Source organism: Rhinolophus sinicus, chromosome 17 (genome assembly GCF_057876585.1).
Source record: "Rhinolophus sinicus isolate RSI-liver-muscle chromosome 17, RSI-T2T, whole genome shotgun sequence".
Lineage (NCBI taxonomy): Eukaryota > Metazoa > Chordata > Mammalia > Chiroptera > Rhinolophidae > Rhinolophus > Rhinolophus sinicus.
In genome coordinates, this window is record NC_142517.1 from 1089818 (window position 1) to 1233485 (window position 143668).

The 143668-nt window shown below is 53.9% G+C and overlaps 1 protein-coding gene and 1 pseudogene across 10 annotated transcripts; both read right to left on the reverse strand.

Moving 5' to 3' along the window:
- Positions 1–1884: 1884 nt before the first annotated feature.
- On the reverse strand, positions 1885–119406 carry ADARB1 (adenosine deaminase RNA specific B1). Of its 10 annotated transcripts, none has more exons than XM_074323293.2 (11): positions 119237–119406; positions 72696–72827; positions 35877–35951; positions 30854–31800; positions 27036–27150; positions 25063–25231; positions 24368–24513; positions 23204–23372; positions 13788–13969; positions 6234–6368; positions 1885–5432 (listed from the first exon to the last, which is right to left on the reverse strand). In XM_074323293.2, exons 3-11 carry the CDS (start codon positions 35902–35904, stop codon positions 5140–5142), a joined length of 2184 nt encoding a protein of 727 aa, XP_074179394.2. In that variant the 5' UTR covers positions 35905–35951; positions 72696–72827; positions 119237–119406; the 3' UTR covers positions 1885–5139. The 10 variants fall into 10 exon arrangements, with proteins under 10 accessions (XP_074179394.2, XP_074179217.2, XP_074179264.2 ...); XM_074323116.2 differs by having other exon boundaries at positions 24368–24516; positions 119237–119405; XM_074323163.2 differs by having other exon boundaries at positions 24368–24516; positions 119178–119405.
- Positions 94727–96308, reverse strand: LOC109436869 (dysbindin pseudogene; annotated as a pseudogene).
- Positions 119407–143668: the final 24262 nt, after the last annotated feature.

Genomic DNA, 143668 nt, shown 5'->3' on the forward strand with positions numbered 1-143668 from the left:
AATTCCTTTACTTACGTCTTCGCTATATTTTTTGTTATTCTCTTCCTGTGACTCTCAGGCTGACACGCACATTGCACGAGAATCTGCTGCAGGTGCGTCCTAACGGGATTCCAGGGAGATGCAGATATCACTCCTGGTAGCTCTTGTGCTATAATTAGAAGGTAGACACTTTCCATACCTTACAAACCCGAGAATACAGTGTATTACTTCATATAATGCCATGTCTTTTAAAGAGACTGAGATAAGAAAAGAGAGCAAGTGAACAATTTCCCCGCAGTGTGAAGCCTTCGGTGTCACGGCTGGAGGACACAGCCACCCTGTGTCCCTCTCTTCCCACCGAATCTCCCCCTTCTCTGGATCTGTTACCTTCGAAGAAGCCTGCGGCTGGGTGAGTCTGGGGGGCCGGGCCTCTGTCATGACGTCATCCTGGTGACACCCACTCTTGCTCATCTGGGCAGGGGCTTCACCCAAGGGAGGCACCGCGTGGAACGTGCACAGACGTGCAAGAGGAGCACACACTCGCTACCTTTGCTTTCTGTGTAACCGAGTGTGCGTTGGTACAACGTGATTTTAAACAACGGCCCCCACGTTCCAGGAGTCCTGTGCGGTTGGACCAGAGTCCCCCTCCCCCCGCCCTCCTTTATTAAGGTTTGTCGATAATTATTAAATAATGAAACTTTAATGTGTAATTTTACATTTCATGAACATTACTGAAGAACCGCTCCTACAGACGGTCCTTTAGCCTCCAGCTCTTCCCAGCCAGACCCGCCCCCGCCTTCCGCTCAGGGTGTCTTCTTCCCCGGCCTTCTTCCTAGAACAGGAGCGGCCCGGGGGGCAGAGTCTGCCGGCTCAGGGCACCGCACACACCCGCCCCGGAGACAGAGTCTCGAGGCCCACGCGATGCCACAGGACGACACCCCCGGGACTTGGACTGAACTTGTCTTTTCTCTGAAACTTACTTTTGTTGTTGATGCAACATGTTTTCATTTTAATGTTACTTTTATTGTGGGAAAACAAATGAAAAAACATTTAAACACTGATGCAAAAGAGGGCAAATTATTTGCTTATAATAGTGCTACTTTTCATTTGTATGGGGCTTGTGACTTTTCAAAACATTTTGTTTTTCAACTAATCATATAAACTTTAGACAAAGAGTTATGTTCTTAAAAAAGAAAAAGAAAAATCACCCCAAATCCCATCATCCACGCACCACGACCAGACTCGGTCCCTTCCAGACTGGTCCATGTGCTTGCACACTTACCTGAAGTACCCGTACTTCTCCAGAACCATGAAATATAAACACTGCCTTGCAGCCAGTTTTCCACTTGGTTTACTGTGAATGTCCTTCCAAAATGTTAGTCCTAAATATAACTCTTGGTAGCTGTTTGGTTTCCCCGGGCGAGAGCTCCCCGCCCACCTGGTCCTCGCGGGTCCCAATGCCGGGTCTATCTGGTCTAAGGCCAACTATTGTTGCTAAGTGCTTCCTGTGTCCTCCCCACCTTCCCCCCACGCCCTGCCTTCCGTCCCCATCGTACTCACATGCTGGACAGGTAACACGGCCTGGCTTATGTCATCCCCCTTTATGGATGGGGACACCACCGGGGCAGCTCTGTCCTCTGTACAACTTACATATGGGAGCCGCCAACAAGTCCAGGAAGACAGTGAGGAAGCCCAGAGTCCAAAGGGAGAGGACCCACAGAGCCTGTTCCCAAACGGGAGGTGCCACGTGCAACAAAACTGACAAGACCAGACAGTGGCTGCAGCTCTGAGCTGGGACTCACCCTCGGGGTTCCAAGGGACACTCATTAGGACTGACCAGCCCTGACCGGCCAGTGCACCGAGAGAAAGAATGGGAAGGGAGAGAAATTCTCAACAACACTGTGGTAGTGAAATGTTTGAATTTTATTGAGAACATTGCACATCCTTTGTCTATGTGACAGCGTCTCATGCTGGGTCCCGCTGGTCTGCGCGCAGGAGCTCATGCAGGTGGTAACGTGTGGTATGTACATCAATATACAGACGAGAACACTGAGGAGTGTATCTTAACGATGGGTTTCGTGGATGAATTACATACATGTAGTGTCCAAATTCTAGAGTCAAATTGAAAGCAAACAACCTCATGTCTGGAGAAGCCAGCAGCTTTCAGGGTCACTCCAGGAGCATTCCAGACGGTGCCTTTAGCCGTCAGGGTCATGTCCAGGACAGCCGTCAGTTCCTCACACACAACTGGCCCACGTGGGGGTCCAAACAGGGGTCCTTGGGGCGGGCGGCTCGTCCCTCCAAACAGCAGATGGGAGGTTCAGCCAGCAGTGTCAGGAACAGGACCCCAAGTCACCACCAAGTCAGACCCAGTCCGCTCCCGACTGTCCCGTCATGTGGACACAGAACCCTGCGAGCTGAGGCCAGCCTCCGGCCACGGACAAGGACACGCAAGATGGCAGAACTCTGCCTTCCCCATTTATATAGTTGGGGCGGTAAACAAATCTTTTCGGAGATTCTCGGACCTCACAGAATTTAGACATGGGAAAGACAGCTAAGTTTTTCTCTCGCTGGATCAAATTTATGATTGGGGCAGACCTTATGTTTTGGTGTAAATATTTTAGAGATGAAAAGAGCCTTGTGCTGTATTTTGTTGTTTTGAGCAAAGGGGCGCACGGCCTCCCCACGGCACCCACTAGCCCACTGTCAGACCCGCCCTGAGACGACGTGGCCTCCCCAGTGTGACCATTTGGGACCACTGTACAAGCAGCAGTCCTTACAAAGAGACTCTACAGTCTGGAGGTCGACAACATTATTTGAATAAAAATAAATTCCAGAGAAATCAATGCGTGTGACATGTTGGCTGGCCCATTTTAAAATGTTTTTGATGACAGTAAAAAAAACATCTGAAATAGGAAAAGACGGTCAGGTAAATCAAGACCCGAATCAAAGCGGCAGCTCTTTGGCGTCCCTTGCCTGAGAGGCGATTAGGGCTGAGGAGGTGGCTAGGATGTCCTGCGGACACTGGCTCACGTCACAAATGTCACAAACCTGCCGCCCCAGTCTGCTTTTCAACTGGACGTTCCCGTCAGCAGGGCAGCAGCCACGCCCAGTGTCTGTGGAACTAATACTTAGATTTAGCTAACAGAACGCAAACCCTCCCGACCCACGCTGGTCAGAAGGACTCAAAATGTAGGGTTTTTCTTTAAAAAACCAAGTCCTGGGTTGTGTCAACTTTGCCATTAAGTCTCTCAAGTCCAGACTGAGGACCCCGGGTGCAGATCAGTGCCCCAAGGCCGGCTCCATCTACTGCGCAGTGAACGTGAGACAGGATAGTCTAAAGTGCCGTTTCCTGATTGGTCTCAGGGAGTTAACCAAGCCTCCTTCCTTTTCTCCAGCTCACAGGGCAGTTGTCCCACTTGTCCCAGGAGCAGGGCAGGTGGCCTGACTCACACATGAAGGCTCTGACCCCTCCTGCCCCTCCCCCGGGGCTCCCCCACCCTGCCCTGCCTCCCTCCTTCCTCTGGATTGCAAGGCGGATTCCGGGGCGGCGCCTAGGGGCTCTCGGGGCTGAGCCCCGCATGGGGCCTGTCCTGCTGGTCCCACAGACCCAACCAGAAAGGTGCAGATCACAGCTCGGGGGCCACAGGGACCACACACAGTGAGGCAGGGACTCACGGACTTCAGTCATTATCACACCGGAGGTGTGTGTCTACGGAAGGTATTTCCACTGGGTTTTGTCATCAAAACCCACATTTTTTAAAAAAAACTAAGTCCATCTCCCAATCCCCACTAGAAAAAATACCCTTTATGGAGAGAATACAAATGCACGGCCTCCCAGGACATTCTGGGTGTGTCGAAGCCCTGCTCTGGGGAGGTTGGCACCACAGACATCCTTCCTGTTCCATGGAAATAAAACCCCAGCGCGCGTGAGCCAGACCATACCCGCAGAGGGGACCGGCCTGGGGCCTGAGGCCACCTCTGGCTCAGGACGAGCACCCTGCAAGGAAGGGAGAAGGCTGGTGTGGGCTACGCCTGTCCCTGAACCAGGTTGGCCCCCAGCCACGTGCGCCACAGCCCTCCCCCCACGACGGACGTGCCCCGCTGGACGGCTCCGTGCAGACACGGAGACATCAGAGGCTGCGTCTGTCTGTGCCAGGAGCGTATGGGGCTAGGCTGAGTGACGGGTTGCTCTGTCCCGTCCCGCATTTCCTGAGACCATCACAGGCACAGGACGCTGGTACACAAGTGCTGACAGCCTGGACTTCGCCATGGGGTGGGGTCTGCCCTGTCTCTGCCTGTGACACGCATGGGCCCACAGAACCAAGAGCGGGGACCATTGCCTCTTGCCTGAGTGGGAGCAGGAAAGCGAGGGTCTGAGTGCAGCGTGGGGTCACCCGGCCCTCCGCCCCGACCTCCTGGCTCAGCTGGCCCCGGCTGTCCTGTCTGCCCATGGGTCCCCCGGACGCTAGCAGCACCCCCTTCCCTGCCGTGACCGTGCAGCAGAGGCCCACTGTGTCGTCAGCTTTCAGCCTGCGTACTTCCTATATTTCAAACACGTCTGATAAAGCTGGATGGAATAATTTAAAATGTGCCTTCATTGGTATTTTCCAAAATGAGTATCTAGCACTTGAATCTGTTTCCGTCCTGTGGAGATCTCTGCGCGGTGCTCATCGCCGCCAGGCTCGGAGGAAGCAGCAGCCAGGACATTTATGGCGCAATGGACTCCTCGTCCCCAAAGATAAATACTGTTTAAAATCCCCAATGAATGGCCTCAGTGATCTCTGATTATTTAAAAGTAAAGCCAGGAAAGGTTTCCATGCCACGACCCTACCAGGAGCACAGAAGCGTCTCCCAGGCAGGCTGTGGACCTACTGGGGTGCTGGGGGGGTGCGTGTGGACGCGGAGATGTTGCTTTAGGTTACTACTCGCTACTTTATCACCTCCTCCATCTAGAAGTGCTTTTATTACTATTAAAATAATGTGGCAAAAGAGTGACCGAACATAGTTACTTATTTTATAAACCACGTTCCTAGCTCTGAATAAATTATTTATTCAAGAATTTCACATGAAGTAATTTCTAGTTTCCTAAGCTTAAAGAAGCCCTGCTCAATAGAACTCAATTTCTAACGTAAACTGAGATTGAAAGCGGTCACTTGGTCACTGTAAAGGGGAGATGCTGCAAGCTGCCAGCGGCGGCCCGCCCCGGCCCGATACTCCCACGCCCGCCTCCAGTCCACATGTGAGGCTCTGGGCCCAGGTCCCACGCATGGTCAGGGGGTGAGAGCGAACTGGTCCTGCTCGGTGGGCTTCTCCACCCAGGCGCCCAGCCCCGCCTTCAGGAACGCCCGGAAGAGACAGGCCTTGGCGGCTTGGTACTCCCTGGCCGCCAGCTTGGACTCGTGGTACATGTTGGGTTTGGAGACCTTGCAGCGCGTCAGGTTGGAGGGAACCTGTGTGGAGACAGAGCGAGCACAGCCGTTGAGGCGGCGACAGGAAGGTGAACACGCAGCAGAGCGTCCAACGATGGTGCTGGGTCCTATGCTGCTTCTGGGGGCGCCACCCCGAGGGGCTCTTCACAGGGCAGAGCCTAGACGCCCCCTCCCCTGCGCGGGGCCGAGCTGCTACCGGATAAACAGGCAGCGCTCTGGCGACCCACGGCTCTTGACTGAAAGGTCCACGTTAACACATATCTACTGAGGAACCACACCCCTGGTGTCACTGTCATTTTGTCACTGGACGGCTGCCTCCTGGGCTGGCTACCTCACCTGTGAGCGCCCTGCAACTTGTCTGCTCCACCGACGCCAAGTTCAACATCAGCTTCATAATAAACAAATGCTATAAACTTGACTCACAAATAAGTAGAAACTAGTGATATATTGACTTACTACATAAAGGTGTTTTGGGGAAAAAGGGCCCTGCTGCTGCTGGTGCCAGCGGGTTTAAAATCCTTCCCAGCAGGTGCCCAGCACTGCGGCCTGGAGGGTGCCTGGCTCTTCCAGCTGAGGTGACAGCAGGTTCCCAGCAGGAGGGCGGGGCTGAGCTGCTTTAAGTTTGAGGAACCAGCACCAGCCTTTCAGCTGAACACTGTCAGCAGGAATGGGAGGTTCTAGGAGGGTCTGGAGGACCTGGGGGGCCGTGACAGGATGGTAAGGGTGTAGACGGACAGCGGTGGGGGCGGCAGGCGCTGCCGCGGGGACACCTCAGTACCTTGCCGTGTACACGCATCCAGCGACAGTACAACGCGTGCTTACACAGGCGCGACGCACGGCCCAGCTCGTCCTTGCCCGTCGTGGCGTTGATGACCTCGATGGCCGAGTCGCCGACCGTCCAGTTGACGCTGAAGTTGGGTGCCTTTCCCGGCTGCCGTGCTTCTGCATTGCTGATGCCTGGAAGCAACAGACAGGGCGAGGTGACACGGAGTCCGCAGGCCGGGCAAGACCCCTGCTCGGCTGGGAGGTGGGCAGACGGTCCACGGAAGGCCAAACCGTGCGACTTCACAGCGCTCCTGAACTTGCTTAGGTGACAGAGCTGGGAAGCTGGGCGGCCTGTCACAGAGGCCGAGCCACTCCTGGGCCAGCTCGGGGCCTCAGTCACGCTGGGGCTGCTCCTCAGTGCATCACAGCTTGGAGCTCAGCCACCCGGCCCCCCTCCCCTGGCACAGCGACACCCACACACAAGACACGACCGGTCAACAAGGGCACATGCGTGTCCTCTGACCACATCCCAACACTTCTGGGACCAAGGCTGGGTTCCTGGATTTTCACCCCGTCAAGGCCATGGTTCTCTCCAGTGTGCAGAGCTCAGAGCCAGCTTGGCTGTGGTCGGCCCTGAGTAGGACGGGGGTCTGACCCCCCGCTGAGCCTCGGCCTTCCTTTCCACCCTCTGTAGCCAACGCTGAGTTTCATGCCCTGCAGTCCGGGCAGTGAGTCTGAGTTGACTCAGTCGTGGCAATGACCATGTCAGCGACGCTCTGCAGAGCTGAGCAGTGATAGACTTCACAGAAAACGTGTTCAATCTCCAGCAGGTCTGAGTCACGGAAATGAGACCACTGCCAACTTCAGAGACAGTCTCTGTCCCACCTACTGCTCCGTCACATGGGGACCCGACACAGAGCCAGCAAGCTGTACACGATAATGGCACTCAGACGTCCCACGACCTGCCGTGTGCCAGCCGGAAGCCTGGGCGCCAGTGGTGAGTCCCAGCTCACAGGCGGTGAGTTGAGACGTCCCAGCTCAATCAGCCAGGTAGGAAAAGGGCTGAGGTGAGCCCACTTGGTCCTATCGAGGCCTCAGGATGAAATGTGGGCGTACTGAGCCCACCCATCCAGTGCCACCTCACCTGGAAACAGCCCCTCAGACACGCTGAGAGTGTGTGCGCTCTGGGCGCCGGGCTAGTCAGGCGGACACAGGAAACCAGGCGTCACAGACGTCGTCTTCTTCCAGGAACACAGTCGTGGGGCGGGGGGCGGGGGGGCTCGGGGGGGCAGGTGTGCTTGTTTACTGACCCTTAAACCTTAGAGTTCTACCATTTTCATTAGAACTACACGTGGTCCATTAACCTGAAAAAGTAAGACCTAATAGGACAAATACCTTTCTATATTTTAAGCTAAATGAAGTGCCCTCTTTAGCAAAAATTGAGAAAATAAGGCAAAAAGAAAATAGCTAGCCCTGGCTTCCAATACTGACCACGTGCTTTTTCTGGGGCAGAATGTCCCCACAAATGGTCACAAGAGCATAGTTCTCCAATTCCACGGGGCCAGCAGTCCATGGGGACTGACACACAGAGAGGGTGTCTTTCGGGGTCTCAAAGTGAGAAGTAGGGTAATGAGGTGCGGGAAGTGGGGGCAGCAGACGCTGAGGCCAGGCTGAGAGCCGGTCGCAGAGTGTGCGCCGAGCCAGACGCTCGGAGCAAAAGCACGCACGCTGAGCTGGCCCAGCAGCGGCGGTGCCAGTGAGGGCCCTACAAGCTGGGCTTTCTTCTAACCCTGCCTCCAGGTATTCTCGAGGGCTCCTCACCCACCACTGCGCGGTCCAAACGGAGCGACATGTGAGTAGTAAGAGAGACTCCTGGAAGAGAAACTGTTACTCATCTGTTACACGACCAGGAAAATGTCGAGTTCACAACTGCAGCTGAACGTGGCCTTTAGCTGCAAATGAATGGAAACCCTTGTAGGAGCTAAAGCAGACGGAGCTGGTGTACAGCCCCCAGGGGAGGGCGGCACAGGCCACCTGACCTCTAAGCCCCTCCGTGTCTGCGGAACCCCAGGGTCCCAAAGTTGTGAAAAAACCTGCCACTTAAGCCAGAAGCAGAGCACCTTCTAGACTTTCATTCTAATTTTTGCCAAAAAAGGCAAGGCCTGAGCCGAGGAGAGAAGTAACTGAAACCAGTCCAGAGGCCCGAGCGTCTGTTAGGACCAGGCAGCAGGGGTGTTTGTGGCCCCTGGGGTCCCCGGAGCTGGTCTCGGGGCCTTCCCGCCAGCTCCGCCGCACCCCTGCTCCTTCGTTAATCCAAGACGGGTGCCAGGGCTCTGCAGGAGAACCTCTGGCCGGATAAGACTTCCCTCTTGGATGAGACCCTGGGGTGCCAAAACGCAGCTGCGGGAAGGAACCGCGTCTCTGGTCCAGGTGACGTGTGCGCTGCTGCCCACCTGGCTGGCAGGAGCCCCCACATCATGCGGAAGCAGGACTCACCCAGACTGCGTTCCCCAAAACAACATGGGACAGGGTGCATTAAATCGAAAGTCCCCACCCGGCCGCCAATATGTCCCAGGTAACAGGAGAAGGGATTTCCAATGTTGAGAAATCCTCCAGGATGTCATCAGTAAGACAGGTAACTGTACTTTACCATCACACACCCACATAGAGAACTTTCAGAAACAACAGCAAACCCCAGACCATAGAACCTCAGGATCGGAGGCACCGTGAGGTCACCACGTCCCTAGTAATGGGCACGCAGGACACTCAATCCTCTCAGGAAACTCTTTTCTGGACAGTTCCAGTCACCAGTATGGACGCAGAAGGAGAAGTGAAAGGCCAGACAGAGTGTTTTCCTAGGACAGAGAGGCGGGTCAAGCGGGGGGCGGGGGGAGAATGTGAGCGGGTGGCTGTGACACACAGGAGGCGGGTCCTGGGGCCCTGGCTGACCCCAGACAACGACACGTCCCACAGAGCAGAATACCCATGGTATGGCCGTGGCCGAGCAGAGCCGACAGAAAGGACAGCGCGACGCAGGAGGCCTGGGCTGTGATCCTCCAGGGGTGGGGGTGGGGGCAGACACAGAGCACAGGTCAGAGAGGAGAACCCAGACAGGCACATGGGTAACGTAGAATGGGCGGTCAGACAGCTGAGCGCGGGGAGGAAAGCAGCCACAGCCCTGTGCTGGCTCTCGGGAACGGTCCCGATGTCAAGGGCAAGAGATCAGTTTAATGCCACCAGAGAGAAAACAAGAAGGGGGGGTCCCTAGAAAGGAGAGAAAATTGAGGTGGCTGATTCCGGAAGACCATGGGGGTGGGGGATGACTCAGGCCCTGGGAGGCCTGGAGCCAGGGGACCACAGGCGGCAAACCCGTGCCTGAGCACGGCGGAGCGGAGACGTGGAGACAGCTGTGGGCACCACCCCAATCAGCCCAGGACGGCCAGCCCTGCCCTGTGCCGCATGTGGACGTGTTCCAGCAAAACGAAAAGTCAATCTGAGTGTGGAATCAGAGAGGGGAGACCCTGGACACGGAACACGGTGATTAGAAACCAGTGGCCCTCGCACGCGAGCCTAACAGCTGCAGACAACGTGCTGAGGACCAATGAGAAAGGCTCTCTCAACCCCAGGATGCCGCCATCAGAGTCTAGAAGGATGAGAGTGGGGAGAAAGTGGAGTGAAAACCAGCCTGAGCTTTTCCTTGGCCTCGGGCTGCGACCCTCATGAATACTGATTAAATCCTGATGCTGATTTTGTTTTCAAAGTGCTTTAAATATATTTGTTTAAAATTAAGGGTAAAACAGAGGTAAGATTTAGAACTTCCAAACCACCAGTGTGGACAAAAAAGAGAAAAAGACAATGTAATTAATCCAGCAAGAGGAAAGGGAGGAAAACAATAGCAAGCAGGTGTAACGGGCAGAAAACACGTAAGACAAGGGCAGGATGGCTCCGTGCGCTCTGTCTTGCCCCCTTGGAGTCGTTCTGCTCTAGGTCATGTGGCCTGGTCACTGCTGCCTCCAGAACTGGGGCAGGGGAAAGGGGTCTCATCACCATTCAGTGCCTGTTCTCGCCTGGAAAGTAAGATCCCTGCCTCACTCATACTTGTCCCCCCCCCCCCCCACCCCCGAAAGCTTCACTCTCCTGAGAAGGGTCCGCTGCTGTCAGCACTATAAGCAGTGACTGGGCTTTGTTAGGCTGCTTCTTTGCTACTGTTTTGTAAAAATGGTGGCAGTAAAGCCAGCACTGAGGGAGTCCCTCGCCGGTGGCCCCAGAGCAGCCTCGGCACTGAGACAAGACCACCGGCCTCCCTTCTGGAGTTCACCCTGCGCCTGGATGGCACACTGGGCCAGTCGAGAAACAGCCTCCAGGCCAAAGCATGTGACACAAAAGCCGGACTGTCCTGAAAGTGTCAGGCGCTGGGTCTGAAACTAACCTGGAAAGAAGACAGGAGAGGACACAGGCGCCGTCTCCAAAACGCCCGGGGAGGGCACGCTGAGCGACACAAAGGCTTACGCTCACCACCGAGAGGCTCTCACAGTAAAATACGTTTCTACGCTGAGCTGCAAACAAAATGCGTCTCATTCTACCCTTGGCAGCATTTTGAAAAGAGCCCGTCCCTAAACGTTGCCAAGTCCGTGTGACTCGCTTTGGGCTTTAGATAATCTTGTGTGAGCTGATTAGTCATCTGTGCTGCACTATGTCCCTTCCCTCCTCAGGACAGCACATTCCCGGGGCGCCTTTACACTGCATTCCCTTTTTAACGGACACGATCTTGGTGATAAAATGCAATGAAAAACATGCGCGCCGGGCATGGACTGTGGTGGATACACGCTGACACTGCATGTGCCCATCAGGGCCGGAAGGGAACAAGCCCCGGGTCCTGGGAACAGGTGTGTGACCTCCCAGATCTATTGACACCAGCACTCTGCCCTGCAGACCCTCCCGCTCAGTCCCCTTTGTCTGTGGTGACAGTGGGTTCCCACAGCTGTCAGGCCAACCGCTGGGTCCGCGAAGGAAGGCACTGCCTGGCCCTGCCCTGCTGCGTCGTCCGTCCCCTGCCAACCCCATGGGACTGCGCTGGTCTGCAGGTGTCTTTGCCAAAGTTACCCACTATACCGATTTAATGCTCTTCAAGGAAAAACAACAGTGAAACACCACTGTCCCAAACATAGCATTTGCCCAAAGTAAAACCAGTTTGCATTCCAGAACAGACTGCAATGCCCCTCTGACGCTGTCGCATCAGCACTCGAGAGACATTCTGCTTCCTGGCACTCGAGCGGTGTCCCTATGCTTCACAGAATTCTCCCATGCTCATGCACAGAGGTTAGGGCGGAAGGTGGTCTGTCCTAGTCACCAGGCGGAGGAAGAAAAACCCGAGTGCCACGCTGCCAGCGAGGCGTGGGCCCCAACCGCATGGCAGGTTGCTTTAGGCTTCGGGGTTAGAGGAGAGCATGGGTGGGGACAGGTGACTGAGAGCAGGTTCTTGTGTTCTGTTACTCACTTCCTATCTGACAAACACGCAGAGCACGCCAACTGCCTCCCTGGCAAATGCTGTTTTCCAGTATCGCTTTAGAGCCAGCCACGCACTTCATGTCCATGTGACATGATAAAAATAATTTGCCTTTTATAGACGAGTTCTCCCGTCAGTACCCTACAACGCTCCTCAGCAAAACGGCCCCACTCAGACTTCAGGTGTCAGACAGCACACAGGCGCTAACTAGCGACATTTCTGAGCACCCTCCATGTGCCATGGATTTCACATACAGTGTTTTAAGTGACTGAATGTGAAAGACGTGACAGCTGAAACTAAACAAAGTGCTCTTCCCTCACACGTAGGATACAGGACTACATGGGGAGAATTATTTCCCGACCCCTGACAAATTCATAAACGAACACACAACCAATGACACTTCGTGTCTTCCATGGGAAGCTTAATGCATGTGGATGCCACAATTTCAGCTCATCCACTGTCAAGTTTCATCAGAATCTATGTTTCTTCCTTAAAAATTAATAGTTAAGGTTGGGGAGCTGTGAAATTTGACTTGAGGTGACCTCTGCTTTTCTCCATTTGTGCGTGGCCCACGTGCTCCCAGAGCCCCATTTCCAGTGAAAGGCTTTACTCCAGTCAGGGCAGTTACCCGCCAGGCGCCACAGAACAGGCACGGCACACGCACACCAGTGGAACACACCCAGTCCAGGATTACAATTTAGTTCTGAGCTTCCACAAGTAGTGAAATGACATTTTCAAAAGGATAAAAGTACCTTAACTGTGTCCTTTAAAAGGGTGAACTGAGAAGTTACGACCCTTGAATTCAAAAGCTCTCGTTCACTTTACTGTTATCCACTGACATTCTATAAGAAAAACAACAAGCAAACCAGTAACAAAGGGCGTATAGGCAAGTGCAAGACACCCCAACACACCCGCCCGTCCTGGCCCATCCTGTCACCTCCCCGACACACCCGCCCGTCCTGGCCCATCCTGTCACACCCGACACACCCGCCCGTCCTGGCCCATCCTGTCACCTCCCCGACACACCGGCCCATCCTGGCCCATCCTGTCACACCTGACACACCCGTCCGTCCTGGCCCATCCTGTCACACCCGACACACCTGCCCGTCCTGGCCCATCCTGTCACACCTGACATACCCGCCCATCCTGGCCCATCCTGTCACACCCGACACACCCGCCCGTCCTGGCCCATCCTGTCACCTCCCCGACACACCGGCCTGTCCTGGCCCATCCTGTCACCTCCCCGACACACCTGCCCGTCCTGGCCCATCCTGTCACCTCCCCGACACACCCGCCAGTCCTGGCCCATCCCGTCACCTCCCCGACACATCCGCCCGTCCTGGCCCATCCTGTCACCTCCCCGACACACCCGCCTGTCCTGGCCCATCCTGTCACCTCCCCGACACACCTACCCGTCCTGGCCCATCCTGTCACCACCCCGACACACCGGCCCATCCTGGCCCATCCTGTCACCTCCCCGACACACCCGCCCGTCCTGGCCCATCCTGTCACACCCGACACACCCGCCCGTCCTGGCCCATCCTGTCACACCCGATACACCCGCCTGTCCTGGCCCATCCTGTCACCTCCCCGACACACCCACCCGTCCTGGCCCATCCTGTCACCTCCCCGACACACCCGCCTGTCCTGGCCCATCCTGTCACCTCCCCGACACACCCGCCCGTCCTGGCCCATCCTGTCACCTCCCCGACACACCCACCCGTCCTGGCCCATCCTGTCACCTCCCCGATACACCCGCCCGTCCTGGCCCATCCTGTCACCTCCGTGAGACACCCACCCGTCCTGGCCCATCTTGTCACACCCGACACACCCGCCCGTCCTGGCCCATCCTGTCACACCCGACACCCACCTGTCCTGGCCCATCCTGTCACCTCCCTGCGGTTTCGCCAGGAGTGATGGCTTGCAGTCTAAGGGAGAGCCTGCCGATGGACCCCGTAATGGCCTCAGAGGCCCACTAGAGCAGCCCAGGCTGTCCTGGGACGCGCTGCCCCACAGAGCAGGTCCCTATGGTGCCTGTACGTGTACAGCATGCACACTGCGAAACACGGGTCAGTGACAGGTGACACGGGCACACAGATACTTGCCGCTGAGCAGAGGCTTGTTGAGGACGTACAGCGGGGGCAGGTCTTCTATGTTGGCGATCCGCTGGTACACGGCTCTGGACAGGTGGTCCCCGTGGTACAAGCTGCCCAGGATGATGCTCGAGAAGTAGACGGGCTCCACGAAGATGCTGAGCAAGGAGCCCTGGACGCCCACCACGTTCCACCTGCAGGCAGATGCCACACTCAGCGGAGGGCGCAGCGTGTTCACGCCCCGCAATGCAGAACATGTCGGCCAACTTAAAAGCAGCAGCTGAATACCGACTCAGCAACTTAGAATTTGAAAGACAAAAATCTTCGTAAACTGATTTTAGGCTGTGGAATGACGTCTGCCATGGTGACACACTGACTGCAGACTAGTTCTAACGAGGTATCTGTGAGCCCCATTTCTTGAGAGGAAATCAAAGAGGAAAGTAAACATTTTATTACTTCCAATAAGAGGGGTCGCTCTAAAAGAGTCCTTGAAAACACCAAACCATTACTTCCTTGGGGACAGCTCAGAGTCAGGCTGTTTAACACACGGAGGCAAGTCAGCCACACCTGTCACCTGCCTGCAGGGGACGGCAGCAGGGCCACTGCTGGAACGGCACTGGGAGAGGGAGGTGAGCAGTGACCCCATGACATCACACCCATCATGCACCTCACCGACAATCCAGGTGTCCCTCTGGGCTCAGATGCACACGCCATCTCACAAACATGACACTGCCCTGTCTGAGCCCCACACAGAGAAACACCTGGCAGCTGGGGGTCCACATGCCAGCACCTCAATGCTGGGCACTAAGTCCACGGGGGCAGAGCCCACCCAGCCCACATGTCCCTGGAGCCCGTGAGCTGTGTGGACGGGGACACCAGTGAAAAAGCACACCCATGACTAAGAACTAGGAGCTGAGGGACTGCAGGTTCCATGAAAATGCAGAGGGTGCCGACTCTTGGGAAGGTTCCCAGAGGGGCTGTGAGGTGAAGGGCGGGAGCCCAGCCCAGAGCCAGGAGGGGACGCCGGGGTGACCACAGGGACAGGCCCAGGGAGTGGTGGGGCCAGGCAGCTGGGAGTAGCCGGGGCCACTGCAGGGCAGTAGGGAGCGACCGAAGGGCTCTGGGTACAGTGGTGGCACTGCTTCATTTAGTGGACGTGATCTGCCTGCAGGGTAGGGAAGGGGCGACGGGGCGGACAGGGGTCCCCTCAGCAGTGGCCCGGTCAGAAGCGAGGCCGCTGTCGGCATTAGAGCTGCCCTCTGTCTCGCCCTCCCCGAGTCCACTCTCAGGGCGCAGCCACCAGCTCTGTGGCGTCTCGGCCTCAGGAAGGCAGGAGGCACCGCCGAGTGGTCAGGGCTGGAATCAGGCAGCGGCGCGGGCGAATGGCATCTGCACGAGCGCTGCCCCAAGTCCTGGCCCACGCAGCGCCTGGCTCCGCAGCTCAGGCCACTCAGGCCAAACCCGCCGAGCCCTGCTCGCCTCCTCGCTCCGTCCCAGGCCAGCGGCCAGCAAGCCTGTGGGAGCCCCTTTCAGAACAGACCCAGGGGCTGCAGCCGGTCCCGGAGCACACGTCAGGCCTCCTGCCCACTTTACCCTCTCGTTTGTGGTGACTACAGCCCCCACCCCAGCGCCCATCCCCGGCAGCGGCCACCTGACCCTGTGAAAACAGGCCCGCTGAGGTCACTCCTTTGCGCAGGCCCCCACAACACTCCGTGTTCTCATTCCGACAGCGGCCAGCCCAGCTGTCTGAGCTGACCTGGCTTCCTCCTCCATCCTTCCCTCCCAAAGGCACCTCCCAGGCTCCCTGCTCTCCCACAACAGCCACTACCCTCAGACCCTTCAGCCTGAACACGGTCCCTGGACAGCCCCCGGCCACCGTCCCCCCATCTCTCTCTGCAGAAAGCCCCTCTTGGTGACCCGCCTCTAACTTCCTGCATTTCTTAGGGCGCTAGTTTTTATCACCTGTGCCCCCAGCCACCCCAGTCCTAAGCTCCCCGGGGGAGGGGCTCATCATTTACTCACTGGTCTGTCCCAGCACTCACAGTGCGCACCTGCCACACACAGGTCAGTAAATATGGGCTGGGCAGACAACCCCTCCGATTCCTACGACACCCTCTAAAACATTAAAACACAGGTTTTCCTACCTTACACGGAAAACCATGAAATGATCCAATGCTCACGAAACCACAGGGCACCCTTTCTATATAAATTGAGAAGCGTGTGTGTGGATTTAGGCCATCTTTAAACTGGATTCATCCTCTGGGGCTGGCTTTAAAATAGTGATCTTGCAGAAACCTCTATTTGTTACGAGTCGTTAATTTGGAACACATGCTCCATCAGAGAACTGCAGGAGTTTCTGCCTGCTCCGCGCAGCCCCGGGTGGGAAGTGGGGTGCACAGCACATCGCTGCTGACAGGCTCCCCACTGAGACAATGGAGACCAGGAGGACCGCTGCACCCGGAGCAAAAAGGCCCAGTGACGGCCAAGGGACGCCAGTGACGGCCAAGGGACGCCAGTGACGGCCAAGGGGTGTGCACTGATGCAGCCAGGCTCTAGACCACCAAACGTCCCCAGGTAAAGCTCTGCAAAGATGGGAAACTTGGCACAGATGGGTGCCTGCCACGCGTCGCCCCCACCTCCCTGCCGGCCCCCCTGTGGAGGAGGGTGCAGGGTCCATAGCAGTTTGCCGGTGACAGGTGCTAGGGTGACACTGGGAAGAAGCACTTAGGTGGTAAGGAAGGTGGCCCAGCCGTGTTTGCCGCCAGCAGGCCTTTGGTCCTCTTCGTGACCTCGTTTCTTGGAGGACAAGGTTACGGGGTTCGGAATGCAGTCACGCTGGTCTGTGCCAGGGTCTGTCAAGTGCCCAGCTCTGAGTGGCTGAGTGAGTGGCCAGACAGAGGCCAGAGCAGTCACAGGAGGGACAACTGGCCCAGGACTGTCACAGCCTGTTTAGTGACTGCCAGCTCCCTCATGGTCGTCCCTGCTTCCAACTTGGGACCACACACACACAGCCTGGTGTGCCCCCCACCAATTGGAGAGCGCCCCACTTCTGGCAAGCTGACACACAGCCTCCATAGGGCTCACCTGAGCCCCCTGTCCCATGAGAGCTGCCCCCTCCAGGACCCCTGCTAGGGCAGCTCTGAGGAAGCAAGCTGCCTGCCCTCAGGGGTGCCCCCTGCCTCCTCCCCCAGCTCTGCGCAGCCCCGAGCACAGGGGCGCTAGCTGCAGTCACCTCACTCTCGGCGCCACGCCCCTTGCACCTGCGGCGAGGGGTGGGGTCACGCACCTTCATCACCAAACTGCCCGTGCATGGCGCCTGGTGACCCCAGCAGCAGCACTGCACCGCCCACCCCACCCCGCCCCCGCCCTCAGGCCCTGGCATCTGGCACACAGCTGTCCCTCTGGAAGAGATACAGGTCACGTCATCCAGCACCAGCTGCCCACTAGCCTCTCCTCCGGGATGGCCACTCAGGAGGCTCTTCATTTCACAGGGTTGGGCCAGAACAGGACTGGACTACGGCCAGCGGGCAGCTTCCTGGCTGCCAGGCCAGTGCTGCCCTGGTGCAATATTGAATATTAAGCCCCCTTCAACCACACCTGATTTTATGCAAATGAGGTCACTCTAGGTGGATGGGGGCTGGTCACCAGGGAAACTCATCAGGTGACAAGAGGGGGGAATTTCTAGCCCCCCCACTTCCGGGAAGGGGAGAAGAATTGGAGACTAAATTAATCACCAATGACCAAAGATTAATCAGTCGTGACATGATGGAAATCTGCATAAAACCCACGATCCACGGGCTCAGGAGCTTCTGGGCTGGTGAGCCCCAGGCGCTGGGAGGCGGGCGCTGGGGATGGGTAAGCACTCCTGGCCCTGATGCCCCCTGCTGGCGCCTCTCCCAGGGGGTTCTTCTGAGTTGTGTTCTTTACAATAAACTGGTAAATGAAGTAAACTGTTTTCCCGGAGTTCTGTGAGCTGTTGTAGCATGTTACTGAACCTGAGAGGGGTCGAGACAACCCCCAATTTGCAGCCAAGTCAGGGAGAAGGGTGGGTACCTGGGCAGCCGATGCCGGAGCCCGTGGGGCTGCGTTGGCTCCAGGAGCGTCACAACCGCTGTGACTCGTAGACCTGAAGCTGCGTGGTGTGGCGACCACATGCCTGGCGTCGGAGGGGCCGGCGGTGGCTGCTGCCCCACGCTGTCCCTTCTAGGACCATTCCTTGCTCTTGCCTCCTGGCTTTTCTTTGCTTTGTCCTTGCAATGATGTGTCATCCGCAAACAGTGACAGACACAGATCGAGGGGTGACATCCGTGGATTTTGACTGATAATTGCGTGCATGTGTGCCACCTCTGGTCTGAACCCATTTCAGACGAGAGGTGGAACAGGCCTGTCACTCCGGCCACGCCCCTCCCGGCCACGCCCCTCCCGGCCACGCCCCTCCCGGCCACGCCCCTCCCGGCCACGCCCCTGCATGACGAGCTGTTCCCTTTATCATCCGGGTGCTCACTGGGTGTTGGTTTGAGGGGTCAGAATCTCTTCCCAGTGTGGGGTTTTCCTTTCCACTATATGGGCATTTGGTAAGTTACTTTTAAAATTTCAATTTAGTGAAATTTATTCATGTTTTTTAAATAATTTGGGCTTCCCATGCCTTGTTTAAGGATCCTGCTGAGATGGAAGCCATAAAAACTGCCAGGTACCACTTTCCACGTCCAGGTCCTGGTCTGTCTGGAATGTACTCCTCGTGCTGAGCAGCGGCCTCGCTTTTCTTTGTCCATCGCGCCAGGACTGTCTGTCGACCAGGTCATCTCTTCACGAGCCCCAGGTACAGCAGAGACTACGGCTGCCGCCCTGTGTCCCCCCCAATCTTCAGACCAAGAGCCTCGGGCGAGTGGGCTGGGGGCATGCCCAGGTGGCCCCCTTCTGTGCTCCCGCCCTCTGCTGGGGATCAGCCCCGATGCTTGGGGCCTGGCTGTGCCCAGGACTGGGACCCTGCACATAGAAGGTGCCAGGAAGATGGGATCCAGCCTCTGGACAACGTGCTGTGCACGGAATTTTCTGACACAGAGAAGTAAACTTCCATCCAGTTTGTAGGCAAACCTCATGCTAAGGGGGCGTCATGTGTCCACGGGTTTCCTTCCAGACAATGTGCCACTTGCCTCTGCCAATCACACTCAGGGTTACATCGTTCCTTTTCCATCTGAGGGTTGGCACAAGATGTTCAAGTGCTATGAAAAATGACGAGGGCTCAAGTTACAGATTTGGAGAAACTGACTGAACTATTAAGAATACGTGACTGGGTTTGGTTTGAACTTGGCTCAGGTCGTGTAAGTGTGGTTCTGTGTGTTTTATAACTGAGGCCAGCTTGTCATTCTGTTTCCTTTACTGTCCTTGTCTGGTTTGGGGGAAAAGGTGTTATAATCCCAGAACGTGAGCTGGGGACACACGTTTCCCTAGCGTTGTAATGTCCAGAAAAGATGATATAAAAAGTGGCCCCCCAATGACGTGGAGACGCATGTCAAGCCCATCTGGGAGAGCAGTTTCCTCTTTCTCTACTGCTGCCCCCTTTCTTTGATTTTCTTCAATTCCTTCTTTCCTGGGGGTATGAAGGTGACTGGTTTACTTTTTTAAATGGCTATAATTCTATTCAAAATTTCTACCTATGCCTGAGTCAATTTTAGGAAGGTACACTTTTCTAGAATATTTTTAATTTCATCTCAGCTTTGAACACTGGTAAGGACCGGCCACCACCATCATTAGAACGACCCGCAGCGTAGGCTAGTAGGTTAGTCTCTGCGGGCCCCTCACTCCCCTCTTCGTTTCTAACACACTTCAGCCGCGCCCTCCACCTTTGCTCGTGCTCAGACCTGCCCGAGTTCTGTCCAGTTTATTCTCCTTTTCAAAGACCTGACACCGGGCAGATTCACCACTTGCTGTGAATCTTCGTTCCCTTCCTCCTCCTTAGCTGGGTTTGTTGTGCTTTTCTCTTTCTAACCCACTGGCTGTGGTGCTTTCGTCATTTCCTTATGGTCATTTCGTAATCCCCACTGCAGTGTCTCCTTCTGTGAGCCCCCGAGGTGCAGGTGACATGCAGTGCATCACACACATTAAAGCACACAATTGGACAATTCTGACACACACACCCAGGAGACCGTTACCCCAAGGTGTCCTCACCCCTTGCTGCATTCCTTCCTTACTGTCCCTTCTTACTCTGGCCCCACCCTGGGCTACCACTGAGCTGCTTTTCCGTGGATTTGTTTGCATTTTCCAGGAATTTACATAAATGGAACCACACAGGGACTGTGTTTGTGGCCTGGGTGCTTTTAGTCGTAAGTACGGCTGTTCTGAGACCTGCCCACATTGTATACCTCACTGTCCATTCTTTTTTCTTCTTTCCTGAGCGGTGCTCCGCTGCACGGAGAGACCGCCGTTTGCTCACCCCACACTCAGGGCCACCTGGGCTGTACCCCGTGTTTGACCTTACAAAGACGGTTGGGTACATGGCACCACACATTTGTCAAAATCCACAGAAGAACACCACCAAGAGTGACCCTGATGTAAACTATGGGTGTGGGGTGATGACGGGTCACTGTAGGTTCATCAGTTGTAACAAGTGTCCCATCTGGTGGGGGTGCTGACAAGTGTGTGGGGGAGGGGTACATGGGAATCTCTGAACCTTTGTCTTAATTTTGTTATAAATCTAAAACTGCTCATAAAAATATCTTAAAAGTGGCTAAGATGGTAAATTTTATATTGTTTACAATTTAAAAAATCAATGGTTTTATCTACACTAGGGATAATTAATTATACAGAATATAGAGCAGATAAGATAATTATCACACTAACACAGAAAGTATAAAGTTCTAGGAATTCATCTGTCAAAAATTGCCTAACATGATGATATTCACGGATGGACGGATTTAACTTTATGTCAATTCTTTCCATTTCAATCCATAGTTTCAATGCAATTCCATATAAAATCTCAGGAAGATACTTGGAGACACTTGACAAGCTGATTATAAAATATGCACAGAAGAACAAAGGTTCGTAAAAAGCTACCAAAAGTTTGGAAAAAAAGAATAAAGAATGTCAATCGTATCCAACCAGAACTTCAAACACATTAAAATGTCAGAATAACAAATACCACAAAATTTGTGCAACTCCAGCTACCGATAGGCTGATACAGAATCGGGAGGGTAGGAACAGAACCATCGTCGTAAGGGAGCTGAGCATACGACAGAGGTGCCCTCACAGATCAGTGAGGGAATGATTACTCGATGGATGGTACAGGGAAAGCTGACTCACTATATTACAATTATAAAGCTATTCTTACTTACAATACAAATGTATTCAAGGCTTAGATGTGAAAGTAAAATCATAAAGGTTTTAGAAAAACGTATAGGAGAATCTTTTTATGCCATTAATCTGAGGAGGAATTTCTTAAATAAGCCCCTAAAGGAACAGATCTCAGGGTGACAAATTAATGGATAAAGTTACATCAAAATTAGGGGTTTCTATGCAATAAAAGTTGGTATAAAGTTAAGACACGGGCTTGGACTTGGAGAAGACACCAAATCGTCTCAAACCATTCAGGATTTACAATGTAAACTATAAATGGACCTTGTGTACATCCAGATGGAAAAGGCCTGAGGTCCAAAGACAAGTGGAAAGGATACAAATGGGTGATTCAAAGGGGCCAGATGGGTGGCTGAGATGCTGGACATTCCTGGTGAGAAGAGAAACGTCCACTAAAACCACAAGACAGCTGTTTAAAAATGTGGGGCGCTAACCTCGTGCGCTGTTTGTGTGAGTGTAGCTGGTGTGACCATCTGGGTGCGTGTGATGGGATTCTGTGAAGTCCCACACGCGTGTGACTCCTGGACAGCAAAGGCCTATCGTGACCTGTGTCTATGGGAGTTCAAGGCCGCCCTGCAGAGGGAGTTGGGGGAAGTCCAAGTTTCCCTCGTTAGGGAACGGACTTTGCATGGCCCAGGACTAAGAAGTAGTAGTCATCAGCAGCTGCCGTTACAGCGTCAGGGACAGTCCCCCAAACCCGGGGCTGAATGAAAATACAAGATACAAATGGGATTGAAAGACAATACCATTTCTATAAATTAACCACACACACACAAACACCCCAAAGTGACACCACTGTGTATTTTTCAAGGACACACACATGCACACACACACACACACACACACACACGAAAGCACATGGAAGGTGGGTGCGAAGGCCACGTAATACGCAGACACATCTTGGAGGCACCTGTGCTGGGGTTCGGGATGGGAGGGTGGCCTACAGTGCAGGATGAGTGCGGCTCCATCCTGAGATTCCCTGACAAGACGCATTAGAGAAAATCAACACAGGCTCAAGCCCAACTGAGAAGATGTGCACGTACGCGCATCAGCTCTGAGACTGTGGGAAGGGCCGTCAGGGGTTGTTGGCCACGGCCACGGAGAACTCTGAAGACAGAGGACGTGTTCCATTTTACATGCCTTTCTACCATCCGCTCATTAGTCGTTCTCAATAAACATCTGTTAAAGGGTAAAGATCTGCTGCCCTGAGACCAGTGTCTGAAGAAACCCGGCTTCCTACAACCTGAGTGGAACCAGGCTTCTGAAATGTAACCCTTCTCAGGGACACGCCCAGCCTCGCCCTGCCACACCTGGGTGCTCTGTGCTCGAAGCACAACACAACACCAGTGATGGTGTCACATGATTCCTAAAATGTAAATACCCAAAATGTTAACTGAATGGTGAGCAGGCTCATTCGAGAGGCATCTACAACGAATGAGGAAACTGTTTTCTCTGGGAGCAAATTGCTTTAAAATGTCACAGTGAAACACATCAGTTCACCCCAGAAGCCCACATATTAAAACAACAATAAGCACTGAGATGCTTGTTCTAAAGGGCTGCAGTGGGAGGCCCAGAGCCTCCTGGTAAAGGCCCACCTCTGTCCCCTCGCGGGGGCCCTGGAGCCCCTTTCTAGACCCTTAGTCCTTCAAAGAATGCGGGGGGCGGCGGCAGGGCGGGGGGGGGGGGGGGGCGGCGGCAGGGCGGGGGGGGGGGGGCGGCGGCAGGGCGGGGGGGCGGTGGCAGGGCGGGGGGGGGCGGTGGCAGGGCGGCAGGGCGGGGGGGGCGGCGGCAGGGCGGGGGGGCGGCGGCAGGGCGGGGGGGCGGCGGCAGGGCGGGGGGGGGGGCGGTGGCAGGGCGGGGGGGGGCGGCGGGGGCGGGGGGGGGCGGCGGCAGGGCGGGGGGGGGGGCGGTGGCAGGGCGGCAGGGCGGGGGGGGGCGGCGGCAGGGCGGGGGGGGGCGGCGGGGGCGGGGGGGGCGGCGGCAGGGCGGCGGGCGGGGGGGGGGGGGCGGGGGGGCGGCGGCAGGGCGGGGGGGCGGCGGCAGGGCGGCAGGGCGGGGGGGCGGCGGCAGGGCCTTACCGCGCCATCTTGTCGCTGCAGGACATGGTGAGCAGCCGCTCCCCCTGCAGCACCCCGTCCCACGTCTGGATGCTCGCATTGGAGCGCACCGGGATGGTCCCCTCACCAGATTCTATTTTTGTGCGCAGCTGCCCTCTGGCTTTCCGATTTGGGTGTCTGTCTGCTGGTTCTGAGCGAGAAGAACAGGGTGAGAACCTACAGGTAGGCAACGTCCATCTCCTTCACTGAGAAGCACATCTAACAACGCCCTATACATTTAAAACACAGTTTATGCCCACATGTGCCACGTTTATTCTGCATCTATAAGGTACATGTACAGTTTAACATAAAATTGGACAGGAAAGCTATAAGACAAACCAAAGTCACGAAAGTGATTTCCTCAGGTGTTGGGGACATTACTTCTATCATTAAAATTGAGCTGAAGCAAATAGGACAAAATGCTAACATTTGCTAATTCTAGGTGATGGATATTTGACTGTTGGTTATATTTTTTCCTGTGTTTTTTAATTTTCAAAAAGAAATCTGTAAGGATGCAGAAATAAGCCCACAGGAAGCACATGCAAACGTCATATGAACACGGGTGCTTTAAATTTTCTTTCTTATATTTTAAAAATATTTAGCAATTTTCCGCAATGGGTGTGTACTGCTTTTATAATCAAGAAAATTAATACCATCAAACATTCTATTTGGAATAAATAACGCTTAAGCTTGGGAGGAGAGATGTGGACGCAAATTCAAATACAACAAAAGCACTAACTCACATGCAAAGAAAGGTGGGACCCGTACGACAGAAGTGGGGTCTCCCGTGTCATTAGTCCAAACGTGTTTCTGGAATTTCAGCCGGATACTCCAATGACACGTTAAACTGATCAGAGCTATGGAGGCTGATGTACCTGTCTGATTTAGAGTATATGCTCTCCCAATTTAAGTTCTGAAAACAATTTCTATGCCAATTACTTGGAATGTTTATTATGATCAACATTTTCATCCGTTAAAATTGTCTAATTAAATTAGTCATTGAAAAGAAAGACCTCATGCTTTTACCTACTCCTATCAGATCCACATTCAAGGCTGACATTTAAAAAGGGCAAAGGGCATCACGCAGGCTTTTTCCTTTGTCTGTGACTACGTAACCAGCACTGTTCGTGAGAAACCTGGGCGTACCTTCCAGGACTGGCTCGTGGGGGGAGAAGATCCTGGCGTCCCCGCAGGGCGACGTGCTGATGTACAGGTGGAACTGCACGCTGTCCTTCAGCGTGAAGCCCCCTCGTGGGGACTTCTGGAAGACGGACTTCTTCTGATCATCTTTGCTACTGAAACGAGGTAAGTTGCAAAATTAACTTTACAGCCGTGTGCAGTCAAAACTCAGTCTGTCTGGCTCCCAGTGGCTCTCAAGGGCAAGCAGGAGTGTGAACTGGAACCTTCCATGTCCCGATACTCCACACTGCTCTTGTCGCTAACAATGGATGGGCATGTCCTCGAAATGCGAGTACTTCTTTCCTTCTCATTTCTGATTCAGACACAGTGGCTACGCAGAGAACTGGCTTTGAGAGGAAAAGCAGTTTAGACACACGATGGGCTGATTTGGGGCACAGTGAGTGGAACACAAATGACTGTGTTTACCAGGCTGTTGAGCTGCATTTCGATCCCAGCGCCTGGAACGAAAGCGCGGGGTCTAACACTGGCCTGCGACCTGCATGCGTGTGCTGGAATTTAGCCAACCCTGGGAGACGGGCTCCACCCACAGTGTCACCGACAAAGTTACTGCTTGGAGAATCGTCCCGTGAGAGGTTTGATGGGGCGGGGGAGGGAAGACTGCCTGAAACAGCCTCCTCGGCGTATCTCCTCACCAAACTTACTTCAGGTACAGCTCCAGCTGTGCGTAGAGGAATCTGAGCAAGGACCGCCGGGCTATAATCTCCGCGTGGCAGTCGTTCAGAGCCAGGCCGCGGTCACTCATGTACTCCCCGTTGATACATTTCGTTCCCGTGGAAACACTTATCACCTTGGCATCTTTGACGTCTGTGCCTGAAAAACAAGAGACGCCCCTCATGTGCATCACGGTCACGTGCCTGACAAGCATCCTCGGTGCCTCCAGTGGCAGAGAACGCGCTCGCGTTCACAGCCACACCGCCTGCCCCGACCTGGGCAGACTCAGGCCTGCACAGGGCGTGCTGGGCGACATTCCTGGGTGCCCGCACCCTCACTATTCAGCATGCAGCTTCTCCACCCAAGGTTACCTCCTCTGGAAGGCACCAGCCTCTTCCTGAATGTTCCCCATTGGACACGGGGAGGAAGCACTGGGAAGGTGGACCGCGTGTTCTGCTCATTAATCTGGAAATCAGCGTCAAAGTACTAGAGAGGTCAGGAGGGTTACCCACAGCAGAGGGACGAGGAGGAAAACAAGTAACTAAGCATGTTGTTAGGAATCTGTCACCATCTAACCGTGCTGGAGGGACACTCTCCGCACGGGAACGCCCAGAGAACCACCACTGTGACAGTAACTTTGTCGACAGACATGCTGCAAAGACCCTGAATGTCACTGGTTACGGCACCACGTGATGGCACTAGGCTGGGCCAGGTAAGGCATTCTCCCTTCATTCCCACAGCCTCTGAGGTGCATGCTACTACCGTCTCCATTTTCCAGATGAGGAAACTGAGGCAGAGAGGTTAATAACCTGCCCAAGGTCATTCAACCACTGGCAGCTGTCTGAGGTCAGAACCGCGTGCCAGTTGCTACACGGTCCTGCCTGCAGACGTAAATTGTGGCTTTGAGCAGTGGTCCCAAGTGAAATTGACACTGAGGTGCAAATGCTGCCATGAGGACACATGCCTCTTCCAAGGTGGCTGAAAGCTGGTGACAAACCCATCAGCTCCCTCGAGCAGCTGAGCGGCCGTGCATCCCTGCTCAGGGAACTGCTGTATTCAGTTAAGTAACAAGTAACAGTCAGGAGACAGGGAAGAGGGAGGAAAACACAGGCAGCACACGTCACAAAAACCTGACAGCTGAGCTGGTGTTCAGAGTTCATTCCATCCCTCAGACACACGCTCGGCTGGGCCAGAGCAAATGTCACGGCAAACGGAGGACACTATTAAACAGTCGTCACATTTCTCTAGGGCGCAAGGGGGGTCAACGCCAAGGATTCCGGAATCATGTCCTTCCCCCAGTGGGACAGAGAGCTACCTCGGGGAGGACACAGAGGGCAGGTTTCCTCCCGGCTGGCTGGGATGGACACACGGCCATTCCCGCTCCTCTCCCCCTGGCCCCCAGGGCTCGCTTTCTGTGCGTGGCCATGGACGCTGCGAGAGGGCCCCCGCCATGTGCCAGGGGTCCAGGCGCAGGCCAGGCTGTGGCTCCATTCCTAGGAGTCACCCTCGGAGCTGTGGCACAAGGACCCAGTCCTGGGCTGTGGGAAGGGGACTCGGGAGGGGTCCTTTCACCGCTGGGAACTTGTAGACAAATTTAACAGATTCCTTCTGCCATCCCAAGCCGTGCCTTTGCCCGCGGGCTTCCAGCCATGGCCAGAGCCCCCCCTCCTCTGTGAGTCACACAGAAACGCACACGGCAGCATTCACGTTCGCGGCTAAGTCAGACATGTCCTACTTTCAAGGGAAGCGAGAGTTAGTAAGGCCGCTGCTACCTTCACGCACACGACTCTGGGAGTCCGTACTATCCCAGGGCTGCTCCAAATGAGAACTGGGAGCAGAGATGAACACTGAGGGGAAAAGTGTAAGTGCAGTCCCTCGTTTGCAGATGGCAGACATTTTGAAAAAGAAGGGAGAAAGTGCTTTCCTGTTAGAGTCAGAGATTTTTATAGCTCAAGCTGTGTACCTGTTGTCATGACGATCCCAGCAAGAACCTTCCTGCGAGCGTGGGGGGAGGAGAAGTTGTCCGTCAGGTCGGCGAACTTGTCCAGGACCAGGCGGGCCACAGCATCGGCTAACACCTGAGGACCACAGCAGGGGTCAGGCGTCCGCACGGCCTGCCAGCGAGCCGTGCTCTCCCTCAGGTGACAGCATACATGGCTTCTCTTCTGGAGACTCACACAGGTCGATGTGGCAAGCGTGTGTGTGTGCGTGAGCACATGTGTGTGCATGTGAGCATACATGTGTGACAGTGTATACAGGTGTATGTCAGTGTGTATACATGTGAGTATACATGTGTACATGTGTGAGCATGTGTGAGCATGCGTGCATGAGCAGCAGACATGTCGTGCATGTGTGAGCCTGCATGAGTGTGTGCGTGCGTGCATTTCCTCCAAAACGCTCCTCGGAAGCAGACGTCCCAGGAGCACGAGAGGCCCTGGCTGGACCCCTCAATGTCTCCGAGGACAGGGCAGCCCAGAGCCCACACCCCTGCAGGTAAGGCTCGCCCATGCCTCATTGCCACAACACGCCAGCCGGCCCTCCAAGGAGCAAACCCAGGCGTAGGGCAGTGACAGTACCTTCCCGGGTCACCTGCCTCCCGCCCTCCACTGCTCTGCCACCCGGGCTCTCAGGGAGTGTCCAGGTCAGGCTGGCGAGGCCATGGGCATGCCCTTGGGCGTGACACACAGCGTCATGGGCAGGAGAAGGGCAGTTTGAAGCGTGATCAAATGAAAGCATTGTAGGCTTTGCACCTGCCTGGCAAAGGCACTGCCTGTGAGATAAGCCTCTCGGTAATTTTAGTGTGTACGACAAGTCCCTGGCTCAGGACACACGCTCAGTACCCAGCACTGACCAGGGCCCCAGGGCAGTTACAACTTAGATCCAATGATACTAGAATGTCCTCAAGGCCAAACCTTTAAAGGGAATGAATTAAATGACATCTGGAACCCTTCCATTGCTATGTCAGAGACCCGACAGCCACTTGCCGTAAAGGGAGTGCTTCTCAGAAACAAACACATCTGTTAAGATTTGGGACACTGCTTCTTTGTACAGCTCATGATTTACCTGGGATAAAACGAACCCAGTGTCCTGGGAAACGACGCCTGGCAGGAGTTTGTGCAACCAGCCAATCTCACACCTGTTTTGACAACCAAATGGCCAAATCTATTGTCCCCAGCTTGGCCCTTAATAAAACATGCCCCAAATGAACAGAAAAGTCACCATCCTAAGTGATGACTTATTTAGAAGTACAGTTGTCAGGATGTTTTCCTCCTGTCACTGCACCAGGCAATTCCAGCGAGACCCAGAAGACAGCACTCAACACAAGACACATAGAGAGTGGACAGGTCAGGGTGGGGTCCGTGGGCCTCACACTATACTTGGCAGACGTGTCCACGGTACGATCTGTGCGCAGGAAACGGGGTCAGACCACAGACAGAAACACAGACATGCAAACACAGTGGGGAGGGTGTCACAGACAAAGGACAACACACTCCAACTTACAAAGAAGGAAAAAGCAGTGAGAGGTTAGGGATAAAAGTTTCGTCTCGTGTGGGGTTAGGGTATCCTCACATTCGGAGCAAAGCAGAGGAGTTGAACGAGAGCTCAGAGACACTTGGATGGTGGTCGGGCACTTCTGTAGACACACCTGTTCAATGGGGGCATCTGTGCACCTGGCTTCTGCCCCTAAAGGGGCTGCTACCTCATTCTCTAGGGACAATGGGACTGTCCCTCTAAATGGGGCAGGTATAACCACAGTCACATGCTCCTGGAGCCAAACCCACAGCGCCACAAGCCCGTGGCACCGCCTGCAACACTCAAGGCTGAGCGTGCTGAGGTGTGGCAGGCCACTCCGATGTCACTCAATGGTGACAGTGCTCTGCTCACGTTTGGTTTTAAACCCTCTGGTGCCACCATGAGCACCATGAAGGCGCACACCACAGAACCGGGGGTGTCCACCAAGTCCCGCACGGGCTCTCGGGGAGCGGTGAAGAGTTATACCCAGTCTAGCTGTGCGTTTGGAAACTTCCAGGGCAAAGACTATGAGCCCAGAAACAAAGCCATAGGGCTGATTTTGCAAAGGCCACCCCAGGTCCTCCAGGAAAATAAGGTCACATCCTGAGCTAGTGGGCGGAGCTAGTGGGGGGGGGCACTGTGAGCAGAGACGGTGTCCAGCTCCTCTCCCCCAGCCTCACTGGCCTAGGACCAGAGATCCAAAACTACTGCTCGCCACCTACAGTACTTGGGGCTGGGACGGCCCTGCCCACCGCACCCCCCCTCAGGAGGCTTCCCTGACACCCCACCCCAGTGAAGCTGCACAGGCCCAGTGCCCCCAGGCCGGGCTCTGGTCACTGCTGTCCCAGAAGCGGCCTGGGGACATGGGCTGTGGCGCATGCGGGCGTCACCCTGCCTCCCGCTGGGTGTCACGTGTGCACTGCAGCACTGCCATCTGGGAGGCAGACTATTCGACTTCAGTTCTCTGCCCTGTGACCTGTGATGCTGAGGGCAGATAGGTCACATCAGAACTACTTTGAACTCAGGATGAAATAGCTTAAGAAACAGTAAACCCTGAAAATAAAAAATCACTGGGGAACTAGTGCCCCTGACTTGTAAACTGATAAATGGACTAATCGTTGTCATGAATAACGCTAAGAGGTTACCACTAAGAAGCAACTGTCGGGTTCATTAAAAAAAGCAGCAGAATACTTTGTGTTGCTGTATGCTGATGCTGCGTTTGGTTGCTTTAGGCAAAATCAAATAGATTTCCTTCTTTTAAAACTCAGAACTACTGGTCATCCCAGAGGACACCTGCACAGAGGTTTCCCTACTGGGCTCAGAGGGAAGGAGCAGTGACACTCCCGGGTCCTTCCAGGAGAGAGCCAGCTACCCTGTGTCAGCTCTGAGTCCGCCCCTTTTCTGATCAGACCAGTATGGATTTTATCTCCAAACCGAGTAATATTTTGACAAGAAGACTAAATAGAGAAGAGGGTCAGAACTTCTCCCTAAAAGGCTGGTTTTCATAGACCTGAGAATTTTGGATTTGCAAGAAAAGCAGCAGGACAGCAGCAGAGCTCAGAGGGGCAGCTCAATGCCCTTTCTCCTCCACTGAAGCTGGTCTGAGCCCACCCTCCCTGCACTCTGATCTTGGGGGGTTTCCAGGACCAAAGTCTGCGTACCCGCCCACGCCAGCTGGACAGGAGGGAGGCCCACTGGTCTGTTGGGGATCCTGGGTACAGAGACTCCAGCACCTGGTGGGCCCTGGAGCGTGTGCTGAGAGCCCCGTCCCCTTGCACACACGCTCCCTGGTGCTGTGGGCTCACTCTCTGCGTAGATGGCCCCTTGGCCTCAGGATGCAGAGAGCAGCCAGTCCTGCTGGGGCCCCGATACCCTGACCTGATGGGCCAGCCTCACTCTTGTGCCCAGAGTCCCCAGACTGTGAGGAAAATACCCTGAGAGGGCAAGTCCGGCGGTTCATACCCCCCGGCCCCCCACATCCCTCCTCCCCCAAAGGTGCCTCAGGATGGGCCCCCACAGGGGGGGCCACGTGGGCAGGGGTGGAAGGGGCCGTCCTCCGGTGCAGGCTCAGCCTGGGGAGGGCCGACGGCACTGCTTGATGACCCTGCGCTGCTGGCCGTGGCCCGGCTCCCCAGGCAGCACGTGACCGTGGAGGAGCGCCTGCCCAGCAGCCACTTCCTGCGAGCGCGTCTGGCTGGGACAGAGCGACAGGAAGCCAGGTCCTGTGCAAGAGCAGGCACGGCGAGGCACGAGCGCACGGCTCCTCACCTGCGGTGAGTGTAACTGGAGGCCCTCGCTGGGGACGGGCTGGCGAGACGGAGTCTGGTCCAAGTGCAGGTTGAAAACGGCGGCCAGGGCGGACTGCGCGGCGCGGGCCTTGGCCAGCTTCTTGTTCCTCCCCGAGCCCTCGAAGAACTGGCCGTCCACGACCACGGACATGACGAAGTTCTTGGCGTGGCTCTCCCCGCTCTCGGACAGGAAGTCGTACTTCAGCCCCGGGCGCAGCTCGTTCAGGATCATCACGGGATTCTTCCCGCTGGGCGGGGGGAAGGGCGGCGGGACGGGGAGCGGCGGCTGCACGAGGCCGGCGGACACCGGCGACGCCGACAGGCTGAGGTCCCCGCTGGAGCTGAAGGAGTCTTCGCCGTTGGCACCCATGCAGAACGGCACCTCCGACCTGTCCGGGGCCTCGAAGCCGTTGAAGAGCGTGTCGGGGAAGTCAGCCTGGTCGGACGTGAAGTCGGCGTTGGCGGACAGGCCGCGGCCCATGGCCAGGTGGGCCTCGGAGGCGTTGGGGAACTGCACGAAGGAGCGCAGCGCCTTCTCCGCGGCCTGCAGCTTGGCCTTCTTCTTGGTGGGGCCCGAGCCCTCGAACACCTGCCCGTTCACCTCCACGGACATGAGGAAGAGCGGTGCGTGCACAGGCCCCGTCTGCGACAGCAGCGTGTACTGCAGGCCCGGCTTGATCTCGTTCAGCTGCATCAGCGCGTTCTTGGGCAGGGCCGGCCCCGGCGCCCGCCGCCTCTTCTTCAGGCAGAACTTGGTGTGGCCATTGCTGCCCTCGTCCAGGGGCCGTTTCCGGCTGGCGCCACCGCCACTGCCACTGCCGCCCCCGTTGGAGAGCAGGCAGCCCTCGGCCGGCCCTGGAGCGTGGCCGTCCCTGGGGGGCACGCTGTCCAGACCGCGGTTTTCCTTAGCATCTGTGCCGCTCGGACCTGCGGTGCCCAGAAAGAGCAACTTACAACGCCTTCGTTGCAGGATCTTGTAAATGCAAAATTTATAGATTCCTTTACCTCTTTGTAACTGGGTAAGTGATGTGTGCTCAGACATTCTGCTCCCGGGCACTGAGCCAGGGGCTGTGGGCCTGACCCGCCGCAGGAGAGCTGACGTACTGCTCAGAAACGGCTCCTACCGTTATTTGCTATCACCAAGGCCTGTGCATTAAGGGTGAATTTTTAAATACTTTTTAGGAGACTACTCTGAAGCACCTGCAGATAGATACTTTGTTCAAACTTACCACAACGTGGGACAAATTAGCTCGGGGAGACCTGACCTTAGTAAGTCTCATGATAATATTGCCAAGTGTGTTTAGTTTAGCATTTTCTGTCTGTTCCTTGGCATTGCCTCTCACACTGGGCTTTGAATTGCAGTGTCTCCCAGAAGAGGTAACGTATCTAAATACAGGCTAATTAGTTCTTCAGGTTTGAAACATTCAATCAATATGTTAGTTATCTGATTCAGTTCGGGGATCAATCTTAGGTATCTGCTTATGTAATTATGTAAAGTAGTCTGGCCTTTTAGAAATTATTTTTGAAAAATACAGCTTTTTCACGAGTAGTCACTTAAAATTTTTCACTATACATGGGGATTGATTTACATCTGAATTCTTAATTCCATGACAGGCAAAAATCCATAAGAACAAGATGTAACACTGCAGGTGCAGGCAGGCCACGACTCCCTAGCTCCAGTTGGCAATTTCGTCTTTTTTTAAAACGTATTTGATGGATTTCCAGAATAACTTGGTTATCCTACCTTTTATATTTATAATTAATAAAGATAATTTTAGGACTCTAAAAGTTCAGGACAAAATAAATATGATTTTAATTTTAAAAAGGGGAATTACTATTCTCTCTAAGTTTATCAAGCTCTGTAACAAAGAGAACGGGAAGTAGCTCCCGTTTTCCTGGCTTGTCTCCCCAGGCCGTGGGCAGCTCAGGGAACAGGCGTAAGACAGGGCGCCATGCACTGTTGATGTGACAAACAACGGGACTCAAAGGCTGACCACTGCTTTCAAAACTCCGCCATAAATCTCTTAACTGGAGTGTTTGGGGCAGTTGTCAACCATTTTTCAGCGCCCAGCGTGCTGGGCGGGTCTAGTTTCACTATGTGACGTAAAGCAGACTGTCATCACGCTAAGCAAGCCGAGGAAGGACTGCGTGTCCACTCCATCAGCTCTCCCCATGGAGGCCTAACGTGACGGGAAGTCTGGGCCGCCGGCTGCCACGCCAAGAGAAAGCTCTGTTTCCCAGGCTGTCATCATCCAGCCGAGAGGTAAGGAATTGGCTCTGATTTAAACACAGCCCGTGGGAAATCCGCGTGTCCTGTCGCAGAGGCCGGGACGGACACGTGCTCTCTGCACACACCACTTCTCCCAGTTGACAAAGCTGACGGAACAGACACTAAATTTTCATTTATAACATCCTCCAGCAAAAGCTCGATAGGTTACTCGTCTGGGTGCTTAGAGGACACAGAGGGCTAACAGGGCAGGGCGGGGCAGGCTGAGGAGCAGACAGGAGGACCTCACAGGTGTGGAGCGGCTGTGGTCAGCCAGCAGTGCAGACGCTCAGCGCCACGCACACGCGTGCACCAAGCCCGTATTTACAAGCTCCGAAATACCCCGATGCCTTCCTCTAAGAGACAAAACAAGCAGTAGTGGGCCGGCAACCTGGGATGATAAGAGAAATGCACTTTCCATGACACAGTCCACATACATTCTGAGTTCTTGTTTGCTTCAGAAGCACTGAAAACTACTCACACTCCATCTTATTAAAAACACTACTACGTAAAGAAAAAGAAATGTTAGAAGTGGAGAAAGACAGCCCTTAGCGCAACTCTTCTTAAGCAGATGCTTTCTCTCGGCACATCACGTTACTTTAGTTCACAACTGTGAATACTCATCATGATAACATTTTCCGTTGCTTCCAAGGTGACAGGAAATACAGAATTGGCATCGCTAAGTTTCAGCATTGAAGCAGCAGCTTACCTTTCCAAGAATATTATCTGTTGGCTAAGCTACCCCAGGAGCAGTGGGACAGTTACGTGATCTACGCTCCGGGACGGTTCCAGCCAAGCAGGTGACTGCCGTGGACGACATCCCGCTGTCCTGACAAGGAGACGGGGACAGTCGCACGCACACTCTGCACAGGCAGAACCGGAGGTGGCAGGTGGGACTGACAAGGAGATACGTAGGCTGCTTCTAAGGGGACCTCACGAGAGGGCTCGGAGGGGATGCCAACCTGAAGGCAGCAGCCACCAGGCTGCCAGAGGCCACACACATGTGACAGCACAGAGCATGGGCCACGTGTTTCTGAAACAGCACCTGTCAGGTTGTTCATGCTGGTGTCCATCCACACGGACAGGGACTGGCTTCAACCAGAGAGAAGGTCTCCTGTGCGGTTTCTGGAACGCAGGCCCAGCCCACCTCGTGTTGCCACGACGGCCATGGAGCAGCCTGCCAGGCCGAAGCCCTCTGCCTAGAGAGCTCGGGGTTCCACGGCCTCAGCCGGCCGGCTCTGGGCAGGTGACAGGGCAAGGGACTGACCTGGGCTGTCACTGGTGCCTGCTCTCAGCATAAGGCCACTCATCACTCGGCCCTGCGTGTCCTTGCTCCGGAGCAGGTGCACACAGGCCAGTACCATGCACACACATACACCCCCACACACACACACCCCTCACACACCACACACATGCCCCCACACACACACCACACACACACACACCCCTCACACCACACACACGCACCCCCACATATCACACACACACAACACACACCACACCACACACACCACACACACACCACACACCCCTCACATGCCACACACACACACCCCTCACACACCACACACACACCACACACACACCACACACACACACCCCCCTCACACCACACACACGCACCCCCACACACCACACACACACCACACACACACCACACCACACACACCACACACACGCACCCCCACACACCACACACACACAACACACACCACACCACACACACACCACACACACACACCCCTCACACCACACACACATGCCCCCACACACACACCACACATACACACACCCCTCACACCACACACACGCACCCCCACATACCACACACACAACACACACCACACCACACACACACCACACACCCCTCACATGCCACACACACACACCCCTCACACACCACACACACACACCACACACACACCACACACACACACCCCTCACACCACACACACCACATACACACACACGACCACACACAGACACACACACAGGCGTCAGGCGTCAAGTGAAAGGGCTGCACTCCCCTTACTACAAGCTCTCAGCTTCTGTGGGAGCCTTTAAACCTTTTTAAAAAGCACTGCTATCTGGGTTAAAGATAAATCAGAAGGGAGAAGTACGTTCACTGAACTTTTCACAGACAAAGCTGAGAGGGGAAGCTGGCATGGCCGAGTCCCTCCGTCCCCACCCCCAGTGAGGACACTGTGGGAAGGAGAAGGGCCCAAAGGTGAGTTTCGGGCCACTCCAGTCCTAATATTAACTCATTAAAGTCTGGAAGCTTAAGATCAGCAGACTCACGTGAGCCCCTTCCCTCAGAATTTAGGGACAAGCCACAGTGTTTGAATGGAAAATTTATGTACTGCCATGCCTAATGGCCAGCGATTTAAATCCATCCCCAAGGTTATGTGACAGTTGTACAGACGGAAACCTGGCGAGCATCCTGAGAAGCAGGCCATGACTTAGTGTGAAGCAGGTGCTTCATGAGATGCCCCTGGAGGCACATGCACGTCCCGGCCCAGGCCTGTCACCAGGAGTGACAGCCCCGGACACGCGGCTGGAAGGGAGATGCCCACGGTTAACAGAGAGGGTATCACACACTCAAAACATGCCACTGCCATTAGCCCGTATCCGAGGAAAATTACTTCCCCAAACTAGTGTCATGAACTAAATTGACAGAAACACTAAGACTGTGATGAAAAACTGCGACTCGACAGGACACAACAGGCCTAGACCTTACTCATGTTTTCTTCATCTTCTAGCTCCATGGCAAAGTGCTTTGGGAGGGTTCTTGACTGGCGGAGACTGTTTCTGTCTGAAAGACAGCAAGAAAAGAACATTCAGTGGCCCGTCTTCGGAGCAGCGTGAGGTACGCCTCCTCTGTGGAAAGACGACATTATTACAAACGAAAGCGAAAACTCAGAAAATGAGGACGGGTCGGGCTGCCACCAGGACAGTGTTCTGATGCCCCCTCCTCTTCAGCACGTCACCACAGGACCCCCGAGGACCCTGCTGCAGGAGGGCGACGGAGGGGGAAGGGGCCCCGCAAGGAGGATTTGAGGGCCACGCTGAGGAGTGGGGGCAATTGCAGGGGTGGGACATGGAACGCTCCGAACCAGGGAGAAAGGTGACGGCGCTTACGTCTCTGAAGGGTCTCTCCTGTAGGCGGGGCTGCCGACAGGTGACGAGGACAGAAGCCAGCCCACCTGCACTGGACCTTTGCAGCCTTCTGGTCAGGTCGGGGAAGCAGAGCGGCCACAGCACCTCACTTCACACTCCCCCTTCTCCGTGGGGACGAAAAGTACATGCATGGGCTTGTTAAAATCTCACCTGAGTTCTCAGCCATGTATAGCTTAGTATTTTTGTTGGCTGGAGAAACCACAGGAAATCCTCAAAGAATCACTGCAGTTACCTAATTATTAACAAATTTAAGAGTTCCCTCTTTCTAAATAATTGGCTGTACTTTGCACGACTGTACAAACACATGGTCTATAATAAAGCAGCCCATCAAATTGCAACTGAGGAAAAAGTGCAATCTGTCGCCACATGTCGTTTTATACGAATGAAATTTATGTTATAAAGCACTACAAGCAAATTCACTGCTTTTAGGAACAGTGACTAAAACGCTAAAGCACGCGCGTATCTCACAGATACCTCATGTGTCATGTCTAATCGACAAGAGTTTCTGTGACAGCCACTTATCAATTATGTCCCACCTCACGTGTATCTGGCAAATCTGTTGCTAAAAGTTAAATGAGTCTCTACCTGGAATCCTTCATTCGAGCTAGTGTTCCAGGTAGTTTTAAAAGCATTATTATTTTATACTCATTAATTACTTCTAGGTATGTTTTCTGAAAATCTGTCATGTGCAAAGCGGTGCTGGAACTACAAGACCTAAAATGAATCAAATTCTGTGACTGGGAAAGCGAAACACAAGCACTGTCTGGACAGCTGATTATATTTAGGAATTCCTGTTAATAATTTAGGTGCAGAAACAGTAATTGTCTTTCAGCGCTACATACTGAAGTTCTCAGAGATGGAATGGTCGTGTCTGGGATTTATTATTATAAGACGGCCCAGCGTGCTGGGATGACATGGCATGCGTTCTGGTCACTGCTGATGCTGGCTCATGGGCACGTGCGTTCACGATGCACTCAGTATTTGTATGTTGTGGGGACAGAGCCAGGAGTGCAGTTTCCAGGCTCTTGGCCTCACGTGGAAAGGTGCTGGCTCAGGTAGTAAATGGCCATCAACTGTGACTAGTTGGCCGTCAGCTGTAACCAGTGAGCCATTGGCCACTAATATAACTGCTGAGGCTATGCTAGCAAAAAATGGGGGCTAGCAAGGAGGTGGTGGCTGAGCTGGCAAGAGCGGATTGCAGTTAGCAAGTGAGGTTGATTGGCAGAGAGAGAATGGACAGCGGATTGCAGATCGTGTGGCTCCTGCTTCCTGTGTCTCCAACCCAGCCGCCAGCGAGAATATAGTGGTATGACTCCCCCATCTATGGCTCCGTGGGTGTTCCTTTTTGGCTTCACCATGTGCTGCGTTCTTATGTGGGGAGCACAACTAGAGACCCCAGAAGAGATCCCACGTGACTCCCTGCATGACATACATGTTTACAGTCCCATTATGGCAACTTTTTTAGTATATGTGCTGCCGAAGCGAGCACTCATTATGGCAACTTTTAATACGAAGTAATCTCCTTGGGGTCTAGAATGGAAGGTCGGACGCAGAGGCGTGCAAGACCACCGCACGTCCTGCGCAAGACGCAGGTGCTCTGAGGAGCCTCACGGCTGGAGGGTCAGGTAGGGAGCTGGGCGCGTGGCAGTTAAGCCAGGCCTGCAGGAGAAGGTGCAGCACGAAGAACGGAGGCAGATGGGGGGCGTGTGGGGAAGCACAGAGGGTGGTGAGATGCAGCCACAGCGTCTGGGGAAATGCACTGCCAGTCCCGGAAACAGCGCACGTGGAGCCCTGCTTCAGAAACAGGCAGAAGGGAGCCGTGTGGAGGGAGACGGAGCGGTGTCCTCCTCCTCCCCTCGGTACAAGTGACAGCCCTGACACCACACAGAAAGCAACCTGAGGGGGCTCTGAGGAGGGAGGGAGGAAGGCAGACCTGCCAGGACTCGAGCACTGTAGGGGACCCCAGGTCTTCCTTTGGTGTTGTTATCCCAGACTCGGAGCTGAAGCGGCCAGCAACCTGGAAACACCAACAGGCACAGACAAAAGACCCCACCAAACGCTGCTCTCCCTGGCAAAGGACCAGGAGAGGGCCCTCCGGGCCGGACAGGACGTGACTGATGGAACTGCCCTCCTCCAGCCAGACCCACCCTCTCTCCCAGCAAGGCCCGGGGGGCCTCGACTCCCCTTCCCTCCCACCCTGCAAGGCAGGGTCAGGGAGCCTGGACTCCCACCTACACCTGTAACGAGATGACGAGGTACCCGCCCCTCCCTGCTGGGTGTCAGGGAGGCCCAGTGGTGAGTCAGGACTCTGGCCCCGAGCAGCAGGGTCAGTGGAGGCCCCTGCCCTCATCACCGCAGTGTGAGCGTGGCAGCTCAAGCGCACGTTCAAGTGAAAGTCTCAGAATGTGGTATGTTCGGGTTCCAATAAAAAATCATTCATCACACCGAGAGCCAGAAGGATCTCAAACTGAATGAAAAAAGACAATCAACAGACACCAACCCAGAGACGTCAGAATTATCCGAGAAAGGTTTTCAAGCAGCCATCAGAAGGAAGAAGAAGCCATCATAAGGGAGGAAACCGTCTAGCTGATTTCAACACTCACTATGTGGCGTTAGTCACAAAGGCAGTGTGGTACTGCGAAGGACACACAGACAGACCTCATGGGGACAGCAGGACGCAGAGACAGGCCTCGATCAGGCAGCTCAGTGAAGGCGGGACAGCCTTGCAGTTGGAGCCACCAGGCATCCAAGTCTCGTGTCTGCACAGAAATGCACTCGACATGGCCCAGGGCTGGGCGCGCAACATACACCACACAGCTCCTAGGCAAGCGGCAGGAGGAAATCGTCAGGACCTAGGGTCAGGCAGAGCTCACAGACCACATGCCAAAAGCACGATCCATAAAATAAACTTGGCTTTCTATGGTATGTTGGACCTCACCGAAATTAAAACTTTCTGCTCTGCTCCAGACCCTGTGAAGAAGATGAAAAGACAAGCTACAGACCGGGAAAAATATCAGAACACCTCATGTTCCACAAACAGAATACATAAGCAATTCTCAAAACTCAACAATAAAACAAACAATGTAATTAGAAAATGGGCAAGAGACATGAAGAGGGTTTGCAAATGGAAGAAGAACACATGAAAAGCACTAGCCATCTGGATAAAGCAACCTACAACCACGTGACACACCACTGTCGACCTATGACAATGGCCAAAACAGAAACCAGTGACAACCCCAGATGCTGGTGGGGACGGAAAATGGTGCAGGACTCTGAGAAACAGTCTGGTAGCTTCTTACGAAGTAAACGCAGGCACTTGTCCCAGAGAGATGAAGATGCACGTTCCAGCAACTTCGTTCACAACGGCCCCAAACTGGGAACAGCCCAGATACTCCTCAGTGGCCGGACAGCTGGACTGTGGCCCCCCCATGGCGTGGGACACTGCGTGGTGACAGGAAGGAACACACTACTGACACACGCAGCGACCGACCGGAGTCAGGCTCCGGGGAATCAGCCAAGTGACAAAAGCCAGTCCCCGAAGGCTACACATGGGGTGGCCATTATGTGACATTGTTGAAAGGAGGAAATGACAGGAACGGAGGACAGGTGAGTGGTTGCCAGGGTTGGGAGGGTGAGGCTGTGACCACAAGAGCCAGGGGAGCGAGCCTGTGGAATGCTCTGGATCCTGCCTGTCTCGGGCCGACGTCCTGGTGGTGACGCTGCATAAAGTGAACACAGTTCCCTCGCATCACTTCTTACAGCTTCACGTGACTTGACACGGTTTCCAAATAAAAAGCACTAAACGCAGGCAGAAGGCACAGGACCTGTCTGTACTGCAGGGCCCGGGCCCGGAGAGCGCTGGCTCCCTGCAGGCCGGGCCGAGGCAGGACGCAGCGGCAGTGACAGTGACAGTGGGAGCCCCAGGAGGGGCCCGGCTCTGGCGGAGCCCACCCGGTCTGTGCAGCACGCCGTGTTTCCTGCTCTTACATATTAAAGTGCTCAGAAAGGACACGGAAATGTCTCACAGTAGAAAATAACCACGCTGTGCCCAGTGGTGGGACGTACGTGCGCACTGAGAATGGAGCCCAAATCGCTCGCAGAGCAGAAGCCAAGACTTCCACTTCCCACAAATGCCAACTCTTGTACCAAAGGTTATAAAACAAAGCGAGGGAGCGAATGCAAGACTTCAGAGCACGTCACGTAGCCTGTCCTTTCATTCTGAAAGGCACCTCTAGAGCCCGAACTAAAAAGACGGAATTAAAACCCCATCTGGAAGAAAATTCCAGGAACGGCCAATTAAAGAAAAGCTTTATTTGGTAGCAATACTCAAACGATTCCTTCATTTTTCAGGAGCCCCTAGAGCAGGAAGAAGATGTACTTGGGGGCAGTGGAGTGGAAAGACCATCAAGCTCGGCATCCAAAGACCAGGGCTGACGTGTGACTTGGTTGCAGTCATAATGCCAACTTTCTTTTTTAAATGAACTAGATAAGCTGATTCTAAGGTTTAGGTGGAAAAACAAACAGGTCTGAATATTCAGGAAAAGCTCTGAACTAAAGGAGCAATGAGGTGGGGCCAGACCCCGACAGGCACAGCGCCCACGGCTCACGGGTGGAGGATACAAAGTCGCACACAGGGAGAGGGCGCATGCAGAATGACACTGTTAGGTGAGGTGACACTGCAGTCAGTGACGTACGGCTGCTTCTCTGATGAGCAGCGGGGCGGGGTGGCCACGGGGAGATGTGGCCCACCCAGCAGGCTCGCCCGCACAGTGCGGTCAGCTCAGCTCCGATCTCCGTGGGTCCTTCATGGCAGGACTTGACTGGCAGTGCTCCACTTGTTAGGTGGTGAGAGGTGACTGGTCACCGGGGGTGGTTTTCCTTACGCCTTTGTGGAGGCTTATGTCGTAAAGCCAAGGACGAAACATTTACACGAACCACGTTCCCATCACCTCTGACTACTCCTTGTCTCTATGGAAATAAGCTGCACCCATCCCACCCCTTCTCCACTTCCCCTTCCCGCAGGGAAGAAAAATACACAGAACGTGACTTACTTATATTAAAGATGCACCAGAATTTGAGTATTATCTGTTGTGCTGGTAAAAAGTGCTATCTTTAGGAAGTCACTAAAAATTTACAGATTAAAAATGTTTGAGACAAACAGTAACCTTGATTAAAATTACCAGCAATTATTACTGACTGACTGCACTTTACTCTCAAAAAGGATGGTTTTGGGAAAAGTTTTACGCACATTCGGTATCAGTGTCACACGCTGCAAATTTTAGAAAGGAGACGAGTCAGTGGCGGCGATGCCTGTTCGTTCTGTGCTGGAGCCCAGCCGCCTGCAGACGGCGACGTGACTCGGGGGCACAACTGTGAACGATGACGTCAGGCGAGCGAAGCATCAAACTATTATGGTGTTTGAAGGAAAAGGATCAAATATCAACAACTTCATCCTGGGTGATAAGAGAACACACTTCATGGTTTGTGTTTTGCTTTCAACATTAGCTAAACAAAGTAATCATCACGAAAGTGTTCAAAACAAGCAATTTCCAATATTTTACAATGAAAAGTTTCCTTTCTAGAAAACTACGTAAGGAATGTTCAGTTCGGTTACCCTTTAGCGATTTTTCTACACATGGAGCAAGACATAATATAGCTGAAATAAGGTTCCTGCATTAACTTTAGCAAATATATTTATTCTAGTGAAAAGCAGCATAGAGGAATGTGGAGCCATCATCAAGAAAACCCCTCCTAGCACTAATAAGCAGTTGTATCAAGGCTGCAGGATACTAGGTTAATCTACAAAACTCAACTGCTTTCCTATATGAGTCAGGAACAAGTAGAATTTGAAATAAAAACACATTACTGTTTACATTAGCACCCAAGAAACTGAACTATTTAGGTATAAATCTAACAAAACACGTGCAAGGCCTATATGAAGAAGAGCACAAACGGATGAACACAGTCAAAGAACGAAATAAATGAGAGAGAAGCCACATTCACACGTAGGAAACGCAATACTGTCAAGATGTCAGTTCTTCCCAGCTCAATCTAGACTCAATGCAATCCCAACCAGAACCCCAGCAAGGTATTTGGTGGCTACTGGCAAACTGATTCTAAAATTTACGGGGAGAAGCAGAAGACTGGAATAGCCAACTCAGGACTGAAGGAGGAAAACAAAGCTGGGGGGCTGACAACGCCCGACTTCCAGACTTGCTCTACTGCTGTAGCAATCAGGACAGTGTGGTCTGTTGAAAGAACAGGCAAACAGGTCCATGGAACAAAGGAGAGAGTCCGGGAATAGACCGACTTGAACACAGTAACTGACCCTGACAAAGGAGCAATGGCAACACAATGGAGCCAGAAGTTCTCTCCAACAAAGGGTGCTGGAACCACGGGCACCCACATGCAAAACGCGAACCCAGACACAGACCCTACACCCGTCACAGAAACGAACTCAAAGTGGATCACGGGCCTCAATGTAAAATGCAAACCTCTAAAACTCATAGGAGAAAACACAGGAGAAAACCTAGATGACCTTGGATTTGGTAATGATGACGTTTTAGGTACAACACCAAAGGCAGGACCCATGAAAGAAAGAACTGGCAAGGTGGGCTTCATTACAATGAAAAACTTCTGCTCTGTGAAAGACAGGGTCAAGAGACTGAGAAGACAAACTACTGACAGAGAAAATATCTGCAAAAGATGCGTCTGATAAAGGACCGCTACCAAAATATACAAAACACGACACGATAAGAAAACAGACAACCTGATTAAAAACTGAGCCGCAGACCTTAACAGGCACCTCCCCGAAAAAAGCATGCAGGTGACAAACAAGCACGTGAAGATGCTCCCATCACGTCACCAGGAAAACACGAGTACAAACGACGGGACAGCAGCACACACCCACCAGAATGGCCCCCACCCGGGACACTGACAGTACCAGGCGCGGCGAGGACGTGGCCCCACAGGAAGTCTCACTCACTGCCGGTGGGACGGCAGGTGGTGCAGCCACAGGAGGACAGTGGGTGGTTTCTTACCAAAGTGACGTCCCCTCACCTTAGGACCCAGCGATCACACTACTTGGTATTGACCCAAAGTTGCTGCAAACTTACGTCCACACAAAACCTGCCCACGGACGTTTACAGCAGCTTTATTCATGACGGCCAAACCTGGACCCACCCGGATGCCCGTCCGTGGGTGATGGATAAACTGGTCCATCCAGGCGATGGGCTGTTATTCAGTGAGAAAGAGAAATGAGCCACGAAGCCATGAACAGACACGGGGAACCTTAAGTGCATATTATTACTAAGTGAAAGAAGCCCATCTGAGAAGGCGTCCAGTTCTGCGACATTCTGGAAAAGGCAGAACTGCGGAGACAGTGGGAGGTCAGGGGTCGCCAGGGGACAGAGGGAGGGGTGAGGAGGAGGAGCACAGAGGGTGCTCAGGGCAGTGACACGCTCTGTATGACACTGTGACAGTGGGCACACGTCACTGTACATCTGTCCAAACCCACGGGAGGCACAGCACCAAGAGGGGCCCCTGGTGTAAAGTGTGGGCCCTGGGTGATGACGACGTGTGTGTCACTGTAGGTCCATCAGTTGTAACAGAGGCCCCACCCGGTGGGGACGTTGACGATGGGGGAGGCTGTGCCTGCGGGGGTTTCAGGGGGTAAATGGGAAATCCCTGTACTTCCCTCAATTTTGCTCTGAACCTAAAACTGCTCCAAAAAACTTAATAAAAAAGCATAGTGAAGCATAGAATACCTACCACATTACGTGGGAAATGTGATGAGAATGGTGACACGTGTCAAGGACAATTAGCAGACAGCAAATGTGACGGGCTGTGCTCAGATCGCTGACACTGGGAGGTGATGACAGAGACAGAGCGGGGAGCCAAGCAGACAGACACCGGTACTCTTGCCGGCAGACGATGAAGGGGGCTGGCGGTGTCTCTACTTGTGGGTGCAGTTCCCCTCCCCCCCATTAAAAAGGAAACGTGGAGAAGAAACAGCACGTCATCGTGGGCAGCGCTGGGGCAGAGCTTCTCCCGGTGGCTGTGGGTGGCCGCAGGTTTGGGAGTGACTGTGGATGCAAATGTGTGAGTCTGTGTCGCCTCACCCTCCTCACCTGCCCCCACACCGCCTGCAGCAGGTGCTAAGCCAACACCACAGCCCCCGCCCGACTCTCTTCTTTCTCCCCCAATCCCAAGAACATCTGAGGACCTGCCAGCTGTTCCCCCAAAGTCAGCGCCAAGCACATCGGCCTCACCCCGCCCTGTGCCGAGCGCCAGCCACCTCGCGTCCCCCCAGGGCATGATCGTCACTCCCTGCACTGCAGCAGGGCAGCCTCATCAATGTCCCTCAGACCCACACCCACTGGCCACCCCCACACTGATCTGCAGTGCTCCTCCACCCAGGCGTGTCACCCTTCACCTTCCGTGCACGGTGCCGTCTGTCACCTGCAGCCTGGCTGTCCCTGCTGTGGCAGCTCTCCCAGGGGGCTGCTTCCCAGCTGGTCCCCACACCTGAGCAGACATACACGGCCCACTGGCAGCTCTCCTAAGGACAACTAGTTAACAGTGGCCCTACCCCAGGGGCCACCTGGCCCAGAGGCTGCACGTGCTGCTACAGCTGTCTTCCCGAAACCAAAGCCACTATCCTCTGAGAAGCACCACCACACGGGAGGCCCTGCCGGCTCCTGGACTGGGGACACCACTGCCAGCCCCTCCAGCCCCTCCCTTCTACACCCACGGCTCCAATGCGGGTTGTGCGTCGATCTCTGCAGAGGGAAAGACGTGACTTTATCCATTTTTCCTAATTCATAATTTTTACTGAAACGTGCCAACGAGGTGGCAGCTTGTCCAAATACAAATGAGCTATAGTTACCCATGGAGACCTCACGGAAAGCATGGAACCTGTCGGCTGTGCCAGGCGGCCTCAGCACCGGGGGCACCCTGGGGACCAGCCAGGCCAGCAGCGTCCCTGTCAGACAGAGGGCCAGCAAGGACAGCTGCCCAGAGAGCGGGGCTCCCAGACCTGAGCTCTCCTGTAAGGCCGCACGTGAGCCCCATAGGGCCGGGCTCCCAGGCTCGTGCTGCTGGAGCTGTGGCCGCCTCCCGGTCCCTTGCCCCGTCCTACCTGCTGCCCGCCCTTCCCAGCAGGCTGAGCCCCCAGAGGGCAGCCTGGGAGCTGGTTCTCCGTGTTCTCAGCACTCGGCAGGACGCCTCCCGATGGCAAGGTGTGGATACCCCATCTGGAGGTCCCCAACGAACTAATCATATCTTCACCATCACCTGTGTCATGCGGCCGCTTTACTGGTTTTCTTTGAAATAGACCTAAACTTGGCATGATACTAAGCCACCTCTCGAGTTCTTAAACCAGAAACATTTGTAAATAAAGCAGCTTTAAATTGTGACTATTGGTACAAGTCACGATGAAGGAGTGTCCCCCAGCAGCTATGACAAGTGTCCTTTTTCACAGGTTATGAATCCCTTGCTTGAGGTCACGCTCCCCTGGAAGCCCCACCCACTGATCTGTGCCCGTGGCCCACGGGACAGCCATGATCGGGGTGGGAGACGCCACCGGGGTGACAGTCCTGGGTGAGCCTGTTTCACCCTGTCTAGCTATGGCCTCGGGCAATGTCTTCAAGGGCTCTGAGCCTCGTTTCATTGGTGACGCTCACGTCTCACGGGTTGGTGGGTCTGCGGAAGGGGGGGGTGTTCACACCTGCGTGTGGCACCTCCGTGGAGCACCTACATGGAGCACCTAGGTGTAGAACCTGTGTGTAGCACCTACACGCAGCACCTACATGGAGCACCTGCATGGAGCATCCCCGTGGAGCACCTGCGTGGAGCACCTGTGTGCAGCACCTGTGTGCAGCACCTGCGTGGAACACCTGTGTGTAGCACCTGCGTGGAGCACCTGCACACAGCACCTGCACGGAGCACCTACACGGAGCACCTTCAAGGAGCTCCTGCATGCAGCACCTGTGTGGAGCACCTACGTGGAGCACCTGCGTGGAGCACCTGCGTGCAGCACCTGCGTGGAGCACCTGTGTGCAGCACCTACGTGGAGCACCTGCACGCAGCACCTGTGTGGATCACCTATGTGGAGCACCTGCGTGGAGCACCTGCGTGGAGCAGCTACGTGCAGCACCTGTGTGGAGCACCTATGTGGAGCACCTGCGTGGAGCACCTGCGTGGAGCAGCTACGTGCAGCACCTGTGTGGAGCACCTATGTGGAGCACCTGTGTGGAGCACCTGTGTGGAGCAGCTACGTGCAGCACCTGTGTGGAGCACCTATGTGGAGCACCTGCGTGGAGCACCTGCATGGAGCAGCTACGTGCAGCACCTGTGTGGAGCACCTATGTGGAGCACCTGCGTGGAGCACCTACACGGAGCATCTACATGGAGCACCTTCAAGGAGCTCCTGCGTGCAGCACCTGTGTGGAGCACCTACGTGGAGCACCTGCGTGGAGCACCTGCGTGCAGCACCTGCGTGGAGCACCTGTGTGCAGCACCTGCGTGGAGCACCTGTGTGCAGCACCTGCGTGGAGCACCTGTGTGTAGCACCTGCGTGGAGCACCTGCACGCAGCACCTGCACGGAGCACCTACACGGAGCATCTACATGGAGCACCTTCAAGGAGCTCCTGCGTGCAGCACCTGTGTGGAGCACCTACGTGGAGCACCTGCGTGGAGCACCTGCATGCAGCACCTGCGTGGAGCACCTGTGTGCAGCACCTACGTGGAGCACCTGCACGCAGCACCTGTGTGGAGCACCTATGTGGAGCACCTGCGTGGAGCACCTGTGTGGAGCAGCTACGTGCAGCACCTGTTTGGAGCACCTGCGTGGAGCACCTGCGTGGAGCACCTGCGTGGAGCACCTGCATGCAGCACCTGTGTGGATCACCTATGTGTAGTACCTGCGTGCAGCACCTGCGTGGAGCACCTGCGTGGAGCACCTGTGTGGAGCACCTACGTGGAGCACCTACACGCAGCATCTGTGTGGACAACCTATGTGGAGCACCTGCGTGGAGCACCCATGTGTAGCACCTGCGTGCAGCACCTGCATGGAGCACCTGTGTGGAGCACCTGTGTGGAGCACCTGCACGCAGCACCTGTGTGGAGCACCTGCGTGGAGCACCTGCACGCAGCACCTGTGTGGATCACCTATGTGTAGTACCTGCGTGCAGCACCTGCGTGGAGCACCTGTGTGGAGCACCTGTGTGGAGCATCTGTGTGCAGCACCTGCATGGAGCACCTGCACGCAGCACCTGTGTGGATCATCTATGTGGAGCACCTGCGTGGAGCACCTATGTGTAGCACCTGCGTGCAGCACCTGCGTGGAGCACCTATGTGTAGCACCTGCGTGGAGCACCTGCATGGAGCAGCTGCATGCGGCACCTGCATGCAGCCAGTGCGCCTGTGTGTTAGCTGGCATCAAAACTAGCGCGGGGCAGGGCCTACGTGGATAAAGCCACACAGTCATGCTTCTCCATGTCCCTAGTCACGTGTGGCTGTTCCTGGTAAATCAAAACTTCAGGCTCAGATGACACAACAAAACACTGACACTGATTTGAAGCGCTAGATGGTGTGCGCTCGTGAACTGTGCCAAGCTGTCTGCACGTAGTCCCACAGCTGTTGCTAGGAAGCTTGGCGATTCATAGTCGCAGGAGAATCACAGGAATTCCTAACGAAATGTACTTTCAAAGTCATGTTTCAGCTTGCCCTTTAGCCTCAGCTTGTGGGCTCTGTCTTTAATCACACGACGACCACAAAGAAGATGGAACAACAAAGCCGAGTTCCGTTGTCGTCGGGACGACGTACAACAGGAGTGAAGACCACATTGAGGCAGAGTTGACTACAACCAAATGATTAGGCAGCGAACAAACTTCTACGTCACTCACGGTAAAAGCCCAGAGCATTAAGAGTTAGTCACATCCAAAACCGTTTTTGGTAAATGAGAGTTCTAGATACATAAAATCTACAAGTTTCTGCACATATTTAGTTATTTAACTACACTTAGCATTGAAATAAACAGAATTGAGCTGCTGGGAATGTTCATAAAGCACGATCAGTACACCCCACACACACGCACACACCACATACCACACACACATATCACACACACACACCTCTCCCCATGTGCACACACACATATGCACACACACCCCTACACACACACACACACACACGCATAACCGTAAGGAACAAAGCGGGGCCTGGAAAACGCCGTTAAGAGGCATAGATTCGGATCAGTGAATAGACTGACGCAGCGATACAGAGTGATGAAAACACAACAAGCAACTTCTCTGGGGTTAAAACCACCAAACAGAACTGGGCTTTGTGCCCCAGCCTCGTCCTTCACCACCACCTCCTTGCTGAGCCCCACTGAGGACCGGTGGAAAGGTGCCTCCTATACAGGCTGATATGCTTGGTCAGCTCTGACCCAAGCCCACTGGATCCCCCCGCACGTCTCAGGGGCCCCAGGGGCCCCCATCAGAAGGCAGCCCCTTCCAGATGAACCCCCCGAGGGCACCCAGTGACCTCCCTGTGCCCAGTCTCTCTGGATATTAGAGCCTTGTTTCTTTTGCCAACCTTTCAACAGCCTACTAAAGCTAATAATATAAAGATAAGTACCCGATTTAAAAAACGGTAGATGACTATGAACAAAATTCCTAGAAGAATAAATGCAACGGCTTTAATAAGTTTATCTTTTAAAGTTTTGCCTCATTCACTAGTAAGCAAAGAAAGATATCATTTGTCAAACTGACAGAGTGAAGTCACAAGTTGGCTGCAGTACAGGGAAGAAAGGGGTCACTCTTTCTGGTGAACAAACCCACGCCTGTTGCAGGGAGTGCCCTTGGCCTGACTGGCCCCTCCAGGCTACGTCCAGACAGTAAAACTACCCCAAGACTCCGGAGTGGCTGCAGGGACTGCTGGGGTTATACGGGGTATCAGAGCTCCTGCGGGTACCCGGGCTCAGCAACCAGCGACGGGCGAGCAGTTGTGCACCTCCTCCTGCGTGCGCCTCTCCCTGGGGACCCTGTGAGGGGACCCAAGGCCTTCTAGAAGCCAGGCACCATTGCGTTCCTGGCCGTAACATTTGTTGTTTCCTGATTGTTACAATAAACATTGTTTCCACAGTGTGAAAAACTGACTTCCTATGTATTCTAAGCCATCCCCCTGACAGGCAGACACCAGGCAGACACCGTGCTCTGCTGAGAACTCGGAAGTTGGTCTGGAAAGGAGCATCTGAAACCCACACCCGTCTCATCGGCCGTCTCATCGGCCATCGGCACGGAGCAGACAGACGCTCTGGCTGACGTCACACTTTACTGCACACCCTGCAGACTGCACAGTGTCAATCTCAGAGACAGCGCAACTGCCAAAATACAGACGGAACGAATGCCTGCTGGGTAGAGGACAACCAGCGGATGTGGGAGCTGGGGAAGGTGCAACAGCTCAGGGCACCCGGGGCAGAGTGGGGAAGGGTGGGAGTGGGGTCCAGTCCCGTGACTGAGGTTGATGCATGGCGACTTTGGGCAGGCCACTCAGCCCCCAAGCCGCCACAAAGTGACAATGCCAGGGCGCTGACACAATTTTGCAAACGAGGCAGCCGCTCCGGTTACCACTGTAATGCACCCCCTGCTCTAAGCACGTGCTTTGCAGTGAAGCAACACACAAAAAGCAGCACGCGGGGCCTGACACGGAGCAATCCCTGAAGCTCACGGCCAGATTGTCCAATGGGCCCGTTCTCTCGGGTGTTCCGCCTCTGGCAGGGCTCCGGAGGATGGGGACGAGGGGCCCCACGAGGAGCCACGGGTGTGAACGAGGCACAGCCCCGGCCCCGCTGTGGGCCCTGGTTGCTGGGCGCTGTCCACCCCCGCAGGCTGCCAGCCCAGGGGGTGCCTCATCTAGACAGTCAGGACCCCCAGAATTGGAGCTTTGGTCAGGACGAAGTGGTGAGCTAAGATGGAGGTTTGTCCCCCATGGGGGTGCTGTGTGCCCCGGCTGTGGACGCTGCTCCCAGGCCTGGCCACACAGCCTCCTGTGTGCTTCTCCGGATTCCCTCTCACCCCCCCACTGTGGCACGAGGATGGGACCCCCCAGGGAGACTCCAGAACCTTCTGCTCAGGAGGGAAGGAAGGACCTGCATCCTTGCCTGACTGCTGGCGCACGGGGCTTGCTTCCTACTCGGTCACTGCCCGTCTGCTCCTGTCCCCTCACCCCGTGTGTGGATGCGTGTGGTCACGCACAGCCCCACGTGTGTGCACACGCTCTCTCTCCTGCTGCAGCCCGCCCCCAGCCCAGGCCTGAGCAACAGCGGCCTTCAGAACCGGAAACACCATTGGAGTGCCACCAGAATGAGTGCCACCAGCTCAGCGCCGGCTCCAGAGGGGACGCTTCGTCAATTCCACCGTTGTAACCACAGCTTGTCCTTCCAAATGGACGCACTCAGAATGTTGTACCCACGCGGGCTCCACGTAACTGAAGTCCCCTTTATCTGAGAAGCACACCTCACTTTCTGGAACCCGAGGAAAAGGTAGCCCAGTGAACTGCATTTCCCACATGACCACCAGCAGTTACACTAAGAACAGGCAGTTAGGATCCGACCCATTTCCAGGGCAGTTCAAGTGCAACCTCACCATCTAACGCTGCACGTCTGCTCAGAACTCAGCGGCTGAGCTGGCGCGGCTCTGCCTCTCCCAGGACGCGCCCCACAGCCAGCAGCTCCTCCGGGGAGCAAGGTCCTCCCTGTGACACGAAGACCATCCCCACAAGTGCCATGGGATGCACCCAGCCGGGGCCTGCTATCCGTGAGCTGCTGTTCACAGGCAGCCAGCGACTTTCCTGGCCAGGCCCTCTCCCGGCAGACACGGCTCCTTCCGTTCCTGCCCCTTCCTCCCTGACACACATAGCACGGAAGCCACATGTCACACAGATCCTCCCCTCATGCACCGAAGGGAACTTCAAGGGCCTTTTCCAGAGTAAGTGCCAAGTCTGAAGGCTGGGGTTGTTCCTCTGCCACTACCATCCTGTCACCTACACCTGTCCTGTGCACGCCCAAATCCTTCATGCCGGTACACAGAAAGCGTTAATGGGTACTTGTTGGATAGACGAATGGAAGACGGATGGATGTGTGGGTGGATAGATGCGTGGATAGGTGGGTGGGTGGATGTGTCAATGGATGGAAGATGGATAGATGGGTGGATGGGTAGATGGGTCAATGGCTGGGTATGTGGGTCAATAAATGGGTAGATGAAGAGATGGGGGTTGGGGTGGACAGATGAACGGATAGGTGGATGGACGGATTGGTGGATGGATGGATGGATGGATGGATGGATGGATGGATGGATGGATAGATGGATGGATGGATGGATGTGTGGATGGATGGATGGATGGATGGATGGATGGATGATGGATGGATGGATGGATGGATGATGGATGGATGGATGGATGGAGGTGTGGATGGATGTGTGGATGGATGGATGGATGGATGGATGGATGGATGGATGGATGGATGGATGTGTGGATGGATGTGTGGATGGATGGATGGATGGATGGATGGATGGATGGGTGGATGGATGTGTGGATGTATGGATGTGTGGATGGATGGATGTGTGGATGGATGGATGGATGGATGGATGGATGGATGGATGGATGGATGGATGGATGTGTGGATGGATGTGTGGATGGATGGATGGATGGATGGATGGATGGATGGATGGATGTGTGGATGTATGGATGTGTGGATGGATGGATGGGTGGATGGATGGACAGATGAACACCACCTCACACCTCCAGCTCTAAGCACGCTCTGCACGTGCTCAGCGAGGCAGAACCAGGAGGAAGCCTTGCATGGCCGCCAGGCCCCTCCCTCGGGTGCTGCCACACCCCCACGGCCAGCCCGTCCCAACTCTGAAGGTCAGACAGCACGAGATCTCCACTGCTCACCCTCCAGCAGCATGGCCTGGGCCTCCCTTTCTGCACAAGGTCTGCTCACCCCATTCGCTCCCCTGTTCTGGACACATGGGACCCCAGCTGCAGCGCCAGCACAGTTCAGAGCGGTCTTCACAGGGTGTGCGGGACGACTGGGCACAGATACAGGGTTATCACACTTGGGACAAAGTACTCAATGGGAAAGCCCTTAATCTAGAAATACAACACGGGGGGGGGGGGGGCGAGGGGATCTTTGCATCTCCCCCCATCCCCTCCCACCGCTGCTTTATCTGCAGCAGTGCCGTGAGTGAAAAGGTGCCAGCGGCCAGGGAAGGCAGGCACGTGGAGTCCACCTGTCCCCAGCCGTGCGCCTCTGGCCTCGGGAGGCCGCTATCAGCCCGACAGCATGTCTGCTGTGTGGGGGCCTGGTCAGTATTCCCACTGCACGTTACTCTTTTAGCCCGAGTTTCTGATGACAAAGCGAATCCGTCTGGGGCTTAGGCACAGTCAGCAGCCAAGGGAGTGACTGTCACTGCACGATAACTCAGGAGTGACGGAAGGCTACTGAAGCTGACAGGACACCTGCTGCTATACTGTTCTCCACAAGCAATAAATGTGAAAAGGCTCACACTACCCCAGTCTCAGGGAAAAGCCATGGCACGTGACCGCGGCACCTTAAGATTATACAACACGGAAAGACTACGTTGCACCTCTTGTGAAGCTTTGCCAAGTTGGTATAAACAGGGAGACAGTCTTAATAAAACTTATGATCTTTAAGGCATTTTTATCCATTTCAGACATGGTGCATATTGCAGATAAGAACAGGTACTAACATATAACATGAAGCTGTTCAATAACATTCACTGTGAACTTACAGGAGAGGCCAGTGAACACAATGCACTTAAGGCAGGGCTTCACCGGTTACATTCTGTACAATCTTAATTTCTCCAGACGTTGCTCCAAAACGGCGCCATATTTGAGATGTTTCCCCACTGACGGGTGAGATTCCAGACCCCGTGAGGACGACATGGGCGTCTACGTGCAGTGGGACTGACACAAATCATCTGAGTGACAGTGACTTCCAAAGGGGTGACGGCCGAAGGATTCTGGCACTTCTCAACACTTCCCCCAACTTAAACGTCCAGTGAGGAGGGGCCAGGGAAGAAGAGTGACAATTCTAAGCTGAGGCTGTTTGACCAACATTTCTTACCGTTTTCCTTTTGCCTTTGTCTTCCTTCTCTGCTGCTCGTCTTAGTGCATCTTGCTTTTTTAAACGCTTAACTGAGGAAACAAAACAAGCCAACACTGGAAGCTGAGAGAATCACAGAGCCGTGCTGTGAGTGCACAGGAGTCTGGGTGGCGGGGCCCCCGGCACACGCGTCCCCTCGGGGCGGTGCCCTCTGTCCTGGGCACACAGCAGGCGTGGTAGCCATAAGGGTGTACGGGCCCTGAGGCCCTCGCCACTGCAGACACAGAACCTACCAGGCACGGCCGTGTGTGTGACAGGAGCGAGACGCTGCCTTGCTAACACTGCTGCCTTCCGCGTCCGTCTGCTCCTTCAGGAGCCACACCAACAACTGGGGCTCACCTGCCTGAGGGAGGGCTGCTCCTGCCACAGAAGCCCCTAACGACGGTGTCCCGGTGGAAGCCTGGGGTCCTGCCGGCTGGGGGCACAAGGTGACGCCAGGAAGAGAGGTTCACGGAAACCTGGGCAGAAGCACCTCGTCACCTAAGACCTTTCCACGAGTTCATGTGTGTCAGACACAGACAGCAAACCCAACACCTTTTAAAGCAACAATTCATCACCCAAAGCCCGTCGTTCGTCAACTTTATAGGCATGGACAGCGTTTGAATCTGGTGTTAGGAAAAAATACAGATTTTAATGTCTTAAAACATTAAAGACTGAAATGACCCGAGTGCTGACTGGAAGGAATTTGCTCTCCGTGTTTTTGAAAGGAAATATTTTCACGAGCTTGCCACAGCCTTCGTGTGTTCAGCAGGAAGAATGCTTTTCGTGTTGGGAAGTCACTCCTGGAGAGCGGCGGCCGCGGCAGCCCCACGAGCAGCTGCCCGCAGCAGAAAGCTGCTGGCGCTCACCGCTGCACACTTCTAAGGTTTCACACGCAGCGCCTGAAACACACGCTCAACGTGGAAGCTTACACGATCTCTACACACATTTTCAAATCTCCTCTCTAAGCCAGTCCCTGTGTAAAATTGTAGAACATGCCAACAGAAAAGAGAAGCCCTTTAAAAGGGAAACACGACGTGAGGGGCCGGCCGGGGGGACATCCGCTCACCACCGGCCCCAGGCGCACCCCACACCGCCCTAACGCGCCCGCCTGCCCGCCCTACGTCTGGGACGAAACCGAGTCACCTCTCCTCTCCGCACGCCTCCTGCGCCTCCTTCTGTGCCGACGGCCCGCGGTGCTGAAGACGCGCCCCATGGCCCAAGTCCCAGTGACGAGCGAGGCCATCCAGCCAGCTGCCAGCCCGCTCTCATTCTGTGCCCCTCGTCACTGTGAACGGCTTCAGCAGCGGCCGCTGTGACAATGGCCAGCCCCCCGCCGACACGTGGGAGCCGCCCCTCCTCTGCTGAGGCTCATTCATCAAACCGGAATCAGGGCGGTCGCCAACACCACCGTGACTTCCAGCACACCTTCCAGAGTGACATGTGACAGTTACCCTTCAATGCAGTCACGGACATGACACTGCCAGTCGAGAGGAATGACATGCCCGGGGCTCCTTCCAGGGAAACAGGAGTCTGCCCAGCAAACACACAGTCTTGTCTAAGGAACACGCCTTCGTCACCTTTACTACCGAGCTCCTCAAGTAACGCCATAGAAGTGTCACTAAGGGGGCACAGTGGGCAAAAGTACCTGCACAGGAAGGGCTGACACGCCCCTCGCAGAGGCCCAGCGGGGCCACCGGCCCTCCATGCCCCTCCTGACTCCATCCCCGGGAGCCGGGCCCACTGCTGCCCCCCTTCCTGCACTACAGGGGTACCACTGGCCCCCGACACGCCAGGCTCCCGCCGGTGGAGCAGACCCTGACCCTGTACACTTGCCACCCAGCCTGGGGACACCCACACACCATGCACATGCACAGTGCCAGTGCCCGCCCATCACTCGGGCTCCAGCACGCCTGCCTCACGCGGGCACAGCCCTCAGCATGCCCTTGTCCCCACGGGCACAGTGGCCCGACGGTCGGACACCAGCACGACCAAGACTTTGACTTTTCATAAGCTTATTAGTATGATTTAACCACATCATCAGTATTAAATTCAAAATTCTGCTTTCTTGAAATAATTTAAACATTTGATCTAACTATAATTTACATTTTATAAGTTACTTTTAATAACTAATTTTGAAAAAGTATTTTCTAAAAATGTGAAAAATTAGTATGTGTTGCTTTGTTGTTTACTTAAATTCACATTTTTAACAGAAATACATTCAAATTCTGTATATTTTAAATTCTATTACATCTTTTATTTTAAATCCTTTGCATCAAGGGCCAGGCAGTAAGTATTTTAGACTCTGTGGCCATGTCTCTGCTGCTTACAAGCTCTGCGAGGCTGGAGTGGCCCTGGGGTTGAGGCGGGGAAAGAAGCTTGGCAAAGTCTGCCCAGTCTGTGGATTCCTTTGGGAAGCAAACAACTCCTTTCTTACAGCTTCTAAGCTTGTGAGCTGGGCTTGGGGGTGACAGTGACACTCCCTGGTGTGGAGACAGTCCTGCAGACCATCCTTTGAAGCCCCCTCCTCCCTGAGGGTGGGCCGTGCTGAGGACGTCAGCACTGGGGGGACAGAGCCCACAGCCCACCCTCAGGGAGGAGGTGGAAGATGGGGGCAGGACAGAAAAAGGGCGGCCTGAAGAGGAAGGGAGGGGAGCAGGCGTCCACGGCCGAGGGTCCCCCAGGTGAGTGCGGGGGGCGGGGAGAGCTCCCTAAGCTCTGCGGCTGTGGCCGGGAGCCCCTCTTCCACCGCTGCCATGCTGTCCCTGTGCCCCAAGGCCTGGTCTGAGGGGTCCAGGACGCCCCATTTGGCCAGAGCAGCACCGGGACAGCACAGGCCGACACTCGGGACACCTTCGTGCTGCACACGCCTCGCACAACTCCGTCCCGACAGCGGCCTGGACCGGCATTCCTGCTGGGGCCTCGGGAACCTGGGGCTTGGGACCTGCCAAGTTCAGTGCACATATGCCCCAATAGAGATGTTCAAAAGTAACCACGGGGATTAATTAGAACCAAGAAGCCCTGAGGAAACTATGGAAAATGAAACCACAAACGGTCTTCAAGTATTTTAAATAAGAAACAAAAAGTCTCCTTGGACCTCTTTCAGAATACAGTCACTTATTGCCTTTAAAAACTGTGTTTAAGGATTTCACAGGTTTCTTTATTAATTATCCCCTTGCCGTGCAGCAAAGCGCATTAGGGACCTAAGCACGGAGGTGGCCACGCACTGTGACCAAGCAGGCTGGGGACAGAGGGCGAGCTGCAAGCTAAAGCCCGGAGCGGTGAGTTGACAAGCTGGGAAGAGTCTGCGACGTCAGGGTCCCACCCCTCCAAGGAGACGGACGCTGGAGCACAGAGCCGCTAGGACTGGGCCCTGGTCTCCTGACGATGCCCAAATCAAGAAGAAACAATTGGAGAAATGGAGCCAGAACTTCTAGAACTCTCTCATCCATGAGAAAGAGCTTGACACTGTCAGAGTCTTGCACAGTCCAGACCAAATACGGATTTTAAGAAAGGGTGGATGGTGAAAAGCTGTCAGGATTCCAGCTTCTTTATGATGAAATTATTCTGGGGAAATAATGCTTAAAGAAGTCAGATGAAAATAAGAAACATCTCCTCAGCTGCTGGAGACTCACATTTTTAAAAAATAAACCTCTATGGTGTCCTTCTCTGTGTTAGGGTTTCATTTGGGTTTGGTTTCTCCGGGAAGCTACGCTGAATCTCTAATTTACCCGCATTGGGATGAGGTGGCAAAGAGGCCAGGCTGTGCCCGGGAGCTGGCTATGCTCTCTGCACCCGGGACCCACAGGTACGGCCCTGGCTGGAACCACTGCCAGCTGAGAACAAGCTGCCATGGTGACTTCCTGTCACAGGTTTCCTACACACTTCCTTGAAACGAGAAAATTAAAGTTTCTCCATCTCCATCATAATCCTGACCCAAAAGGGACATTTTACATCAAGATATACCCCACTGTGTAACAAGTATATTCATAAAAAGGAAAGTTAGCAAAGTGTGTGTATACACCCACGTTTTACACTCCCACTGCGCTAAGCCACCACGGCTCTACGTCACGGCCGAGGGCCTGGCCACGGGCGCCCTTCTCAGGCTGCCATCAAATACGACACTGCTTGGAGCACAAGTGCACTGACACCACCCCCAAGAGATATGCTGCCAGGAACACTTATTCTGGGGTGACAGTTAATAAGAGACATGACGAGGTCCCCTGTGGTCTGTGCGTCTGTCTGGGGCTACGTGTGCCATGTTCTCAACGGAGGCAGTTGTTCCTGCTGTGCTTTCTTAGAGTCTGTGTTTGCCCATTTGGCGCCCATTTGTCACAAGGCAAATTATATTAACAGCTTCTTTTCCCTGATGCTCTGCCATTTGGGAGCCGCAAACCCAGGGACAGACCACCCTGCCCCGGCCAGCCAGTGCTTGGAGACGGAAGGCTCAGCGAGAGTGTGTGCTTCTCCTGCACACAACCCTCCCCACCCCAAAGCGAACGCTCACGCACCAAGCCAGCGTTTCCCGTGCCCCAAACCAACCTGTGCCAGGTGCCAGGCAGCTAGAGACTACCAGTACAGCCCAAAGCCAGTTGCACGCTGGCGCCCAGCCTGGCCACGCCTGTCCTGTGGAAGCCCCAGTCGAGGCCCTCCCCTCACCCGTTTCTGCGTCCTGAGCAAACCTGGAGCTCCCTGTGTGGCGTGTGGTGTGTGGCGTGGCCTCCTCTAGGGAAGTGAGTCACAAAGTCTTCCTTCAATGGCACGGGCACTCCCTGGTGTCACGCAGGCATCTTCACTGGCCAGCCCGAGGGTGCCCGAGACACCAGGGTTTGACAGCACAGAGTCCCCCAGGTTCCGCTCACAAAGGGCACGTGACCGTCTCCACCCGCAGGACGAGCTAGTGCCCTGCCTGTCACACTGTACAATGCTACGTCACACAAAAAGTCCGACAGCCATGCCAGTGACAGCTCCTAAAGTGAGCCCTTGTTTTTTCCCTCATCAAAGGACAACCCGATGCACAGTGAATCTGAGCATAACAAGCGCCGTTATTTTTCGCTTTCAGAAAATCCGAGCGATGGCGACTCCAGCGGCTCAGGCATGTGGCCTGGGGAGCGGCTCTCTCAACACACATTCGTGTTCGCGTCACGCCACAGGGTCCCCAGGTTCATGTCCTGACTCTGTGTCTGTCATTTCGTTTTCTTTCATTCATGAGAACCAAGGAGCCCACAGAGAACAGCTGTGACCGGATGCACCAGAGACAGCTTCCAGAACTATTAAATTGACAGTTCATAATTGAGAAAATAGTTTAAGGCTCTTTTTCCCAACTTTAAAATTACATCGGCTTCCGACTTCAGCTGTCACGTCTTTGAAAGTTAGTAACTACTGAATTCTAGGAGAATGTCACAAGTAGCCACACCACATTGAGCATCTGACATCCCTGGTATCTAATTAATTTTATTTTTATCTATGTCCTCAGAATAAAGATTCCAAAACTTAATGTTCCTAGAATAGTCCTTTAGGATGAAACTCTTCACAGCTATTTTTCTCCTCTTACAAGAAGAAAAAAAGGAGTTTATTCCTTTAGAATTCTAAACTCTAAATGAGTCACTCATCAATTATTTACATGACTGACACATCAGAAATCACACCACCACTTAACTTAAAGTACCCGGGATACGTCTCAATGAGAACGCAGTGAGGGGTCACTGTCTTCCCACCGGTAGTGACAGTGCCACCCCGTGCCAGGGCCGCTGAGCGCCCGGGGCGTGTTGCTGAGCTAAAGGACACTGGCGTCTGTTTGCAGGGAGCCTGTGCTCTGACGAGGATGGGAAGGACACCCGACACTGAGTGTCTAGGTGGCAACCGCCCTGTGCTGCTGAGGGAGGCTGTGAAGTGGCCACGACGAAGCAGAGAGGCCGCAGCTGAGACCCCAGGGGGGGTGCCCTGAGGGCAGAAGGGCTGAGACCCCAGGGGGGGTGCCCTGAGGGCAGAAGGGCTGAGACCCCAGGGGGTGTGCCCTGAGGGCAGAAGGGCTGAGACCCCGGGAGGGGTGCCCTGAGGGCAGAAGGGCTGAGACCCCGGGAGGGGTGCCCTGAGGGCAGAAGGGCTGAGACCCCGGGAGGGGTGCCCTGAGGGCAGAAGGGCTGAGACTCGGGAAGAGCATCCTAAGGGCAGAAGGGCCAAGCCCCCATGCAGCGCCCAGCAGCCCCCAGAACAACCAGCAGAGCGAAGGCCCTAGAGGGTCAGCTCGTGAAGCATCCTGGGCCAGTGCAAGGATGTGGTGGTCACTCTGGCCAGGGCTTTAAGCTGGCCGGGCCTCGGCCCTTGAGGAGGAGGAGCTGGGGGGCAGCGCTGACACAGGGAGACAGAGCAGGGCACGGAAGGATGAGGCGAGACATAAGCGGACCCCGGGTGCATTCTAACCCCTCGCCCCCGAGGGCCTGTGTGTGGGGAGTAGACAGGACGGCCAGCTTTGGGCCTGGCAGCCGGGAACTCGGAGCTGCTGAGAGAGGCTGTGTGGGCGGGGCCGTCAGAGGGAGGGTTTGCCGTCTGAGGCTCCCCCAGAGGAGACGCTGGGTGGAGCCGGGTCTCCGTGTGGACTCACTCACTCAGAGGTGAGAGTCCTGGGGCCTGGAGAGGCTGGGGCTGACTTGGAGGTGCCCTGGGAAGTGTCCGCTGCGAGGAGGTTAGGGAGGAGAGGAGGGCAGGGAGCTTGTGACACAGCAGCCACTGAGGCAGAGTGCACTGTACGGGCCTATCAGGTGAGCTCCCACGCACAACATGTGTTTAGCTCACTTAAACCTCACCAATCTCAGGAGAGGGGACTGAAATGACAGCATCAGGGCAGCCTGGGGTTTCACCACACTCAAGTCTTTGTGAGTGGAGTTGTGCAGTGTACAACCTGCACAGCTGTACAATGTGGCCATGAGTACAGTCCAGTGGTAACCAACCCGGAGCCGAGAGCAGGTCCCCTTGTCCAAGACCTGCTCTCCTCCTACTCGCCAGGAGACCTGAGGCAGCTTCTGGCCCTCGTGGCCCCTCAGATTCCTCATCTGTGCGACACAGATGATAATGACAGCACACACCCTGGGCTTGCCGGGGAGATCGAGTGAGGACAGTGTGCAGGACACAGTGGCCACCTGGGCGTCAGCTGCTGTTACACCGTCAGCACCAGCCCTTTATGAAGACGAGCCCGAAACTGGAGAGACTAAGTGGCTTGTCTGAGGTCACACGCCAGGAAGCCGCAGAAAACAGGGCAGAATCCTGGACGCTCCGAGCTCTTCCCTCTCCTAAGTGCTACCCAATTAAAGAAAAACATAACGACTCAAGTTTACTTTTTGTAGTATGTTAAGATCCCCTACAACAGTAAGTCAAATAACAAATGCATAGTTCTTCAAATGAACGCTTTCTGTCTTCCTTCTTCAGGCGGTCTCCCACAGAGCAGGTAAGTGTGGTTTCCAGTCTCCGTGCAGCGTCCTGCCACTCAGTTAAGGTCATGAACTCAGTTAAGCTTTGTCCATTTTCTTCCAAAGTGACTTTACCAAGGAATTCTGGGTTAAAATAAAATCCTACATTTCTCAAATAAGTATAGTAGGTGTTGCATTTGAAAGAAAAAAACAAAGAAAGAGAACAAAAGGCACTGGACTTGAAGGCCCAGTGATTCTAACAGCTCAATAGTCGAGAGTGACCTAAGGCAAGGAAGCAGCCAGGCGGCAGGTGACCCACGGGTGGGGAGGTGGCCCATGGATGACCCAGGTGGCACACAGATGAATGCTGGCAGCAGAGGACAGCTCCCACGTGGGAGGCCGGGCCCACACAGGGAGAGCTCTGGCTCCTACTTACAGATTGAGGGAAAGTTGGAAAGAAATAGTTTCAAGTCTGAACGGCAATCTGAAACTAAACTAAATTGATAGGCACCGCTGAAACAGATATTTCTTTTAAAGATGAGCTGTTGAATCACCTTTGAAAACAATGCTGACTATGACATTATTAGAAACAAAGCAGAACGTAAAGGCAGCTGGTCCTTCAAAGAGGACAAGTGCTCATTCTAGACCAGAGAACCGGGGGCTGAGCTCACGCGGCCTAACCGGTCCCAAGGTTTGTAAAACTGGGGGTGTGCAGATTAAAGAAACGGCATATCCGTGTGTCTGCACAGGAACGTACAGAAAGGACGGAGATGCTCAGATCCGACTGAAAACGCCAATAAGATGAAACAGACACGGGACATGACAGCTGGACGCACTGGGCACAGACCAAGGCACGTGGTGGGTCCCAGGGCCGTGACGCACCCGCGGGACACTGCCAAACAGGACAGAAGAAGCTTCCCAGAGATGAAGAGCCTCATGTGCCACCGATCGGACACTCGTGCGCACTGACAAGGGGATAAACAGCATGAAAACGCGTGTTCTCAGCAGTGTCACTGACACCCATGAATGAGACGCCAAAGGGCGTCCAGACCAGAGCAATGGATGACTGAGGCGATGGAGTCAGGCTGGAGGCAGCCATGGACGATTACTAAACTCTAAGAAAAGGGGAGTGACTCACAGCCAGGTTCTCCTGAAGCTGCCCTTACCTATGGGGGAGGGTCCTCTGAACCCCGAGGAGTGTCAGCACCCCTGTACCAAATGCAGAGTCCCACCTCCACAGAACCAAGTGCACAGCGTATCCAGGAGCCGACCCCCCCCCCCAGACCTGACTCCCCCAAACTGCCCAGAGCCTGTGGGGGGGCGGGAAGGGGGGTAATCACTGTGAGGCTCCCAGGAGAGCTGGGCGCCGGCCGGGCCAGTACTAGGATGGTGGCTCTGTGGCAGGTCCCTTACTCACTCTGGCCAGAGCTCTGCTCCCTGCGTCTCCCTTCACGCTAAAATGCCAGCATCCCAGACAGGCCTTGTGGGCAGAATCTGAGCCAAGGCCTTAGCCCCTGGATTACCTGACGGGTCCTGGCAACTGCCGGCCAGCCTGACCCTGACCATCTAGGACCCAAGCCCCACACTGCTGCTCAGTTAGGCTAAGAGCAAGGGGAGGAGGGGGGGGAGGAGGGGAGGGGAGGGGAGGGGAGGGCAACAGCAGGGATGAGGTTCCACGTGGCCAGTAGAGGAGGACAGAGCAGGGTACGAGTTTCAGGAAGACGGACCCTAAAACTTAAACACTTGTATTACGCCTTGGCTTTACACGGCAACTAAGACCAGACACATTCTTTTACAAATTTCGGTTAATTTAGTCTCATTAAAATTGGCAATCTGTCAGCACACATTTAAAACTTGATAGTACAGGCTAATTTTTTTTCCATTTTATCTTAACTATTTCCTATTTAAAATACTAAGCTAAAATAGTAGAACCATAAAATCACGTTACATATCAACTATATCATCAAAGTAATAATTTTTTAAAGATTGGAATCGGTGTATGAAACTATACCTTCCAATTCCACAGGAGCAGTAAGCTCCTCCACGCTCAGCTTACTATAATTAAATTTATAAGTTATTTGATAAAATTTAATTTACAAGTGAGATCAGTGAACTAAACCAGCTGTAAGTATTGCATACGTTGCCTCATGGGTCCTTTAATATGATTAAGACAAGCCAGTGAACAGCGGTTTTTGGGCTCAGAACGGATGGGAGGAAAACTGCACTAATGAAAACGGGACTGTTTCCTGGCAGCTGCCGCCTCCTAGTCCGAGAGCGAGCCTACAGCACCACCTACTGTCGGAAGTCGGCGGCTCTGGGCTTCCGGCCGGGCCTGCGTGGGCGCTGGCCTGTCCCTCGTCACATGGTCCTGGTGTTCTGTCACACACACACTCTCACACACACACACACACACACACACACAGTCACAGAATGCCAACATCAGACAGGCTACTCTGGCCACGGACCAGGCCCCGCGCGTTGGCAAGAGGGCACCTATAGGATGAAGGAGACGTGTGCCATCTGCACACACGTCAGAACACATCTAACCCTACATTTTAAAAGTGTGAGTTTTAGTGTATGTAAATTGCACCCCAATATATCCAGCTTAAAAAAGAAAAATCCCAGGAAATAAACTGTATAAGAAAGTCATAGCCTCGATTTGAAATAAAATCGACAACACATAGATTTCAAGACTGAATGAACGAATGTATTCCATAGAGTAGAAAAAGCGGGAAAACACTGGAGACACAGTACAGGAAGCCTGGGGTTCTTCTGTCAATGAGAAAACAAAGCCTACGCGCCGGTGTTCACTGACAGTTAACTCGGTTAGGGCTCATTCTCGTCACCACAGCCACCCCCCTCCAGAGGGGACATGGAGCAGGGAGGCGGGCAGCTGGCCCAGGACACACTGTCGCGGGGGGGCCAGGACCTGCGCTCAGCCCGCAGCCATGCCCACTGCCCTGCCGCACCGCCCGCCTGGCAGTGATAACCCAGGAAAAGACAAATGCGAACCAGGATGGCCGGAGATAATAAAAACAATCAAAATGGGCCACAGCGGTGGGCAATGAGCGTGTGCTGAGAGAAATCGCGTCACTATTTCCCTTTGCCCACGAGGAAGTCCTGCTGTGGGACGTGGAGGACATGACCACCTGCATTTCACTTGGCTCTGTCATGGACATTACTAACCATAAGGACACAAAGGCCACTTGGGGACCTGCGACTCATTGAACCGTGGGGACAGGACACATGGAGTTTCCTACCTCACCTTGGTCTTAGCCAAAGGCCGAGGAGCGATGACGTTTCCTACTTCGATAATGTCAAAAGGAAAAGAAAAACCAACCTGACAGAAGCTGATCAGTGGGAGGAATGAGGAGAGGTGACGGGCAGGGGGCAGGCCCGCCCACACGCCTGACACGGCCCAAGGAACCAGATGGGGAAGCACGCACAGCTCTGACATGACCAGCAGAGGCGCGAGGCCACCCATCCCGCTGGCGGGGCCCGCACTCCTCCCCAGGCCCCTCGTCCCTGGCCCCTTTACCACTGATGCGACAAGACTTAAATATGCATTTTCTCAGTCCTCTTCACGGCTATAGCTGGCCTCCCAACACAGTTCTGGCCAAAAGGTGTGAGTAAAATATGCTGGAGGCTTCTGAAATGCCTCATGAAAAGGACAAGCGTGGTCTGTATTGCCTACTCCTTCCCGGTTGTTCCTGCCTTGACTGTAGATGCGATGGCTGGAGCTATGGCAGTTACACTGCAACTAAGAGATGGTTCCAGACTCCTGACATGGCTGTGATTCTATTCAGCTCTGTAGAAAAAGCCTACCTCTGGGTTACTTACTATGAAATACATAAATGAATAAGTCCCCAGCTGTTTAACACAGTATAGGTCATGTTTTCCATTACTTCCAGCCAAAAGCACTGCCGAATGGCACAGGAAGAGAAGGGAAGGCAGGAGAAGTGTAAATGAGCTAAAGGCTGTCCTTCTGCCGTGAGGCAGAGCGCACACATGGCACGGAGAACGACATCCCAGCCCCTCGCCACCAGGCCCAGTCACTGACTGAAGTCGTGTCTACTGGGAGGGAAAACAGGAGCGTCGCATGGCAGCTTCTGGGATCCTTCTCAAGAGGCAACATGGCCGCTGCACCGTCACTTTGCCCAGCACATGCCCCAGCTGTGGGGGAGCTCAGGCAGGGCATACAGGGCACCAGGAAAAAGGAAGTCTGGGGCCCTGACGACAAGACGCCGTTCCAGCCCTGCCTGCTAAGCAGGCGCTGCTGTGAGGGGACAGCCTCTCCCCTTAAGCTGTGTCTGACACCTGTAGCCAGTCCCAGTACAAACCAATAGGAAACACAAACAGCCACCACTCTTTAAAACTCAGCGCGGCCTCTGGGGGTGGGGGTGGGGTGAGGGCTGTGGGTCGCTGCTTTTCTCCAAGGGCCCTTCTAAATGTTGTGATTCTCTGACTTTGAAAGCGTCACTTTGATAAACACTGAAATAAAGCCCAGGTCTGACCTCCTCTTCCCCAGGCCCCACTGCTGGCCCCTCCCACGGCGGCAGCCCTCAGGCTCCCCAGCCCCCGCAGCTGTCTCCTGACCCCGTCCCGCGGCACAGCCCTCCGGCCCTGTGTCCACCTCCCCATGCATCCGCCTGGATGACACAGGCTCCCCTGAGAGACTCAGCTCCACCCCACCCCACGCAGCTCGCCACGCCTGCCTCCAGAGCAGGCCCCCTGCCTCTTGCCCCCTCGGTCGTCACAGCACCAGGAGACTCCGCTGTCGCCGCCTGCTTACATCCCCTTCCCCGAGCCCACCGTGCTGTCCATGTGGAGGCCAGAGACCATGTCATCCCTTCCCTGCCGCCTGGGACGCGGCCGCAGAGGCCTAAGTTCCGCAATGAAAGAACCACCCCCGGCCCGACCTTGAGCGGCTCTGGGCCTTATTCTTGTAGAATGGGGCCCCAGAACCTTCCCTCATCACGTGAAGAAGTGATGGAGAGGCCACATTAAATGCTCTCGCCCGTGTTTGAAGGTCATCTGTGGCCGGAACACCAGGCAAGCTCGCAGGCTGCTAGGGGCAGTCAGGCTGGGTTCGTGGCAGGGAGGGGGGTCAGCACAGGGACCGTCCACAAGAGGGCGCCGCCGCGCCGCCACAGTCCCTCCCGCTGCAGGGAACCCGCGCCAAGGACGCACAGGGTATTTCCCTGCTCCTACAGGCGAGTCTATTTTTCACACCTCAGTCTGAAGGTATCTGGATCCATTATTTTATGTTTAGTCTCACGGCCAGACACAAAACAGCTAGAAGAAAATTCCCCCGACTCTAAGAACGGATGTTTATGATTTGCATGCACAGTGTACAGGTGACTGAACGTTGATGTATTGTCATACGTTTGTGGGTAATTGTGCACTTAAAGCCACAACAATAAGAACCGGGGATCCAACCACTTTTTAGAAATTGTTCAAACTTCACGCTGTTTAAACCAAGTTCTATTCAGATTATTTTTCATTTTGCGAATGGAAAACAACCCAAGGTCACCAGGTCCCCGATGCTCCAAGTCTACCAGCTTCCCCGCCGTGGCCACCAGCAGGCGGCGGTGTGTCCCTTACACCCTCACACCTGCCGCCCCAGGGGTCTGGAGAAGAGGGGCCGGCGGGGTGTGGTGACCCCTCCTGGGTCCTGGTCAAATGCCAACCCCTCGGAGAGGCCGCCACTCCTGCTGCCCTCCCTTATAGCTGACACTGCCGGTGGTGACAGTACGGCTGTTCTCTGCCCTGCTAGCTACCAGCTCCACAGGCAGGTGCCATCTGCCCCGTCCACCTTGCCCACAGGTGCTCAGCACACACGCTGGAGGCAGCACAGACCTTTCCTGAACGCTGCTACAGGCCCCAAAGCTCTGAGCCACTCTGGCGGCCGCACCTCCATCTACCTGCACCACCCCACATCACCGTCCTCGAGTGCTCCCCGAGTCTCAGCCTGGGCGGGGCCCCAACCCTGGAGAGGACTGTTAAGGACCCGCGCGTTGGAAGACAGGTGTCCCCGTGGATGCAGAACCTGCCAGGACTGTGAAACCCGTGTTGTGGCCCCAACCGCACCACACACACACAGCAAATAAGAGGAGGTGGGAGCTGGGGCTTGGGGGGCCTGGTGCTGACCCCCTCAGAAACAGCCCTCACAGTGCTGTCCTCTCGGCAGCCCTGCCTCCACGCGGGGCAGCGGGACAGCAGTGAGTCTTCCCCTCCTGCTCAAGGCCGGGGCCTGCTCCTAACCCACCTCCAGCTCCAGCCTGGACCGGGGGCACCTACAGGGTGAACAGTGGTGAGGTGGGGGCATGTGACCTGCTATGTCTACAGGTGTCCCCATCCCGACCCCTCCCACCTAGCGTCACTGCAGCTGGTGGCCTCTAGCGGTGGTGACTTGGGCAGGAGGTGTGCGGTCAGGTCTTAGCACCCAGCTCCATCCCGCCCCCTTTGTCCCCAAGGACCTCCGGAGCGTGAGGGCAGCCAGGCTTGCGTCCAGCCGCGCCCGCAGGCAGACAGGCCCACGGCACCCTCTTGGGGGTGGGGACGTCACCTGAGGCCTTCGACTCATGTCTCTGTCTGCCATCTGCCTTCACCTGATCTTCCTGAACACGCAGACGCGTGTTCTCCACATGCCCGTTCTCTTGTCAAATCTGTCTCAAGGTTTGAAATGAAAAGCAGGCTCAGCGGTTCCAGAAAGTGTCCCGGTCTCTGCCAGCGCCGTACATGTCACCTTGATTTCAGGATGAAGTCAGCTTGTCTTGTCCAGTCTTTTTGCCTCACTGTGCGCCTCTTTCTCTTGGTTGTTCTGTCTGGCCCTTCCGCTTGCATCACTGAGCTCCCAGGATCATGGCTGTTTTCTTAGTCTGTTTAGGGTGAAATGCTCCCCAAGTGCCTAGTCACTCTGCAGGCTCTGGCTGAGTCTGGGGGCCAAGGAGGCACAGAGGACAGGCCCTCCGCCCTCTGGGTTCACACGCAGCATGGCCGAGGACTCTGGGTCTGCAAACTGCCCCCCACGCAGTCCTCCGGAGCCTCCGGGGCCAGCAGACAAGGCCCCCACGCAGCCAGCGAACCCCAGCCCTGGGAATGGATGGTGGCAAATTCTTAAGTCTCTGCGGCCACAGACAGTGTCTGCCATACATTCTTTATCTGGCTTACAGCTGCTCCTTAGATGCAAAGGCATTCTTACCGTTTCCCCGAAAATAAGACCTAGCCGGACCATCAGCTCTCATGTGCCTTTTGGAGCAAACATTAATATAAGACTCGGTCTTGTTTTACTATAATATAAGGCCTGGTCTTATATAATATAATGTAAGACCGGGTCTTATATTACTGTTTGCTCCAAAAGGCACATGAGAGCTGATGGTCTGGCTAGATCTTATTTCCAGGAAAACACGGTAGCTGTAGACCCTAGCCTTCGGGTCCCCATGGCCATCTGCAGGGAGGTCTCCGTCCCAGCCTCCGGGATACACAGCTATCACCCAGGGGTCTGGGCTCAGGCTGCAGCACAGCAGCTTCCCCAAGGCGGGCCTTGAGGGCAAGGACCCTGACTTGCTCACCTCCGCATCTTCACCACTGGGCGGGAGGTCTGGCCTTGGGTGGGCTCTCAAGCGAGCACCTTCCACGTGTTCACTGGCTATTCAGATTTCATCTTTCAGGGAAACCCCGTGTGAGCCCCTAATTCCCACGACACCATCTCGTCCTCACTTCTTTGTAGGATCTTCAGGTATTACGGACACTGAAATACAGGAGGCTGGGCTTCCGTTGCTCAAGCACACACCTCCCTCGGGACGCACCTCGCTCAGGTCTGCAGCTGTCAGGCACCCAGCTCCGTGGGGTGCACAGTTCCATCAGCAAAGCATCCCAATCCCAGTGGTGTTCGCACCCCCACCCCCGTGTCCACGCCTATATAATCTCTCCTTGACAATGGGCGGAGCTGGGAATATAATGAGTACACCCATAGAAGGCCAAGGCGAAAGGATTTTTGCAGATAAAATGAGGTCCCTAATCAAAAGGGAGACTATCCTGAGTGGGCCCGACCTAATCGGCTGAGCCTGTTATGATTGGGACGTCAGAGCCATGAGGCGGGGCGACACCGTCCCGCAGGCCTCGGGGAAGCCAACCCAACCGCCATGCCGTGGGGCGTCAGCTGGCAGGGAACGAGGGGCGGCCTTAGGGGTGAACGGCCTCACAGACGGAACTCTGCTCACAGCCAGTGAGCTGGGCAGGGGGCCGAGCCTCAGAAGACCCTGCGGCCAGGTGAGACCCCTCGCAGGGACCCAGCCAAGCTGTGCCCTGAGCCCTGCAGACGGAGGGCTGAGTCTGCGGTGATCTGCCAGGCAGCGACAGAACACCAACCCCAGACCCCTTCACTACTGACACCTGGAGGGAGAGAACTGGGGTTCACACTGGCGAATGCAGCTGACAACCCCCAACAGCTGTCCGAAGGCACCAGGACTGAGTCACGACCGCCAGGACAGTGAGCCCAGAAGTGGCGACCTGGTGCACGGGCCAGGCCCACTGCAGGCGGGATCTGGGGGGACGGGGCTGGGGGAGGACAGGAGTTGCTCTGCTTCTCCAACGCTTCATGTCCTCGGGGGCTCAGGGAGGCCTCGCCCCTCTGACCTGTGCGCAGCTCCCTTCCACTCACTGCGCTCTTAAGTTGAGATGAAGGGTGGTTTAAGTGGGGTGTCTTCCCACTGAGCCCCTGGCACCCAGGAACACCCCATGTGCTGAGTCCCTCCACTGTCCAGTCATAACTCAGGGCACCGTGAGGCCCAACGACAACCTGCCTCCTGCACACGCACAGACCTGGACGCAACAGTAGGCAAACAGACCTACGTCTGGGGTGTCCTCTCTGAAAAGGAGTCTCCTGCCCATGGCTCCCCAGGAAGGAGGAAGGGCTTGTGCCATCTGCAGCCACCACACGCCCCCAGGAGGCAGGCTGGACCCTCCTGTGCCCACAGGGTGGGACGTGAAGTTCCTCACGGCCATCAGCGTGGGCAGCACACAGGCCTCGAGGTGAAGAACTCATGCTGGTGGGGTGTGCCCGCTCACTTCCTGGTTTCAGGACAGAAGAGCACACGAGAGCCATTTTCAAGTCGGTGACAGAGGCTGTGGGTGACCACGCTGCAGACAGCGCCTCTGACCTGGCTGGCGGCCAGCTCCTGACCTCACATGACAGACGCTGCGCACTGATGCCTCTGTAGAACGGAAGCCCATGAGTCGGGCCAGCTGATACAAAGACACCTTCTCGGTGACAATGAAATGCCAGAAAAACACACTGAGAGTCACTGCTTATTCTTAGCCAATTTTATTTTACTTCAGAACCCTCGGGAATGATTATAAACTAAAGCGTCATCTGTGCTTAACAGGTTGTTTCAGCCAGAAGTCACTCTAAAGGAAACTCCTGCCAAGTATTGGCTACATGTAAGGCTTCAGAGCGGCGCTCTGTGACAGCGTCCTTCGCTCACCAGCCACCCCCCCCCCCAGTGTGACAAGGACACCAGGGCTCCCCCTGCTGCTGCTGCAGCCTGGAGCAGGCGTGACAGCGCACGACACGCAGCAGGGTGCCCTAGGAACCTCCATGACAGTCCCCTGCCACCCCCAGTTGTCCCCAACAGCTCCTCTGAATGCCAACTGCTTGGGACGCCGTGCTGCATCTGGCTGCCAGCGACACCTCTGAGCCAAGGCTCTAGACACCCCAGTGCCCGGCCGGCCCAGCAGGTGGCCGTGGGAGGAAGTGGTCTGCACACGGTGGGTAGGGGGCACTGCGCGGGACAGAAAGGTGCCCTGCCCTGAAGGACCAACGTGCAGGTCAAAGCCTCCCACGTGACACGACGTATCTCTCCAAGCTTTGAACAGCCTCCCCAAGTCCAGCCTGGGAGGGCTGCGCCTGCTCCCCGCAGTGGGGGCAGACAAGGCCGCGTGGGCTGCGCAGCAGGTGTGGGTCGACGCTCAGCCTGCTCCGTCTGCCTTCACACGTGACAGGGGCGCTGCGAGCAGCACTGCACGAGACTTACATGTTGGCACACGTCTCTTTTATTACACTTGGCATGATCACACTTTAAAAGATTATATGGTTTTAAATCTACAAAGCAGTATCTTCTATGAATTTCACGTCAGAATAAACGGGGGTATTTGCTATGAAAAGAATGTCGGGGTGTGGTGGCAGTGAGAGAAAAAGCTGTGACGTTTCCACCAGCGTCAAAGTTTCCTCAGGCCCCGCCCAGAGGTGCGCGCTGGCTCAGCCGCAGGCCAGCCCGACCCGGCCCAGGACACCCTCTGACATGTGAGGTACAGGCACTGCTTCTGTCCTTTTAGGGAACAAGCGAGGCAGAAGCAGCCACGGAGCCTGACACCAGCGCGAAGCCCAGACCCCCGGCGCTGCTGCCGGAACAGGGAAGGGGGGCAAAGGGGGAAGCCCCGAGGGCATGCGGGCTTCAACTCGTAAAGACTTTTTTAGCCAAAAACATTCATGTTTCTTTTTTTCTTTTTCACGCCACTCTGAAAAGGGAAAAGAATAATACATCAGGCTATCCGCTGCCGAAATTAGCTCTCACTTTATGAAAACAGAAACAAAATTCGGACTGTGCGGTTAGTTATCAGCCGAGAGTCGGGAGGAGACACTGCCGTGGTTGTAACTTCAGCCCTCGCGTCCCGCTCTGTCAGCACATGGCCGGGGGGTGTCTCTTGGCCTCATCACTTCTCCTGTGGCTTTAAGGACAATTTATTTCTGCAAAAGATGGCCAACACCTCGCTTTCGCAACGCATGCTTGCCCTGTGTCAAAACACTGGCTCTTGCACACAAGCAGCTTAATGCAGCTGTTTACTTCTGTGGCCTGTCACACGTGGCCGGTCACACTCACAACTCACTCCGCACTGAGCACGTGTGTCCCTCAGACCCGACTAGCGCTGAGGTTCTCACTACCTTTTGATAAAGTCGCAGGCAAGCTGACTTGGCGTCACTAACTGAGCTGAAAGGAGAGCTGAGGCTGAAGATGACACCCCAGCCTCCGCACAAGCCGTGAGCAGTCACCTCCCGTCACCCTCCTGCCCCGGGTACTGAGGAAAAAAGGATCAGGTGACAATCGAGCAAAATCTCTTCTAAAGGTCTCCCTGCAAACCACTGAGTGACCTTCCATTCCTGACATGTACACCCTCAGAAATGCCCAGCGGGGCCTCTCCAGGCCCCAACTCAAAACCCAGTGGTCAGATGTGGGCGCATCTTGACTCCCCAAAATGCCCCACCCCCGTGGGCTGGCGCCCGCTCCTCCATCCTTGGCCACGCCCACGGGTGCCCGCCACACGCAGGCACTTGTCAGCGCCCTCAAAATGAAGGAACAAATGCACGCGGGGACACGCCGGTCCTTTAGGCGTCCAGCAGGCCGCCGGCCACCTCCTGATGCTTCCGCCTCACAGGAATGTCCTTGAGGGCTTAAGACCTGGCTTCCTTCACTTAATCTCTCCACAGACCACACGTTAACCATACACCCCACCGGCTTCACCGGGATTTCAGGGTTTGTCTCGACTCCTCTCACAAGCAGGTGCTGAATCATGTAAGTCACCAAAAGTAAGTACCAAACAAACTGTCTTTTAATCACCTCCAAGGAAAAGGCTGGCAGGAGGCCCCGGTGCTTGCCGGGTGACCAAAGAGCCGCCGGAGGGCCCGGGGCGCCCAGCACACAGGCTGAGGCCACAGGCACGGTTTAAAAGACACGCTCACTTCACAGCAAGCAGAAGTCATTTCTTATCAGCCAATGAAAAATGGCAGGTTCGCCCTCTTACTTTGAAGACTGTTCAGTGTCTGTGTCCTCTGACCCCGGGGCCAGGCGTCCGGCAACGCAGGACGGAGCAGACGGTGTGCACGCGCCTGGCCAGCGGTCCCCAGCTCTCGGCGTCCCCTTGACAGACTTCACTCTGTGTAACAAAAAGATTCAGTTACTGTCCATCGTGTGAGTGTGAGAAGCTTCTTCACTCCTCACACGGGAACTCTAATAATACGGACTCAGTTAACCCCCCGCCTAAGTATGTTTCAATGACTTTTTCCGTATTCTTACGGATTTTAAAGCTGATACGCAGTACCGAGCATGCCTCACCCAGCTGCCAGGACAACCGGCGCCCATGTAACACCCACAATGCACCTTGCTCCCGGCGCACTAGTGCAGACAGGTACCCCCCAGGCCAGGGGGGCCCTCACCTTCTGTACAGTGGGCGTGGGCTGGCAGCAGAAGGTGGTGACACGTCTGCACGTCACTGCCTCTCAATGAGCAAGTCACTACAGAGAAAGTTTCCACACGCTACTACACTTTCAAACCCAAGTATGCAACATTCCCATTTAGTTTTAGCAAAACAAGGCGACATCCAAAGGAAGGAAGCCCTCGGGGCTCCGAGCTAAGGCCGGGGGAGGGACAGCGGGTCCCTGAGGGGACTCAGGCAGTGCAGACAGCGTACATCTGAGCGTGGAACCCAACTGCACAGTCGTCACCAGACGTGTCACAGCTGCAGGTCCCAGGGGGAGAACTGCTGGTTTCTGAGCCCCTTCCACGTCTCCCAGCTGTGACTGTGCCGTGTGCCAGGGCTCTGCCAGGACCGTCTCCAAGTGACGGAACCAAGGGGTCACTACACGATTAACCATGTGACAACTGCCAAGCCAGGCCCCTGCCATAGAAAGGGAGAGTTAAGGCACCACAGGTGCATATGGCCACAAGGCTGAGGACAGCAGGACAGGCAGCAGGAGGGTTTATCTTTCTTGCAAAAGAGAATTAGCGAGAAACTGAGGACAGAGCTGCACAGGGGCTGTGGTTTGGGGCAAGGAAGCAAGTCAGTGACCGGCTGAGAGATCTGGTCGTGCCCTCAACGTGCCTGGAGCCGGCACGTGAAACGGGCAGGAACAGTGGCAACCTAAAAGTCTGGGGGGCAAAGGGGCAACAGAGGTAGGATGGGACGAACAGAGCCGCACGGTGGGTGCTCTGGCGGCCCAGCTGCAGGCCAGGACCCCGCCTCTCTGGAGCCTTCTCCTGCAGCAGCGCCTGGCCCAGCACGTCCCCTTGAAAACAGTGTGACCCCAGCTCAGTCAAGCTGGAGGGTCTTCTACAACAGATGCACCTGTGACTGTCCCCCAACGCAAGGACGTTCAAGTGCCAGCCCTGCTGCTGAAGGAGGGGCCACGTGAGAGGTAACACGCTCGTCCTAACAGCAAGTATGGACAGAGCTGGTTGTATTCAAATCAACGTACCACTCAGCTCGGGATGGCCCGCCTGCCAGTAATACTCGCCATACTGATTAAACAAAGCAACTGTGTTTCCTTTCCAAGGGACCTTTGTCATTATAACTTAATTAGGCTGGAAATCAGGGCTTCGCTCTGCCACAGAACAAGGACTAACTGTCTGCCCTGTAGATGCATAAAACCATGGCGTGTGTACTGTTACACGGAGATGTCCGAGGGCAGGTTCTCTGATGTTTGGAGACACCGGTTATCACAACACAAACAAACGCGGGTGCGCGCAGGCGAGTGCAGAACAGGCGCGCGGCGGCCGGGGTGCTGAGTCAGGAACCTTCTCCCTGACTTCTGACAGGCCTTCCTAGGAATGGCAGCCGCCACGGAGGATGAAGCCAGCGTGCAGAGTGGCGGGTGTGAGCGGGGCCGGGGTCACGGAGCGCGGGGCGCAGGAGGGCTAGAGATAGAGACGCCCTTGGCTGAGCTGCTTGTTGACAGGGAAGGTGGACGGCCTCTCGGGAGACGGTCCCACGGGCAGACTGCGTGGAAGAAAGAACAACCCCATCTGTTTTCAGAAAGACAGCTTGACAGGTCTGTAGGCAGCGGCGGGACGGGTGCGACCAGAGGCTGGGAGGACAGCGGGGACAGAGGAACGGCAGAGTCATCTCGCAGGCGGGCGGGGGGACCCGGCGAGCAGGCCCGCTGGAGCAGCGCGGCGACTCAAGGCTCCATCAAAGGTGCGATGGATTCCACAGCAACGTGAGGACATCAAGAGGAAGCTGGGAGGGGGGCGGCGTCCTGACGGCGAAGCCCCCCCAGCGCATCCACTGTGGCCAGTGCTACTGCGCCTGGGACACAGAGAGCCTGGTGACCTGAGGGGACGGCAGGAGCTGACGATGCGCATCCAGGCCCAACACAAACGTCTTCACAACGACAATGAGGGGGATTTCAGACAAGTAGCAGCGAGAGGCTGGGCCAGCGGCAGACCCTCCCTCACTAGAAGAAATCTTGCAGGTCACACGTCGGGAGGAGGAAAGTGATCTTGGTGAGAGAATCCGAACAAAAAAAGAAAGAAGATTAAAGCAACTGGCACGTGGGAACACCGACTGTCTGTATAAAAACACAAATTTCACACAACGGCTCCAAGAAGGGAAGAGAGGGGACACTTCCCAACCCTTCTTATGAGACCAGGATGGCCTTGGGGGTAAACCCATCCAGGATGTCACAGGAATGAACAATTAGCGGCCATCTTCCCTTGTGAACACACGCCAAGGCTTCAATCCAGTGACATAAAAGAGAGCACCTCACAGCGGAGCTAAATATGGGCAGGAGTGCACAGTTGGCTGAATATCTGGAAATAAATCCATGTGTCGTATCAACAGTGACATTTCTATTCAGGAATGCTTTAACTTAAGACTCCTCAATAATTCAAGTTGGCATTTTCCTACATTTCCATTAGTGCAATAAATCTGACACGCTTCCTAAAATATACTCAACCTTTGGGAAATAACTGAAAACCGAGGGGAACCAACAAAGCTGATAAACTGCAAACAAATGTTTTTGCCAATTGTGACAATAAAGAGCAAGCACATAAAAGCCCTTTCACCTTCCTCCCCTTGGGCTTAGAGCTGCAGCAACACCATGGGGGCGGCTGGGGATGGTGTCCTCAGAAGATGCCAGTATGTCCATCGTGACGTTATCATGAGTAGAGACAAAGGACAAGGCAGGAGGGGACACAAGGGCCTTTGCAGCCTCTGGGAGTTTGTTTTCCAGGTACGGCAAGAGCCTGGGTGAGCGACAGACAGGAGAAGGATGCGCGGCTTCACACCTACTTCACACCTGCATTCATCCAAAGGGTCACCAACCCACAAAAGCGGTAAAACGCTACACAAAATGCTGTTCATGTGCCCAGGAGCACCTCGTAGTGAAAAACCGCTCAGCGTTCATCAGATGCCCCAAAGAGCCTCTGGCCTGCATGCTGGTTCGGGCAGAGGCGTCCAAAGTCAGCCCTGCAGGGCCTGGGAACCGACCCCAAACCCACTCCTCTCTTTGGCGCCTCCCCAGCAAAATTTCAGTCTTCGTCTTTCAGTACCACGACAGCTCGTCAACGGTAATTTATACAGTGAATCATTAAGGGGCACTAAAATTTGGAATTCACAACCTAAACTTGGGGTGTTACTCGTGGTGACAGAGATCCGATTCAATCCTAAGAAGTGTGGCTCCCAGGCCCAGCGGCCACCAGCTCCACAGGACGCTGAGCGGAGAGGCCGCAGCCCCCACGCACGCCGCAGCGTCCAGCCAGTTCGTCGTGGATTTCAATCGTCACCATCCTTATTTGTATCGTTATAATGTTAGTTTTGTTTCATCATTTCACATTAGTTTGACATGGGATGTTTGCATATATATAGTGATGAAAATTTCATCAGTTTTTTTGAACCACAATTTTTCAATAACTAAACTTCACAGTATCATAAAATCATCTCCAACCTTATTGCAAAACAGATGCATGGAACCCCCCACCTCAAATTTCAATGAGGTAGTGGCATTTCATTTATTGGCGACGTGCTGACTCAGTACGTGAAGTTTAACTAACTGGCAACGCGCTGTCAAGGTAAGTATAACACAGTGACCGGCTCTTCCTCAGCTCCTGCAGCGCTTGTACTAACATAAAATGACACATACACGTGCACATACAGAAATGATTTTATGCATGCTGCTGACAGATTTATGTGACTGGCTCACTTAATTTCTTCCCAATTCTTTGATAATGAGCAATTTTTCCACTGAAAAGAAAGCACCACCACGCTTAAGGACGTTCAAGGCACAGGGTTTTGTCACTAAGAGTGACCTAAAGGCTTCGGATTGCAGACGGTGATAAAGCACATAGCTTCTTTCCTTTATTCCCAAGACCCCATCAAAGCGGCAGGAAAGGGACTTTGGGGCAGTAAATGAATCGCAATAGCGTGGAGACATCACAGAGGGGTCTCAGCAGCAGACAGGGACCCTCACGTAAGTGGTTAAGGGACAAAGCAGATGAACGCGGGTTGGCCTGAAGCGGAGAGGAAACGGCAGTGTAGGATGGAGGGCATCCTGAGAACAAGGGGCCGAAGCTCAAACCTAAGAATGACTCTCCGAAGACAGTCGGAGGCTTTCCGAGGGGGGTTGAGGGAGCGCAAGCATGGTCACTTGGATCTGGAAGAGAAGAGGATTGGGAGAAGGTAATTCTACACCCAATCACCAGCCAGGGAGGGAGAGAGGGGCGCAGAAGAGAGTTGCCTGCGAAAGAACAGGATCAAGCTGCCATCTGACTTCTCACTAGCAACGCTAGAGTCCGGAAAACAGGAGGAAATGCTTTCGAATTTGAAGGGAAAATTACGTGACCCTAGAATTCTAGACCCAGCCGAACTGTCAACCAAGGATGGGGACAAAATAACTCACGTGGGAGTTGCATGAAGAGCCCCAAAATCTCTGAGCCACGTGTCCCATGGAGAACTGGGTTAAGGAGGCAAAACAAAAATGGAGCCCACGAAATAGACCTGGTGGGGCAGGGCCCACCGGCAGCCAGAGAACCTTCAGAAGGGGCACTGAACCCTGAAAAGAAGCTGCGAGCTTCCTCTCCTGGGCAAGGGTTTCGTGACACAGAATTATACTTTCTTCCTTCTCCAGTCACACTACTTGGTTCTGCAGTGAAACGTATTTATATTATCATAACACTATAGATACTGCTTCCCTTGTCTTAGCATTTTTAGACTGAAGCTGTAGGAAAAGCACAGAAAGCCCAATGACTGACGAGAAACAGCCTACACACGTTTTAAACCTCATGAGAACAAATCTCAGGCTATACCTCATAAAAACTGCCAGCTGGAGAGGCAGCACGCAAGTGCCCACATGAATTAACAAACAGACGCACGACGTACAGTTGTGGTGACGCAGACCAAGGGGAGAGGACACAAACTGTGAACTGTTTACCTCTGGCAAGAGGCAGGAGAGAGGAGCCGGCCCTGACACACACCCACTGATGGGCCACACGGTACTGCTGTTCCTCCCGGCAGTCACTTTACAGGGCGCCCTCGCCCGGTGGCGACTTGTGTGAGTCTGCAGTGCAGGCACAGGACACACTAAGACGCACTCATTACAGCAAGTGAGGGACTTACGTGCATTACATTAGTTGGATAAAGTCAGAATTCTTTGAAAAACTATTTTTTACTGTGAAAGAAAAACGATAAAACGCATCAGCCATATGAAGAGGGGGGTGCCATGTGTACTAACAAGTGCACACAGGGTGCATCACAGGGTGACGAGAAAGAGACCCGTATACAACACAGGATTCCCAGGTATGTGCCAGAAATCCTTGTGTAGGACAGAAGTCCCAGGTATGTCACAGAAACCCCATTTATAGCACAGAAGCCCCACTTATATCGCAGAAACCCCATGCATGTCACAGGAAGCCTTTAAATATCACACGAGGCCCTTATACATCACAGGAACCCACGCACGTCACAGGAACCCACGCATATCACATTCACTATTTAGTATGCACCTGCCCATGCTTTTCCTACACACACAACACTTTCACACGCCCAAAAAGCTGGCCTAGAAAGTGAACACAGACGTCAGAAGAATGAACCAGAGGGCAGCAGGGAGTTGTCCCTCGGAGAAGAGCGCCCGGCAGTGGCACTCTGAAGAGCCAGGTCACTTTCATTCACCCCAGAAGAGGTCCAAGAAATGCCACCAAGCTGTGTGCTGCTCCTGGGCACCAGTGTGGGCAGGAGACGTTGTCCACGAGACCTTGAGGAAGGTGTCATTAAACAGTGAAAATCGAGACATGAGCCCTTTCTCCACGTGCAGCTGCCATGTGTTCACGGTCCCACGTGTTCTTCCAGCAGCCTGAAGAGGCCCACAGCAATGCACGGGGAGCCCTGCGGGGGAGGGGGGTCCCGAAAGGCCCGCGCCGCCCAGCGCCCCGCGGCTGCTGCCTCCTCGTCCGGGGCTGCCTCTCAGCTAAGCACACAGTCCGCGAGGAGCACATTCTGTTTTGAACAAAATGTCAACTCTCTTAAAAGAAACTCAGAAACATAACAACTGTTCGTGGAAGACATGGAACCCAGGCAAAGGGCAGACGCATGGAGACCGCACCTGCCAGAGGGCCTGGGCGCAGCCCTGCCAGGTGCCCTCCACCCCAGGCAAGGCCAGTTCGCAGACTGACCCTGTTTACAAGAGAAAAGCGGCTCAAACATGCAGCTGTGCTGTGCTGAGCCCCGAGGGGCTTTGACCCGGGAGGTGACTCAATCTGCACCCCTCAGAGCGTGTACCTTTCACCCCCAGTGCACACTTGGTGCCAAGGGCTTGGTTTCCAGCAGCAAAACCGCAGCTCTTGACGCAGAGAGGGACAAAAGTGAAGTCGTTTAATGAACACACATCTCTTCAGGTTTGGGCGTCACAGAAAGGAATAAACAGAGACCCCTGCAGGGTATGTCGGTGTCCCTAATATCTAACTGGGCGGACACGCTGGCCCCAGATTTAGCTGAGACGTTTGGGCAAGGCCTCGGCTCCTGGACTCACCACTATGACTCTGTGTGTGACACAACCGCAGGCTACACACTGGCGTTTTAGAGCAAAGGAGCAATTCCTTACGTGTGTCACACGTGAAAGCAGAAACAGCATAGGACTCCTGCAAGAATCCTTGACTTTCACTGATGCAAATAACAAAAGACATCTCGACTATTAAACTCACATCATAAATACGGCAAGTTCAGAACCCAAGCTGCAGGAAAGGGGCGGAGGTCACGGTGCAAGTGACCACGGGAAGCCAGGTCCTTGACGATGGCACGTGAGCTGTAAGGGGCCTCTCTCTGGCTGTAGCCCATCAGGGTTGGATGACCCAGAATCCCTGCAAAGCTGTCCACTGCCCTGGCCATGAAGGCCCAACGAGGATAGCAGGGTGCACAGAGCTCTGACACATGACAGTGGGTCCCCGACTCACTGACTCTGCCTCCTGACCACCAACAGGTGAGAGCAAATGTCCAAAAGCACGTGTTTCTGCATTTCTGGGATAAAGGACTAGCACTAAGTACAAAATACTGCTTGTCCGCAGATGACTGGTCACAGTATCTGTCTCCTGGGCCCTTATGGGGCTTGTCTGTGAGTGGACAGGGGGCTACAGAGCTGGGGGGCATGCACCCCCAAAGATCACCCTGCTTTGGTGTTGCTGTGGTGAACGAGGGCTCAAGGACCCACTCACTCCCTGGCGAGACAGCCCACCGACCTCTGCACAGTGCCACGTGCCCGGGTTAGGGACGACTGGGCAGGCTCCACTCCGCCGGTGCCTCGGGCTTCCCTGGGGAACCAGGGTTAGTGACAGTGCCACCTACGTGGGCTGCACGAGGACTGAATAAGGAGTCCAGGCAAAGGCTCCGCCCAGCTCCCGGCACAGACTGGGTGCTGGACGGGCGCTGGCTGCTCTGGGCGGCCTCGAGAACCCTCGGGTGAAGACGGCAACTCCCAGGTCCACGCGGCCAGGTCCCTGGCTGGCAGGCGCCCGACACGCTCCTGAGCAGCAGGACGTGGACCAGCCGGCTGTGTCTCAGCACTGCGGCAGCTCAGGGACCCTCCAGCACGAAGACCCCGCAGAGGCACAGCCCTGGCAGCAAGCGCGCCCGGCCGCCCAGCGCCCAGACCGCCCTGTGCCGGTGAGGACAGATGGCACCTCTTCACACCATTGCATAAAATGAGCGCTGTCCTGAGGTGCACCCTGTGGCCGTCTGTGCCTCTGTGGGACAGCGTCACACGGATGTCCTGTACCTGCCAGGGGTTCCCAGTGCAGGTGCTGAGATGCGTATCCTGCTCCTGACACGCCTGACAAATGGCGCCCCTCCTACTGCTATTCACGTGCCGGCTGTGTGCTCCATGTCAAAGGTGTCAGCCTTTTAAGGGCGGAACCGGGAAAACCTCTGAGCGCAGCCTGGTGACACGTGCCCAGCCAGTAATCCCCCAGCTGGTCCGGAGGGTATGTCTCCAATCCCAATATTCACTAAAGGAAAGCTTTATGCCACCATGTCACGTCACATGGTTCTCCTCAGTGTCTAAACAAATTGTGCAACTTGAGCAGCTTTAGAAGTACTTTTAACTAAATATGAATGTCCTTATATGTGACATGGGCATATGGCTTCAAATGTGAAAGGCAACTGTGACTTCCAGTTTGAAATCTTTGAAAAACCAGTGTGGAGTGGAAGGCTGAGCTGGCCGTGCTCACGCCGAGGAAGGGCTGGTCAGCAGCCGGGAGCCACCGTGACGGTGACGAGTTAAAGAACTCAGCGGCGCTGCTGTCCCTCGGCGGGCCCTCTAGGACGGGCAGCGGTCACATAGACCTGGGCTGGGCGCTTCCGGGCAGAACCAAGGACAGCAGTCCCAAGACAGCTGTGCCGCGCCCATTATGGAGGGACACAGAAAGAGCTCAGGCCAAGGTGAGTAATTCACATTTTGCAAAATATTTTTAAGTCACATCATCACATTTTACTGCCCCAAATAGCCCGAGGAAAGGCATTCAGCAAAGCAAGAACATTTCCTTTTTCAAGGACGAATAAAACTGCACAGTAAGAAGATGTGGCGTGAAATACTGAGACTTCCTGCCTCCACCTCCAGCCATCTTCCCACAGGCCCATCAGCACAGTGGCTCAGGGGTAAAGACTTAACCAGCAGGCCCCTTCTGGGCTGTGGCTCAGGGGACACACATGCCCCGAGGTCCGTCTGTACTGGGGCTCAGGGGACACACGTGCCCAAAGGGCCCGTTTGTGCAGTGGCTCAGGGGACACACACGTGCCCCAAGGTCCGTTTGTACTGGGGCTCAGGGGACACACGTGCCCAAAGGGCCCGTTTGTGCAGTGGCTCAGGGCCCCGCAGGCCCCCCTGGGCTGCGGCTCAGGGGACACGTGGGTCCTCTTATTACTCATCCTGCACCCTCCTGGATGCTCTGGCCTTTGGGATTGTAACTTAGGGTCCACGCTGCTCAGGACATCTGGTAATCGCAGGCCCTTGCACTCTCAAAAGTGTCCCCACTCAAGCAGTCAACTGCATGGTCATCTGCTTTAACAGCCAGCGCCCGAAACCACAGAGAATGTCTGCAGAGGGTGCGGCGCCTCCCTTCCCTACCTCACCCCCCGGCAGACCAACCAAGAGGAATGTGGGTGGTCCACATCCCCCTGCCACCCCCATGTTGTTGTCCCCTCCCCCACTTAATTCAATTCAGCACAGAATGGGGTGTCACCGAGCAGCTCTGCACAGGAGGAACAGGGACAGAAAGATTTGCTGCCCAGGTCCGGCCCCTGCTGCCCTGCCAGGAGCCACAGGTGGGGAGCCTGCGGGAGTCCCAGAGGCCACAGCGGGGAAGAGGCGGCCAGGAGCCTGGACGTGTCCCCAGGGAACTTGCCACACGGATATTAAGGTTATGAAGCATTTATGCCTTTTTAAGAGCTAAATAAAACAGCCACCTCCAGAAAAGACACCTGTGGTAGAATTCAGAAATAATGAGCCAATTTCTTTAAATTACAAGGGGGAAACAAGGGCTTTTTTCTTTAAAAAAAAGATGGAGGTGTGACAGGGGCTGTGGCAGAGAGCATTGTCCCTGTATCCGTTTTTTTCCCTGGTGACCTGAGCCTTTGGCTGGGCACAGTACAAGGTGCTGCAAAAGTTCCAGTGGTCACTCTGCATAAAGGAAATGCTCGATGTCATTAGCAATCGGGGAGGACGCTCAGAACCGCACAGAACAGCTTTGGTGCCCACAGAACGGCAAAGGCTAACAAGACCATGGTGCCCAGTGGGGTGGGAGCCTGAGAGCCCCACCGGCCACAGGCCAGCACTGCCCACTGATGTGGAATCCATGCCTCTATGGCCACCCGGGAAGGCCTGTGGTTCTTTATCCAAAAAGGCGGCTCAGAGTGGCCACAGCAGTTTTACTCGTAACTGCCCCCACATGCCTAAGTGTCCGTCCGCAGCAGAATGAATAAATGTACAATAGGGTCCGAAGGGGGAATACGACACAGAGCAGCAAAATAAACTTGAACCCCACAGGGAGCCTGGGACACAGCTCTGAACAAAAGAAAGACACAAAAATGCACTTTTTGAATGAGCGTACAGAAACTTAAAACAGATGGACGCTGTGGGGGACACCCGCAGGGTCCACCCTGGGCGGGCTCGGGGGCTGGCAGTGACGTCCCTTCCCGTGGGGTCCCACAGAAGCTCACGCTGCGCTGACTGGCCGAGCAGCACGTCTGCTCTGCGCACTTCGCACGCGCGCACGTGTGAGTGTGTGTGTCCTCAACACCGGTTAAAACGCGCCGTTTAGCCATGGCAGCTGCTGAGCAGGAAGGAGAAGGTACGAGCAGGCGGCCCGCAGAGGCCGCAGCACCGCGACCCCAGGGGCTGGGGGCCGGGAACACCGACGTCAGCGCTGCGCCCCCAGCAGCCCGCGGGCCGCCACCTGGGCACCTGGCGGGTGCGACCTGCGGCGGCGGGCGGGGCCGCAGGGCTTTGCCACCACCCGGCCCGCGACATTTCATTTCATGTTTACCACCTTTAAGATAATGGCAACCATTCATGACCCACTGTTCAGAGTAAAACGAATCCCGACAGCAGCGGTCACCAGAAACACTGGAGGTGCCGTGAACGCCCGCGACCCCTGGGCCAGGAGAACGTCCGGGGGCGCAGGGGCGCTTCGGCGAGTCCGCTCGGCCTCAAACTGCCCCCGGCGAGGCGCTCAATCGCCTGGACATTAAAGCAGGGCCCGCTCGGGGGCGGGGCTTCCCTCCCTCCCGAAGAAAAGTCAGTGAAACCACCGAGAGCAACGCTCCGTCCTGCCTCCCCCGCGCCTTCAGCAACGCGCTCCGCGCACGCACCCCACCCGCGTCCGTCCGGGAACCATGACTCGGGACACGCGTGTCCTGGTTCCACGTGGGCTGGAGAAGGAATTAACAGCTACTTCGCACGGCAACAGATTAACACCCTCAAGTTTGTTCCGTGGATGGACAGTGCTGGCCGCGCGGCCCTCACGTTAATCCCCCACTTTCAGAGTCTGTTATGGGAAGGGGCTTCTCGTCAAGGAAGAAAATTATGCCGAGAAAAGAAACGCACATTTTCTTCTCAAAATTTGGAAGTGAGAAAGGTCACGTAAAAATAAATACTAAGCAAACTGATGAATTTGAGCTCGTCTTCCCCCTGCACTAGCGAACGGGGCAGAAGGTTCAAAAGCTTCGTGGGGGAAGCGCTGCGGGGCAGGAGCGGAGCGCGTCTGGCCTCAAGCGTGTCTGTAACGACGGGAAACCGAACCCTCCGGGCGCAGCAGGAAGCTGCGCACCGACAGACCGCCTCGCGATGGAACGATCCACCGCGGAAACTCCGTCACCTTCAGGGAGACACACACTGGAACCCAGCGGGCTTTTCTACTCCCGCAGACAGAAGCCTACGACGCACAGCTCTCCCGACACTCGGTCCGCACAGCCGGCCTGGAACCGCCAGCTCACTCAGGCCACCCACACGCCCGAAGAGCCCGTCCAGCAGGGGGCGGGGCCGCGCTGCGTGGGTGGAGCAACGCCCACCGGTGCCGTGATCACGTGCGCGCACACATGCAACGTCTACCGTGCACGCCCACCCATGAGTGAGGACACGCCCACCCATGAGTGAGGACACGCCCACCCATGCGTGAGGACACGCCCACCCATGCGTGAGGACACGCCCACCCATGCGTGAGACACGCCCACCCGTGCGTGAGGACACGCCCACCCATGCGTGAGGATACCACCGCAGGACAGCTCTGGAGAGCGTCTGAGTGCCCAGACGACTTGTTTTCTTTTCCTTGTCTGAACTGTCTACCCTGAAGCACAGTTGTCATGCCGGAGACCCTGCTCGCTGCGCCATTTTTCAAGCGGGCAGCCTGCGGGGTCTCTGCTCCTGCTCCCCACACAAGAATGCAGGATATGGTGCGGCCAAAAAGGAACACCCAAGGAGCCATAGGTAGGGGAGTCATACCACCATGGTCTCACTGGAGGCTGGGCCCACCGGACCCGCGACCTGCCGTCCGCCTTTCCGCCAACCGACTGACGACTCTCCTCCACTCTCCTAGACTCTCCTCCTCTCCTCTCTTCCGCTCTCCTCGGCTCTCCACGGCTCCTCGGCAATCCTCGGCTCTCCTCGGCAATCCTCGGCTCTCCTCGGCAATCCTCGGCTCTCCACGGCTCCTCGGCTCTCCTCCGTAGCCGCAGCAGTTACACTAGTGGCCAATCGGCTAACCGGCCACAGCCGATGGCCACTCACTACTCAAGCCAGCACCTTTCCACGTGAGGACGAGAGCCTGTAAACTACTTTCTGGGGCTCTGGCCCCACAACAGTTTTGTAACAGAAAAAGCTAGAGGTGTGAGAAGCCATGGCACAGAGAACGCAGGACACGGGCCACAGCGGGCCGCGCGCCGCCCTCCATCGGCACCAGCGCCACCTGCCTACTGGCCCTGTGCTGTCCCCCAATACAGCTGCCCGCTGGGGCCATGCGACTGAGAGAATGGGCTTTTATTTCTATTTCACTGCAATGTAAGCAGCCATATGGGCCTAGTGGTCCTGCTTTAAATGTCACTTCCATTCTCACGGCCAGGCCAGTCGGGGAGGTGATCACGGTCTCGGCACCAGTGAGGGTCTGCAGGCCCTCAGCAGGGCCACTTCATAACCAGGCATCTCTGCTGGCTCTCTGGACGCCCCCAGAACGGAACGAAGCTTGAAGGCCTTGCACACAGAACAGGAAGACACCAGGGGAGAAGAGCACGGCACTTCCGATCAGCCCGTGCCAGCAGTCTGTAAGGTGGGGCTACCCGTGCCAGGGCAGCCCAGCCCTGCAGGCCTCGACCACCAGACTCAAGGCCGCCCAGGGCTTGGCAGCGCCAGCACCCGCAGGACACCACATGGCCTGAAGGTGCCTCAAAGGGGCGCGTGGAGGGAGGAGGGAGGCAAGTGCTCACCAGCCAGGCCCGTGATCCAGCTAAGTGATGGCTTCCTCTTACGCACAAACAGCCTCCATGTGGGCCTGGTCCAAGAGGAGGGGGCTGTGGCAATCAGGAAAGGGGCTGAGTGGTACCCGACGGAGAAATGGGGGCGGGGGCGGGCTGGCCATCCATGTGAGCAAACCTCCAGCAGGCTATCTGAGGAGCCAGTGCAGCCTCAGGCCCCCCTCGTGCCAGGCACTGACTAGCCTGGCATTGCCTCATTCTCCGGGCGGCTGCTGTCCCATTGCAGAGACCTGCCTGAGGCAAAGCTGTCCCCCCACCTGAGAGCCAGGGCCCCGGGAGCCACAGGCGCCGGCAGGACCCAAACTGGCTCTCCTGTCACCCACCTGTAAGCGAGCGAGCAGTGCCAGCCTGGAAGGGGGCCTGGCCCGGACCCCCGTGCTGCCCCACTAGGCACAGTGGCCTGGCAGTGGCCCCAACGCTGCCATGGTCCCTGCACCCCGGTCAGCTCTGTGTCCCCTCAAGCAGAGGGACAACCACGTGCCCTTAGGTCCACATCAGGAACCATACAATTGGTTTTCAAATCAGAACAGGTCAGCCTTCAAAGAAACCCAGGAGCGGAGCACAGTGCACGGTGGGCAGAGGGGCCGTGGCTCGGCAGCGGAAGGGGCTGGCACAGCACCGGGCACAAGCTCTGCCTGCCGGTGGCTCTGCTGTGCGTCATCATGTCTGCCTGAGCAGTTCACACTCCTGGCACACTCAGTCGAGTGCAGCCAACACTCTCCGTGGTGTGTGCAGGGCGCTCCCACAGAGGGCGGCCCGCCGAGCTGACGGCGCCCACACGGCCTGAGCCTGCACAGACAGGGCACCGTCCTTCTCAGCCCCTCCCTCCTCCGTGTCCTCGGGAGGGTGTGAGCTCCGTAAGCAGTACCGAGCTGCCCCAGCGCAACCCCTCGATCCAATACCCGCAGGTGTGGAGGGAGGACAAATGGCCCAAGTCCCGAAGAGCCACGGGGGCTCAGAGGGTAACCGCTGCTGTGCACACAGGTGCCACTGACTCCGTGGGATCAGAATCCAGGAACCACTGACTCTGTGGGATTAGAACCCAGGACCTAAGGAGTTGGGGGCTTCAGTATAAAGGCCATGGCAGGTACCACGAAGAAGCCCCCAAACGCTAACGCTCTGAGGGCTGCAGAAACCTCACCTTCACTGAGACGCCGTCTCAACCAGGCGGGGCGAGAGTGACAGCTTTCACGACTTTTGCACTGGGCCAATCTGATGTGTGAGAAATGGTATCTCGGTGAAAGGCGGGGGGTGTGTGTGTGTGTGTGTGTGTGTGTGTGCGCGCGCGCGCGCACGCCTGAATGTCTGCACATGCGTCTGTGTGCACGTGTGTACGTGCATGTCTGCATATGTCTGACCGTGTGTGCGTGTCTGTGTCTGTTTATGTCATCTGTTTTCCTACAGGATCTTGGTCCTTTTTTTCCCTGCCATTTTTAAAAGGGCAAATTTCTGATATGTTGCAAAGATTTTTCGCCCAATTGATCTTTCTGACTTCAGACCCTACTCATAGTGTTTTGTTGTTGTTTTGTCATTTTGTTTTGGGTTAGCCAGCTTTTCATTGTAGTTTTTTAAATGTAGTCAAATGTGCCCATCTTCTTTTGTTGAACCTGTATTTTGAGTTACAATTTGAAAGCCTTTCCCAACACACAGGTCCTGGTCCCTGGTTTTGTCTGCCAGCTGACTGGGGTCACCCTTTACACTGAGCTCTCTGACCCATTTGGAGCATGTTCTTGCATGTGGTGTGAGGGAGAAATCTCACGGTGTCTAGTCAGCCCCAAATCCCTTCTTAAAAAGCTCACCTTGACCTGGCCATTTGGGAACCTGCCAAATCAGACACCAGAATCCCCTCTGATCTGGGCTTATCCTGAACTCACTGTCCGCCTGGTCGTCCCCACGTCATGCCCACGCGTTTCAGTGTCTGTGGGGCTGGTCTCCCCAGCACGGCCCCGTCTCTTCGGAGTTTTCTAGGTCTTTAGGCATGCTCGCTTTTCTGTCAATTTTATAATCATGTGCAGCCCAAGGGAAGAAATGACTCTTGTGTTCCTAGTTTTACTGGAATCCCACTACATTTGTCCATTGACTTAGAGATCTGCCGTCTTAACGAGCCGGGACATCCTCAGCAAGAATAAGCCAAGCCCTTCCATCTGCCAAGGCTCCTGTGTCTTTCTTGAGAAGTTTTTTAGAATTCTCTTCACTTAAGTTTTGAACAGCAGTACTTATTACGTTTATTCCTAAGTACTTTCTTGTTGTTGGTGTAAATGGCGTCTCCTCTATAATATCTTCTGACCGGGTTCTTCTGTGTATATGAAAGTTATCACTGATGCCTGCATATTAATTTTATATTTCTGCTACCCCAGCAAATTCTTTCATTGTCTGAGCTGTTTTATCTGCTGCCCTGGGGCTGTGCTCTCACGTGGTGGCCATCTTGGCAGCGCAGCTACAAGACACCCCACCCGCAGACAGCACCCCCGGACGGCACTGCTGCCCACCTTTCTGGGCAGATGGCAAACACATTATTTTACCTCTTCTAGTTAAACTGTGATGCCTTTGTTGTCTCTTGTCCTTTTCGGATCCTGGCTGTGGGAACATTAGGTCCCCTTTATAATTTTTAATTAAACCACACATCTGTGTTTGTACAACTCCTGACCCCCCCCCCCCCAGGCCTGCAGGTCCAGCACCTACTCCTGCTTTGGGGGTGGGGGCAAAGCGCACCCAGAAATTCACTCTGCCACCTGCATTCTCCACAAAGCTTTCTTTGCCCTGCTGTCCTTATTTAAACCTCCGATAAGACTTCTCTCACAGAGGAAAACAAAACTTCCTTCTAGGACAAGCTAAATGACTGACGTGTGGATCCTGAAAAAGAGACTTATAGATATCTGAATGTTCTTTTATTAGAATGTGGTATACATGGGAAACACATCTCCGAACCCTACCGTACGCCTTGCATGTTCTACCCATCATGTACCGTGGCCATGGTACCCTTCGCTGTGTGCAGAATTTGCATTTGCACATGACCCCTTCCATCTCGCTAACCTCGGGCCTGCTGTGCCCCCGACCGGAAGGGCCCTAACCTATCACAGACAGCACTAAGCATGGCTTGTGAAAAGAAAGTAGGCTAAATGCTTTTATGTTGCTAGGAAAATTCATTCTTTGTTAATTTGTTGTTCTGATGGATTCCCAAGCCACTCATTTTTAGGAGAATAAGAGACAAGGGGGACAGAAAAGCACCAGAGCCCAGTGGCTTCCCCAGTGCTCTCCAGGACTTACTGTGGGGACCCACATCAGGAACTGAACGCAGGTACGGCCGTGCTCACGTCTACACACCCCTCTGGTTCCCACTCAGGATGATTTGCAGAAATGACAACGAACACACTTAGAACAGCAAATTCACTGCCAGACTACGCTCGTGCTTAGTACACTGGTCTGCACTGTGACATAAACACGCCACAACCACACTGGGCACAGGGAGGGGCTTTGTGAAACTTCAGGACAGGGCTTTAAACTCAACAGGTATCATAGCCAAGTGGAGAAAGAGACCTGTAAAAACCTCCCGAGGGATTTCATAAGCCTGTTCTTACAGGATTCAATTGCAATAAAGAAAAAGAAAGGAATTAATACTGCTGTGGAAAGGGGGAAAAACGAAGCGCTCTGACACCACAGCATTTCCACACCAGCCTGCTGCTACCGCTTACAGAACAGGACAGCAGGGTCGCCAACAAAACGCTGGACCAGCGAGGAAGCGCTCTCGGCCCCAGCCCCCATCGTGGGCACCCTGTGGGAAAGAAGCCCGCGCAGTGCGGAGCTCAGCGCTTCTGAGGACAGGTGAGTCCCACAGGTCCCCACAGCCCCGGATGCTTTCAGAAGCCGGCTCTGGAAACGCAGCCACGGAGACAGACACTGGTATGAAGTGAGTTCAACGGGGTCTGGGAGTGACGTTAGGGTCTTTTATGTGCACAATGTCCAGATGGGTCACTGTCTCGGTAGGGCTAACGCTTACGTGTTGTGTCACTTACAATATTCCATTAATGTGACCTCCGAGGACCTCCGCGGCGGCCGGAGAGCAGAGGGGCGAGCCTTGTGGGTATCGGAGGGAAACGGAACCAGGCTGTCGTGTCTTCCACCACACTTACAAAATGAACCCAAATGCTCCTCTACAAACATCACTCGAGTATTAAAACGCAAAGGATCAATGACGCATTCTGCCGCATTTCCCTGAAAATAAGACTGGGTCATATATTCATTTTTGCTCCAAAAGACGCATTAGGGCGCTTCAGGGGATGTCTTAATTTTTTTCATGTACAACAATCTACATTTATTCAAATACAGTCATGTCATCTTCTGGAACATCGTCATAACGTACTAAATGTGTCCGTCTGGCTGACGATCTTAAATGGGGCATATTTTCGGGGAAGCACGGTAAAACAGAACAGAAAAGTCACTCACAGCCCGTCAGGTGAGTTTCTCCACCCTGTTCTCTGACTCCACACTCAGAATATGTGCGCTCGTGGGAGTACTTCCCCGAGGGAAAAATGCCACCTGTACATTCAGGCCACAAAACCCGAGAGTCCTCATGGCCGGCAGTCGCCGCAAAAGACCTGCAGGAATGTGTTTGACATGCACGAGGGGGCCTCCCAGGCTGGTGCCCCCTCCCCAAACACCCACTCGTCACTTCTGACACTGGGCCCCTGCAGTGGCCCTGCAGCAGCCACCCGCCAGCAGTCTGGCAGCAGCTCCCCCTCAGACTGACGAACCCACCTTGGGAGCCACCACGCCGGGTCCAGCCCCTTGCGCCTCCACTGCCCCCTCTTCCCTGTTTTTTCTGGAACCTGACGCTGCCCAGAGGTCCCGAGGTGCGCGGGGACAGCAGACAGGCCCTCTCCTCTGGCCCCACTCCTGGACGCCTGAGCTGCACAGGCCGACTCGAGTCCAAGCTCACACCCCCGACGGCCCCCCGCTGCACAAGCACCCCCTCACCAACACACACAGCCCAATCAGCCCAAACCAAAACCCCTAGCACCCGCGTCTTCCTCTCAGGCGGACCCCATGATGCCCAAGGCCGTCTTCTAAGGAAGATGGTCCCAGGCCTCCCAGCACAGGATGGGCGACAGGGACGGCACATGGAAGGAGACAGCGGCAGTCCTGACTCGCTGCAGTTGAAAGCCCTCACTTTGACAGATGTATCAACGTGTGAGCTCGTGAAGACATGCCCGGGGAGGGACCCTCACAAGTGAAGTCCCTGGAGACCCATGGTCACTGAGACCCAGCCTTGGCCAGGAGCGAGACCCACGGTCACTGAGACCCGGCCTCGGCCAGGAGCGAGACCCACGGTCACTGAGACCCGGCCTCGGCCAGGAGCGCTTGCTGGCAATGCGACCTTTGCCTGCTGAGCAAAACCAGAGGGTGTATATATTGTTTAGGTGACAGACAGTGTGATGAATCTACAGAGGAAACCAAGGAAACAGTGACCAGGAAGTCAGGGGGGTACTTAGGGTAGAGGTTGAGGAGACGGAAGGAACTTCTAAGGAATTACTAGCTTTTTAAAAACACCATAGCTCAAAGTAGCCTTTACTTTTGAGAACAATTTTAGATTTGAAGAAAAACTGAGACGACAGTACAGAGATTGCCCACATATCCACACGGTACATATGTTACAATTAATGAACCAATATTAACACATTAACTAAGCTAATAAGGCCTAGGGTATTCAGATGTCCTCAGATTTTACTTACTGTCCTTTCCTGTCAGCATCCCAGCCAGGACACTACGTGACATTTGGTCGCTGTGTCCCGAGGGCTCCTCTGGGCTATGACAGTTTCTGAGACTCTTCTTGATGGCCTTGGTGACCTTGACCATGGTGAGGAGGGCTGGTCGGGCATTTTGTAGGATGGCCCTCCCCTGGGGTCAGCATGATAACTTCTCGTGATTGGACTGGGGACACGGGTTGTCGGGAGGGAGGCCACAGAGGTCACGTGCATTCCCATCACACATCAAGGCTCCGTCTCATCACCATGACCGTCCTTGGTGCTGACCGTGACCCCGGTGGAGAGGAGTCTGTCCAGCCCCTCCACTCCACACCACTCTTTCCCCCTCGTCTTCTGTGGCCGGAGGTCGCCGTGCACAGCCCACACCTAGGGGGACGGTGTGCCCCTCCCGGAGGATGGGCGGCCACAGAAGGCACGTGGAGCGTCTGCACGGGAGTTTCCTCTTCTCCCCATGGACTCGTCAGTCGTTTATTCACGTCTGTGTGACGCGTGGATGTTGATTTTAGACTCGGGGCTGGAATCCACCACAACCTGCTAAGGCTGGACCTGCTCCAGCTCTGGCCGCTGGGAGCTCTTCCACGGGCTCCTGGCTCCCACACACCCTGAGTGGGTGCCGCGTTTTGGTTTGGAGCCCTTCCTTCCTCACGGGCAGTGCCAGGTGCTCAGGGCTCATCGTGGGCATTTCCTATGTCCTGGAAAAAAGCCCTCGCCCTTTGTTTTTTATATGCCCTTTCATGGGACATGCAGTCATATCTGAAAACTAAACTGTGGGAGAATCCATCCTGCTCCTTCTGGAACAGCAGCCCAGATGGGTTCTGTGGAAACGGACTGCTCCCCCTGGATCCTTAACTCCTGGGCAGGGGCTGCCTCCAGTGGGGCGGGGGGAGAAGCCTAAACTTTTCATTTTGAACTGCTTGCAAAAGCATTTCCAAGGATATGATGGGCGATTATTTTAAACCCTTGTGTTGATAACAAGTAGAATTGACCAAGTTCAAGTGAGGAAGATAATACTAATAATTCTGATTTAGAATAAAAACAAGCATAAGTGCTCGCTTTGTGCTTTGAGATGGGTCAGCCAGGTCTGGCGAAACGTGCACCACTGCGGCGGCTGCTTTTCCCACAGGCAGTTAAGCTGCTCTTTTCCCATCTAGCAACCGGCAGACTCTGGTTTTCTCACATAATGGGCGTCCAAGAAATTCAAGCGTCTGTGTATTAAGGGTGCAGTAGTGGAGATTTGCACCATCCGCCTGGGAGGAAATCCGTCGCAGCGCTGAAGACGCCAAGTCCATCACAACTTCCCAAAGCACAAGCTGCCTGATTTACTCAAGACATGTTACCCTTTCAACTCCAGCACAGGAAGGAAATGTTACACGGAAGCACAACCCTGGAGAAGCCTTAACAAAAACATGTTTTAGTTTCGTCACAGGGATACTTAAAAAAAGGCCTAATTCCTCGGGTTTTACAACAAAAGCTCCGCGCGTATACTTAGGAGGCAAGGCTTCCCGCGGCTACAACAGTGGAACCTGGGGGTTTCCGGAAGGTGGGGCCCGCGTCTCTCGTGAGCCCCCCCCCCCAGCCCCCTCAGCCAGCGTCGGGCGGCGCGGGCACAGCGCGGGGACGCGCACTGACCCTGGGCTCGAGGGCGCGGGCGCGCGGGCAGCACCCGGAGCCGCCGTTAACAGCCGCCCGCGGGGGTCAGGGCTGCAGGCGTGCGGTCTACGGGACAGGACCCAACGAGGACTCGGCCGCGACCGCCAGCACCAAGGACGGGGGCGAGGGGACGCGCCGAGCGCAGGGCCGTGGCGTCCCAGCCTGCACCCCTGCTGCTGCTGCTGCTGCTGCTGCTGCTGCTGCTGCTGCTGCTGCCCCTGCTCCGGCCCGCGCAGACCCACACGGAGCCCACGGAGCCCGAGCCCAGGCCGATGCCGACCCCAATTCCGGAGGGCAACTCATCGGCGAACCGGCCCCTGGCCAGCACCGAGCTCAAAGCCGGCGCCCTGCACCCCGCGCCCGGACGGCTGGCCCTGCTCGCCCTGCTGGCCCCGCGGCCGGTCCTCGGGTAGGGGCTCCCCGCTCCCCCGCACGCGTGGACATGGAGCGCCAGCCTTCACTCCTTGCTTTCACTGATAGAAACGGAGCCAAAGTGAGAAGCCCACCGTGACTGGTTGGGAGCAAGGGGGCGCAAAGTGACACACCTCCTGCAAGTCCACCAACACACTGAACGGAGATGCAGCCCCCCAAGCGGCCCACGGTGGGCTCGGGAGCCATGGAAGCTCAGCGGTGCCCAGCCGGCTGACGGTGTTTTAGCTTCACCTGGGTTCATTAAATGTATGGTCAAAGCTGAGTGGGTAGTGTGTCAGGTGCGGCTCTGCTCTGTGCAGGAGGGGCCACAGCTCTTGTCAAACTGGTCGTTCTCTTAGGAGCTGGTGGCTGCACTGACCTGGGGACAGTAAGTGACAGGGGCCTGCGCCGTGACAGCACTGTGCACTTCACTTTCCTTCACACCTCCCCCCCATGTGAAACGCCCGCAGCACGGGCTTATAACCTGACTCCAAACATTAGACGCATAGAATCTCATGTAATCTCCAAACGCTGGTTTTCATTTCCGTATGTGGTGAATAACTTATTATTTAATGGTGAGTTTTTATTTTTTATTTTTTTTAAAGTCCTCAAATTTTACTGTTAGCTGTTATTTCAGTTTCTCACAAATTATCGGCAATTGTGTGAAAATCAAGAGCCTCCATAAAACCACTTTCCTTCATGGTGGGATTCTGCACACAGCGGAGTCTGCCTTCAGAGGGCAGAAAATGCAAGTGCCCAGATTGAGGAGTCACTGTCGTTGGTGTGTAAAGTGGCGAGGGCAGTGTCCACCTCAACTCCCTCCTCGTCAGACTGAACAATGGGGGACCCCCCACCTTCACTGGGGTCCTGGGTGGCTGGGTCAGTGCAGGCAGAGGATAAGGAAGGTGTCTTGGCTCGTAGTTCAGAGGGATTTGGAACCTGAAGAGTAATTTCTTTCTGACAGATACTGGATTCAGGGCCTAAGAGGGCGGACAGCACAGCATTATCTTCACCTGAATTCAGAAAGACGTCCAGGGCCTCCTGGTCGGATACATCCCTTAGCTCCATCTGTTCCAGCAGGTCGACATTCACCCCCATGGCGACACGCTGCCCAGGGGCTCTGGCCTCTCCGCTCGCTGCAGGGCACCGGTGGCGGGGTCCTGCCCCACGGCGTGCTGGGCGGCCTCCTCAGAAGCTTCTGCTGCTCCTTCAGCCTCATTTGCTGCGTGTGCTCCGTTTCCAGGACCTTCTGGGTGTGCTCTGCATCCAGTTCAGCTTTGAAGGTTTCAAGTTCCTTCCCCTTATTTTTCTTGTAATTTTCCAGTTGTTGGGACTGCATGTGTTTGTATCTTTCTAATTCACACTGTGCACATAAATCCTCCAGGTTCAGCAGGTGGTTTTCTGTCTCCTCAAAACTGGCCTCTAACTGAGTCAGATCTGCTGTCACAGACCCTAAGTCCACTGTTAAACCTGGCAGCTGCTGAAGCTGCTGCTGTAAATGTCAGGCTCGTCTTCTCTTTCCCCAGCGTGCTGACAGCAGGCCCACCTTGCTATCCACCTGCTCTCCAGCACCTGCACATTCCTTTGCTCTTCTGTGAACTGCGCCCATGTGTCCTCACAGCTGCTAAGTAATTCTAGTCCAGCATAGCACTTTGGCAAACATGAAACAGTCCTTGGTTTGCTTTTTACTTTTGCTTCTTTTGACCTGTCACTTAAAGCCTTCAGCCCGGAGGTGAAAGCCTGCTGCACGCTCAGCAGCCGCTCACGCAGGGTCTCCAGCAGCGCTGCCACCGTGTCTTCTCCCCTTAGGTCTCAGACCTCCACCCTCTTGCCCCAGCATGTCACCCGCACGCCCCTCACACTGGCAGCCCGCCCCTCCAGCCCTCGCCCTCGCCCTCGCCCTCGCGCCGCAGCCAATGGTGGGTTTTTAAAACATACATTCTTCAATCTTGAACATGAGGTTTGGAAAACAGGTAAACTCACGCATGTGGACAGGGAAGATGAGAGTCACCTTCGTTAAGTTCACACATGTGTTATGCGATTTTTCCACAGGTGTTTTTATCTTCATAAATCCACATTTGGACTACTTGCCATCCATATTTTTAGACCTGGGATTCTGGGCGGTAAATCTAATACAAGCATCACACACAGACACCGTGTCTAGGTCTCTGGTTCGTGGTCACAGCCGCTCCACTGTGCAGCGGGGCTTCAGAACCCGCCTGAGCGAGCCACCCAGCAATCCCGAGGACAACACTGTGTGTGAGCAAACACTGCACGCTCTGGGCTGCACACACTGTGTTTAGCAATTATGCTTTGATTTACGTGAAATGATACAGTATTGTTTGCATTGAACACAAATGGCAAATTCTTATTTTAAGGCTCATAGAGCAACGTAAAGAAAAAGGTCCTAATATAGCAGCCAGGTTCTACTGTGTGCATAAAGGATGTCCAGATTCAGCTTTACCTGACATAAAACTAGGTGATGAAAATGCCGCTCTCCCATGGGAATTATACTTTCTGGCCAGTCCCCCCACCTCTCAGAGTAATGCTGAATTAACCACCCTTAGGAAAAGACGTGGGCACTGCTAGCAGGCGAGCCAACACTTCATTTCAATCCGAGCAGTCACCAGATTTCACCTCTAAAGCTTGGACAAGCCGTTTCTGGCTCCACCTGTCTGCTGCAAAAATGACTGAGGAACCTGTTTTGTTGGGAAACTCTGCCACTGGATTGGGGGTCAATCGTTCCTGCCCTTACAGGGATGATGGCCAGATGATGGCCAATCTGGCGTCAGCTTAAAACACTGAGAATCAGCTGCCCTGGTCCTATTTCCCAGACAAAGGTGGCAAGGCGCAAGGTCAGGGCCTCTGGTGACTTCCTGGCACCCGCCCTTCAGGAGGCGCTCGGCCAGGTGCAGGCAGAGCTTCCCAGCACTTGCTATCCAACACTGTCCCAAATGCTCCAACTACTCATCCTCACAGGGATGAGGTACCAGGATCCCAAGTTTGCAGAAGGGGAGACCGAGGTGCAGACACTTAAATTGCACAGTTGGTAAAAGGCAGGGCTGGGATGACCCAAACCCAACTGCCTGGTTCCAGAACCGGGCGAATAACCACATCCCCTAGCTGCCTCTCAACTGAAAACTAGGGGACACCTCCACAACCAGGTGGGTCAGGGCCATCTTACAGCAGCAGTCCTTTGAGGGATGAAAAGCAGCACGGGGAAAGTTAGACCTGAGACCCAGCAAGATGTGCCAGGAGCTGGACCCAAGCAGACAGAGTGGTCAGAGGGCGGGGGCCGTGTGCCTGGTGCACATGGGGGATGGTCAGAGGGAGGGGGCCGTGTGCCTGGTGCACATGGGGGATGGTCAGAGGGAGGGGGCCGTGTGCCTGGTGCACATGGGGGATGGTCAGAGGGAGGGGGCCGTGTGCCTGGTGCACATGGGGGATGGTCAGAGGGAGGGGGCCGTGTGCCTGGTGCACATGGGGGATGGTCAGAGGGAGGGGGCCTTGTGCCTGGTGCACATGGGGGATGGTCAGAGGGAGCTTGGGGGCAGGCGAGAGCAGGATCAAGCAGGGTGTTGTTGGCCTCGGAATAAGTAACAGCTTTACTGCAGACGCAGAGGTGGGTCCCTAAGGGACCGGAAGCACGGGGATAACACCATGGCCTCCGTGGAGGGGCTGAGAGCATGAGGGAGGACCCAGGGACAGTTAGCAGGCTTCTGTGCAGGGCCTTGAATGAGAGACAGTGGTGGCCTGTGGGCCCTGGGCAGCAGGAGACACATGGAGAAGCAGGCACTCCAGGTGTAGGCACAAAACATGCTAGCGAGTGAATGTGACAGCAACGAGTCTAGGATGACGGCCAAGTTTCTGGAAACGGGGGGGTGGGGGGGGGTGTCAGTGGAATTCACTGCCAGGAGAAAGGGTAGGAAAATAAAGTGGCTGGTTCCAGATGTTTAGTTTGGGACGCCTGTGAAACATTAGCCCGGAAAGGCAAATGCCACTGACCCGTCCAACTGTCTGCATGTCACTGTCTGCACGTCCCAATCAGACCTGCCGCTCTATCCCTCTGCCACCATATGGTCCCCTGAAAAGCACCACTTCCATCCCAGACTCAGTCACAGCCCAGGCCACTGCAACGCCCAATGTCCCAAGTCCGCCCCTGCCTCACCTTCCCCCCCCCCGAAGTCCCCACCTGCCTCACCTTCACCCCCGAAGTACTCACCTGCCTCACCTTCCCCCCCCCGAAGTCCCCACCTGCCTCACCTTCCCCCCCAAGTCCCCACCTGCCTCACCTTCCCCCTCAAGTCCCCACCTGCCTCACCTTCCCTCCCCCAAAGTCCCCACCTGCCTCACCTTCCCCCCCCCGAAGTCCCCACCTGCCTCACCTTCCCCCCCCAAGTCCCCACCTGCCTCACCTTCCCCTCCCAAAGTCCCCACCTGCCTCACCTTCCCCCCCCCGAAGTCCCCACCTGCCTCACCTTCCCCCCCCAAGTCCCCACCTGCCTCACCTTCCCCTCCCAAAGTCCCCACCTGCCTCACCTTCCCCTCCCAAAGTCCCCACCTGCCTCACCTTCCCCCCCCCGCAAAGTCCCCACCTGCCTCACCTTCCCCCCCCAAGTCCCCACCTGCCTCATCTTCCCTCCCCCAAAGTCCCCACCTGCCTCACCTTCCCCCCCCAAGTCCCCACCTTCCCCACCTGCCTCACCTTCCCCCCCCGAAGTCCCCACCTGCCTCACCTTCCCCCCCCAAGTCCCCACCTGCCTCACCTTCCCCCCCCAAGTCCCCACCTTCCCCACCTGCCTCACCTTCCCCCCCCGAAGTACTCACCTACCTCACCTTCCCCCCCCCCGAAGTCCCCACCTGCCTCACCTTCCCCCCGAAGTCCCCACCTGCCTCACCTTCCCCCCCAAGTCCCCACCTGCCTCACCTTCCCTCCCCCAAAGTCCTCACCTTCCCCCCCCCCGAAGTCCCCACCTGCCTCACCTTCCCCCCCCAAGTCCCCACCTGCCTCACCTTCCTCCCCCCAAGTCCCCACCTGCCTCACCTTCACCTCCTGCCTAGTCAGCGGGCCCCCCACCGCCACTCACATCTGTTCTCCATCTGGCCCAAGAGAACCTTCCAAACTACAACTCTCATTCGGCCCCAGCACCCGTGTAGGCAGAAGACACTGTTCCTTGCTTTTGGCCCCCAGGCCGTCCTCCACCCCTCATCTGCATAGACGTCCAGGAACGCTCATGAGCTTACCTTGGCTTTTCCAGCAAAGCTTTGCTCTTTTATTCCCAATTAACAGGGAACAGCACAGTGAGCACCTCACAGTGGAAAACACCCTCTGAAGAACCAGGGGCCCATCCCCTGCTCTTCCTGACCTACATGCACTGCGGGGAAGGCAGGAAGGTCTTCCTCCCTCTTGTCTGCTCAGACACACCGGGGAAACAAAGTGAACTTGTAGAGGAAGCTGAGCGTGACACCTGAGAGGAGAGGACGGTCCCTGCCACCTCCCGGATGACTTCCCCGAGCCCCCTCACCTCTCAGGAGCCGCTCTGGATATGACTCTGGGCTTCTCCCGGTATAATCCAGCTCAGAAACCGTGAAGGACGTTTCCAGAAAGAGGCAAATGCGCCAGGAGGCACTGCTTTTCACTGCCTCTGGGGGCTGTGAGGGGGCAGCCATCCATGGGGCAGATGGGACAGAATGACAGGGGCAGGCAGGCCGCGTTCCTGATGCCGCCGGGCCTGAGACCACCCCGCTCCCACATTTCTCCCACAGATAAAACCCACACTGCTCGCTCCTCTGTACCCGGTGGACGGAGTCCAGCTCGGTCACTCTTCCCTGCAGAGGGCGCACAGGTCACTGCTGGAGGGAAAGTGGGGCTGCCCAGCCAGCTGTCCTTGGCTGGGCCCGGCCTCAGGGACCATGCACTCAGGTCCCTGCACAGAAGGGGCCTGTCCCTGCCGAGGGCACCCTGCCCTTGTCCCCAGCCATGCTGGTCACCAGGTGGGGACGTCTGTCTAATTCGGGATAAAAAGTTAGCAAGCCCTCGTGGCCAAAACCGGCCACAGCCTCTAACTATTTTTCTGTAAAACAGGCCTCATCTGCCCTCCACTCGCCTGTCTGCAGTGCGCGGGGCTCTCCCTGGTCCAGAACTCGGGACGGGAAGAAACATGCTCAACACAGACCCCGACACAGCTCATCTCTGGCAGTCACACTCAGGGACTCCTGCGATGTGGTCCTGGGGGACCCCCTTCGGCCCCTCCTCCCTGAGCACAGACCCTGCCCCCACATCCTGGTGACCAGAGATGGCCGTGGAGCCCTCCTCCAGCCAATGAGAAGGAAGCCGGGGGTTTCCTGCAGTGTTTCCCGGTAGAGACAGCGCCCCTTCCGGCTTCCCCTCCGGTCTGCTGGAACGTCAGGCTGGCGTCAGGACAGCCACCACCAGACCCCATGGGCCAGCCTGAGGATGAATAGCAGAGTGGACATGAAAAGGTCCAGAAACCCCGTCCCAGCCTGACTGCCCACTTCCTGGTACGAGGCGGCCAGGAGCTGAAAGCCCCCGCAGCCAGGTTTTCTGCTACAAGCCAAGGAGCATGCCTGGGCGCAGGGCCTGTGGACGGCCCGCGACACACAGGCCTGCAGCCGTCACAGCGACCAGGGCCGCCTGTGGCTTCCACCAGCTCAGGTACCAGGGCACAGGGCCATCTCAGTGCCCATAAACCAGGGGACATGGACAAGCATGACACGGGGAAGCAAGGAGACATCTGAGCTGACGCCTGAATGGTGGACACGTGGAGAAGAGCGGACACGGAGCCTGGGGTGGGGGCTGAGTTACAAGCAGCAAGTGGGAGACGGAAGGACGAGGCCGGAGAAGAGCCATGAACTTTCTCCTGAGAAAACCCACGTCCCCCACTGTGCTGGGAAGTCACTGGATGGGTCAAGCAGGGGTCACCTGAAGGGATGTGCCCAGAAGGATGAGTGCAGTGACCCTAGGAAGGGGGGCTGCCTAGGAGCGGGTCTGTGCCCAGGACAGCCGACAGGGAACCTGTGGGGCTGCGAGTGGGCTCTAGAGGGAAAGACGGGAACAGGCCTTGCCGGACAGTGGGGTGAGGGTGAGACAGGAAGGTGTGCGCTGAGCTGGTGCACTGTAGCACGTCCAGGCCCAGGGCGGGGCTGGGCTGGAGGCCACACGGCCGGGACAGGGACGCCTGGGCAGCCAGAGCAGGACAGAGCATGGCCTCCGGCTAAGGGTGGGCAGGCAGGAGCGGGGCGGGAGGAGAAGGGGCTGGCTGGGCAGCCTGAGTGACACAGGCTAGTGGCCACTGCCCTTGGCAAGGACAGTCACGGTGACTTGGAAGAGCCATTTCAGAGGGACAGTGAGGCCAAACCCGACCAGACAGATGAGGTGGCAACAGTGGGGACAGGTGCCCGAGACGGGAGACCCCAGCGTAAATACTGACCGCCCTCCTGCAGACTGTCCCTCTGTGCCCTAAAGCGAGGTCCGGGCTCCATTCCGGGCTCTCATTTTACACGTATGTGCCATGACCTGACACACATGTGTCTGCACCACCAGACATCTCCATGAGAGCAAGATCCACGTCTCATGTGCTTTCACCCTCCCCCACTCTGTCACAGAGCCCCTCAGCGGGAAAGCCGGGCTGGGAGGGAGAGCCGAGCACAGAAAGCCTGTGACTGCGTCCCCAGGCCCTGTGCGCGTACTGGGACACGCATGTTTGGTGCTGTCTCTCCGTGCACAGAGGGGATGTCCCACAGATGACCCACCTGCATGCAGGCGGGCTTCATGGGGGTGGTGCCAAAACACCAGAAATACACTTCCCACCAAAGCCGTCATTCAAAAGCATCCTGGGGAATTCATCAAAAACATTCCAAAGCGTTACATCAAGATTTCTGATTGCAATTTCAGAAACAAACTAGCATGGGGCCCAAATGGGCTCCCAGCACTTGGGGGGCCCTGCCCTCAGTAAAGGACAGGCAGCCTGATGGGGGCTCCGACTGCAGGTCTGTAACCAGGTACACGATCCACTGTGCTTCAGACCCACCACTCAGGGGGCTGCAAAAAGGCTTCTGCACAAATAATTTAATATATTTTATTTCTCAAAAGAGCATGACTTTTTAAACACAAAATCACCAGAACCCCATCTTCTGAGAGAGAACACTATACATCACATCACAACCCAGAAACCACCTCTTACACTTCTACGAAAGAGAAGGTTCCGATCACGCAGAGCCACGCAAATAACCAGATGAGTCACGAGTAGAGAAGGCAGCAAACAAATCACCAGAAAGGATGAGGTGCTGGAGGGAAGTTATTTCATGCCATTTTATGAAACATTTCCTGAGCAGCCACAGTGCCACGGCCATGCGGACACAAAGCCCACGTGCAGGTGCTTAAGGGGGCAGATAAGAGACGTGCCCAAGGGAGAGGCCGGAGGACACAGTCACTGAGTCTGGACATCATTTAAGCCAGGAGGCCTTGCCCGGCAGTCTCCTCCCAGGGTCCCATTGCACGCAGGGCCAGGGGCCACACCCTGCCAACGTGTCCCCAGGAAGGACGGCGAAGCCCAGGCAGGTTCCCTGGGCGCACAGTGACAGATCGCAGCCTCAGGTCGCCAACACCCTGAGCCTTCACATGCGGGACAGGAACTAGGTCCAGAACCGCAGAGCAGGCCGCAAGAGCTGGCAGGAAAATGCCACCAAGTCAGAGATCGCCAGGGTGTCAGCGGCTGCTTCTGGAAACCTGCCCACGGCAATGGTGGGCAGACCTGGAATAGCCAGGTCCCGTCCCAGCAACACTGTCCTGCCCAGACTTGGAGCCGCCTGGCCGTGCCCAGGAGGCAGGGCCCCACCTGCACCGTGGGAGGCGTGCGTGCGGCTGTGCAGCCTCCTTCCTCCCACCTCTGTGCACCCCAGAGCCTGGACTCCTGGTTTCCACTGTGCCTGTGGAGGAAAGTGAGTGTGTGCGTGTGTGTGTGTGGGCGGGGGAATCTGAGACTCATCAAGAGGGTTTCAACAGCCTGGTAACAGACGGGCCCCCTGGCCCTGGAGAACAGGACAAGGAAGTCGTGGGATCTAGAAAACCACTGATCTGCGCGTCTGCAGGACCTAGGACCAACATTCAAAAAAAGAAACAGAAAACACAAACGTACGTGATGATGAGTTAGGCCTATTTTGTAGGACTGGGAGGCTCCACTTATTGAAACAACTTTTAAATCATTATTTAGATAAAGACTCAGAGTTAAAAGCTGCTGAGAGTGTTGCCGATTTCCTCCGCCTCGTCTGCTGAGCTGGGACAGTCCCTAACTTGTCCACGACCTTAATATTCACGGCGCGACGTTGCGCTTTTTCCTACTTCGTGACACTGTCAGCATCTGTCTGACTTACAAATTTAAGATACATAAGATGCCGCCATTTCTTAAAATCCAACAGGAGCACAACCATAGAAATATGACTTGCTGGGGTTCCTGATTCTAAGATGGAATCTCTGAGGGCTCAACCCTCAGATTAAGATGTGACCCCCGTAATAGCCACTTTCAAAGAGTAAGTCCAAGGTATAACTATACAGAAAAAGGATAATATTTATTCCTGTTAAAAGTTTTTTCTTGGGTGGTTATTTTAAATCCTTCCACCAGCAGGTGCAATATTGTCAAGAGAGTTAAGGAGGGCCAGCTCAGGCCTTCATTCAGGTCAGATGTCACCCGACCAACAAACGGCCTTAGGGGCTTCTCTGTATCCTCCACGGGTGGTCAAGGGTGCTTGCAGGGTCCGCCGAGGGGGGAAGGTGCCGGACCGCCCGCCCAGCAGCAGTGACCCCTCCCTCCTCGGGACCCAGCCAGCTTTAAACACGCTGCGTTTCAGTATCCTCCTCGAGGAAAGTTGGCCTCCAAGATCTTTTAAACCATCTGAATAAATAAAATATAACTATTTTCTCGTATTAAAATAAAATACGGACTTTTAAATTAAAGACAATTTGATTTTGTACGGAACCAAAAAGTAGAAACCCCAGTCTGGCAGAAGACGAGCAGACAGACTTGCGGTCCAGTGGCCGGCACGCGCACTCCCAGCCTACCCACCATGGCAGCTACACTTGATTGTGGTCCCCTGGCTCTGTCCCCCAGGGACACCTGCCACTGTCCCCAACTGTGGCCAGCAGGAGAATGTGGACCTGAGTCTCCACGTCCTCCACTGCACCTGATACCAAAGCACACGGCTAACACGTAACAATGTGCCCCTCAGAGCCACCAAGCTGCCAGAAGGCACAGCCCCACCTGCCCTAATGCCCTTAGGAGGCAGAGAGGCCTGGGGGGGGGGGGGGACAAGCCGCCGCCATCCAGGCCTGTAGTGGAAGACCAGAGCTCACCCACGGTGCCTCCTCAGGTGACAGGCCCCGCACTAGAGTGCCACTTCCTTCAACGTTTGCAACTGCTCTACTGTCACAACCCTTTTAAAACATTAACTTTCCCTAATGAAAAACCACCAGATGCAATTCCTTTGCCGTCTGATTGTGAGAATGTAGTCAAAAGAAAAATAATTATATAAGCAGTTAAGCTAAACAGCACCAGCTAGTATGGAAGCAGGTAGTTTCAGAACTGAAGCCGTGGGAAAGATCGGATTAATTTAGGGCTGATGTTAAGAGAACGCCAGCAGCAGAGACACACGGGTGTCTGAGAAGACAATCGGCAGGACAACCGAACAGGAAAAACACACGACTTAACGACGTAGCAGAAGAAAGGCTATGCCTTTGTATTCCACAGTGCCTGAAACACAGGAGTATTCACATACTACTTGTTAAATGACGACATAAACAGTGAATGAAGAACGTTTAATTTACACTAAGGCAGACAAAGAGCTCCATGGGTACGAGATGCTAGCAACCCCTCAGGTTTAAGGAACGTTCCGATCACAGGTGCTACGTGGTTTTTCTACACACTCCTGTGGGTACACGACCCACAACGGTGCTCATGGGTCAAATGCCCAAGTTGCCACTAGAAGTCACTCTGAGCCCTACATTTACTGTCTGTACATCTAGGGAAGATGGCAGCTCTCAAAGCACAGAGTAGAATATGAGAATGACTTAAAAATAAATAAACTAGGTCTTCAAGCCAGGAGGGAGGACGCAAGGGTGATGGGGTGGGGGTGGGGTGCTGACTTAGGCCAGCACAAGGAGCCCCCCGTGGACGTGGGAGAGGGTCACGAGAATGCAGACATGGAAGTCGCCGGGCTGCAACCAGGTCCCACTGGCAGGTGGCACCAGCTCAGGAGAAAGGGCTGTTACATCCTCAGGAGTTTTCTGAAGCAACTGACAGCTCGCTCATTGGTAGGTTGAAACAGACAAGGGTGGGAGTATTTATGCCACGGAAACTGGCAAGTGCTACAGATCAGGGCTTTTACACCTACCCTCTCCAAGCAAGCCAGCGGTTACACAGCGAACCGGAGTGCACACCTTACAGTGTGTAAACTATGTCAAAAAAGAAAAAGCTGGGGGCTAAGGAAGGGACTTATTTTTATTTTTATTTTTTTTTAATATTTTATTGGGGAAGGGGAACAGGACTTTATTGGGGAACAGTGTGTACTTGCAGGACTTTTTTCCAAGTCAAGTTGCTGTCCTTTCAGTCTTAGTTGTGGAGGGCGCAGCTCAGCTCCAGGTCCAGTTGCCGTTGTTAGTTGCAGGGGGCACAGCCCACCATCCCTTGCGGGAGTCGAACTGGCAACCTTGTGGTTGAGAGGATGTGCTCCAACCAACCAAGCCATCTGGGAGGCAGCTCAGCTCAAGGTGCCGTGTTCAATTTTAGTTGCAGGGGGTGCTGCCCACCATCCCTTGTGGGACTGGAGGAATTGAACTGGCAACCTTGTGGTTGAGAGCCCACTGGCCCATGTGGGAATCGAACCGCAGCCTTCAGAGTTAGGAGCACGGAGCTCTAACCGCCTGAGCCACCGGGCCGGCCTGAGGGACTTATTTTTAAAAGGAGAAGGTATAAAAATAAAAAACAAAATTTATTGTTCAATATGTTAAAAGTAAAGCAAGGTTTTTCCTGAGAATGAAAAAAAACGTTCACCATCAGGAAATCTACTACTGAAATTGACTACATTACAGATGGGAGGAGAAAAACCACAGGACCAGCTCAACAGACTGTATGCAGAAAAAGCATACGATCAAATTCCACTGCTCTGCGATCAAATTCCACTGCTCTGCGCACTAAAGTTTATGAAAGAGAACCCCTCAGCAAGCGAGGAGGGTAACTTGCGAGGCGAGAGGGCGAGTGCAAAGCACTGGGTACCTGCCACCCCCGGCAGCAGAGCCATTGACACTGAAGTCAGAACAAAGCAAGTGCCGCCGCCACTCAAACATCACATTCAGGCCCCGAACAGGGACAAGTTCAGAGACTGGAAAGGAAGAGGCTTATCTGCACTGTGGTCCTCTACCTAGAACACATGACACACAAATGACAGGCTGGGGACATAACCAACATACAAAACCAACAGCTTTCCTACACGCAGTAACACGCAGTTAGAAATGCAGGAGTTTAGTATGTGACAAAAGTGGCCTTTCTGACCACTGGGCAGGGACTGAGGCAATGGGCCAGCCAACGGGGGGACATGGTCGACCCCGACTTCAAACTGTACAAAACAGATCCACAGAGATTAACAGGCTAAATATGGGAAACAGAATGTCAGACTGCTGGAAGAGACTACGTAAGAATGACCCTTGAGGAGGGAACATGTGGTTACAGGGGAGTCAAACCCAAACGTCACAAAGGAGAAGGCTGCAGTCTTCACTCCCACATACATGTAAAACGTTAATAAAACTTGTATTCTTTTCTCCTAAAAAGAAAAAAGGAAAAGACTGATACATTTGAATAGATAAAAATTTAACATACCTCTTTGGGGGAAAAAAAAATCAAAAGTCCCAGGACAACGTAGGAAAACACCGCTAGCCACGTGAGAGCGTGCCTCCTAGTCACGGCGCCCCTCCCCACGGGAACCAGGTCATCCTGAGGGGCCCCTTTACAGAAGGTGCTCCTCCCGACACAGGTGTGGGAGGCCCCTCCCGAAGGCTGCACACCGGAGCGCGAGGTCTGCAGAACTTCCAGTAAGAACGCAGGAAAGGGTTCTCCCTGAGCACCGCTGGGAACCCTGCCTCCTGTGGGGAGACCAAGGCCATGGGCCCCGGCCTCAGCTCAGCTCCTCTGGTATCTCGTCACGCTGCCCTGTGCTTTCTTTTTCAAGTCTTTATTCTGAAATGCTACACTCGGGGAAGTGGAAAATAGTACAGACGGTACCCAGCCAGCCTTCCTCTAGCGTCTCCCAACCCTCACGTCTCAGCAAATCGCCGACCGATGACCAAACGTGGGCAGTGAGCCCCAGCACCGCAGCAGCAGCTCGGGCACGGAGGGCGCTGGACTCCCTGGCTGCCCAGTCATGTCCCTGTGTGCCGGGACCCCCCAGAACCCACGCTGCATGCTGCGGTCACTACCCCTGCCTGTGCTAGGACCTGGACGCTGGCCCAGCCCAGCTCAGGCGCCCCCCCCCCCCCCAGGACGTCCTCCGCTGGAGCTCAGCGGCTTTGGCCTGAGATTACACGTGCTGGGGCATCGGGGCAGGAATAGCAGGGAGACGACCTGCCAGGTAGGACCAGGGAGCCCATGCCGGCCACCTGTCTTACCGGAGGTGGTGTTGACCTGGGTTACCAGGCAAGGCGGTGTCTGCTGGCTGTCTCCACTCTAAAGTTACTATTTTTCCCCTTTTAATAAATAAATAACTTAGAAAAGAGATACTCTGAGACGACGCAAATATCCTGTTTCTCCTCAGACTTTCACCCACTAATCTTAGCATGGGTCCGGGGCTCGCCTGAAGTAACCCTCCTGTGTGGTCAGCGGTGCGTGTTTTTCTATTGCCTCATTCCGTCTACACTGACGAACCGGAGCCGTTCTGCCAGGAAGAGGCTCTGTCCTGTTCTTACTGACCTGTGCAGTGCACGCCTCACACCAGTATGGAGTGATGGACTCGCCTGGTTCTCCGGGCACACACCACGCCATCGGTACCTGCTCCTGAGCCCGCGTCCAGCCCGGCCAGCTTCCTCCTCCGCCGGCCCCGCCTTTCCGAGCACTTTCTGCCAGGAATTCCTGCACAACAGGTGCTCCGGCCGCGCCTCCATCAAGGGGCCCTGCTTCTCTCTATTGCAGGGTGACAGCCAGTTGTGCTCTGTCACAGAGCCAGGTGACGCGCACCGACACCTCCACTTCTCTCCGTGCCATCCACCTGCATGCGCCTGTATGAAGCCGCACAGCCTGTGACAGCGTGAGCCTGACATGTCATCGGGAGGTGACAAGTCCATGGAGCTCAGGAAGCCCCACACACACCAGGGACAGCCCCGAAGTCTGACTGACACACGGCGCTTCCAGCAGTGCCAGTGTGCAAGGAGCGCTTTCATCCTAAACTGCAATCGCGGCTCCTGGGCACACAGCACGTGGCCACACAAGGACGTGCTCGCTGACGTGCACAGCAGCACTGTTCCTGACAGTCCAAACACACAAATAACTCAAATGTTCACGCTGGTGAAGGGACACACAAGCGGTGCCATGACCAACCGTGCTATGGATGGGCGAGCCCCAAACCCCTTATGGGAAAGGAGGCCGACACAGGAGACGTTCACTCCCTCATGCCATTTACACGAAACGTCTGGGAGAGACGAGCGCGCGAGACGGAGCAGATCGGTGGCCTCCGTGGCTGCAGTGGGAACAGCGTTAACCACAAACGTGCATAAGGGACATTTGGGGGATGGAAAGTTCTAAAACTGGACTGTGGTAATGGATACACCGCTTAGAAATTCATGCAAGTTACTGACTTGTCCACGGACAGAGGTGAACCCCATGGTAATTGTTTAAAACAAAAGAAACAAATATCCTTCCAGTACCTTCCCACCTTTTGTTTCCTGGCCCCGCTGTCCCCAGCACTCAGAACACGGAACACCCAGACCATACTGTGCTCACACGTCAGTCTGTTCTGTTCCTTTCCCCAGTCAGCAAGACTGGGAACTTGTGGATGGACTCTCCCACGTGACCCACGCAGGACGGCAGGGTGTGTCACACCGTGCTGCCCTGTCCCGGGGCCACACTCTGTGCCACGCCCCTGCCCGCCTGACCCACACAGGGAGCACCGCGGGGCAGCGGGGCGGGACAGCGGACCCCACAAGGCGCTCTGCGACCGACACATCCTGTACGGTGACACAGTACCTGCCTCGCCTGTGGAAATGCCATCAATCCCCGCCCAGTTTCATTAGACGGATGGAATTAAAGAACAGAAAGCTTCTCTGTGAAATCATCAAATATGTCACTCACTCACGGCATGTGGGCGAAAACCATCTACTACGTGACACCAAAGAGCGAAGAGGGAAGTACCCCAGAGTAGGAGTCACAAGGTGTAGCTGTGACCCTGCTCTACATTTGGGCGACACGTGCCACACAGTCACGAGCACACAGCAGGCAGTTCTGACACAGAGGTTCCCACGTCCGCAAACCAGCCAAGATTTGATGGAAGTGACCTTCTCCATAGGGGCCCAGTGACGGTCAAATCTAGGTTGACCGCTGAGTCCTGAGTCACTCCTATGAATTCCATGTCCTCCTATGAAGATTTTCAACATCGACCCCAAAGCACCTTCCACGGCAGCAAATATTATTCACCGGTCACTGCTTGTGCCACCCGTCTCCCGGAACTGTTCACTTAGACAGTTATTACGTGAGTCTCTTTAAACGTTTAGATAGGTTTCTAATGAAAACACAGTGTTCACACAGTAAGAAAGGAAAGCCAATCCCCCAAAGCAGCCCGCCAGAGAACACTGTAGAACCGAAGGCTGATGACTGACTCGAGAAGAATCATTCTGTGTGACTCTGATTGAGCGCAGCTCCTATGCTGACACGGCCTCAAATTCAAACACTCAAGACTAGTAAGCAACATGCATTGGATGCGATGACTTCATATCCACACCGTGAATAGAAAGTCGAAGCATCGCTACTTGAGGTGAGCCTGAGCACAGACGTCTCTGGAAACTACTTCCCGTCCTTGGAAGACTGCAGGCCGCTTGTACTCCGGCCTGCCGCAGTGAAGGAAGTGTCAGGGGACGCCGAGGGCTTCCCACCCTTCTTCACGTAGTGCTCAGGGCTCACATTTACGGCCACCCAGCACCTCTGACTCCCCTCTCTACTTGGTGACATCCCCCTTCCTAAGGGAGAAGCCAGCAGTCGCGTTCCCCGTCCTCTCCTAGCCAGGGCTCGCCTGGAAAGAGAGAAGCCCCAGAAAGCAGTTCCCAAAAGGGGAGGTGCCTGAGGTGAAGGGGACCTGGGCGTGGGAGGGGCCCATGGCAGGGGACCTGGCGCAGCACCCAACCTCGCTCCCGTAGCCCCAGGTGCCTGTGTTTGGCTGGCTCAGCCTCGGCAGCGCACACGATGAGAAGCTTCCTGACGTCCTTCAGCCAATTCCCGTGCTCACAGAAATCAACTCAGCCTACGTGAGTTAACACTCGGGAGACAGAGATCGTGCGTGCTATTAGCAACCAGAAAAAGAGAAAAAAGGGACTTGTGTGAAGGCACAGAATTCACACAACACAACCTGCAAACGTCCCCACATCACCAGCCTATATGCCAATCACCTGTTTCTAACTGCAGTGTTGGCGATGGGGCTACGTACGTCCCTCCCCCTGGACAATAAGTCCTAGACTTACAAACTGAAAACAATCCTTGCTCCATTTAACTCTGGACAGCTACCATAGTCAGGTTCCCTAAGCCCCAGAAAACACAGAGGGGTTCGCCTGGAGCCCCAGGAGTCTCAGGACTTCTCAGCAGTCAGAACCCATCACCCCAGCCCCAGACCTGCCTCCTGACCTGCCTTCCTCCCCATCCAGCTACAGGTCCGGAGGGAGGGGACGGGGTGCTTTATGCCAAGTGCTGGCCTCTCACAGACCTAAGCAGCTATGACGCAAGGTGGCACAGCCCGTGTGTGGCCCAGGACTGCACACGGGCTCTCCGAGAAGTATTTCTGGGACAACTGGCCAAATGGCCCTGGAGAGACTAAGAGTATATTGTTCATTCCTACATACAGCAGTCTGCTAGAAATGGAAGGAAGCCTGGAAATCACCACCTCCATGGCCTGACTGCTGTTACACTCAAGGGAGCAAGTTCAGGACAGGCTGGGATTAAATCCCCCGATTCCGAAACTCCCAGAAAGTCTTAAATTCTTCTGTTTGCTCCTCCACCAAACAGCTTATCACATTGCATTCTCGCTGATGTTTAAATCTTTAAGCCTCCACAGTTGAACCAAGTATTTTTCATTTTATTTAGCTGCTTTTCTTAAACTTCCCAGAATTATTCAAAGTACACTCGTTTTTCTCAAGATGTAGTTCTACAGCGATTACTTCTCTATTATGGACACGGTTGCTCCTTATGAGAACGCACCGCAATTACACGGCACCAGGAGGGGTTAGAATGATGGGGGCAGGACACAGCCATTTTCTCAGGTTGATTATTTTACTGTTTTCAAGAGATTCAGTTACTACATTGCACTTTATGGTCTTAGAACAATTTTCCATGTTTTGTAAATGTTTCTGTTCTACAAAGGAAAGCATGGCGATCTGGAGGTAACACAGACATATGGGCCTAAGTATATGCCTGATTCACCAAGTCCACGGCGGGGGGAGGGGGGGTTGGTGAGATGAGGCAGAAAAGCACGTTTTCAGAGGCAGATAGCCCCAGTTCAGGGACTAGCATTTACTGCCAACATAAAAAGTAAGAAAAGGTTTTCATCTGTTCAACAAACACTGCTGACAGCCTGCTCTCTGCCAGGCACAGGTTCTGAGCCCAGGGACACAGAGGAGCAGGGCCCCTGCCTTCCAAGGGCTTTGCTCTGCCTCTGGGCAGGCTGCTGCGAGGGTGGGGGCCGTGGGTGCGCAGGTGAGGGTGGGGGCGTGCGGCCCAGGACACAGCTGGAGGGCACGGCAGGCGAGGAGGCCCCTGGGAGGACTGAGAAGGAGCGGCTGCAGGGCTCTGGGGGGTGGGGGGTGACACGCGCTGGGCTCTGGCTGCCGGTCAACAACAGATGGGAGCGGACGCACAGGAGAGGAGAGGACGCCTGTGAGGAGGCGGCCAGGCCGGCTCATCAGTAGGAGCAGGTGCCGGCGCTTCCCGTGAAGAAGCCGCCCAAGCTCAGCGCAGGGAGAAACTGGAGCACACGGCCTCCAGCACGGGCTACACGGGGGGAGCGTACCGAGCGGCAGCTACACATCGGCCAGCTCTCCCAGGAAGGTACTGAACGTCTTGCAGCAGCTCCTGGTCTGGAAAGGAGCGTAATGAGAGACGTAGAGATGGAAGACTTGGGAGGTACAAGGACGCCCACTTAGTGCCAGCTGTACCCAGACGTTCAAACGTTTCCATCTGTTTACAAACCACATGCACGGCGCTTCTGGACCATACTCAGGTGTGTATAACCCTGCACATCACACAGCACGGAACGTGCCCTGCGGAGTCCAGCAGATCCCAGGGCCGCACGAGGTCTACAATGAAGGTCACCCTCGGTCCTTCGGGTGCCACGTGGTGAGTCCTGGAGCAGCCCTTCTTAGTCCGTCCAGCCGCCCCCCCCCCCCCCCCCCGCTAACTGGCCCCCAGGAAACAGTGCCCTTGACTGTCCTGCTCCCGCCCTCCGCCCCTGGCTTCAGACTCTTCCCTTGGCCCAGAGGCCTCACAGCCAGGCCGTGACCAACCGGCCGGACAAAGGCTCCTGGCCCTCGGCTCCTCCAACAGGCAGGGCTTCCACCTGGCATGTCCTGGTCCCTCTCCTGACAGGAAGAGCTGGTTCTCCCCTGGGGCCCCAGCACAGCACCCTGATCAAGTAGGAGCCGCCCTCGGACGCCACCTCCGCAGCCCTGGTTCCTCACTCATCCCACAGGAGGACGAATTTCGAGGTGTAAACTCTGCCTCTGGCCGTGTTTAGTCTCCCCCGCTGGAATGCTGGCTCACAGGCAGGGACCCCCTTCCCTGCGTTCCCCCACAGTGACACACAGTGAAGGCACTCCGTGGAACCTGTCCACTGAGGCAGTGTGAGGTGACAGTGTGCCCAGAGATGGAAACCAGTTCTCCCACCTCGGGGACGAGGGCCTGAGGCAAGGAGATGGCAGGGCGTCCACATTTCATCCCACTGGGTGGACGCCTGAGAAAACTATTTCCAAAGGCCACACCTAAAAAAATCAAATAACCACAAACAATGCAAATCGACACGCACGGAAGGTGTTTCAGCAAAGGGGCCTGGGCATCTGGCTGCAGACGGCAGCTGCCCCGCCCGGAGGTGGGCGTCCAGCACGCGTTTCGTCCAGAGCGTTTCGTCCAGATCGTTAGAACACACGGCACAAAGCAGCAGCCAGCGCCTGCCAGTCCTGAGTCCTACCACGTTTGGCGAGTGAAGGGGCCGACTTCCTGTTAAGTCAGTGGTACTTTAGGGACACGGGACATTTTTTAATAAAGCAAACGCCATTTCCACATACATCTTTCTGTAAGGATGTCCCCCAGCGTGTTTAGCACCGCAAGCTAGGAAGACGTCTGCTCCTAAGTCCAAGGCAGGTCCCCTGGACCGAGTACACCTGCCAGCCTCTTATGCGCCTTCCAAAGGCAGCAGGTCCTTTAGAAACACCTGTAAGGGAATCCAGGGCCGTGCATGAGTCCCGCCCGGCCCCTGGGGCCGCAGGCCCCTGCTCTGGCCGCGTCCCTCTCACCTTCTCCAGGACTTTGCTCTGCAGTTACCCCCTCTCCCCAGGCATTACGGAAGATCCCACAATCGTTCTTGTTTAAAAAAGAAAAACCTCCCGAACCCACTGCCCCTCCAGCTACTGTCCAATTCCTCTGTCCCCTCTTAACAAAACTCCTCTCTGCCGATGTCCCCACTTCCTCTCCCAACCACAAGGTCACCTGCTCTCATGAAGCACAAGAGTCCCTTGGCCTGGGCTCCAGGCCACTCAACACTCCAGGTGTCTTCTTCCTTCCACAGACCGCTTTCAAGCGGTAGTGCCTGACCCTGTCTCTTGGGGACCGCTGGCCCAGAGCACCCAGGCTCAGGCCTCCCCTTCTGCTCTGCTGTCTCTCCAGCCACTGCCCAGCCTATGGTTTCACAACCGCATTTCCAGGTCTGGCCCCAGCCTCGTCTTGAAGTCAACCTGAGCTCCCCACACCTGCACCGGACGCCTGACCATGAACATACAGAGTGAGGTGACCCCGCTCCAGTCCCGTCAGCCGGCTGCCACCGAGGCACCTCCCCGCAGCGATTCATCCACCCAGCACCCCCAGCACGCAAGGGGCTACAGTCCCTCCTAATCTGTGGTGAGGAAACGAGTACAGGATTGCATAGCCTGCCCAAGGTCGCACCTCAGACAGTCCCGGGACAAGGACCGGCCGGGGGGGACACGCTACAGGTCTGGTCTGGGGGGGCCTGCCAGGAACCGCCTCCGGGGTCTGAAGCCTCACAGGCTCATGTCCACAAGACACCCGCTCCCCACTCCCAGTGCCCCTCGTAGCGGGCGCCAGCTACCTGCTCTGCCGACAACCCTGGGGTCGTTCCAGAAGGTTCTGTCTTGCAGAGTCTACTAGCAATCCTGCAGTCCTGACGGGCCACCTACAAAACAGGCCGCACTTCATCAGTGCTAAGGTGCGTGCCCCACATGTCACAGGTTGGCAACGCAGAACTCATACCTGGTACTGAGTGTGGGACAGGCTGCCAGCCGCCAGTGAGCGGTCACTCTCCCTGCTTGGCACACTCAGACCCAACTGTCACTCTTGAAAGCGTAGCAGGACACACCTCTGTCAACAGGTCAGTCAGCAAATCACCTAAGGACCAGAACCCTCTCCTTAACACCTGCCAGTAAGATCAAGCAGGTGTGGGCGGCTGTGCCACACCTCAGAGTGCGGGCCTCAGTGACGATCAGCGGTGACGGCACACGACAACACTGGGGCGTGGCGTGGCGTCACATCACGGCTGACAGGGAGCAATCAGGCTCTGAACACGAAGACATTCTAGAATTACTTTATTTTATTTCCCTCATATTTCCCTTTTTTATGAAAGCACAAGACTGGCCTGATTTTAAAAGGGAGTGTTAGTAAAAGCTGCGTGATAAGAAAGCAGGAGTCACAGTCTAACGAGCAGCACCTCCCTGTTGGGAAAAACCAAAAATAATGCTGCCACTTACAAACGAAGGCATCTTACACGTGCTGCCACCTCAGCCCTGGTCTGAGGCCCGCGTGCTGATCCATGCCCCCTCCCTGCCAGTGCAGGGGCTGGGAGGGCCCAGGGACAGGTGCTCAGGGCAGTCCGCCTTTGCCACCATCTGTGGCTCTCTGCCTGCTTTCACCCAGGGAAGGCGAAGAACAGTACGGACCTTCGGACCATCATGAGATTTAGTTAGGTGACACATGTAAAGTACGTAACCAGCCTGGCCTGGCACGTCACCAGCTGCTAACAAACAGCAGCTTCCTACAGCCAGATGATTCTTTTTAAAGATAAATCAGATCATGTCACTTTCTAGTTCAAAAACGCTAAAGTCAACCGGGCAGGAAGGCACACAGCCCTCCTAAGGCCCCCACCACTCTGAGATTAACACTGCAATTCCTGATCTCAGCAGCGCCCCCACAGGAGGCAGCCCTCCCACCTGCCTCCCAGGCTCACTTCCGGCCACCGGCTCCCAGCGAGCTAACACCAGTACAGGACACCGCTTTGGCTGCGGAGTTCCTGCGCCCGGCCTGAAGGCAGCTGCCGGGCAGCGCCCAGCTCCCTCCCTCCTTTCAGCACCCTCTCCCACCAGCCCACGGCCTGGCCACCACTTAGGGCTCTAGGTGGGGTATAATGCCCCTTCCTCCCCCATGATGCAAACCCCGGGAGGCAGGAACCACCCTTGTCCCCACGTCTGAGCGCACCTGTGAGGTGGCCCTGTGAAGGAAGCGACTCACTGGAGGCAAGCAGAGCGTCACTGCACAGGCGGTCCAGACACCAGGCCCTCCAAGCCCTCCCACCCCTCCCTGCGCATCCTCATCTTAAATCCACGCAAGGTCGGGAAACCTAAAACCAACGTCCGCTGTCTCTGTGCGCTTTCTCTTCCCCTTCCTAGAACTCCTCACATGAGGGTGGAGCAGCCAGCGAGCCTCATCAGATCACAAGGGGGTGACGATCTGACACTGCCGGTCTGGGCCCGCACTTATGCTGGCAGCGAGGCCACGTGCAGACCTCTGCTCCCCACGTGCCAAACGAAACACTGCAAAGAAAAGTCACTCAAGGAAAAAGGAAATCTTAATGACATCAATGTATAAGTTCATGTTCTCACTAGTGGCCTTTACTACCTCACATATTATGAATGTGTTTTTAAAAGGGTTGTGTTTCTTTTAACACCACTGTTTCTATCACCAAATTATAGATTTGGAAATTCACATTTTAGAAAATTGACACCAAAAATCCACCAAGTTTTCCAATAAAGTTGACCCTCTCTAAGCTTCTCAGTTTCATGCTAAGACCAATCATTTTTCTTAAACTAGTTTTTAATAGGCCAGTAAGTGTGTAACTTCACCTATGCATCTCCAAAGTGCACTGTCTAGCTGCGTATCTCCCTCCTGTTTAGCTGTTCCTCAGTCCTAAGTTCTGACATAGCCAGGGAATAAAACCCAGCTCTTAATAAGCCTGACACCTAAGGAATTCCGAAGATGAATAAAAAACGACGAGCAGGTTTTGCTTGTGTATAAAAATATTCACGGCAGCACTGTTTCTTACAGCACACACCACAAACAATATTAAACACATATGCAACTGTGTGTGTACTGACTGCGGCGGGAAGAGTACACCATCAACTGGCCACTGCAGGGAACTCAGCGGCTGGCGGCTGGCGAGGGGCTGGGGCAGGTTTTCTCATCCTCGCGTGCCTTCTGAATGGACTGCGTTGTGTGCGTGCTTCTATTTTTAAATCTATAAATACAAACTTCAATGCAATACATTTTTAAATTTTATGACAAAAGTGATGTTTTAGTTTTAAAAAGGTAATGCTAACAAAAGTGATTCATAAAACAAACTACCAGTCTGTGACCTTTGTTGATCTCTGCCTACGTTGTTCAGCACTGAGCTCCCCCTCACCCCCCACCGCGCCTAAAACAGGGAGGGCCTTGCACATAGCAGGCCGTGGACACGGATTCACCGAATGAATTAAGTTTGCTTTATTCACTCAACAGACAAATGCAAGGTTAAAGAATTTTCTTATTCCAAAAATCTAAAATCAGTTGAAATGCTATTGCGACATGTAAATTCGCAGAGAGAACCAGCCTAATGAGCCAGGAAGTTTCTGTGCCTGACGCTACTGGCAAAGGCTCCTCTTCAGCTCCCAGTACTGGCCTGACAGCACATCGCACCTCCTGGGACCCGGGCATCAGCTGTTCAGAGCACTTTTCTTGCCACCACTGCCCCTGCAGAAAGGCCTCCTTTTTCCCCTTCCAACTAAAGCTTCAAATCAGATGAAGACGTACCATAGCTGAACAGATTCAGTCTCAGGAACCTTCAGCCATCGAACAGGCATTACTCACAGACAATGTATTCCTCCCAAAGCTGGAGTGAGCGCCTTGCCTCCACCTGGGGCCTGATGGGGCACCCAGCTGGCTGAGTCGCATCAGCCACTCCGCAGGCCCTCTGGTGGGTGCCCACGGGAGAGGCTCCCGCCCTGTGGAAGAAGCCTGCACCCAGGAGCAGCGTGAACTCTTCTCCAGGGCACAGCAGTATCGCCCAACCTTTTGTGTGTTTCCCTTCTCTCTTTCCCCGCTGGGAAACCCTCAGCAAACAGAGAGAAAAAAGCCTCAGACCCCAAGAAAATACGGGAACCAAAGACAGTGCCCAGGAACTGTCCTTCAGACAACCCAGTGTTTTGGAAAATGCAGCTCTGGGTGACACCTTTTTACAAGGCATAAATCACACGAGTGAATTTAAGAGGGAACAAAAACGATTACATAAATATTTATGTTCCCCACACTTCCTGATCAATCATCTTAATTGCGGCACTAAGAGTAAAGAAGCAAGTCTGACATCGCGCCACTTTTCCTTACACCTGGAGAACGGAACGCTAGCCATTATGGTTCGTGTAAGAAGGAAACAAAATCCCTTTATCACAAGTAAAACCGAACGGACTGGCTGAAAATATTAACAGCGAACCGAATACGGCTCCGACGGATAAACCGGCCGGGAACACATTTTAGGTTCTCCGGGGTGTAAACAGGGATTCCAACACATTTTGGCGTCCGCAGCCCAATTTCCCACCTTCCCTCACACCCGTCCACAGCCCGGTAATTTTCCTACTGCAGATGTGAACACGTCAGAAGTCACCTCGGGCCCCCAGTCGCCCCAGATTGTTCCGGATCGCTCCAGACGCCCGGACCCGCGGGAACTCGCCCGCCCCGGGCCGCCCGCGGCGCAGAGCGTCCCGCGCGGACAAGGCTCCCTCCGGGGCGCGCAGCCTTACCCTGGACGCAGGGTCCCCTGCCGGGGGCACGCTCTCCCCTCCCCGCGGCTCAGGGTACCCGGCGCGGGCACGGCGCCCTCGGGAGGGGACGCGGGGCCGACCCCGGCGCAGCCTCATCCGGGAGGCGCAGCTTCCCCAGCCCAGCGGCGCAGCCTTATCCCGGACGCAACCTTCTCGTCCGGCGCAGCCTTCCCGGGGCGCAGCCGCCCCTCCCCCGGGGCGCAGCTCATCCTGGGGGCACAGCCGCCCTCCCCCGGGCGCAGCCTTACCCTGGACGCAGCCCCAGCGCAGGGCGCAGCTTTCCCTCCCCGGGGCCGAAAGAATCCGGAACGCACGCGGCGCTCCCGGGGTGGGAACGGGGCTGTCCCCGGCGCAGTGTCCCCTCCAAGGGGGCGCAGCTTCCTCCCGGGTCGCAGCCTTATCCCAGGGCTGTCTCCCCTTCATTCCGGGGGCGCAAGCTCCCCTTCCCGGGGCGCAGTTCCCCCTCCATCCCGGGCGCAGCCTCCTCTCCCGCGGTGCAGAGCATCCGGCGCAGACGCGGCGTCCCGGGGAGGACGCGCGGGGCGGCCCGGCCGCAGCCCCTCCGGACACCCTGCGGGCGGCACCGGTCCCGCTGGAGCCGCACGCCCCGCCCGGCCTCCCCACCTGCCCCGCGGCGCTTACATAAATGCGGCCCCGGCGGCGTGTGTCCGCACGCGGCGGCCGAGCCCCGTCCGCCTCACCTCAGCCGCGGGCCGCTCCGCTCCGCGCGTCGTGCCAGGGTTCGCACCGCTCGGCAGCCCGGGGCTGCGGCGCGCGGGCCGTGGCCTGGCGCGGCCCCGAGCGCGCTCCCGGGCGCGCCCCTGTGCGCGGCCCGACCCGGCCGCCGCCTCAGCCCCCGCTTCAGCCTCCGCCTCCGCCCTCGGCGCCGGCTCCGCCCTCTCGCCCCCGCAGCCGGCCGCGCGCACGCAGGGGGGAGGGCGACGCCGCGACGCAGGACGTGCGCGCGCGCGCACCCCGAGCCGAGCCGAGCCCTGCCGGTGGTCCGCGGGAGACCCGGAGGGCGCGCAGGGGCGGGGAGAAAGGTGACCTCGGCGGGGGCACTGAGGGACCGGCGACCCCGGGGAGGGCCCGCTGTCACCTGGACGTTCCAACGCATTCCGGCCGCTCCGCCGTCCCCAGAGCCCTGCGTGTGCAGTGCGAAAGCGAAATGGGGGTCCCCGAGCTCCCGAGGGGCTCCCGTGTTTCCGTGTGGCGCTCTCCGAGCTCAGAAGCCAGTCCAGTTATCAGAGTCAAGGTGGTCGCTCGGCTGGCTAGTTTGACAGTAAAGGCATTTGGAGGCTTTTTGAGTCTGTGCACTAAACTTACTCCATCTGTATTGTATGCTTACACCAAGATATGTTTACGCGCGATTTTAAGCATGTGTGGAAATGCAGCATTTCTGACCAGAATAACCAGCGCAAGGCTGCAATTCTATTCAGAACAGAAAATCACGTTTAATAAAGGAAAAGCGCAGGTGCTGAGAGCACAGAAGGGAGAAGCCCTGAGCAGTGCTTTGGCTGTCGGTGATTTACTAGAATCCAAGGGTATCACACTTAAAAGTATAATGGCCAGTTATTTTACCAGCAAAAATGGGTTCATTCAGGAATAGCTGAGGAATTGCAATTCCAGACACGCAAACTAGGGCAAACCATAGGAAAATCCTGACAACAAAGGAGAGTCTAATATTATAGAGAAAAAGGAGGGAGTTGGGAGGGGTGGTTATGAGCAGAAGTCCATTGGAGGAGAGCAAGAGTTCAGCGTGGTGGTGGCTTCTCATTGGCTGAGTGTGGTGGTCTCTCATTGGCTAGCCTGTTGCTGGGCCAGGAGAAAATCTTCCTTCCACCTGCCTCAGTAGTGAAGTGGGCTTCTCCCCCTTGGGGAGAACAAGGTACCCTAGCTTCTTCCTGCTGGGGCCCCACATGGCAGTGGGCGGTTGTGTGTGACAGCGCCCCTTTCAGGGCTTTCCCGCCCTGATTTTAATGAGGTTTCCTTTATTCATTTTCACAAGGGCTGGAGAAAGTGGTCAGGGCCTGGCAAGCCTCGGGCCAGGATGGGGCCAATGGGTGCAGAAGCTACACTCCAAGGTCAAACCCAGCTGCTGCCACTGGACCTCTGCCTGTTTCCTCACGTGTACGACAGGGAAGAGAAGACTCACACAGTAGAGAACTGAGTGCAGAGCCTTGGACGTGGTCAGCGCCCCATCGGTGTTAGCTACTCTTTTTTTCCCGGAGTCGTGTGACGGGACTGAAGGTGTCGAGAAGCTCAGTGACCCGGAACATAAATTAACCACAGGGGAAAGTGCTGCAGCAGTCCAGTTATCTGCTTCAGGTTGCTGTCTGAGTGAAAGGAAAAACCTGTCTTTGGGACCAGCCAGTGAACAAGCAAGCCCGTCACCCTGCTTGAGGGCCAAGTGCCAGATACAGTGTCCAAAGGCCACTGATTGACAACTAAGTAAAAAAAAAAAAAAAAAAAAAAATCAAGGCTCCTGGGATGCCTTCCAGGGACTCATCCTGAGTAAGGAAGTATGTGCATGAAGACTTTATATCTACTTCTGTGTAACACACACCCCAAAACCAAGTGGCTCAAAGCAGTCATGTGCTCATGATCCTGTGGGCCAGCAGCTGGGACAGCTCTGCTCTTCTTCATGGAGTGTGGGCAAGGCCCTCTCATATGGGCTTGGTCAGGAACCACGAGTGGGTCATGTGTCCCCCGCCATCGGCAGGCTGGAGTGAAAGATTGGTTTCTGGGGAAGACAGCGATGCTGGGGACTCACATTTAAGAAGCAGGAAGATGGAAGTGGTCACGCAGAGAAAGGAGAGAAAAAAGAGGAGAAACTGGGCCCAGATCAGAAGAACTTCAACCATTAGAATGGGGGGGGGGGGAGAGCAGAGGCAACTGGGAGAACCAGAGAGGTGTGAGGGACCAACAGAAAAGTATTTCAAGAAGAAAAGAAGCCAGAAAATGATAAAGCCAAATATAGTGAGGACAGAAAATCCATTGGATGTGGCAACACAGAGGTCATGGTGACTTTGAAAAATTCAGTGGAGCACTGGGGACAGAACTGAATCAGAAAGGGAACACTCCACATCTCCTATTATGAGGCTAACATAACCTTGACTTCAGAACCTATAAAGAATGACTGAAGGAGAAAAGGACCAACTTCACTCATAAACAAACCTATTAAGAAATAAATTATCATAAAATCCTAAACAGAACATGCAGCAAACCAAAATCCAGTAATATATAAAATAATAACAAGAACATTATAACCAAGAGAATATAACTGGTTTTACACTTTAAAATCCACGAATGTGAATAACTGGAGATCAAAGAACACCTGTGTGACTATCTCAAAAGATTCAGAAAAGGCTTTTTTTTTTTTAAGTTTCAGGTGTACAAAACAATGTAATAGTTAGACATTTACACCCATCACAAAGTGATAACCCCCTCCCCCAATCTACTACCCCTCTGGCATCATATATAGCCATTACAATTCCATTGACTCTATTCCTTGTACTGTGCTCCACATCCCGTGACCATACACACACACACACACACACACACACACACACACACACACACGACTATATATAACTATAGTTGACATTCAATATTATTCAGCTTCAGGTATATAGCACAATGGTCAGGCATCTACACAGTATTCACAATATTTGCTATTCACAGAAAAGGCTTTTAATATAACCCAGCACCACTCATGATGAGGAGAACAAGCTCTTAGGAGACTAGAAGGGAATTTCCTTAACCTGATCAATGGTGGCTACAAACACCTAAAAGAAACATTAAACCAATGGTGAAATGTTAGGAACATTCCTTTTAAATCAGGAACAACACAAGGATGCTCCCATTCAGCCTTGTAATAGAGCCTAAATGACAGAGCACGATGCAACAATAGAATGAAATGTATAAAAATTGAAAACGGAAAAAAAAAATCACAGATAATATGATTGCACATGCAAAAAATTAAAAACTATCTACAGTTAAATTATTAGATTTAATAAAATCTAGCAAGATTACTGCATACAAAATCAACACACACACACAAACCAATTTCTGTACATCAGCAACAAATAATGTGTAATTTAGAAAAATGATCCTGTTTACAATTGCAATAAAAGTACGAGTTAAAAATAAATCTAACAGAAGTGTGTAATCTTTAAGGAGAAAAAATAGTTTTAAAAACTTATCGATAAAGCAAGTGAATGTAGAGACACACCATTTTAATAGGTAAAAAAGACTTCAGTGTCATAAAGATGTCACCTCTCCCCCAAACTACCTATACAGTCAATGGAATTCTGATAAATATTCCAACAGGGATTTTTATGCAACTAGACTGATTCAAAATATGTAACAGGAAAGCAAAGGAGCTCGAGGAGCCAAGATCCCCCTGAAGAAGGAGAATAAGGTAGGGGACTTGCACCAGCAAATATCAAGACGCGCTGTAAGTCGTAGTAACTTATCAGCCCAAGGACTGGCAAATTGACCGATGAAACACAATCGGAAGAGAAACAGACGCGGCATTGCAGATTGGTGTGGAAAGGAATGGCTTCCGTGAGTGATGCCGGGACACTTGTTTGTCCATTTGGGGAATAAATGGAAGTAAGTATGTACCTTACACCCCACACAAGACTCAGTCCAGAAAAATTAAGGAAAACAGAATTTGTAAAATACAGGCAAATGTCTTTATGACCTTGGGGAAGAGAGATTTCTTAAGGGACAAAAAGTGCTTAACCATAAAAAAGTAAGATTGATAAATTTGGTCAGGTTAAAACAAGAACATCTGTTCATCACAAGAAGCAATAAAGTAAAAAGACACGCAAGAAATAATGAGATGTTTGCAACATGGATTAACTGTCAGAGGATTTGTATCCAGGACGTGTAAAGAACTACAGATGAGAAAAGTCAAACGACATAATAAAAAAATGGACAAAAGACATGAACAGAAAAGGAAAGGTGTATGGCCAATAAGCACATGAAGAGGTGTTTGAATTCATCAGTGACTGAAATGCAGGTCAGTCACGTTAACACGATTTTACACTCGCCATATTGGCAAAAATTTTAAAAACTGAGAACATCAAGTGTTGGAGAAGATGTGAGTCACTAGAATTCTTAAACATAGTGGGAGCCTAATTTGCAGCCACTTTGAAAACCACTTGTCTCCTAAAATTGAATATTTGCATACATACCCCACCAGCCACCGATCTCTCTCCCAAGTGTACACCCAGGCAAAGCCCTTGCACGTGTGGTCAGGAGACAGGCAGCAGGATGTGTGTGATGGCCGTGTTCACAATACCCAACTACCTACTTACTGGGAAGGACGACATACATTGGGATAAATCCACACACTGCCCACACATTGTGAAACGGTGATGGTCAATGACTCAACTACAGCAACACCCGACAAGCGTGAATCTTGGAAATAAAATATTGACTGAAAAACACGCCAGTTTTTAGAGCCTAAAAACGAGGAAAACAAAAGCATGAGCAGGCTTAGGCACACAGACACACACAACTTAAGGACATACTACAGGTTGGTGCAAAAGTAAATGCGGTTTTTGCTATCATTTTTAACCTCTTGAATCGCAATTACTTTTGCAGCAACCTACTACTATGCATACACATGCAGACACATACACACACATACACACACACATCTGTGCACATGATACGTGTACAAGAAGGGAGTGATGGGCAGAGTTTCAGGCGGAGCTTATCTCCAGCAGGAAGGCGACAGGGGGTGAGAAGGAGCCTGCCCATTAGGGTTACGGGAGACAGCCTCAGGCCTGGGCGGTGAAGCCTTGTAAGTTACATATGTTTGCATATAACCCTTTGGTAAGTCAAATAGCATATTGAATACATTTTAAAATGAAAATGTTAAAGCAGAAGGATGGGTAAGACAAGACTCCGGATGGAAACGTCCCCGGCAAGGAATGAAGATGGCTAATGCTGTCATCTGGGCACGGGGACGCCGCAGCAGTGTGTGTGAGGAACAGAATGAAAACCCACTTTGGAAAATGATGTGGAATTTTCATGCCAAAGACACACGTCCCCTAAGAATCCACAGCCCTAAAGAAGCAGGCATACGTTCCCAGAAGACATGTGGCAGTATTTGTACTATCAGAGCCATGGCCAATGTGACATGCTCTCCACAGAAGCGGGAGTTGCATGAGGGTCCCCTGGGACAGCGTGTGTGGGACCATCTGAAGGAAGCTGAGATCAAGTAAAACACCACACGTGCCTGTGAAGAGTAAATAAGACAAACTGCTTGGCAAACCATCAAGGAGACTCAGAGTGAGACCTCAGTATTGCCAAACACCCCAAAGGCTTGTGCCGTAAGATGGGTAGAAATAAACATAGCAGCTAACCAAATTAGAAACCTCACCAACTCCTTTCGAGTGGTAGCAGACTTTTTTTAGAAACCAGATGCAAAAGCAGTATGGCTCCTGGTGACACTAAAAACAACGGGCGAACACGGTACGGAGCTTTCCTTCTCTTTTGTGCAGTTACTTCCTTCTCGAGAAGCCGGAAAACAACTGAGAACCGATGTCGGGTGGTTGGGTTGGTGGCCTGCTTTGGCATCATGTTGCCTTCAGAAGACAAGCTGGTCTGACACACACAAAGAATTGAAAAGCAGTTTAAACCTTTATGCCAGTCGATCAGAGAATGCCAGCATGGAAAGGGGTGCGTTCCGCACCTTCACTTTCCCCGAGACCTCCGTCACAGTGGCGGCTGCCAGGCTGCCGCCTGGGTCTGTTGTTCACCCTTTCTGTCATGACTTTGTTAAGCCGGCCTCAATCTCTCTGTTTCCCATTTGCCCCCGTTACTCCGGGAAGTCGGCTGGCACACAGGGCACGGAGAGGGAGGCTCTGCTGCTTCCCCGTGGTGCTCCTTTTGCCTGCGGCCACTGGAGAATGAGGGATTTTCCTCCACGTGTGGCCTCCAGATCAGCTCTGCGAGTCACCTGGGCTGCTTCTCACAGAGGAGTCAGCCAGAGCAGACTGTGCGGCGAGGCGGGGGGGGGGGGGGGGGGGGGGGGGAAGGACAGGACCCTGGGAGCCGCTTCCAGTGGGAACCCTGGGGGAGAAGTGGGAGCATGGAGGCAGCACGGCCCTCGGGAGAGCTGCTGGGCTGCTCTGGGTCCCGGTGTCCTCCTCAGAGAGGTCGTCTGTGAGTCCCGTATGGGCAAAGTACGAGGCTATAGATGTCAAACACAGTATGAGCTGGACACACACAGGGTCCCTAACGCGTGCACTCAGCTGTCCCTCATTGTCTCTGCCTGCAGTCGGGTCTATCCTGAGACGCTCCCCTACACGGGATGTGGCACGCAGTGTTTCCAAACAACCTAGACTTTTTAAGGGGGAAAATGTCTCCTGTCTAGTGCCAGCCACCACGGGGCGTGTGACAGAGTCACTGCTTAGTAATTCAGCAAGTCTCTTTTCAAGAGAAGATTCAAGTGACACAGCAGTCTGGGGAAAGGATCTCATATTTGTCATCGTCCCCTCGGGGTGGGCGGGAGGTGGGGGCAGAGGCTGGAGAGAGCATATCTGTGAGGACTCTCACCAGGGCCCACAAAGGGGCCAGGGTGGCCGAGCTGCTGGGGTGGCAGGCCCCGAGCAGGTCCCACACTCTCTCCTGTCCCTGGGCCAGGACCTCAGGGAAACACAGGCACACATTCCAGAAAGATGAGAGCACGCATAGTCTGTGCGGGTTCCTCTGAGCAGCAGACGTGCAGAAGCCCAGAGTTCTGCTTTCTAGAATTCCACTTCTATTTTTGGTGGAATATAGCAGCTCTGACTATTTCCCAAAATGGAAAAACACATTTTTTTCCTCAACTGTCTTATAATACCTCGGTTGCCCACTAACGAAGCCCACTCATGCGTAGGTGCTGGGTGAGCCCCCTTCCCGCGTTCCGGGCCAGGAGCTGCTGAGGGCACCACACAGACGGCTTCCCCGAGCCCAACTTTCATTGTTCGGTTTTTCATGCTCAGTAATTACCACATATACCAAAAGGTGGGTGTGGAGGAGGGCAGCCAGCATGCCACCATTCTGTGACTGCGGATTCCGGCCTCGCTCTCAGGCCTGCCCCCTGGGAAGAAGGGGGAGGAGAGAGGGCAGGGAGGCAGTGTGCCCTCTCCTTGCCTGCCCCAAGCACGCGTGTGGTGGGCACTGGGCACTGTTGTTTTGAAAGGAGATGGGGAGTTTAACAGGCTGTTTCAGGAAGCCCTGAGCCCCCGTCGTGCTGGTAAGTGTGAGCCCGTGTGCCCAGCGTGGTTCACTCCTCCTGGCACGTTAGCCACCATCACAATCAGTTGATTGACAGGAGGATTTGAGCTTAATTATAAAAGCGTTTCTCGAAGGTAGCAGAAACTTGTTAACACATTTGTTGAAACAGCAATTACTCTATGTTCTGCCCCACCAGCAGCCTGCCGTGTGTACCAGCAACGCCCCCCACCTCTGTTTCCCAGCAATGTCTGGCAGGCACCGTGCCCCATCACACCCCTCATATTAATGACTAGCCCGTTGCACTGACAGCTTACAGGCGGGAAAACGCAAGGACCTCAGTGGCCCAGCAGGATGATTTGTGACAATACATATGCTCTGTAACCAGAGCCCCAATCACATTAGAGCAACCCCTCCTCCCCCCACCCCAGGAAGTCCCTTTCAAATCAAACCAAGAAGAAACCTTCTTGCAGTTTCTGACCCACAGTGGGTCTATTTCTGGGCTCCATTCTGTCCCACTGATCTGCTGCTGTCTTTAACGCGGCTTTGATTCCTCAGCGTCGCAGCAGATGGAGCTGCTGTCAGCCCCTCAGGCTCTTTGTCGAGCAGCCGAGGCTGCTTGGAGCCCTTTGTGCCTCCATCCAGCATCAGCGCCTCCATTTCCACCAAAACGCCTGCTGGCATTTTGATCAGGATGGTATTGATCGGTAGGTAGGTCGTTTCGGGGAGAATGGACGTTTAACAATGCTGAGTCTTCCCCTCACCCATGGTCATGGCATGTACGAGTATCTCCATTTATTCAGTTGCTTTCATTTCTCTTGGCAGTGTTTTTTGGAGTTTTCAGTGTAGAGGTCCTGCATATCTTTTTGTTAAATTCATTCCCAAGTATTTTATGTTTTTTGCTGCTATTGTAAATGGTGTAATTAAGTTTCCTGTTGTTTCTTGCTAGAAATGCAAATAATAGGATTTTCTACATGTACATCTACAACCATGTTGTTTATGACCAGACACAGATTTCCTTCCTCCTCTCCAGTCTGGGTGCCTTGTATTCTTTTTCTTGCCTTATTGCACTGGCCAGGAAGGTGATACAGTGTTACAGACGGCACTGGCCACGCCCACAGGACAGAGTTACCTCAGGGTCGGTGGCACAGATGCTGAAGTCCCGGGAAACCTCAGAGGAAGGACAACACAGGATTTTCCTTTTGGGGTCTGGCTGCCTTCTCCATTTTCATAAAAGAGCAAACCTGGAAGGACATCGCATATTGTATAATACACGGGAGCCAGGCCAGCTACATAATAGGCAGGCCCAGTAAAAAATGAAAATGTGGGCATCTTGCTCAAAAAGCAGGACAAAAGTCCTTTCCTTCCCTTCTGTATTTATGCTCTTCTTCCTCTCTCTCTCTCTCTCTCTCTCTCTCTCTCTCTCTCTCTCTCTCTTTCTCTCCTGGTCATAGTGGTTTTTTAATTTGGTATTTAATGTCATGCTCCCTGGGGCATGGGAATCCTTGCAGGGCAAATATAGAGCCTCTCAGGCATGAGGGCCCTACCCTACACCCATCTCCACCCCTTTCCATGTCTGTGTCCAGGCCTCCAACACAGCAATGGTTGGTCACTGAGCAGCGGTGGGCAGTTGGTGGGAGGAGGTATGGCCACTTTCAAGCCCAGTCTCCAAGCCCAGAACATGCTCCATTTTCAAAACACAAATTCACCGATAACATTAAAATTTCAAGACAGCAACCACAAATCATTAAAACTACAAGCAGTGTTCTCCTGGTGGGGCTCCCCTGAGTATGGACCCTCCTGAGCGGGACCTCCACGAGATGCCACCTTTATCCTACACGAACTTCCGAATGTACGTGGGCCTGTTTCCGGCTTTTTCTTCTGTCCCGGGTCTGTCTGTCTGTTCAGGCACCTGAGAAGGGTGTTGTGCCAGAGGGAGGGGCTGGTCCCAACCCAGAGCCTTTTTTTCCTTCAGGGCGTGACGGCTGGCTCTGAGGGATCATCAGAAATTATTTCTCGTGATGAAGATTTATTTATGTGTCATTTAGCCGTCCTCAATTTCACTCCATTTCTTTTTCTTCTGTTACATTCAAGGAAGGTCCTTACTTCCTTCCCCTCTGCCCTCTACCTACTTAAGGAGGCGGGCGCTTGGGGTGGTCTGCGTGGGACTGCCCCACCCGACACAAATGAGGACTTTTTTGGTTCATTATTTCTTTCTCTTTTGTAACTTTTGGAATTGTTTGACTCCTTACAATGTGCATGCATCCCTCCTACGGAGAACAACCAAGTCATTATTCTAAAAAAGGATTTTAAAAGGAAGGAGCCACACACTCAGATGGCTTTGGTGGGGGAGGGGCAGGAGTAATTGGCAGTCTGCAAATTTAGGCATTAATATTACCTAAAAATATCTCTAATTTGCATCTTTGACAAGCAAATGTTTTATGGGAAAACCGTTTTAATTTCAGGATTTCTGGGGCAGCTGACGGTCCCGCTCTGCCAAGACTGCCCATTTGTCCTGCGTTTCCTTTCATTCTGCTACAGCTTAGTTCTGTCCTTCCACAAATAGAAGAAACCAAAAGGTGCAGGAAGAGAGATAAACGTCAACCAATGGAGCAGCCTCGGCCCCACATGTCAGCTCTTGGGTTGTGTCTTCCTTTTTACAACAAAGCAAAGGCTTATTGTTTTGCTGTTTCTCGTGGCTAATTTGAGGTCCTAGTGATTTAAGAGATGGAATCGGATGACTCAAGCCTGGGTTGCAGAGGTGTTTCCATAACAGACCTCTCGGCATGTGGGAACGCAGTCCTGGAGCTGCCGCGTGCAGTATGGGCTTTCCACGCCTGGGTATGCTGAAGCCACTTGGCAGAAAGTAGTCTGAGCCCCCCTCCCCCCCCGCCCTGCCCATTACAGTGGTGCTGGCTGAATAAATCCAGCAGAGTCCTTCGGTGGACGGCATCTGGTTGAGGGAGGGCAGGCGCCCACACCTCTGCGGCGTGCTGGCCCTGGGCCTGCAGCCCAGGATACCGGACACACCCATGCAGCGTGTACCAGAGGGCAGGGCCTCCTTGCAGCACCTCTGCTCCCAGAGTCGTGGGCACTGCCACACTGGCCACTTGTTATGTAACGCCTTCCCCACGCAGCTCAGGACACCCACGTTGCTGAGAAGGAGGCTCTGGGGCAGCCTTGCCAGGAGCCCTTTCCCGCCAGACCTAAGGGCCGGCGTGGGCTCACGGCACTTCCTGAGCGCGGGGCCCCCCTCACGACCCACTGGCAGGGTGTGGAGTGGCTTTCTGTCCTGCATGGTCATCCCGTCAGCCTCCCTGCGGGCAACGCCTTTAAAACAATCCTGCGGTCTCTACCCTCACGTCCACCCATTGTTGTCCTGTAACCCAAGGTCTCTGGGTCTGACGGGGGGCTGTGCTCACCTGCAGGACCCTGGCCTCGCCTGCTCCTGGGAGGGAGGGCCATGCGCAGGGGACGGGGCGGGACACAGCCCAGGAAGGTGGCGTCCAGCTGCTCCCCATGGCTGGAACCCTCCCTGAGGAACACCCTGAGCTGTGAAGATTCAGAGATTCAGACCGGCTGCTGGGACAGACGGTCTCTCACCAACAGCTCCCGCCCAGGCCAGGGAGGACCCTTCCGTCGCGCCCAAAGCGGCAGGCTACAATGTAGTCCCAGGCAATTCGGGGCTTCATTGTACGTGTCAGTGTGACAGGGCCAGGCCCAGACATGTGGTTCAGCATCACGCTGGGTGTGTCTGTCTGTAAGGTGTTTCCAGGTAAGATCGAGATTTGAATCAGCATGCTCAGTACGCAGACAGCCCTCCTCACTGCAGGTGGGTCTCACCCAATCACATGAAGGTCTGAATCCAGCAAAATGACTGACCTCCCCCAGTTTGAAAGAATCTGACTGCTTGACAGCCTTTGAAACAGGACTCGGCCTTTGCCTGCCTTCCACTGGAACTAAACTGTCAGCTCCCCTGGGTCTCCAGCCTGCTGACTCAGCCTACAGGTCCCGACGCATGCCAGTCTCCAGAATCGTGTGAGCCAAGGCCTTGTAATAAATCTCCCCGTCTCTATGGACACATCTGTTTCTCTGGAGAGCCCTGAGGAGTACAGGTGTGGTGTGCTGGCCTGGAGTTCCAGGGGGAGGTGTAGGCAGCAAACCTGGGTGTCGGTTTTTCACTGTAGTGAGGCGAGACCTCGCAGGAGTGGCTGTGGGAGAAGCAAAGGGGTGCCCGGATGAGACCAGGGACAGACTCAGGGGACAGCGGGTGTGGCCGGCCGGGGGTGCTATGTGGGGAGCCGTGTGGCCTGCGTGGTTGGCACATAGAGACGCTTTCCCATCCTGGAGCAGCTTGTCCCTCGTTTCTAGTCCTTTCCTCTACAAATAGCACTACAGAGCCATTGAGGGCCTTGTGCCACATCTGTGTTTGCCAGTGGGGCTCAGAGGGCAGGGCGTGCTGGCTGGCAGTCCGACAGGGTGGGAACCCGCTCTTGCCAGCTCTAGGAGCTGAGTGCATCGCGTTAGGATGACAAAGTGAGCAACACCTTACAGCCTGACGAGTCCTAGAGCCGCCTGTGTCCTCCTCGGCTGATGAGCTGGGGCTGCGCCGAAGGCCCTGGACGCCCTGTTCGGTCGTGTGCAGTTACCAAGGCTGTCTGTTACCTCCTGCTGCTAGGCTGAGCTGGCATCTGCAGGACGTCTCTGTTTAAGGGTCAGTCTCCGAGGGCACTAATTCTTCTGCCAGGTCTCCCCTTCCTTGGGATCCGTCTCTGCCAACTATTTTCCTCCCACGAGGCAGTTATTCCCCCGGGGCCACAGCACCCACAGCACAGGGTCCCCTCCTGCAGCCACAGTCAGGTCCAGGTCCTCCCATGGGAGGGACAGTTGTGAAAATGGAAACTCCACTTGCCCTTTAGTTTCCAGCTGTATCCAGTGCAGTCTATTTGGACCTGATGACGTGGGGCCATTTTAAGGAGAGCTGATGAAATATGAATTTGTGATTGTATGCAATGGAACCACCATGTCGCTTCATAAAATCAGGACCTGACTCTACAACAATAGCGTTTCTCCAGCGCCTACTGTGTGCCAGAAGCTCACGTGTATAAACCGCACATGGATTTGCTTATTTGGTCCTCAGGACAACCTAGGAGGTTGGTACAATTTCCACTCACGGGCCAGCAGACTTCGGTACTGAGGGGTGGCACCTTTCCTGGGCCGCGCACTCTGCCATCACCGCCACACCAGCACCAGCCCTGAACTCAGGCACAGGGTGCGAAGGGCGCGGGGTGCTGCCCACCCACTCACATGTTCCCTGTGCACAGAGAGTTCACCAAAGCAAGTGGCCAATGTTTGCAGAGCTGAGTGTAAACACACAGGCATGCACTCACAGAACACACACACACACACACACACACACACACACAGCAATAACTGAGGGGACAGGTGTGAATCAGAATGGGAAGAAAAACTGAGGAAGCGAAGTGACAACAATGAAAGCACCAAACAACAAAGTGAAAGGGCAAATGACAAACTGGGACAGGTGACAGACACAGCAAACAAAGGGTTAAACCGCATATTGAAAAAACGTTTATATGAACGTTGAAAGGGCTACAGGCAATTAGCAAGAGGAACAGCAAATGGTCAATTAACATGAAACTCCATCAACGCCATAATAAAAGTGAAAATTAAAGGAGTAAAACATACCCAGTCCCATTACCAGATTAGCAAATACTAATAAGAATGTCATTCCTGGGGGAGGGGACTTGGGGGACATTGGGCTTTTGTGACTTGCTTCTGTGGGATACTTTGATCACCGACCAGAAACATTACAGATGTGTCCAACTTCTTAGAATTTACGATGCAAGAAGAGATATGCCCCCAAATGTATGCACACCCATGTTTTCACAGAGTTCTTATAAAAGCTAAAATCTCAACAATTTAAATGGCCATCTATAAAGGGTTACTCAGTAGATCATGTTTAATCAAACGTCATTATCTGCAACTTCAAATGATGCAGTAGACCTACATTTACTGACCTTGAAAACTGCTAGTGATGTAATCGTCACGTGACAAATGTGCACAACAGATGCCAGGTTACACACTCGTATGGGAAACTGCAGGTTTCTGTGTTCGTACAGACAGGTGCGTGAGGCATTTTCCTGCGTGATGGCTTTATGAGTGTCTTTCTTCTTTCTGTTTATGAAGTTTCTTTCTCCCACGATGACTGGTGCTTCTCCAGCAACAGTGGAGACTGTTTCCCCATGATGCAGGCAGCCTCCACGGCCCATTCCTTAGGCCTCAGCCTCCAGGACGCGTGGTTTGGAACAGCCAGCCGACCCTCTGCAGTCCTGCTCCTGCCCGGGCACCTGCTCAGCGCCTGTTAAGAGTGGAGCGGAGACTTCTAGAAGGAAAGGCAGCATAAGCTCCCTGTGCTGAAAGTCTGCGGCTAATTAAGTCTGTCCCCCAAGTCCGTCTGGAGTCCCAGCTGGCCGCTCAGCCCCATGGATCACCTCCAGGTACTCAGACACCCTGGGGATGGAACATTCTGGAAGTGCAGCGTCAAGTTGCAAGGGGAGCTAGGAAACGGTGAGTGTGAGCTGAGCCTCAGTGATGGTGACAACCAGTGCTGGGAACATAACCTCAGTGTCCCAGAGTGATATATCCGAAGAGTTCCAGTTACAGGACAGAAGCTACCGTGTTTCCCCGAAAATAAGACCTAGCCGGACCATCAGCTCTAATGCATCTTTTGGAGCAAAAATTAATATAAGACCCGGTCTTATTTTAATATAAGACCGGGTCTTTAATATAATAAATATAATATAATATAACATAACATAACAATATAATATAATACCGGGTCTTTCATATAATATATAATCATATACTATACTATACTATAATATAATATATAATATCAGACCGGGTCTTATATTAATTTTTGCTCCAAAAGACGCATTAGAGCTGATGGTCTGGCTGGGTCTTATTTTCGGAGAAACAAGGTAATACCAGGAGGTGAACAGAAAACCCAGAAATGCTTAGCAAAATCTCAGGAAAAGGAATGAGAACTCTTACAACTGGCTGGGAGTGTGGGGCGGGCTAACTGCTGTGACAGAGTCCCCCAAAGTGCTCACTGGCTCAAACACAAGACAAGTGCGCCTACTATTCATGTAAAGTTGAAAGAGGTTCTAGTTGATGACGCATGGGGACAGGGAAGGGGGGAGGGGAGGTGCTGGGGCGGGGCCAGGCAGGACAGAGGGTCCCTCCCCTGCTTAGACATTCAGGCACCAGGCTGCCACCTTCCACAAGGGACTTCAAGGGTCACAGGGCTGCCTCCCTTCGGACCTGTTTTGAGGGAAGAGAGCACGCAGGCGAGAGCTTCTGGAAACATCACTTCTCCTGTGGTTTGTTGGCTGGAATTAGTCCCAGCTCACTGGCCACATGGAGGCCGGGTGGTGTCATTGGAGTGTGACCAGGAAGGATGACAGGGTCTGTGAAGCAGCGGTGGCATCAGCGCGTCTTACTAGTTCATAGGTGACTATGCTGACACTTGAGAAGGTGCAATGCTTTCTAGAATACAAATGATTAAGAGAAGTTTGCACGTGGCAGTGACAGGTGAAAATTCCGAGAGGCTCTCTCATTACACAGTGGGTCACTTTAACTCTGCCACTGAAAGCAAGAAGCAAAGGGATTTCTGGACCCAGTTCCCCTCTGGCGTTAGGAACTTTTTTTTCTTTACATAGGGAGTATAGTTACTTTATGACCACACAGAGAAATATAATGATTTTAGACTCACAAATTACTGAAAGTATCTATGTGGCTCTTTTCAACCAAAATTAATGTAAATACCATAAAAACATTGAAGATTTTGTTTCTAAAAAGAACTTTTGTGGCAAACATTGCGTATCTTTGAACGGCTTTTAATTTTTTCAACAAATTTTCCTGTTTTTATTCCAATGAGGTTTTTTTCTGGGTTTTTTTTTTTTTTTTTTTTTTTGATCCCTGCGCAACTTTGCTCTGACCACACTTATTTTTCTAAATTCTTTTGTAATCGAATACTGTATTTTCAGTTTGTACCAAAACTATGCAAAAGTTACCTCAACCGAGAAGTCCCTAGACTAACGTTCACCAGATGGCCCGATGTGTGGCATTCTCGGCAGGACACATCTAAGTCCTGCCCAGCTGGTCATGATGTTTCCTGAAAATGGACTTGGTGGGACAAAGTGTGCGTCATCTGCCTCGTAGCCGCCAACATCTAGAAATTATGAGAAATTACAAGGGAAGGAGAAGAAACCTGCCCTCTTATTTTAGTTGCTTGCAAGTGGAAGGGCATTAGATGGGAAATCCTGATCACAAGAAAAAACACTTAGCTTGTAAGCATAAAGAATTACCTTATTAATTGAAAATAGTATATACAATATACAATAGTATATACAATATAATATAGTATAAGACCAGGTCTTATATTAAATTTTGCTCCAAAAGACACTGTAGAGCTGATGTTCCGGCTAGGTCTTATTTTGGGGAAAACATGGTATGAAATCTGAAACTACATCTATTGAATACGGAATTTTCCTTGCAAATTATTTCTTCCCACAGGGATCTATCATCTAGTGATGGGAATCTATTTTAGGGGGTGACTTTCTTTTCACGGTGGAACGCCTAGAGTCCACAACCAGATGGAGAATGGTTTTACTGTACCAGGCAGCCAATTCCGCAGTCTTGGGAGTTTCGAAATGTTGAAATGTATTCTGCAGGAAAATCTTAGAGGTTAACCATCCAACCTCATATGTTGGCCTGCGAAACTTAATCTTTAGCAAAGAAGTAAAAGGAACTTTAAACTTGTATTTTATTGAGCACCTCTGAGAATATAATTACACAATCACAAAACGGAAGTGGCCTTTTTGTTACAGCTGCTGGCTACCAGTCTTAAGCACCATAGCTTTGGATACAAACTAAGAAAGACCAGCATAAAAGGAATGCTATATACATATCGGCAATGTTTCCTTCTCTTACCACATTTTGTGTAAAATAAATACCTTATATTTTAAGAACAGCTTTGGATATATTTGTTTTCTTCTTAAAATCTAAAGGATTCATTTTTATGTTGCGTAATAGTTTACTTTCCTCTCTTAAGCACTATGTACTGAGTGCTGTGAGGGGGACAAAGACTGATACAGGGGTTCCTGGCCTCTCCCCTCTCCTCCATCACCCCCCACCTTTCTTAGTGCTTATGTTTCACTATTCAATATACCTGCACTGCTGTCACTGGCTTCATCAATTGTAAACAGTATCTTTGTTTGAGCTCCTGGCCATAAAGGTGAGGAAATCAGCACACTCTTCCTCCTTCCCACGCACTTGCTCCTTTCACTCTGACCATTGTGAGCATTATGATTTCTCTATGGTCAGAAATGTATTACCTTACATTCTTGCAAATTGGTTGTAGCCTTGGTCCTAGAGTTAAATAGATTCACAGTTCACTGCTACTTATTTTTATAATATTTTAAAATTCAGTTTCAGTTGGCTGAAAGGTAACAACCAGCTCCTAAGAACAGCATCCCCTGAGTTTTGCATGTTGAAAACTGTTTCTAGTTGCCTTTCACTTGTGACAGTTTAGCTGGATATGAAATCATGTGCACACCATCTTTCCCAGAGGATTTCACGGGTATTGCTCTGCGGCCTTCTAGTATCAACTGGTGAAAGAAGTCAGAGGAAAGACTGATTTCTGTCTTTATAACTAACTTTATATTTTTGCTAGGCTGCAAAAAATATTTATACTTTAATTATTTGAAGTCTAGTAAATTTCTGGGGTGTTTTAGTGTTAACAATGCTATGGGGTATTCATTTTTCTTGAGATCCAATGTGACTTTTTAAAACTATACATTTGCCTTTTATTATGAAGAGTATTCTTAAATTACATGCTTAAATATTTGTTTTGTGCCATTAGTGTAATTTTCTTTGTTGAGGCTTTAATTGTGCACATGTAGACTCTGTTTTGATTGTCTTCCATGTTGAACATTTTCTCTTCAATTGCTTTTTTAAAGGAAACATTTTGTTGTGGAAGATTTCAAACGGCAAGAGTACACAGAATTAGGTAACACACTTCTATGTAGTCACCACTTCAATATTTATTAACATTCTTCCATTCTTGTATAGTCTATACCTCTACTTATGCTCACGCCTCACTCAATTACCATTATTACTATTTTAGTATTTTACGCAAATGTATGCACATTGAAATGCATGGACCTTAGCTGTATAATTTCAACAGATTTATTTTTAGAGCAGTTTTGGTTTCATAGAAAATTGAGCATAAATACAGATTTTCCATATATCCCTACCTCCTCCCAAGCCCCCCCCACACACACACACACACACAGCCTCCTCTACTACCAACAGCCCCACCAGAGTGGTACATTTGTTATTATTGATGAACCCACACTGACACATCATTATGTTGGATTTTGTCAAATGCTTTTTCTGCATCTATTGATATGATCATGTGATTTTTCTTCTTTAGCTTGTTGATATAATGGATTACATTAATTAATTTTTGAATGTCAAATTAGCCTTGTATGTATTAGGATAAATCTCCCTTGGCTGTGATGTATAATTCTTTTTATACGTTGTTGGATTTGATTTGCTAATATTTTGTTGAGGATTTTTGCATCTAGTTCATGAGAAATATTGGTCTATAGTTTTCTTGTAATGTCTTTGGTCTCATCAAATGAATTAAGAATCATTCCCTCTGCTTCTATCTTCCAAAACAGATTGCAAAGAATTTGCATAACTCCTTCCTTAAATGTTTGGTAGAATTCACCAGTGATCCCATCTGGGCCTGGTGCTTTCTGTTTTGGAAGGTTACTAATTTTTGATTCAAGTTCTTTAATAGATATAAGCCAATTCAAATTGTCTATTTCTTCTTGTGTGAAGTTTGGCAGATTATGCGTTTCAAGAAATTGGTCCTTTTCACCTAGGTTATCAAGTCTGTGAGCATAGAGTGTTCATAGTATTCTCTTTTATTACCATTTTGATGTCTATGGGATCAGTATGATAGCCCCTCTCTCGTTTCTGATATTAGTAATTTGTATCCTCTCTTTATTCTTAGTTAACCTAGTTAGAGGTTTATTGATTTTATTGATCTTTTCAAAGAAATAGCTTTTGATTTTATTGATTTTATCTATTGATTTCTTGTTTTCAATTTCATTGATTTCTGTTCTAATTCTCACGATTTCTTTTCTTCTGCCTACTTTGGATTTGATGTGGTCTGTTTTTTCTAGTTTCCTAAGGCAGAAGCTTAGATGATTGATTTTAGGGTTTCTTCTTTTCTAATATATGCATCAATACTATAAATTTCTTTTATACCCCAACCACTGCTTTCACAGCATTGCATAAATTCTGATAAAAGTTGGGTTTTCATTTTCATTTCAAAATATTTTAAAATTTCTCAAGATGTTTTCCTTGACCCCTGTGTTCTTTAGAAGTGTGTTGTTTAACCTTCATGTATTTTGGTATTTTTCTTGTTATCTTCCTGTTATTGATTTCTAGTTTAATTCCATTGTGGTCAAGGACAGACACTGTATGATTTCTAGTCTTTTAAATTTGTTACGGTGTGTTTATGGCCCATATTGTGGCCTTAGTGAATATTCCCTGTGAGCTTGAGGAGAATGCCATCCTGCTGTTCCATGTGAGCTTGAGGAGAATGCCATCCTGCTGTTCTTGGACAGGCAACGGATGTCAAGCTTATCCAGTTGATTGATGGTGTTGAGTTCAACTGTGACCCTGCTGACTTTTCTGCCTGATGGAGGCTCCGTATTTTTAGTCAATCACTTCAATCATTGTTACCACCATACTGTGCTGCTATGGCTGCTGTTGCAATTTTCTAGTGATCTTTGGTGTTTGGCATTTTGACTATGATGCACTTAGGTGTGATTTTCTTTGTATTTACTCTACTTGGGATTTACTGAGCTTCTTAAATCTAAAAATTTATGTTTTCCACCAAAATTCAGAATTTTTCAGCTGTTATTTCTTTCCCCTCCTCAGACTATAATTATGTATAGACTTTTTAATATTACCTATGGGGCCTCTGAGACCCATGTCATTATCTAAGTCTTTTTTCCTCTCTCTGTTCTTGTGATTGGAGAAGAACATTCAAAAGTGACCAATTACATTACGTTTCTGAGTTACCGTGTGAACTAGGGCTGCCCTAAGGCTGGGGATTGTAAAATGCAGGAAACTCACCAGTGCCACCCCTTCCTCCAGTGCCCCTGGCCGCCTGCAAACCTGCCCGCTCTGGGTCATTACCCAGCATCCTCATGGAGCCGCCTCCACTACCATTCTGAGTGCAGAGTTGCCATCTGTGACAGAGATGGTCTGATTAGAAGTTGCCCATGACTAGGAGCAGAACCTGCTAAATTTCTTCTTTTGTTCACAAGATCACGATAAAAATATTATAAAGTATTAAGGTAAAACCAGCAGGGGGAAAATCAGCGATAGTCTGAAATCTTTGAGAAGAATTATATTGCCTGATCAAATCTTCGTAAGCCCACATTCAAATTTCTTCAAATGCAAATAAGCATCTCACATTTTATTTTTAATGTTAAAAATAGTTTACTGAGTTCTATTCAGACTGACAACTAAACCATCTTTATGCAAACAACAGTAAAGACCTCTCTGGAGCACAGTGTTGGGCTCTGTCACATCCACTCAGGGCTCAGCATTCCTAGGGAGACCACAGCTGGCACGGGAAAGGGCATTTGGTGATCACCCCGCCTTGTGGCCTCATGTGTCCTGTTGGGATAAATGGAAACTGTCATGTTATTTTCCACTTTCCTTTGGCTGGGTGTTTGATTCACTAAAAAAAGAAAGAAAAGAAAAGAAAGAAAAAACGCAAAGCTGAACACCCTCACCTTCAGTGTCGCTGTGTCTGCCCCAGAGCCCAGTTTCTGTATGTGACAGGTCGCCACGTGTCCCTGCCTGCTTCTCCCAGCTCCACTAGCACTGGCGTCCACTAAAACCGCCATCATTGGCAGAACCTGTGTCACCTCTGCTCTGCTGTCCCCTGGGTCTCAGCTCTACTCTAATCAAAGAGGTGATGTCTCATTCAGAAAATCCCAGGGTTGCTGTTATCCTTAGGGATGTGGAGAAGGATTTTGCAGTGGTTGGGTTGACGGGGAATCTTGGGGGAGAAAACGGGCCTTGAAGAACTCTTGGGTGGTTCCACCCGCTGGAGGTCAGCCTTGTCAGCTGCCCAGGGGTGTATACTGTGCTCCTGGCAAACAGGGTCCCTGAGAGCTCAACCAGGCCGAGAGAGAGAAGTGTGTAAGCAGGCGATTTTGCTTTCACTGCTAAGTCAGCTTCACACCTATCACACAGTGGTGCAGTCATACCGACAAAATGCCTCCCAGGAAACAGCAAGTGGTGAAACGTGCAAAGGTCATTGTCCAGCTAACGGTTTCTTTTTAAGGCCAGGGCCGTCCCTGTGAAACGCATAAACGTGTCTAGATGGTAATGAGGCCTCGGGTCCACTTTACCTTACCAAGGACCACCTATTAAATCGCTGACAGGATTCTGTTTACATGAATGAAATACTCTGGTTAAAAGGATTAATTTGAAAAGTTCTTTGTTGCATCTTAGCTGGGTTTTTTTCAGATTTTCTCAATCTTTTAGATTTTAAAAATCTTTTTATTGTAACATAAAACACAGATTAAGAAAACCGTACAGGACAAGTATACCTGAAGGAGCCGCATGAGGAAGTGGAACGCTGCCCCCCAACCAGCTCTCTGGGAGCCCCCAGCGGCTCCCCTGCTGTCCCCCCTCAGCAGCCACAACCCAGATCAGCCAGTGTTATCACCCAGCGGGTCTAGACACCGCAGCTGGGTCTTGCCCAAGCTGCTTTATAACATGGTGTGTCTTTCAGGCCCCTGTGAACCTACGGGGCCTCCCTCCATCCCCATCCTGTCCTCCCGGTGACAGACCTGCAGAGGCTCCCGCAGCCGAGCGTGACCTCACGGTGCTGTGCGGCCTGTGCTCTGTCCTGTCTCCTGAGGTGGATTCGCGCCAAGAGTAGACTCAGGTGCCATGCCCCCCAGGACTCCAGGCAGCAGGGCATGGTGCCTTCCTGCAGGATGTCAGCAGCCATCCCCTCTTACTATTTACGTCTCTGAATTCACTGGGTTTACAAAGTGGTGATACTCCCATTTATACATATGTTAACACGTATTGGTTGTAACACTATCATAAAGAGATGCTTCTCTCTTCTAACATCACTCTCTCTTCGGTTGCCCAGTGGGATTGTTCATATAAGAAACGCTTGACTTTTTCCTTCGCTGACCATTTGAAATGGATGGGCACCCTATTCCTCTGACGACAATTAATTCCTTTTATCAATATTATAAATTTATGGAATTATTTGATGGGTTTTAGACCATTGCCGTGTTCATATTGAAGCTCAAATTGTCCCAGTAAGAACCTCTTCAAATGGGCTCCTGAATCCTTTTTGTTTTTATAAATTTTTAATTTTAGATTTTTTTAGATTTATAGAAAAGTTGGAAAGACAGAAGTCCACGTGCCCTACACCCAGTTTCCTCATTGTTAAGGTTTCACCACAGCACACTGTCACATTATTATTAAGTTGATGCATTCCTTAGATTTCCTTAGTTTCTACTTAATGTCCTTTTTCTGTCCCAGGATCCCACCCCCACCCCACCCCGGCGGCCCCGCCACTGCCCACCATTATAGCTTTGCATGTACATGTTTCATATACTGTAGGATCTGGGCCAGCGAGAGCAGTTCCACAGCTTCCACACCTGCGACAAGAGCGGCAAGGGGCAGTGCTTTCCCTTCTGTGCCGTCCTGGTCCCCAAGACGCCCCTCCCAGGACCCCCGAGAAGCAGGCCTCAGCCGCTCTCCAGTCCTGGAGGTTTGGGGTGGCGGTGGGGTAGGGAAACGAATGCTGGGGCCCAGCCACACCTGTTTGCCTGCACACCTGGCCCTGTGTAGGTGTCTGCGCATTTGACTCCCAAGGGCACTGCCCCAGGTCTGAGGCCCTGGGTGGGACAGTGATGTGGGAACAGGCTGGACTCGGAGCGCTTTTCCCAGTTTTAACCTTCCACCACTTTGGCCCCCACACACACGCGCGCGTGCACACACAGTTCATTGAGCAGCCTTCTGACCCACTAGGGCCTGGAGTAGGCTGAGGCAAAGGCCCAAAATGTCCGCGGGCATCAGGAATCAGGACAAATAACTTTTTAATGCAATATTTAAAAGATCAAATTAGATATAAAGACTCTCTGAAGAACAAAGTATCAACATAGTCGACGAAAGCAGGAGCAGCGTCACTGACCCCTTGGCCTCAGGCCCAGCTGGGCACCAGGCACCACCGGGCGCCCCCGGCTTCTCCACTGCGCATTTCTAGGTGACAAGACGTTCCCGTAACCGTCCCTCGGGGCTGGCTGGGACAGGGGCCAGCATCCGCCCGGGCCAGTCCAGCATCTTGGCAGAGCCTGGGCGCTGGTTTCCTCATCCTGAAGGGGATTTCTGGGAACGCGGACGAGAAGGGCACGCAGGGGGAGCGAGCGTGTCCTTTTCTTCCATCACCCAGGAGGCCCAGAGGAGACGCAACAGTCACCGCAAAACCTCGTTGGCACAAATCTCTAACGCTGGCGAGATTCTGAACTCACCATGGGCAAGCAATTTTTCAATTACTGATAATTTTGTTATTTTTTTTTTTCTTTTTCTTCCGAGAATCCCCCGGGGGGACTCTCAGAGAAGACCAGACAAATGCAAAACTTTACCTTTTAAGTCTCGGCTGTTTTTGATTTATCTGGACAAAATAACAAAACCCTTGAAGACGCTTTTAAAGTGCAAGCAACGAATTCATCCTTACATAAATTTAAAAACAAATAAAAGGGGCCGGCCCGGTGGCGCAGGCGGTTAGAGCTCCGTGCTCCTAACTCCAAAGGCTGCTGGTTCGATTCCCACATGGGCCAGTGGGCTCTCAACCACAGGGTTGCCAGTTCGACTCCTCGATTCCTGCAAGGGATGGTGGGCTCCGCCCCCTGCAACTAAAGATTGAACATGGCACCTTGAGCTGAGCTGCCACTAAAAAAAATAAAAAATAAATAAATAGCAATTCAGTTAAATTCTAAAATGTGAATTTAGACAGAAGACTTGAGGCTGAAAAGAAACACTCATGCAGCCTTAACGTAAGAGTGACGGTGTGAGGGCCATTTCCAGCTCAGCTGCCACCTTCCCGTCCACAGAGAGGCATCTGTACGGGTGCAGAACAGAAGCCGGGCACACTCGCTGTGGCGGAGCCACAGACACAACTCAGGAGCTCCTGGCAGCCTTCGCTGGCTGCTTGTGCCCACCTGCGCACCCACTGTGTGCTTCCCATGGGCACCACCTGGGAAGGCCAGAGGTGGGGGCAAGGTCAGTGAGACCAAGCCCCCTCCAGGAGAGCATGGCACACTGGGGACATGGGCACAGGTGAGAACACAGTGCCTCTGGAGCCACAGCAGAGTCCAGACTGGGGGCTAAGAGCACTTCATGGTGAAGAGGACGTTGGTGACAGCCTCAAAGCCAGGTGGGTCTGGGGAGGACCCAGTGCCCACAGGCCAGCAGGACTTGGGGGGTGAGGAGAGGACACAGTTCACACCTGCACGGCCTGGGCAGCCGGTTAAGGGGGAGACTGTTACTTTCTCTTTTAGGAAAAGGTGGGACCCTGTGCTGTCACCCACCCCATGGGTGTCACGGTGGCAGCTGTGATGGCTTGCACTGGACAGTGGGTCTGGGGATGGTGGTCAGCCCCCGGCCACACCCACCCACACTGTGTGGGCTGTCTGCTCCTGGGCCCATGACCTTGCCCTGGCTGGTCCTCCCAGCCTGACCCCTGG

Bases quoted from the DNA above. Each gene is read 5' to 3' on its own strand.
- ADARB1 (XM_074323255.2), bottom strand. From the start codon at position 35,904: ATGGAGCTAGAAGATGAAGAAAACATGA. The intron at 31,801-35,876 runs GTAAGGTCTAGG...TGGGCACCGCAG, and splicing joins AGAAGATGAAGAAAACATGA to GTCCGAGCGGCACAGATGCT. The intron at 6,369-13,787 runs GCAAGTATCTGT...TGTTGCTTCCAG, and splicing joins CAACAAGCCTCTGCTCAGCG to GCATCAGCAATGCAGAAGCA.